The sequence below is a fragment of the Dipteris shenzhenensis genome, chromosome 5 (genome assembly GCF_047967505.1).
Source record: "Dipteris shenzhenensis isolate YYH24624 ecotype China chromosome 5, Dip_SZ_1.0, whole genome shotgun sequence".
NCBI classification, from domain to species: Eukaryota; Viridiplantae; Streptophyta; class Polypodiopsida; order Gleicheniales; family Dipteridaceae; genus Dipteris; species Dipteris shenzhenensis.
The window spans coordinates 1,559,814-1,703,992 of NC_141600.1; the positions used below are offsets into that span (position 1 = coordinate 1,559,814).

A 144,179-nucleotide genomic window follows, 5' to 3' on the forward strand; every position below is an offset into this window, starting at 1 on the left:
TTAACATCGTGAGTTGGTTGCCTTGAGCTGCTTCCTATAGCTAAAGTCACATTTGATCATTGATGCAGCCGCTTGGTGGCCTTGGAGCTTAGCTATTGGCTAAAGCCATTGTTTGATCATTGTTGTTCATAGTTGAAGGAGGAGTGTGCACTGTGCAAGTTACATTGCCTCTCAGTCTGTGTGTGTAACTATGTTGTCTGCATGGTGGTTATTGGTTTGTAGCTGAAGGAGACCACTATTGTTCATTACTCATTGGAGAGCCATCCACTATTGTTTTGCCATTGATGGAGCTCTTGAAGCTCTTACGCACGAGCACTATTTGGAGCTATTTAGTTGTGCTAGACTGAGTCGATGCTTGTAATAGTGGGTAGTTGATATGGTATGGCTAGGGTAGCTTGAGCAAGGAGGAGATTGAGGATGAAGCCTAGCAAGACAACCTTTGCAGCGTTCTTCAACAGGGCTTATAAGCAAGCAATGGACTAAGAGTGAGAGAGCGGACTAGAAACGAAGCCAGGAATACATTGGGAGCTTTGTTTGAAGCTGTAGTAGTCGCTATAGAAGCCTAGAGTGTTGCGTTGTAGAGCTCATCTTTGCTTATTGAGTAAGTTCTTCTAAAGCCCAAAATTCATAACTGTCGAGTCGCCTTGCAGTGAAGGTCATAAGCTTGCAAATCAGAGGTGCTTGGAGGACAAGAAAACCAATGGAGAGACTCGAGCTCTCACATGAAAATGGACTTTGGAAACAAACATTTGGGAAGAGAGCCGATAACTTTCTCTCTCTAATATGAAACCTGACAACTCAAACACTTAGAAATCACTCTAAGAAATCTCTCTCTCCCTAAGAATAGAATAATGAACACTCAAGAATCCACCATGAATTGAAACTATCTCATGGACTTATATCTCACAAACTCTCCCTAACATCAAGATATGAGTGTGCCACTCACTCTAAACTACCTAGGCTTGTGGGCAGCCTATGCTCTGATACCATGTTAAAGAGACAACATGTGATCACCACTAAGCCTAGTGTGACTAGTGAGCATAAGAACTATGGAGGTTCAAAGCACACTGAATAAGACATGAGAGGGAGATGGCAAATCTATTCTGATCCACATCTCTCCTTGTGGATATCCTTGATCCACATCTGCACATCATGTAGTCCACATCCTAGGGTGGCTACTTTAATTCTCAAGAAACTAAACTAACGTCTAGCACCCTTTTTATTAAATCAATCTTTATTCACAAAAATTATTTATTAATTACAAGTGTAGGGAGTACTATGATAGTAAAACTTGATCAGCCATGGAATCTAAAAATACTACAAGATATATTGAACTCTACAAGACTTAGGGAATATCATCCAAAGTATCCTCTCCTTGGGCACAAAATCTCATACAAAAAGCTTTGACAAAAAAAGAATCTCATTTTGAGCAAGCACACTAGAGAAAAGCTGTATGTGATATAATTTTACAACTAGCTCTTGCTCCAAGACAATGCAACTAGAAGGTAAGGGAACCTTCTAGGAAAGAGGACATTTATAATCTTTGTCCTTAAAACTTCAAGTCCAAATCATAACTGACAACTTCAATTAAATTAATATTGCAAAAATCAAAAATATAAGAACTATCCTTGTACTATGATGAACTTGTATATTGAAACATAACAAAAATCATAAAAATCAAGCATCACAAGGCTGCTATGTATGTATGTATGTATGTATGTATGTATGTATGTATGTATGTATGCATGCATGTATGCATGCATATGTATGTATCTATCTATCTCTCTCTCTCTCTCTCTCTCTCTCTCTCTCTCTCTCTCTCTCTCTCTATATATATATATATATATATATATGTATATATATATATATACAATATATATATATATATGTATATATATATATATACATATATATATATATATATATATATATATATATAGAGAGAGAGAGAGAGAGAGAGAGAGATGTATTAATGTCTGTAGGAGGCCTCGCGGGCCTAAGAGACAATGTACAAAACCAAAAGTGACTCATACAAGCCGCTATGGGTTGAAACAAAGGGCTCACTAAGGCCCTTGCTAAAGGTAAAATGCTGAATCAGTGAGCAAAATAGAAAAATAGTATCAGGTGCTCAGAGCTAACGCTCCTAGTACACGCACAAGCTCCATATATCTAGGTACCCTCGTGGCTCTCTGATGGGATTTGAGAATCTCTTGTATCTGTGTCTATTGAGCGGTCTCTTGAGGCAACAGAGGGTGTGGTCTCCTCGATCTTTGTATCCATTAGGCTACGTCATGGGTGACGCCTTGTGTCTTTGGCAGTCTCCTTTAAGAGGGTTGAAATAGATCAGACCTCGATCATGTGTGCTCTGGTCACTCTCCATGCCGCATGTGGAGTGTGTACCTCTTGTCTAGCAATATTGTGGTAGTGACTCTCACTACCAATCCATGATTCTCTCATCTCATCAAGCTCCTCTCCCTCAGCCTCCCCAGCAGTAGCTGACCCAGATGTATAGCATCTGTCTGTGCTTGGTCGATCTCGGTGACCTATCGCATCACCACTTGTTGCTCTTTAGTCTATCGCATCAATATATCTTTGTGTCATTGCATCTCAATCAGATAGAGCCCAATAATATATGTGTGTGTGTGTGTGTGTGTGTGTGTGTGTGTGTATGTACGTACGTATATATATATATATATATATATATAGATAGAGAGAGAGAGAGAGAGAGAGAGAGGGTATATGCTCTATTTTCTTATCCCGAGATAGATATCTCAACCATGGCTTTTATAGATCATAACATAAAGATTCCAAACATGCCATTGAGGTAGCACTCAACCCAAGTATTTGTGATGATAGGTAATAGGAATTCACCTACCTCCTCTATGTGGAGAGTGATTGTCCACATTCAAGCTATGCTGCTAAAGCAAGAAAACGAAATAAAAAATATGAAACAAAAAACTAGTACTTTAGAAGAGATGATTAAAGAATGAAAGGAACATGCCATGCAAGCATGCATTGAGATTAAGAAACAAAAAGACCTCGTAAAAAGCCTGCAACTTAGTGTGTAGCAAAAGGATAGAGAATATGCTTAACAATTAACTATATTAGACACTTAGCTAGCCCTCAAGAGCAAGTTTATGAGACATAAAATTCTTTAATGCCAGAAGGATTGAAAGAAAAGGTTGCCCAAGCATCATCCTAGGTAGAAGTTCTGAAAAGCAATAATATGGAAAACAAAGTGTATAGATCTTTTTAACAATCTTTTGCCCTTGAGTCATAAAGTGAACCTTGTAGTCCCTCTTGATGCAAGGCCGACAATTTTCTTTGTCATGAAGCTGCCTTTTCTACAACCACAAATGTTCAAAAGTGATTTGAAAAACTAAAAATTTTACAATGCCATCTAAGAATTGTTTAATTCAAGTTTGATGAGCGAAGTCAATTTTGATAAATGAAATTTACATGCTTTACTTAAGAAAGCAGAATTTGCATACTTTCTCTAGCAATTATGTATTTCTTCTCCTCAAGCAAGAGAATCATACACATCACTCCTTGGAAACCAAAAAAAAAACTTAAACTATATTTCTAACATCCAAGCACAAGAATGCAACTCTAAAGTACTATAGTGAAAAGACACTACAAATGTTAATATCTTCCACATGCACATTACTTGAAAAAATAACATATCCCCCCCCCCAAAAAAAAAACAAATCAAAACTAGCCATGTTTGTTTACAAAAAATGTGAGCAACCACATTTAATGTTTCAAGCTCTTGACATGAATCAAGATTTAAAAATGCCATGGTTTACAAGCCACAATCCAATCTAATGCCTTGGCTGTTCACACACTTCAATTTGATGACTTTCTAGAAACATGCACATTAGTATAAAAAGGCCTCATCTTTAGCAAACAAAGTAGCCACATTTCAAAGTACTTTGTAGTCATTTCCATATAATATAAATAATCACATAACTTGTCGTATGACTTGTTTCTCCCAAAAAAAAGCTAAGTGATGTTTGAAGTTAATGTAATGGGACTTTATGCTTTTTTAAGTACACTAATAAACATAACATGTTATTCTCAAAGTGAAAAAGCTAGCCGATTTCGAGGATATCAAACATGAAATCAATTGCCATCAAATTCTTAGAAACTTCCATAGTCAAAGGAATGTCACATGCATCGAATTTTAATAATCACAACATGGAAAATGCCTTGCTTTTTTCTCAAGTGAAAAAAGTAGACACATTTCAAGTTAATAGACATACATCTAGAAAATGTTACTTTTATGGGTAAAAATTTTATCAAATCATATTTTCAAATGGAATTTTAACTCTTTATATGGCTGTTCAAACATGAAAATCTATGTCAATAAAATACAGCCAAGGGAGTGAAGAATATAAATGTAGCATTTGCAGGCAGAGATGAGTAGTCAAAGTCAAGTTTTGGAATTTTGGAATTTAATGGTAGTTTCACAAATACAAAATTATCAAGGCAAAGATGCTTTAGTAGTGAAAGTGAGCATTAAAAGAGAAGAGACATAGCTGTTAAACATCGTTGTACTTATTCTTTGAAAGATATAATCTAGATGAGCTTGTTTTGAAAGCAAGCATTCATTATATGGCAACCCATTTAGCATAATTATTTTTGCCTCCCTTTAGCGTAATCCTCAGACTAAAAATGTGCAAGGCAAAGAATCCTAAGTGGGTGTCTTGAGCTTGGTTCATGTGAAACATGCACTTGGAACTTCCTATTCGAGGCACATTGGCTGAACACACTCTTATATTTACCCCTATTAGAACTTGTAATTTTATTAGGGAACATTGATGCATGATTATGCTACATATGTTTCTGTCAAACAAGATTTGCGACACAATATGTTACATTGGGAAACATAAATTTTTTGCACATTAAAGAAACATTGATAGATATTATTGTACGCAAGAGCTAAGATCTTTGGCCATATTAGAAAGTATGCCAATCTATAACATTTTGCAAAATGTTTAAAGATTGAAGTATGCCAATCTATAACATTTTGCAAAATGCTTAAAGATTGGAGTATTAGTGCCATATTTTATGTCTATGAAGTGACTAAAGGTTCCAAAATTCATTGTAAACAATTTTAATAGTAAATAAAATAAGCAATACAATTTGTGAAAGGAATAACAATTCATTGCTAGGGACAACTTGGCGTATAATCACTACATATTTTTGTGCTTTCACTTATTGATAAAGTCTTCTTTTCCTTTGCTAACCACTCCTTTAATTGTGCTTTAGAATTTTGATATTTTTGACTTGCGAATGAAATAGATAGAGTGTGCAATTGACACATTGCAGGTTTATGGTTATGCTTAGCATATTTGAAAGATGCATGACAAGGATAGAGAAAAATTACTTCCCCACTTGTCTTGTGATTTTCGTATTAAAATCCAACCTCGATTCAATCTTCCTTGAGCAAATATATATCCTTGCGAGCTCTTTAAATTTTTTACCAAGCCATTTAGCTATCCACACCTACATGTTTACAAAGTGAATCTCATAGCAAGTAGAACAAGTCATGCCCCAAAACACATGCACGAGAGGGGAAATGCAATTCAGCGAGAGTAAATTTCTTCTAACCTTTAAATAAATAGGAAATTCCAAATAAGAAACCACACAAGCTAAAAATATTTCTAGAAGAACAGAAAGACTACAAAATTAATGGAGTTTCAAGCAAAGGGGGGCCTTGAAACACAAGGTAACTTAGGTACCCTCAGAACCAGATCTAAGCTCATCAATACTTTAATACAAACTGATCATCAGGTCAATCCCAAATCTCTCTGTCAATCCCAAATCCATAGAGTGCCACACACAAACACACACTCAAACAGAGACAGAGAGAGAGAGAGCAACAATGATATATGAGACTGGTAAATTCTTATTATGTACTTTGAGCAAACCCTCCACTCTCTTTATTTAAGACAGAAATCGATTATTGGATGACTTAACTATTGCTCATACGCTATCAAAGAATAGATTGAATTTCCTTACCTGATATTAAAAATATAGAAATTTTGATTTCTATCTTGAAAGAGTAAAGCCTCACAATCATTGCAAAAATTTCTCTTGACAAGGTGTAATTAGTCATATCAACTCTGGACAAGCCTTTCGAGTGATTACTGTGCTGCAAGTTATTGACACGGGAAATCTGAAATTGCACCAAAAACAAAGATAGGAATGTGCACCCGTAGTATTCTTTCTGAGCAAGAAATTCACTATGTCATTCTTGCAGTTATGGATGAATGTTAGAAATGAGATCAAATCCTCGTGTTGCCTGTCACATGAATTTTGTGATGCATTTTATGACAGATTTAAAGATCACTGTGGTGCCTCTCCTGCAGGACACCCCATACAAACCGGATCAGATTCCTAGTTCAGTTTTGAACAGACCATATCTGCAAGCAGGTCACCTGTTGTGCAACATCAGTACACGCTACATTGTGGTAGACCCTTTCAATCCATGCTACAGTGTTATGCCCACCAGTTTGGTGGTCTCGTATACAGAGAGCCTTTGAGCATATTGCCCCACAATGTCAAGCCAGGCTCAATGACAGCCCTACTACTACTACTACTTACATAATACGGCCATGAGCATGAGATTTTAAGGATAGCTTCAGAATACGGCCATGAGCATGAGATTTTAAGGATAGCCTGAAGCAACACTTGTGTGGTGCACAACAAGGTCTGCCAAAAAATTCAGGTGTACACTGCCAGGCCACAGCTTCAGCATTCTCTGAAATTTCGTAGTCAAATATGCGGCATGACATTTATATCACAAAAAAGTGTGGGTTGTCTTTTCAATGTCAAAGAATGGCTAAATAAAGCCATAAGATTCAACTGAGTAACAATAACCTTGTAATTTTGCCTCCCCAATTTTCTGTACTCCCCTAAGAAGGGCATGCTGAACCATATTATGTAGAGAGGACCCTACAAGACAGAATCATGACGGCATCCTCACGTGATACTTTACAAAGCCGGATTGTTCATGTGCCTATTGATCCTTTATAAAGCTAACATGCTAATGTTGCATACGATAGGCAGAGCTGTGGATGTTTGGCTAACATGATGGATGTTTCACATCAGGAGGTATCAGGAAGTAGATGGTAAAGGAAAGGGTTCTTTCTCAGGAGGTGATGATGTTTGCAAGTGAGCCAAAGGTTCACAGTACATGCTAAATGGATGAGAAGTACCAGAAATGGGGGCTGCAGGGTTGCAGGATTCTGAGGGTGTATGATGAACATCCAATGCGCTTTCAGATCCTGCAACATTACCATTTTTCCTGAGCTCAAAACTGTCCTTGTATCTATGGATCTGTGCCAGAGCCTCTGCCTTCATTTTGTTGGATTTAGCAGCATCTAGAAGAGGATCAGAATGTAAAGCCCGATCAAAAACCTTTATGGCCTCATCCAACTTGCCTTCAGCGATCAGCAAGAGGCCAAGGTTGTTACAGGCAGGGGCATAATTAGGACAAAGTTCCAGAGCCTTCTTGAATGCCTCATGAGCATCTGTGAACCTCCTCTGTTGTCTGTAAAGATTGCCAAGATTTGAGAGAATACTGTGCGCTTGTTCACGTGCCACTAGGGAAAGAGCCTTCTGATACACACCTTCAGCTAGCGAGGGGTCCTCTGATAGTTGAAGAGCTATTCCTGCAGAATGTTCAAGTGAGGCAAAGAGTTATTCACATTTTCCAAGGGCAAGAAACATGCATTTACACCAACGAGCCAATGTAAATCATAAATTCTCACATGTATTGCACCATTAGACTTATGATTCTTGGAGCTGGAAAGGCTAGAGACAAAAAGAACACATCAGTCAAGCTAATGATTAACGGTTTAAAAAGACCCGCATACCTAAATTTGACCATGCTGTGGCACATGTTTGTCGATGGGAAATAGCAGTCTTCAAATAGCTCTGTGCTGATTTGAACTGTAACGTGCATAAGGTATGTAAACCCAATTGATGCCATTGCACAGCATCACTTGGATTTTCTTCTATAGCCTGTAAACTAGCAAACGTCAAAATCAACTCTACGCACAGAATACATTAAAAAATCATTTCAATAGACCACATCCAAAAAAAAACACAAATGAAGACCAACAACCAACTACACATTAGATCTTCACCTTGCAATTACATGCTCAGTTTCCGAAACTCTCATTCAGGAAAGTTAGCACAACATCTATCACTAGAAGGCTCAGCCAGCTGCATTAGAAGCCATCAGATGTATACTTTCAAAAAAGTTGTCCAGATCTTAAAATTGAAAAATTCATTCACATGCCAACATTACTGAATTGAGAATCAAATCCACGAGTTAATACAACTGCTTCAGCAAAAGTGTCTTCCAAACCTGTTCTCCCTAAGACAATTTTCCGATTGGTTTAATACTCTACCATTCCCTTGACCCTTTCTCATGCCTTCATCCATGAATAGAGGAAATATCTTCCTACAGCACAGATTAGATCAAGTCCTTTCACTCTAGGATGAGGTAATGCAACCACTCTTTCCCTTTTCAAAGACTGGTCACCATCGTAACCCTATATAGTAGACACCCTTCCCATCCTTAGGCAAAGCTGCTTCCATGTCCTTCAGCAACGCAGAGAGTATAAGAAGGAACAGTACACTCTTCGTATCAGTCAAGTCATAAGTTAGTACTTTCTTCGGATACAACCTTCTCAGTGGGTCAGACAGGCTCTGCAAGAACACACTGTGGGACAACCCACCTATTGAGGCTTGTTCCCCAAGAACCTTTAGTGTTTCGTAAATACTCATGAAAGGCACCGATGAGATAGGCAGACGATCACTCCTAGGCTCTACTGACATCTTATATTCCACTTGCTGATGTATTGGATTACTGGCTGAGAAGGTTCACTGTAAATCCAGATAAGAGAGGATCCAGGTCACCCAATTAGATTTTCTGCAGCTCTGTACCTCCTGTTCATGAGTTGATCCTCCTACGCTTCATACAAAGTGTAAGTTCTACAAGGACCGTTATCTTTAAATTACAGAGGACGGCTTCATTGAGAGACCTTATGTTTTCAGATGCACTTGTCGCATGCTTTGATGTGCAAGCTCAGAGTTTCATTGCATGGATTGCGTATCGCGGGGGCGGGGGGGGGGGGGGGGGGGGTCATCTCTGGAGGATCATGAGATCTTCAGGACATCACAGGGGGTGTCACCATGATCATCATGTGGTAATCCATAAGGACCTATCTAGAAGGTCCAGTCCTGTGATGGGGTGTTTTGAGGATGATGGAGATCACAGGACTGGACCTTCTAGATAGGTCTTTATGGATTACCACAAAAGTGGGGAGTATACATAGGGAAGGAGCCCAGTCCATTCAATGCAGTTTCTAGACCTGGTCATGCATTGCACCTTTCACTTTTTTTGGTATCATCTGGCAGTTTGGGAGAGCTGAATGTGCCATTCCATTCTGCTTCTGTTTTCTTAAATTTCTTTGCGTCCCTAGGATTTTGACAGAAAAAGAGGGAGGAAAGAATCCATTAGGGAATTTTCAAATTCGATCTCTACTATATCTATATTATACTCAGTTTGGTCCCACATCCCATTTAGGTTTTAACATCCTACTGAAATCAAAGATAAGTACTTCTTGTGAGAAACTTATCACAAAGACACCTTCCAAAGAGGGTCGATGGCCACAAAAACAACTCGCATGGATAAAGTAAACATGATTAAGGGGCCAAGACTCCTACCTCGCTCCATTACAGGATTGAATAGATTTCCTGCATGTTTCTATAATAGGCTCTACCGAGAATATGCGGCATAATCACAAACCTTTCAGATGCAACAATATTTGCCATCGGATGATGGTATTCACCCCCTCTTTGAATATTAACAGTCCCAGTCCTCAGATACACAAAGCAAACCTAATTTAGAGGAAGAAGACCTTGCACACTTTTGTCAGAATATTATACTTCCTTGAACTTTCAAGTATACACATCTAGTGGTTTCTCACAGATTGAATGTAAGAATGAACTTGTTTCTTTCCCAAACCAAATGCGTTGGATTGATATCCATAGACTCAATCAATTGTATGCCGTTTCCTGCTTGTTTGGTGAGATGTACAAAGTCAAAACTGTAAACTTATATCCATCAGAAAACTATCATTGACGATGCGAATAGTACTGGAATGCAATGCTGCTTCCAGTACACTATAAAACTAATCATCCGTCTATGTAATTGGGTGATGTGAATTATACCACCTTAAACAAGTAATAGAAATCTCAGATACTGTTCAATTCCAGTCAAAATCACAATAACAAGGACTGACGCTATTAAAGTCTCATGTATCCTGTTGGACATTCTGTTACAAGTTCCACCAACCTTCGTGGTAGACTACAAAAACAAAAGAGGGCATGGTATGTGAAGAAGGCATGTACACGTTCAGGAACATTGGAGACGACTAGACCAAAGCACCACATTTCAAGATTCAGACTCCAAAAGCAAAGAATGATTATTTCAAGATTAACTCAATCACATGCCTAATAAATGATTTGTGCAGTATCCATATAATTTATTCTGAAATTTTCAGAAAATATGGGTCATACCCTTGCAGAGTTTGGATTAACCTGATCTACCGATCACAAAAAACTAATAAAATCCCCTCCAAATGCATAATACATTCCCTGTAAAAATGACTAGCTAATTCAAACCAGATGTGTCAAAGGCTGACATTATCACCTGCTGCAGGGTATAAAGTGCCCTCTCTTTCACTTCTCTCAAGTCAACTTCATCTCCTTCAAAAGCAGCTGCTGTTTCATGTTGAGCCCTGTTTACCATGGCCAGACCTGCCCAGGCGATGTGTGGCTGAATAGTTGCTGAATCCCCTTCTCTCAAAATTGATGCCATTTCATTGGCAGCCCAGGAAAGTTGTTCTGAAGCATCGTGAGAACGCTGTGAATCACGCACTCTATGCATTGCAACAGCGTACCTCGTTGACATTCTATTCGGTTCAAGTCTGGACGCCTGTCATGTAACATTAGACATCAATCACCAAACCCTTCTCCTGCTAAGCAAAACAATTTCAAGAAATAAATGCTAAGATTGGTTGGACATGACAGAGGTAAACTTCCAGTCTTGAGAATAAACATGGGTGAGGAAGATAAAATGTGTAAAACTTAGATGCCAACACACATTATCCACTCAAGAATTAAGTAGAACATCAGTTCTATTGTTTCCGACATTTTCTATGACAGATGATCCCAATCCATAGCATATAGAAATCAAAGCCTCAATAGTGTCGTCCTTCCTCTACACAACAGGAAAATGCCTTTACAGCTGAGTAGCTCACTTTGCAGCTACTTTTTATTTTCTTCAAACCCTCCTTCCCTGACTACTTGAATGCATGAAAGGCTATCTCGTTCATTCCAAGTCATTTTGGCAATATTCCTGCCCCTGGTCTTCTCACCATGTAAATGAATCAGTATCTCGTATCTTTTGGCATTGTCCCGAGACACAAAGCTTCTTGGGCATCCTCCGGCACAGATTGAGAATGCGATTTTCTCAGGCTTCTTTTGGCAAGCTTTTCTGGTTGTTTGAGATCTATCCTAGACGGCCGGCTTTTGAGTTGTTCTTTACCTAGGTTCGCTACTCGGCACTCTGGACTCTATGGAAAGCTAGAAATCACAGAGTCTTTGGAGATCCAGTTTTTTCTCCTTTTGTTTTCTTTTGTCGTTCTTTGCAGCAATTGCTTTTCGATTGTCTGCAAACTCACTGCATAGATCAAGATGTATATTTGTCCTACATGGACATTTTCACTTGATGTAATCTTTCAGCTTACCAGTTTTTTTCTGGATAGCTATCTTGTCATATAAAGCACTCAAAGTTTTCACTTATTTTTTAAAAAAAGTGTGTTATTCAAAAAAAGTGTGTATGTAAATGTATATGCATATGCATATGCGTATGTTCCTATGTATGTACTTATATATATACACACACATATGTTTATATACACACACGTGTGCATGTATACATGAATGCGTGCATATGTGCACATGTGTGTGTGTCTTACTCTCTCTCTCTCTCTCTCTCTCACACACACACACACACACACTATCTTAACCAAGTCTTTGACTCACATTTTGTTTGACGAACTATGTATCATGTACTCTTCCCTCTCCATGAACTTATTTTTGACTAAATATTTTTCCTTTTTATTTTATCTCATCTTTAATATTACACCCCCCCTTGGCAATGGACTCCTTGTGGGTACTAACACATGGATAGTAATGTGTGCCAGTCCTAACCCTCTAAGGACGTCACCTTACCATCTACCATAATGAGGGACTCAAAATAAGATAACTTGTGCTAAGGAAATTGCAAGCCATGTGCTCTAGGTATTACATCAAGGAGATGTGGCCCTTTCTAATTATACCAACGAGCAAATAATGAAATGCCAAAATCCCATTAATATTTGGTAAGTAGGGTATGGCACTAATCCCCTACCCTATTATATACCCCTAGCTTTGACACACCCCACCACGTCTTGCCCTCACCTGACAACCTAGTTAGCAACTCTTCTTATTCAGACGAGCGCAGCTCCTCTCAAATCCTCTCACAAAGTATTTGTCCCCTTCCTCCTTCCTTCCTTTTCTCCGCTTCCTCCCCTCCCTCTCCTACTTTCCCTCCTTCCTTCCTTTGGTCCCCTCTCTCTCCTACTTTTACTCGTCATTCGATCCTGTTGCTGCTGCGTAGGGTTTTGGCTCCACTCATGGGATAACCTGCCTTCCACACATCACTGATCCAACCCACCACCCGCAGTAGCTGACCACACTTATTTCTTCTTTAGTATATCCATCCCCCAGACCATAGATCCCCTAGGCAGTGAGCTGGGCTTCTCTAGAACAAGCCGGTTTTTCTTTCATCCTTTTTCGGTTTTCTTTTTCATACTTAGAACCTTCAGGACTGTTGTCTTGTATGAAATCTTTCAAGCATTAATTTAAGGTTCCTTTCTTTGAAAAAAAAACGAATATCCATCCCCCAGAGACACCATGATGCCGTCTAGACACACCACATTGACAAAATATGAAGAGGGGAGAGGAGAAGAGTGGAGATGAGGAGAGAGGGCACAGCTAGAGAGCACACCACAAATGACTAATTGTACACTAGATTTAGTTGAAAATGTAAAATATATACAAACCCATTTAGGATTAGGGTTAGGGTTAAGGTTAGGGATTTAACCATTTCCTTCATAGCATTCTATTGGGTTAGTGCTATGCACATATCATCACATGATGGTGCTATACACATACGATCACATGATGGTGCTATGCACACGTGATCACATGATGTTGAGCGTGAACTCTCTGTTGGAATACTGAAAGGAGAGAGTAGGGTTGACACAAAATCAGAATACTTGCATATAGAATGAAGAAGAAAGAGGTCCTTAAGTAGGCACCTCATACAAGGTCACTGACATCACTGATGACCTCAAAGCTCCACAATCATCTCCTCAATCTGCTCCTAGATTCACTCAATCATCCTATGTGGCTTTTCCACCACCTAACTGTGCTTGTGGGCACCTAACTGTGCCTCTAGCACTCACACATAGAAACATAAGGTGTGCCTGAGGCATACACCTTGAGATATCCCAACAAACCCCCCCTCAAGGAAATGCCTCAGGCTAAGTCAAGGATACATCTAGTCTCATAGTTTCTCATGCCATCTCATGGTGGTCAAGGATTAATCTATGGCTAGGTTCTCATGCTAGCAAGGGTTTCCTTGGGTGTAAGGTAAACAGAAAGGGATACAAACAGACCTTCCAATGGTTATCTCTCCTACATATACATGCACACAATGTCTGTAGGAGGTACCATGGAACAAACATACACATGGCCTACATCATAAGGTGACCAGAGGTGTTCACAAAACACAACACACAATAATTTATTTTCATTCATTTTGGAGGACTATCCAGGCTGAGTACCGTGACATAAAAAGAGTGATCTGGAGCATACATAGAGATGAGTTTAAAATGCATAATCTTCATGGGATGCCTCATCTTGTGGAGGCAAAATATCCATGTCAAGGCAAGGTCTTACCACATGGGCAGTGTCTAGTGCCTTATAAGATGGTACTATGATAGAACAAGTGGATCTGAAAGTCATATCCTTCAAGAGAACAATTATCTTGTTTTTTTTTTCGAAAAAACAGTTCTAATTATATTACTTCGAGAACAAGATACAAGAGGTCAGCTTATAGCTGACGGGCTGCGTACACAAACCGGACGCAGCCCAAAAGGTAGCATAATAAATCATACTCTCACGGAGGAATATGCTGAGTGTGAATGAACAGCCATCGGGGTGGTGAGTAGTGCCACCGAAGGCCCTGCGTAGTCTGCTCGAAGAAGAGGCTCTGTGAATCCCAAGCCTGGAGGAAGCGTCTCCGCTTCTCCTGACCAGCCCGGGAGTCTCCCTGAATCTGGTCCCACTGGCCTCTGAGGGTATGAATAATCTCACTCCAAATCTCCGCCATGATCTGGGCAGTCGATAAGGAGGTGCCACCGAGGATCTGCGCGCAGCGCGAGGTCCAGATGTGCCATCCTGTAATGCTGCTGATAATCTCCCAGACTGGCTGCCTCTCCCGAACTCCTGTATCAGCCTCTGCTAGGTGCTGTGGGATACCCTCGAGCGGCCCCCACGTCCCCTGTGTGATAAGGAAAGTGGGGTCCTGCTGGCATGCCTCGAACAAGTGATGAAGACCAGGTGCGGTGCTGCACCAACAGAACGCGCCCCAAGTGATCACTCCTAGCTCTGGTGCTGCACGAGTAAGAAGCCCGAAAGTCCACCTCCACACTTCCTGGGCGCGCATGCAGCTCCACAGGCAGTGTTTTGGTGACTCCTCATCCGCATGGCAAATCTGACAGCAACCGTCCTGGCCTATCTGCCTCAACCAGCTCCCCACTGGAAGACCTTTGTGGGTAAGAAGCCACAGGAAGTACGAGATCTTCCGCGGCCGCCAGCTCTCCCACAAGGCCTTCCAGAAAGCCTGCAAAAAGAACCTGGAGATACCCTGTGCGTACCAGCTAGGACGCTGGGTGGGGGGGCGGCTCTGCATCCTCCCGAGAATTCGCCTGCCCAGAGTCATGCTGTAAGCGAAGAAGGAAGTCTGCCCCTGTCCTGTCACAATCTCTGGCCACCACCACTCTCCTGGGTCCCACTCAAGCTCTGACAAGGCCCGCCCCTCCCAGAGCCAAAGACGCCAAAGCTGCAACTGGTCCTGCTCGATACTAGGGTCGGTATGCCAGACCTTCCCCAGAAGGCCTACGACCCTAACCCTCTGCCACGGTAGTAGGGGGTCAATGAGCGCATCCTCTCTCCTGAGTCGTCCGTCCCCTGAAACCGCGAAGAAGGCGATAGAGGAGTCATCCAAACGTCCTGCGACCACCAGTGGGATGCCACGGGGGGTGAACTGTCCCAGCCAGTGGGTGTCTCCAGGCATGAGGACCTGAGGCTCAGGTGGAGCCAACCAAGCGGCTGGGATCGCTCCGTCGATCTCCGTGCGTCTCGCCTGGACTCCGCGTGCACCTCCCGCTGCGTCTGCCAGATCGGCCATCTCCAGATGTCTGTACGTATCCCTCCAAACTCGAAGGGACCGGGCTGGCCCCCTCATCCAGCCGTCCCACCTGATATGTGATCTCTCCCCCAACTGAAGGCCCTCGGCGTCTCTGACCTGCCCATTCCAGACGAGCGGCTGGCGATCGATCTCCTCCTGACAGCTGGGCTGGGACTGAATGAGACTGAGACGGAGCCGCCTCCAAACCATGAGGAGGCTACGAACGAGTGGGGAGCGGGGCTGAGTGAGCGGGGCGGAAGTGAAGATCCACCTGAAGGACGGTAGCCACTCTCCACCTCGGCGCGGGACACAAGAGCCGACTCCCTGCTGGAGTAACATCTTCCACGTCTGCCCCCCTGGGGTCAAACCGCGGATGATAAGCTTGCCTAACAAGGCCTGACTCTGAAGCTCTGGATCAATGACCCCCAGACCCCCCTCCGCCTGCGGAAGAATGACTGTCTGCCAAGCAACCCTGGCTCTGGTATCTCTCTGCCCATCCTCCCCAGACCAAAGAAAGTTCCGAACCAACCTCCTGAGCTGTGCCACGCTGGATCTCGAGAAGCACCAACAGGAAGCCACATACCAAGCCGTGGCTAGAAGGACCTGGTTAACTACTAAAGCACGACCTGCAAGGGACAGCTTAGCAGTGCTCCAGAAAGCCAGCTTCCGTCGGATGGAATCTAGCACCGGGAGAAACTGCTGAGCTGGCGTAATGTCTAGGCCAACCTGGAAGCCAAGGTATCTAGCTGTCTGACCACGTGGAATCCACCTGAAGCCCAGGAATCGCCCCCACTGAGAACACGCCCCCGGGTCTGTGAGAAAACCAACTGATTTGTTCCAGTTGATTTTCGCACCAGCGGCCGAGCAGAAAACCTCCAGGGCCATCCGCACCCTCTCTAGCATCCTCTCATCGTCCTGGACATAAAGGGCTGTATCATCTGCGTACTCTGAGTCCAGAAGCTCCGTGTCCTCCCGGAGTGGAAGGCGAACACCCCTGAGCCCTGTGGACCTCGCCCGAAGGTAGTAAGTCATGGCCTCGGCGAAGAAGAGAAACAGATAAGGAGCCAGGGGACAACCCTGACGAACTGATCTCTCCAAGCTGAAACGCTCACCCATCCTGCCTCCAATGATGACTCTGCTAGACGCTGTCCTGTACAAAGCTGAGATACCCTGAATCCAGCCTGCCGGGAAACCTAGCCGCTCCAGAGTCCCCTCCAAAAAGGACCAATCCACGCGATCGTAGGCCTTCTCGAAGTCGAGAAGTAAAATGGCAAGGTGTGAACCGCTGTACTGAGCCCACTCCGCCGCCTCTGAAAAGGTGAAGACATTATCCAGGATACTGCGGTCCTGGACAAAGCCTGTCTGAGTGTCATGGACGAGGTCTGGGAGTAGAGGTCGAACTCTGGCACTGATCATCTTGGCGAGGATTTTGTAGGCAGTGGTAAGGAGAGTGATCGGACGCCACTGGCGGATCTCCTGTCTATCTCCTCCCTTCGGGATGAGGCAAATCAGTCCCGAGGAGAGGCTCTCTGGCATCTGACCGCTGCTGAAAATCCCCTGCAGAGCTGCAAGGAGGGGCTGATGGATCTGGTCCCAGAAGGAGGTGAAGAAAGCTCGGGATAGCCCATCCTCACCTGGGCATTTCTGCCCATCAATAGCCATCAAGGCCTCCAACATCTCATCCGCGGTGAACGGCGCCAACAAAGACGCCTGCATGCTGGGCTGGACCAGGGATGGAATGTGCCTCCACACCTCCTCACGGTCACGACTAGCACGAGGGGCAAGTGGCTCCTGCTGGAAGAGGGTCCTGTAGAAGTCAGTGGCCAACCCCATGACCTCCCCCGGGTCCGTAACAATGTGACCATCCGCTGTCCTGAGACTCCGTAGCTGATCACCTGCAGCTCTCTGGCCGTGTGTCCTGAAGAACTCCCTGCACATCCGGTCACCCTTCCGGGCCCAGAAGGAGAGAGAGGCGTGATAGGAGAACTCGGAGCGACGCTGGAGGGTCTCCTCCAAGAGGGCTCTGGCTCGAAGGGCCTGGATCCGAAGCTCCTCCGAGCCCGGGGAAGACTGCTGAAGTCGCTGAATGGAGGCGAGGTCCCTCCGAAGAGCTCTCTCTCTGCCCCACCAATCCTGTCGAACCTGTAGGGCTGCGAGCTGGCAGATCTGGCTGGACTCCTGCAGAGCCTGCGCGACCGAGTCTACCAGATCCATGCCCTCCCCCCAGTCTCTGTCCCAAAGACTGCAAATGCTGCTACGGACGTCCACCCTCGAGAAGATGGAATCGGGAATCCTGCATGATCGGGGGGGGAGAGTCTGGGCTGCCGAATCTAATGAGAGGAGCACAGGCGCATGGTCGGATAGTGTCGTCCCTGGAACAATGCCCGCCTGGCCACCTCTGCTGATGGCCCAATCACTGACATAAAACCTATCAAGCCGCTCCAGGAGTCTGCCTCCTTCCCTGCGGAAGCCCCAAGAGAAGTCCAGGCTCCCGTGCCAACGCCGGAAGGACGGGTCTCTCCAACTGTCCCTCCCTCCTGTCGCGAAGATGAAAGAGTCCCAAGCTGACTGCTCTGCCTGAGCCATACCTGTGAACTCCGGATCTCTACCCTGCTGGTCCTCCAAGGTCTCCAGGTTGTTGAAGTCTCCTCCAACAATCCAGGAATCCATGTCTGGAAGAATCCCTGTAAGTGTCCTCCAAAAGGTGGCTCTGCATCTGAGGTCTGTGGGAGCATAAATGTTGAGGATTCCTATCTTGGATCCCTCCAAATTCAGGCCTACCCAAAGGGCTCGGCCTGGGATCAACGTGCCGTGACCGAAAACTGACTGAGCTAACTGCTCGCACACGGAGGTACAGACCCCCCCGCTCCTCCCCTGTGCGCCGATCGAAGGCTCCCAATAAGTGTAGGAGCGTCCAGGGAGAACCTTCCCGCAGCTACGGGCATGAGCCGCAGGAAGCTTGTGCTCCTGGAGCAGCAGTACATCCAATCGACCAATCACTGCAGGCTGAAGTTCCTGACGCAAAATGAGCTTCCTGGGACCACGGGTACTCGAAGAGTGAAACCCGTTCACATTCCAGGAAACGAGGTGTAGGCTCATGGAGAGGGATGGGGGGCTGCGAACAGCTGTCTGCTCGCAGAAGAAGTCGAAGAAGAATCAGACAGATCGGAGTGGAGGCGCTGCCGCTTGTGAGAAGGTTTGGAGGGGGAGACGGGGTCGTCCTGCCCGTTCTTCAAAACCTTCAGCAAAGGCGAGAGGCCCCTAGTGCCATGAACAAATGCTTTCTCGAGCCAGCTCGAGATCTCTGAAGCAGTCATCCCGTAGAAGGTTCGGAGTTTCTGTTGGGACCAAGCTCTGACATCCTGGGGAAGAGGCCATTCCAGGGGGGGTCTGAGGATCACGATCAATCGGAAACGTTTGGCAGCGCAACGCCACCGCAAGCGCACATCGCCCTCGGACCACTGAGTCTCGAGGAGCTGCCCACCGGACGGGCCTATCCAGGAGCAAATCTGGGCGTGTGTCTGCTCTCTGAGAGCCTCCCACACCGAGTCGTCTGTCCAGGTCTCGGTGCCATCGCTGAGGAACGTGAAGGCGAAGCTAGGGCCATCCCTGGGAGCCAAGGCACCAATCCTCCCATCCGCCCCTTTGCGGAGCATGAAGATACTAATGTCGAGACAAGCCGGGAAGGTCCCAAGGTCGGCCACATCCAGGTAGTCCCAGGGGCCAGATCTGTAAAAGTCTCGAGGGAGCTCTCTCTCCTGGAGCTGAGACCCAGCTGAGTCTGCCACTGAGGGGCTAGCGGGAAGGGAAACCTGCTCCACTGGTGGTACAGACACCAGGTGTCCTGCAAGCGGGGGAGGAAGGGGAGGAGGCTGCGGGATAGGCGACTCGGGCTCCACGGAGGCGACTGGCGGAGAAGGTGGAGGAGGTGGAGCGGAGGCTGCACTCGGCTGGGAAGGCGACGGTGCAGCTAACTCTGTAGGAGGGGCGAGGGGAGCAGGGGGGGGAGGGGGATGGGGATGCATCTGGAACTGGGGCTGAGAGGGAGGGGGAGGGGGAGGGGACTGAGGAAAAGGAGGCGGGGGCTGAAACTGCGGGGCGGGCGAAGGGGGGGGAAACTGGGGAAACCGGGGAGAAGGCGGGGGGGTGGGGGAGAGGAGGATCTGAGGCTGTGGAGGGCGGGCTGCCGTCGAAGAAGAGGCTCTCCCAGGTCCCTGGGGCATCTGCCTGTCAGGCCTGTGGAGTGCTGCTGCAGGAATGGTGACCTCTGCCTCCTTGCCTTTATCCGAAATCTTCTTATTCTTTCCTCTTTTCCTTCGAACCTCGGTCCAACCGCCCACTACCTCTGGCCCAGGCTCCGACTGCCTCGGCTCCTCCTGACGTGGCTGTCCGGGGGGGGGAGGTGGGGGCGGAGGGGGCGGGGGCGGGGAGGGTCGAGACGAGCTGGCAAAGCGTGGACAAGCAGCCGCCAAGTGCCCAAAGCCATGGCACCGCAGGCACTGACCTGGCTGTCCGGTGACTATCATGCTCTGGGTGATACTGTCGGCACCTGTAACGATCTCGATCACTGCAGGGAGAGTCGCAGGATCCGCCACAGCTACACGGACTCGGGGAGCTCCTGCCGTGGTCACCGCATCGGCAAAGGTGTCGTGCATAACCCAGCCAAAATGGGAGCCCAAGTCCCTGACAATCGGCCGCAGCTCAGTAGCAAGCCCTGGAAAAACGAGTGTCACTGGGTGGCGAGGTATACGGAACCGAGTATCGAAATCCGCTGCGCTGAAACCACGGTACCACGGGACTATCATGATGATCTTCCCATCCACCGATGTGGGGGAGCCGGCAACCAAATTGCTCGCAGCTTTCTCACTGGAGAGTTTGAGCCAGAAGATGCCCCTTCCCATAAGGGCCACCTCCTCAATGTGGCCATCCTCTAGCAAGAGAGTGGACTGGAGCCAGTCCCTGATGGTAGACCTGGAGGGGGAGTGTCCAATGACTCTACCGTAAACAGAGGTACGAGCAAAGTCACTGGCTACCGCCTGAACACGGGATGATTGTTGCTCTGTCAGGATAACGCGGTAGGCATCTGGAGAGGGAGGGTCCGACTGGGCCTCCGGATCCGGGCTGGGGGCCGCCATACCGCCAAGACTAACTGCAAGCTTCCGATGAAGAAAAACAGGCTGCCACCCAAGAAGGGGATGAAGCGGCGGTGGAGCCTGGGGGTGAGGCGGGCGAGGCGAAATGAAGGGTCGGAGGGGTCGAAGCTGAGGGCGGGGCGAAGGCTGCGGGGTGCGGGGAGTACGGAAGGGGCGAGAGGGCGGGGGGGGGGGTGAAGTTGGAATGGCGAGGGTGGAGAGGTGAAGCGGGGGGGCGAGGGGAGCGGAATGAGGCGGAGGCGGGTGAAGCGAGGGGTGAAGGAGCAGCGAGGGGGCGGGTTGGAGCGGGGTGGATGGCGAGGGAGCAGCGAGGGGCGGAATGGCGGAGGCGGGGCGAGGGCGAGGCGGGCTGGGGAGAGAGAGAGAGAGAGAGAGAGAGAGAGAGAGAGAGAGAGAGAAAAAAAAAAAAAAAAAAAAGGCGACGCGGGATGGAGCGCGCGGTTAGAGCGGCGGCGAGGGGGGGTTAGAGCGGAGGCGGTTATAGCGGCAGCGAGGGGGGGGGTTAGAGCGGGGGCGAGGGGCGGGGTGGAGCGAGGGGGCGGGATGGAGCGGAGGTAAGGGGGCGGGATGGAGCGAGGGGGCGGGTTGGAGCGAGGGGGGGAGGGGCGAGGGGCGGGTTGGAGCGAGGGGGCGGATTGGAGCGAGGGGGCGAGGGGCGGGTTGGAGCGAGGGGGCGGGAAGGAGCGGAGGCAAGGGGGCGGGATGGAGCGAGGGGGCAGGATGGAGCGAGGGGGCGGCTGGAGCGGAGGTGAGGCGAGGGGTAGCGGGAGGGGTGGAGGTGGTCGCAGCGAGGGGGGGGGGGGAGCGAGGGGGGAGGTAGGGGCTAACGGCGAGGGGGGGAGGGGAAGCTCGCAGGAGCACGACAAGATTGGTTATAGCGAATACATTTGGTTCCTTTGCACTAACAATTATCTTGTCATCTCCATAGTTGTGTAGAGAAGCATATCTTAGGTATCTGAGCTTCATCTTTTTCTTGTACTTGGAGTCAAATAAAAGTGCCATGAGAGGGTAGATCTCTGTAGTTGCTTCCTTTTTGGCAACCATTGTTTTGGCAATCTTCAACAAGGAAGTCAGGTTGGCATTTTCATCCTTTGTAGCATAACAAGACATTGCTTTATGTTTTGGCTTTTCACATATTTTGCATAAGCAAGCCATGAGAGGCTCTAACCCAAGTATTGGGTAGTGTCTTCTCTCTTACAGGGCTTAGAATAACAACTGAAATGCTTCAAAATATAAGCATTTAATGTAGCAAATAGTAGTGACTAGATTTCAAACAATGATGCTTCCTTTTACATGCTTCATAGAAGTGGATGAAATAAACACTTTCCAATCACAACCAGGTCTAGCAAATCAAAACAAAACTGAAGCAACACTTGTAATGAAGTTATTGAAAACTTCAAAAGACCAGAAATGCTAGAGTAGCATTTTATGTAGCATCATCTTCAAAACTTGTCCAAAACTGTCAAAAATGAAAAGCTGAACTTGGAGGGCTTGTAGCTCACTCTTCAAAGCAAGGAAAAGAGGGCTTTTTGAAGCAAAAGAAAGCTCATATACTAGAGAAGGTCCAGCACAGAGGTTGGACGAAATGGTGCGCACTTTTGCCCGGGAGAGTTGCTACAGGCTGAAACTGAGTTTTGACGATTTCTCCCTCGTTACTGAACCAAATGACTTGAAAAATGGCTCAAAATCTTCGTCTTGAGGTCGCCCATCTACTCCTAAGAGGGCTCAGGCAATGGTGGAGCAGGCAGGGAGTATTGAGCAACAGAAGAAATTCGCTGTTTGGAGAATGGCAGCCACCACAGACGTTTTTTCTTCAATTGCTTGCAGGTGGAAGTTCGCCCATACTAGAGGAGTTTCCAGCTCAGAGGGTTTGGGCAATGGCTGTCTGTAGATGGAGAACCAAGCTCTCAAAGATTTTGGGAAGAAAGAGGAAAATGGAGAAGAAGAAGATGAAGAAGAAGATGATGATGTGGCAGAAATGGGCTCAAGGGGGATCAAAGGGCTCTGATACCATGTTGGAATACTGAAAGGAGAGAGTAGAGTTGACACAAAATCAGAATACTTGCATATAGAATGAAGAAGAAAGAGGTTCTTAAGTAGGCACCTCATACAAGGTCACTGACATCACTGATGACCTCAAAGCTCCACAATCATCTCCTCAATCTGCTCCTAGATTCACTCAATCATCCTATGTGGCTTTTCCACCACCTAACTGTGCTTGTGGGCACCTAACTGTGCCTCTAGCACTCACACATAGAAACATAAGGTGTGCCTGAGGCATACACCTTGAGATATCCCAACACTCTCGACACCTTCCCTCAAGATCAACATCATGAAGTAGGCCTTCCCTCAAGATAATGATTCTAGGGAATCAAAGAAGGAATGAGCATTACATTCCATCACACCTGTATTCTATCCCAAACTGTCTTATATCTCTGGTGTATCTCAAGACTCTTTTGGCTGCATTCCAGTGAGACTGTTTTGGATTTGCCATAAACTGTGCTAGTAAACTTACTACATAACAAATATCTGGCCGAGTGATAGTCAGATATATAAGAGATCCAATGAGCTACCTGTAGTACTTGTCATTGACTGTAGGCTTTTTTGAATCTTTAGTAAGTTTCAAACTCTATTCAATGGAAGTGGCTGCAATCTTGCAATCTGCCATATGAAACTTCTTCAGGAGACTGTCAACATACTTGAGCTGACTCATGAATATGCTATCTGAATCTTTCCGGAGCTCAATTCCAAGACAATAGTGCATAAGTCCAAGATCTTTCATGTCGAACTCTGCAAATTTAGTTTTCTGATAAAGCTATCCTTGCTTCCGGTCACAATCAAATCATCTAAGTATAAAGTGCAATAGTAATGTCTTTCCCTTGAACTTCGTAGTAGAGAGTATGATTTGTATCCCAAATCAGCAAAATACTTGTCGATTCTACTGTACCAACTTCTGGGTGCTTGCTTTAAGCCCTAGAGACTTTTCTTGAGATGACAAACCTTATTCTCCTTTCCTAGTTTAACATACCTTGCTGGTTGTTGCATGTAGACTTTCTCGTCTAGATAACAATTGAGAAATGCATTCTTGACATCGAGCTGATACACATTCCATATGCTCAGTGTCGCTAGTGATATCAAGAACCGTATGGAATCCATCTTTGCTACTGGAGCATAAGTCTCATCATAATCCTGACCATATTGCTGTGCAAATCCTTTTGCAACTAGTCTGACTTTGTATCTTTGAATACTTCCATCTGGATTGTACTTCACTTTGTATATCCATTTGTTTGCTATGGCCTTCTTTCCTGGTGAAAGGTTGCATAATTCCCAGGTATTATTCTTATACAAAGCATCCATTTCTTCATTCATAGCAGTTTGCCATTTTGGCTTGTCTACTGTATCTTCGAAGTACACTGGCTCTTATGTAGCCATGATGCTAGTCATAAGAGCATAGTTGATCGTTTCAACTTGAATTGCTTTGCCTTTCTAAGCATATGTCAATCTGGCTGGTAGTCTGCTTTCCCTAGTAGACCGTCTAAGCTACTGTGGCTCAGCCTGGGGTATTGTTGGCAATTCTTGCTTTTCTTCATCAACCTGTTCTGTAGATGACTGTAAAGTCGATGCTTCCATCTCCTGTGTATTTGAGGTTTTCCATTCTAATTCCTCATCAAAGATTATATCTCTGGAGATAATGAGCTTGCGGTTAATGGGATCATACAACTTGTATGCTTTGCTTTCTTCACTGTAGCCAACCATGATGCATTTGCGTGACTTCGCATCCAAATTTCTACAATGATCATCATGTATGTGGACATATGCGATGCAACCAAATATGCAGAGATGCCCAATGTGTGGCTTATGTCCAATGAATGCTTCATAAGGAGTCATACCTTGTATCGATTCGGTAGGAAGCCGATTAAGCAAATAGTTTGCAGTGGCTATTGCTTCTACTCAATATTGATTCGAAAGATGCTTCTCATTGAACATTGCTCTAGCATTATCTGCTAAAGTCCCATTCTTCCTTTCAGCTCTTGCATTCTGCGAAGAAGTATCTGCACATGTGAATTATCTTCGAATGCCGTGACTTCTGCAAAAGTTAATGAATACTGAAGACATGTATTCACCTCCTCTATTTGATCTCATGACTTTGATCTTTTTGCCTGTCTGGTTTTCTACCATGGCTTTGGATTCTTGAAATCTCAAACACTTCAGAGTTCTCTTTCAGAAAGTAGACCCAACAATATCTGCTATAGTTGTCGATGAAAGTCAAGTAGTAAAGTGAACCATTGATGCTGCGGATCTAAGCATAATCCCATACATCTGTATGAATCAAATCAAGAATACCTCCTGCACGAAAGGTACTTCTGCTAAAATTGATTCGCTTTTGTTTGCCGAAGTAGCATGCTTCGCAAACTTTTCCAAGAAACTGTAGCTTCGGAATCCCAATTGCCATATTCTGATTTCTGAGATCTAACAAGTACTTAAAGTTAACATGACCATATCTCTTGTGCCACTTTGCAAATAGTGACATCTGTTGCGGTTGAGCTGACATGGCATGCGTCTCTGGTACTGTAGCTAGCATTCTGTATAAGCGCCTTTCCTTGACACCTTTTGCTACTAGCTAACATCTTCTGGATTTGTCTCTAATAGTACATTCATCTCCGTCGAAGATGACTCGATAGTTGTGTTCCGTCATTTGACCTACTGACAAGAGGTTCTTGCTGAGCTTCGGAACATAGAGCACATCTTTCACCAATCCTTTCGTACCAGTGAAATTGTTCATAGAGATAATACATGTCCCTTGTGTATTATCTGCTGTGTAGATGACATTTTTCTAACCTCTAATGGTTTCATCTCTGTGAACTATTCTCGATGATTTGTCATGTGAGATGATGCACCGCTGCCAATATACCAAGGATCCTGTTCCGCTTGGTCGACTTGATAGCTGAAACCCTCTTTTGGATTGAAATCAGTGTCTAAGTACACTGTATCAGTCTGCCTGCTGCATTTCCTCATTTGCAAGAAACATATTCCCATGTTCATTTGCAAAATGACTGTGACTAGAATGTCCACCACGATGATTTCCTCTGTCGCGAAAATTTCCTCGATTGTTGCCGGATTGACCACCTTGGTCGTACTGCTTCTTGCAACAATCTCTTTCATAGTGTCTAAACTTGTGACAGTAGTTGCACTGAATGTTTGACACGTTGGTGGATGCATTTCCTCGTCCTTGGAATCTTGATTTCCTCTTTGTTGATTCTGATGCTGTTGAGGCTGAGGATGAGGATGATGCTAATGCTGACTTTGCTGACTTTGCTGTTAATAATGACCACTTCTCCGGAATGATCTACCTATGTCTCTGCCTCTGTCTCTACCTCTACTTCTGTCTGAAGCTGTGAATGCCTAATCATTAGAATGACCTTTGAGTGCTTGGATGGCCTACGTCCTGAGTTCTTCACCAAGTAGGACTGACTAGAGCTTTTCCAATATCAGAATTTTCCGTTGAATGGCAATACTCTAGACTAGATTCTCGTATCTCTCTTCTAGTCCATTCAAGATGACTTGAACCATTTCTATGGGGTTCATGGTCTCTGCTGCTGCAAGTTGATTATTGTAGTCTTTTATCCGAAGTACATAAGCATGACCGGTTTCGCTCCTATTGCGAAAACTCAGGTTGATTTGGTTTCTTAGTGTGACAATCCTGGATGTGTTCTTGGACTCGTAGAGAGCTGCAAATATATCCCATGCTTCTTTCGATGTCTTAACTGTGTTGAGCTGTCCTAGCATGACATCTTGTACATTCTGCTTGATCAGATGATAGGTGTACTTATCTTTCTTATCCCATTCTGCTTGAGCTCGAACAATGGTAAGATCCGCTACAAGTGCGAAAACTGTTTGTATAGCTGTAGATCTCGCTGCTCGTGCTGTGACAACAGGTGGAGTAGAGCTGGTTGGATCATCCAATGGTCTAGGTGTAGATCCATCGACATACTCCCATTTGTCCTGAAGTACTAAAATGGTCTCCATTCGGTATTTCCATGTGCCGTAATTGGAGTTGTCTAGCTTAGCAAATGCCTCCAGATTGAGGTTGCTAGTCGTAGACATGGTGCAAGAAATGTACTCAAAGTGTCGTGAAAATCTCTGTATGAATCAACTGCAAAATACTGACTGTGACAAGTAAAATCTGAACTGTAAGTGAAGATAGAACTGCAATATATAAAATCCGATCAGTTTACAAGACTTGTTGCAAATGATGCCGAGAATAGCCAAGAGGCTTTACAAGGCTGAAATGATGTGCACAATGCCGTAAAATAGCCGAATAGGCTTTACAATGGTGACATGTGTGTGAAATCAAATCATATGCTATCTGCCCACTGAATGATCGGCAATGCCTCTGAACACTCTGAAGTGTGCTCACTGAACTGATGAACGTCAGGTTTCAGGTAATGTGATGAGGTGAAACCATATGTGAGCATATGGACTGACTCCGAGTAGGTACTAGTCGGGAATTTTGGGCATGGCTTAGATTGACAACTTGGGGAGATCCAAAGCGTCCCCTCTATGGCGATCTAGTCTACTCTGATCTGGATCTATACCAACCATCGAGCGATAAAAGAATAGCAAATTCTTTTTAAGTGCTGGGTCGGATGCGTCAATGTAGAGGCTGATGTGCGTGTAGGAAGTGAATTTGTCGGCGAGACTCAAATGTGAGTGATACTTGCGCCGAAATATGCACGTGATGTGACGAGCGCGCAGAGCACGAAAAATCGAGCAGCTTTCCTTTTTGGAGCGCCCTCAAATTCTTCTTGGATCAAGAGATACGACTTGATCTAGGTGGAGGGACAAAAGGAGTGCAAATGGTAGCTCGATGATGATGAGTCATTGTGGGTCACATGCAGTGATGATGTGGCACTGTACCTAGCAAGAGGTGTGCCTATGGAGCCTTGTGCTGAGGTGGTAGGAGTGTTCACATGAAGTGCCTGTGGAGCATTGTGTGTGCCTGGCAGGGATCAATGCTGACTGGACTGCTGACGTGGCAGTAATGACTCAGCTTTGACTAGTCAATTGTTGACTGATGAGGTGTCACAAGTGCCACGTGCCAAAATGTTGTGGTGACCCAACCAAGGGTTAACCTGACCCGAGGTTAAGTTGATCAACCTTATCCCTTGGTTGACTCTAGGTCAAATACACCTAACCATGGTCAATTATTGCTGACATGGTAGGATAAGATGACATGGCATGTACACGTGTTAGGATAAGGTGGTGTTGATGTAGCATGTGCCACGTGTCCCTGTTGCTGACATGGCCTATGGGATAAGGCTGCCACATGGCAATCTCTTGACCATAGCTCAGATTGTGGTGACCCTAGTAGATAGGGTGATGGCCACGTGTCATTGTAGGGACAGCTGGAATCTTTGGATTTCGACAAAATCTATGGAGATTCTGTCCGCTTGGGATTTCCGTCGGAGTCGCCCATGCAGAAGGAGGTCGTCGACGGGAAGCTTGCTCTGGAGCGTTTGGAGGTGTTGTCCAGTTGGTCGCTTTGTCATAGGAGCCGCTGACGGAGCTTGTAAGTAGCCTGTCGTTTCTGTTTGTTGAAGGCTTCTATGGAGTGGCGCAGCTGGAGCTGAAGTACTACGTGTTGGAGTTGGCCCGTTGGCCCTCTGAATAGGGAGTCTTGGACAGAGCGGCTCGAGCTTTGGGCTTGTGGAAGGAGGCCCGTGCGTTACTATACAGAGCATGGGAGTTTGAAGCTGGCTGACGATGGCAAAAGGCCTTGGTACAAGGGCACTGCTGAAGCTTGGAGAGCCTTAGAGGTAGTTGTTAGAGTCATGATGGAAGGAGCCTATCGTTCGAGGCTTCTTGCAAAGTAGGAGTTGCCTTTGCTGGTTGTTGAAGATGCTAATCCCGCTTGTAGATGTCACTGCTGCAGTCCATCGACGGCAAGGCTCCCCCTAAAGCAATTCGCCACCAATAGAGTTCAAGTGAAGGGTGTGGTCGAAGTGCAGGATAGGACCTGCAAAGAGACTCTATCTCGCTCTCACAGACTCTCTCAAAGTAAAGTCTCTCTCGCAGCAAAAATCTCTCAGCATAGATCTCTCATGAAACTCTTCAAGAGCTCTCTCAATGAATCCTCTCACAAACTACATCTCTCTCTCTCAAAGAAGGAAACCTTTCAACCTCACATGGACGGAAATATCTCTCAAATGAACGGAATTTTCTCTATCACTCAACGGAAGTGAAAGAGCTCAATCTCTCTCGATCTCTCAATCTCTCTCACAAGAATGGCGCCTCAACGGAAGACGAAACCATGCTCTGATACCATGACAAAATATGAAGAGGGGAGAGGGGAGATGAGGAGAGAGGGCACAGCTAAAGAGCACACCACAAATCACTAACTATACACTAGATTTAGTTGAAAATGTAGAATATATACAAACCCATTTAGGGTTAGGGTTAGTTTATAGCACTCTATTGGGTTAGTGCTATGCACATATGATCACATGACGGTGCTATGCACACGTGATCACATGATGTTGAGCGTGAACTCTCAACCCACATATCATGACATCCACGTTGATCATAGCCTATCCCTAAAGTGCCAAGCATGTCTTTCTACCCTTCTCATAGATCCCGAGAACATTCCACTCTTGGAAGATCAAGCCACCCTGATTACCCGTTCCCTCCATGAGGCCACCTTTCACACTTTCACACACACCCCCTGCTCATGTGCTTGCCGGCAAGCCTCTCAGTCCCCTGCAATAGCTAGTATGATGATTAGTGCGAGGCATTACGCCATCAACTCATATTCTAATCGCAATCTTCGAACAAGATGGAGTATCATCGTCTAGTCCGTCGGGAAGAAGTAGCTATTCGTTCGTCAAACAAGGAGTTACTAAATCTCCTATTTAGTAATAATGCCAAGGACTTCTAGCAAAAGTTCCTTGAGCAATGAGCCCCCTCTCCTCTCACTGACACCAAAGTTATGCACGCACACGTTACAACATTCCCCACCAGCGACCACCTAACGTCTCACAACTACCCCGCTCTACCTCATGTGCATTGTTTCACCACCGGTGATGTCAAATATGCAGCTCTAAGCTACGTAATGGCCGAGCCAAAGACCATGAGAGATTTTGTATTGAATAAATTGTATATGGACTCTTGGCAAAGCTTTTTGCAGTCGCTCAAACCATCTCTCTGTACGTGCATACCAGCACCTCTGATCTCCTCCTACTGCAAGTGCCATAGAAGAGGATAGAGCTATCCATGGTAGCCTGCTACGCCTTGAGGTATAATCCCCATATTCCCTAACTTGGTACAGATATGTGATGACCTGAAATGCACCATCTAGCTGTAAAGGGGGTGACCCAAACTCAGCCTGAATGATCTGGTGAGGAACGGATGACTTACCACGAATCATCCGTGATAGCATGAGAACCTGTAGCCGCTCCACACGGACCCACTCTGTATCCGACAAGTCTCGCCCCCAACAAGGACTGCCGTACATCCCCGCTGGGCGAGCCAAGGAGTCGAAAAGCCAAGGAGAGCAACTTTGGGTGCACAGACACTAAGCATATTGTGCAATAAGAGCTCATCCTTGAGGTGATACTGAAGCCTACAAAGAGGCACGTGGCAGATAGGAGTCCACAGCAGTTGGTGTACTATACACAACCAATATAGGTGCCTTTCTCAACAGATGCATGCTGCAGATGTTTGTACTTACTTGGGCAGGTTTTGTACTTGGATTAGCATTTATGTATGTGGCTGTACATTGGAGTGTATCATATCCAGATCTGAAGTGCCTTTTTATCTACTTGTGTACGTGTGTTGAAGTGAGATTGTGGGTGCGGTATCCTGGCAGAGCTTCTGCATTAGATGACTTGTGGTCAAGGTTCTCGGCATAGACACAAGGTCATTGTTGTTCTAGCATGGTGTCTAGCTTGAGTGTTGAGCTAGAGAATCAGAGATATATGCATAGATTCCTCATGTGGCATCAAGACCAGTGGGAAAGTGTTATTGTGTTTCCAATATGGTATTAGACACAAGGAGGTGTTGTCCTTACTAAAGCCTGGGTAGTCCACTCCAGATATATACTTCTTACAGCCACCCGCACTTGAAGAGAGGAGAGTGACTCCAATTCAGTGAGGCGTGCTTGGAATCAAATGAAGGCTTGCAGTGAGTGCAAAGGTATTTAGTTTATGGAAATTTCAGGAAATCTACATAGGCACCCATGGTGTCTTGTATGCCTATCCTAACTTTCATGAGAAGTGGATGCTGGATGGGAGTGACTATCCGATCTGGAAGATAAAGATGCGAAGCCACAAGGTGGTGCTGGTGCCAGGAGATGACTGAAGGTGTCCCCCAAGACAACTGGAAGAGTTGGGCAAGGTCATGAGAGTTGCAGATCTAGCATAGGTTAAAGATTGGGTGCTCAGGAATGCTTAGGCACTATTGATACAAATCGGGACAACTGCAGATTTGGTGCTTCCGCACATTCGTGGCAGAGACCACTAGAAGACCCAGAAGATACATAAAGGTCTGTATGAGACCAACAATGCCGCATGAACGCTTGGTCATTTACCGAGATCAATCCAGGAACATTCCCAAACTCATCCTCTAAAAACACAACATAGAGCAGTGTCAATCTCACGATAGTCACTCATAAGATTGAAAACCATAAACTCCATCACGCATAGCAGGGACTAGCTACTATGACATCTCCACTGACATCATCAGCGCCCAACAGTGGGTTTAGTTCAACCACTGGTCATTGATGATCTCCTGCTACGCCTGGCTATGGTGCTGCCCACAGTCAAGGACATTTTGTGACTTTGACGCACAGGTCCAGTGTTCACCTGCAGGATTATAGCCTAGCTCACAAAGGGAGGCAATTTTTTCAGTTTAAAGCAGAGGCAGGATCCCCAGCTTCTTTGGTAAGGAGGGACCTAAATGCACCAACAGATCACAAAAGTCACCCTCAGCCAGTTCTTTGGAATGATGTGATCCCCAGAATCATGTGCCATAAAATTCACCAGGTAGCTTTCTCACCTGTTCTAGACATTTGCTTGCACTGCTGAAGTCACCTGCTACTGCATATGCTGCAGCCAGGTTTACCCATATATGACCAGCCTTTGGATCTTCCTTCAGTGCAGACACCAGACACTGTTGAGCAGCAATGGCTGATTCAAATTGTGAAGCATAAGATCCCTCGCCAGCTCCAGCTCCGGCACCTGTGGATTGTCAGAAGAAAAGTACACAACTTGCATCAATTCCACGAATGAAAAACCTTCCAGGCTGGTGACTGATGGAGCAAACCATGCAGAACCTATTCACCATCACGAGTTCATTAAGAGTCCACAAAATAGGTTTAGCAAGCTGTCGGGGCAAAAGCATGGAGAGCATTCTGAATGTCTTAAAAGTACAGCACAGGAACAGAAGAAACAATATTTGTCATCATGGACTCAAACTTATTTAACTAGCATCTAGGACTGTTACAACAAACTTCTATGGAGGACCTGAACCTCCCAAACAAATCAAGCACAAACACATACATCAATAAAGCCCTCATAACTAATTACATGGACTAATTTTGATGAAAGTGCATGGTTATTCCCAAGCTTTGCAAAAGCAGAATGATAAATGGACTAATTTTGATGAAAGTGCATGGTTATTCCCAAGCTTTGCATTCATAAAACATCAAACCTAAATTGCAAATTTTACGTAGGATTGGGAGTTGAACATATTGGACTAGACAACGAAAGAAAACAGGCCCTAGACGACGGAGTTCTGGCAAAAAGCAAAATCAACCTGCAAATTGGCACTAAAACAGAAAAACATTTCTCAGACTAATTTAAACCCTCATGTAAGCTACAACATTAACTAGGGTTAAGTGACTGAAAAAGATAATTCTAACCTTGAGCGCTTATAACTGACTAGGTTAGTCCCACGACTAATCTCGCTAGGTGGATCAATTTTAAGCTAATTCTCAACTCGTGATTAGAGGTTGAGTCAGGTTTAATTAAATTTTTAACTTAACCCCATGACGCATCTACCCTTACACTTCCATTAATTACTAAGGGTAAGTCCAACGTAGGGTTGACCAAGCAACTAGGGCTTAAAGTTTCCTAGGGTTGACTAGGCAACTAGAGGTTTGAGATTTTACCCAAAGCATGGGTCTTACAAAAATGTATGAAGGTTTGACCAAGGCATAATACCTGAGCTTAACCTAGATTTGATGATAATACTTCGCTTCTTTGGTTCTAGAGGCTATATCCACTACACGCACCAAGGTATATAAATGTCTCAAGTCATACCCATTATATCTCATATCTCCCCCAACAAACCAAGGCTGACCCACACAATGCACTCAACGTATTGGCTAAGAAATTTGGGAATTTGGGACACTGAGATTTTCAAGGACATGAAATGCCTAGACATAGGTGGGCCATCGATTTGCATGCTAGGTTATGTGATTAGACAATGGTGGTGATCGGGCATGTCCCAATAATAGGTTTTGCCCATGCAACAGCTTGAACTATCTAATATTGCCAGATGATGAATTACTAACATTGTCACAACAAAAAAGGTGATATCACCATAAAAAGGCGAAATCTTTTACCCTTGAAGTAACTTATCTTCCTGTCGGGTGATATATGTATGCATAAATTGTTTTGTGTCCTCATGTCGAGGCTGATGATCGCCACATGCAAGTCTTGTCCCACATGAGTGCTCAAACACATGAATTTAGCACATATGTCAACAAAATAAATAATATTACCCAAGAGATCCTAGAGTCTTTCGAAACCCAGATGAGAGCTTATGCTTGGGTACTGATGAGAGCATAAGCATAAAATGAGATTTTCCTACAGAACAAACAAAATGGCAATGGACTTATAGTCTAGTTTCCTTCTCTTCCCTTCTAGCACATGGTCATGTCCCTGAAAACCCTAGGAGCAAAGAGATAACTGTATTTTACAGCAGCCCAAGACATTTGTGGCATATTTTTGTCACTCTGTGCACCCTTGTATAGTCGTGTTTTTTCTTTCAACCAAGCGATCCCAGCTGGTCTGTCTTCCACACTTTCGGCTAGTCACGTTTCGTTCGGTACGTAACATTATTCTACTCTTAATAAAGATTTATGCCCTCGTAAGTTGAGATAGGAATCTTTTAGACAGAGGTAGCAAGATTGTTGTAGCTCTCAGGCAAATCCAACTTTACCCCCTATAGAAGGTCCAATAGGCTGCACATATGCTGGTAAAGCTGCTAAGATGGGCATCCCTTGTGTTCAATTTGGCTCCAAGTTCTGAGTCATTTGTTCCAATTAGAAGATTTCCTTCAAGATGGGGAATTGTTGGAGGAGGGCTACATGATCAAGCTCAATTCCATTCATTTCTATCCTGCTTTGAGCTCATTATCTCAAGCAACTAAAAGTTTTTTAGCGTCATTGGATCTAATTTCAAGTCAATTGTCATTAGATTCCGGGTACACCTAGGACACTTCAGCTGAAACCCGCCTCTAGGCCAACAAAAGGGCGGTAATAGACAACTAACCAGCATCTACTCTCACATTAAAATATTCAGCAAATATCCCAAACACAAATTGGGAGCTAGAGTGCTCCTGCTCAAGAACAAGGACACGGACTAGCCCCAAACCTCAGTGCCCCTTTCAATATTTCTTTATTAATTGGAGAGACCAGCAAATAAGATGCACAGTGAATTCAATCTCACTTGCCATCTCTGTTTCAAATACCTGCATAAAGCTTGAATTTGTTGCTAGCAGCCCATACGTGGTCACACAACTCTCCTCACTGCCTCACGTGTCCACTAATTCACTGAAATACTCAATCAATGGGTAAAAGCATAAAAATAGTCTGCCCAGGAACAAGAATCTGAACTGCAAGCATCCACTGTGAACCACCCTGCCAACTAAGTCTCTCCAAAACGGCCCACAAAATGCCTTCTGAGATGCAAGTTGAGGAGCTGGATGAGATCCTAGTTCCAGAGTAGATTTTGGTACATAAGGAAAGGAACCTCAGAGGTAGAGTTTCCTGTCTACTTGTTTACTAGTTATTTACCATAGAACTACCATCTATTTGGGTCTACTAATTCAAAAAATTGGATAACTTTGCGCTCGAGCATTGGATTTGCATCAAGTTTTTTACATCACGTGTGTAATTTTGGGTTTCAAATGTCTTGGTATTTGGAAATTGCATTGGATTAACAAACCTTAAAAAAATTGCATGATTCATAAGAAAAACGAATTGGTGATCTAATTAAGTCATTAGCCTAAGCCAAACTCTAAATTAACCCTCTTGCAAACTTTTTTATAGCGTCAATATTCGGTGGAAAATTGATGCAACGAGGAGTTCTGGATTGCCATCTTGCCCTCTCTAACTCCCCTCCGCCTCACTGTGCCTCCCGCCCCCCTCCTCTCTCACTCCCTCCGCTCAGCCCCACTCCCCTGTGCATCTCTCCCCTCTTCCCTCTGCTCATCCCCCTTCCCTCTCCCTTGTAGTTTTCAGCCCCTAAAGCACTTCTATTTGTGGTTTTTTGTTCGTGGTATCTCCACAAGCTCAAGCTTCCTTGTAAGCTTCCATGCTCGCCTCAATGTTCACTTGTAGCAATTGAACAAAGGAGCAGTCGGCTGCTCGGGCCGCTTCAAGTCTTTCTTGAGCCTTTTATTCAAGCTTTTGCTGTCAGAGCCGTTCACGAGCTCTGCCATTGCAGTCACAATTTGAGGCTGCTTGAGCTATTCCTCACCTTCTTGAAGCTTTCACCATTGCTCTACTAGGTTCGTTGTTGTGCTCCTTCAGCCTCTCAATCAATTGCCACCCAAGCTCTTCTTCAGCCTCGTCTGGAGTTGTTCAATCTTCTTCTCTAGCTGCTGTTCACCCAATTGCAATTTCCCTTGGCGTAAAAAACTCCTGGCACATGTAGAAAAATGTGTTTGTCCCCAGTCGCAGTCCAAGCGGATTCTTGCTGTTCTCACAAGGCAAATCAGGAAAATATTGGAACATTTGCAATGCTTTACTGGCTGAGGCCTGCGAGACATTCTAGATGGTGGTGCCCTTTCCACCTCGAATGGAGTTGTCATAGGAGGCCTGAGTGAAATTGAGAGCACAGGGCATGGTAGAACTGGCAATGGCAAGCAAGGACTGCAAGAGGCAGACGGAGGGAAGCAGCTTGCAGAAGGGGAGATGAGATTTTTAAAGGAGCTCTAGACCTCCATCTAGAAACATCTTTAATTTTTTGGTTGTACCTTAGGCTATGATCCCTTCCTTTTCACCCCTCTTACTTCTCCTAGATAAATTAATGGTTATTTTCATCAAGTGGGGGGCCCTATTTGGTAAAATCTCAAAACAATTCACCATTGCATGCAAAGTTCAGGCTCAGCAGAGCACAGGTCTAGAGCATTTAGTACATCTGTTTCTTTGATACAAACAGGCTCAAATATCTAGAGGTCACTTGGTGACATTGTATACTCACCCGAGGTACTACTTGGTGACAGTATACTTGCCTTGGGACTTCTACGATCGGTGTACTAGTCATATGAGATAGTTTCTACAGTGTATATGGATTGCTATCCTAGGCTCTAAACATCCCCCTAAAAAGGCTTAGGGAGACTCACATGGAAAGCGTTGTGAATCCTCCAATGATCTGGTAGCTTCAACCTCTAAGCTACATCGCTCATCTTTTCTGAAAATTGAACAGGCCCATAGTATCTCATACTCAGCGTGGGGAAGAACCAGTCTTTGCCCCATCAATTGCCTTCTTTTGCATTGCCTAAGTCTTTTGGAGAGCTTGCTTCACCTTCTCATACGCCACATCCATGCTCTCAGCATACTTATCAGCCTCAAAAATCTCATCTTTAAAATGCAAGATAGGCGGGACTTTCCTCCCTCCTTCCACTATTTCAAATAGAGCTTTTCCGGTGAAAGTATTGTAAGCAAACTCCACTAAGGGCAAATACTACTCCAATTGTGTCTTATGCTCACACACATAACATTTCAGCAAATCAAGTACAAGGGAATCAGCCTCTTCGGACTGCCCATCCGTCTAAGGCTGAACAAAAGATGAAAACTTCAATATAGTGCCCATATTCTCAAAGAGCCCTCTCCAAAATAGATTCTTCATGCGTGGATCTCTATCACTCATGACAAACTGAGGCATCCCATGATATTTACAAATGTTCTGATGAACAATCTAATCCACTGTAACTTTCTTCCTCACCGGAATGAAATGTGCATGCTTGCTAGACTGGCATATAGTAGTCCAAAGGCCATCATCCTAGGAAGATCAAAAATAACATCCATGGCAATGCTCTCCCACGGTCTATTTGAGATTGGAAATGGCTGCAACAATCTAGGTGTCTTCTGTCAGTCAAACTTGACCTTCTGACAAAGGCATCCACATCTGATCTCAAAGCTGGCCAATAGAGAAAGTGCTCCATTGCCTTCATCGTGGGATCGATGCCTCTATGCCCTGCATACAAAGGAGCATGACTTTCTATCATTAACATTTGACCTCAACTGCCATGTGACACAAAGGCGACCATGCATCATAAGAAAGCCATCTCTGAGAGTATAATGCTCATGACGTTGATTATTAGACGGCGAGTCAACAATCGTTGAGAAATCCTCATCCTGAGCATATTCGTCCTTCATTGCATCCAACTCACTGTGGTAAGCAATGGTTACTACTGAAACCTGAGGTTTCCTTAATAATGCATCAGCCACTACATTCTTTTTACCGTCCACATGCACTATCTGAAAGTGAAATACGGATAAGAAATTGGCCCAACGCATATGCTTCTCAGATAACTTTGTCTGAGTCAGGAAATATCTCAAAGATTGATGATACGTCTGCACTCTACAATCAGCCCCAAGTAAATAGTGCTTCCATGTAGCAAGGGCATGAATTACAGCTAGAAATTCCTTCTCATAAATCTTTCATCACCCTGCAAAATCCTACTCTGATAGGCCACGACTCGTCCATCTTGCATAGTGACCGCTCCAAGGCCATTCTTTCCTATCTGCTTGGACAGCAAAATCTTTTCAAAGATCTGGTAGGATCAATACTGGATCCGAAGTAAGCTTTTCCTTTAGCATCTCAAATGCTGCAATTTGATTTTCAGTCCATATAAGAGATGCTCCCTTCTTCTACAATGCATAGAGGGATGAAGAAATTTCAGCAAAGTGATGTATGAAAAGCCTGTAGTAAAGCATAAGCCCAAAAAGCTTCATCCTTCATGCAAAATTTTCAACTATGGCCAATTGCGGATTGCTTCAATCTTTGCAAGGTCAATGCGCACTCCATCCTTGGAGACAATGTGTCCCAGAAAGTGCATCTCAGGCATTCTTTGCATTCAGCACTCATAGGCCCCATCTTCTTTGCATGGATTCCAAGTTTGCCTACCAACTCATCTACTGCTGGGCACTCATCTAATTCTGCCCCGTCTAATGCAAACAAGAAAAACAGCAAACACTGTAATTATTGAAGAAAGCCAGGACATTACATTTTTTTAAGTCGCAAGCGCATCGCTTCTAAAAAGAAAAAGCAGCAAAAGGGACTTGCTGTCACTACTACTGCTGCTGCCCTAGATCATGGTCATGAGGCAGCAAACATCGCTCACCATGAGTGGACTTTCACGGTGACATGCCAGTACCATCCACAGAAGCATGCTACAGCCTCGTTTGTCTTAGATTCTAAGTCAGATTGGTGCTTCGACGGTGGTGCTTCCAAGCACATCACTTCTTGCAAATCACTCTTTCAGACATTGTTGGCTGCTCCACATGGTGGCACAGTGACATGTGCCAACAATGCATCATATCCCATGAAAGGGATTGGCCAGGTCCAAGTCACTTCACTTTAAGGTGATATGATCACACTCATGAACATTTTGTTTGTCCCAGGTATCAAGAAGAACCTCATCTCCATTGCAGCCATATCCTTGAATGGCTTTCGGGTTCTCTTTGATTGTTATCGATGTGCCGTGTATGACAACCGGTATGATGACAGCATTGTACTTACTTGATCACTTTCCTCTGGGCTATATCATCTTGATGTTTATGACAAAAAGCTATAGCTATAGAGGTAAATTTAGTGGCTGAACCTGTAATTTCAGATTCCTACTTATGGCATGCGAGGTTGGGTCACCTCAACTACAAAAGCTTGGTTAAAATGCATTCACAAAACATGGTGATTGCTCTCCCACCCACGCATGCACCGGTTAAACATGTTTGTGAGGGATGCTTGTCGGGCAAAATGCACCATTTCTCATTTCCAAAGGATGGGACAGTTGGTGCATCCAAGAAGCTTCACCTTGTGCATAGTGGTGTGTGGGCCGATGCAGACGACATCTCTTGGGGGCTACCTTTACTTTTCTACCTTTGTGGATGACTACACCAGATTTGCTTGGATATATGGCACGAAGGCCAAATCTGATGTGTTCCCATGCTTCAAATATTGGCTTGCCATAGCTGAAAATGAATCGGGGCAAAAGCTCCTTACTCTACGCACTAACAGGGGGGGGAGAGTACATGTCCCATGAATTCTCTGAATTTTTGGCAGCTCGGGGTATTATTCATCAATGTACAGTGCCTTATACTCCACAGCAAAATGGGCTGGCAGAGAGGAAAATTGTTCAGAGATGGAAATGGGCAGGTGCATGTTGTCTTTGCCAAATAAGTTTTAGTTGGATGCTGTCATGTGCTCCAACTATGTGCTCAATCGGGCACCCACAAAGGCATTGAAGACTCTCACACCTTATGAGGCATGGCACGGTTGCAAACCTGAAATTTCTCATATGCGAGTGTTCGGGTCATTGGCTTATGCTCATGTGCCATCTCAGCCAAGGCACAAGCTTGAAGACAAAGCTGTAAAATGCATGTTCATTGGTCATAGCGCAGAGAGCAAGGGATACAGGTTGTATCAGCCCAGCATGGTAAGTAGGGATTTTGCATTCGCTGAAAATGTGCCTTTACCTTGGCTGGAATGCAAAAAACAGCCTACTGTTGATTCCTTAGATGTCTTTGATACATTGTTGCCTCTCTTTCACTCGCCCACAGATTCAAAGCAGCCAATGCAAAGTGTTGTGACATACACTTCTACCAGTGCACATCCTCCACCAATAGCTCTTGCTCAGCCTGATATGCCTTTAGTTGACGATCAAGCTATTGAGCAGGCAGTTGCACAGGAGAGTGCTGTCATTAAACAACAAAAATCAGTCCCAAGATGGCTTTTGGACACACTCAAGGACAGCAAACAAGCTGAGCCTTTGCCAGCCCGCACTAGAGGTGCGCATAAACAGATGCATGGCAACTATTTGGCTGTAGCTTTGGTTGCTACTGCTTGCAATGAGGAACCTTTATGTCACAAGGATGCCTTTGACAGCAAGGAATGGATGGATGCCATGAAGGCTAAGCTTGAATCCATTCATGCAAATACCACTCGGGAGTTGTGTGACTTGCCAGCAGGCAAGCGTGCCATAGGCACAAAGTGCGTCTACAAGGTGAAAAGGAAAGCTGATGGCAGTGTTGACCGCCTCAAAGTCCGCTTGGTTGCAAAGGGATATGCAGAGCAGCACGGCATTGACTTTGAGAGGACCTTTGCTCCCACCTCACAAATTACTACTATCACGTGTGTTATTGCTATGGCATCTCATCGGCATTGGGAGGTTCATCAGCTGGACATCAAGACTGCCTTCCTTCATGGTTATCTTCAGGAAGAGGCCTATGTCGCTCAGCCACCTGGTTTTGAACAATTAGGTTCTGAAAATATGGCTTGCCATCTCAGAAAAGCCTGAAGCAGGCACCCCGGGCATGGTATGCGAAGATACATGCATTTTTGACAGCCCATGGCTTTCAGAACAGCCCAACTGAGGCCACTCTTTATGTCCGAAAGAGTGCATCAGAATTTTTAATTCTGATTTTATATGTGGATGACATGCTTATCACTGCCCCAGATATGCATACAATTGCAGATTTCAAGGCTGATTTACAGCAGTCTTTTGCCATGACATATATGGGCCCGGTTACACTATTATTTGGGCATACAGTTTGCATATGTTGAGGGGGGTATAATGATGAGTCAGTCCAAGTATATTGGACAGCTCCTTGATCGCTTCCAGTTCAAGGATTGCAAGCCAGTTTCTACTCCATTGGAACCTGGCTTTTGTTTCTCCTGCGAAGATGGAAGTCCGCCATTTGATGCATCCCTTTATCAGCAGGCTGTTGGTTGCCTTATATACCTTTGTCATACCCGGCCTGATCTTCAATATGCCAGTTCCCAAGTCAGCAGGTACATACACAAGCCTAGTACGCAGCATTGGCCAGCACTGAAGCCGGTCTTTCGATACTTAAAGGCCACGCAACATTTGGGTTTACTCTATGGTTCAAAGGCCCTACTTGTTTTGCATGCATTCACTGATAGTGACACAGCAGGATGTTACGACACTTGGGTGTCACACAGCAGCAATTGTTTTATGCTTGGAGCTTCATGCATCTCTTGGTTCAGCGAGAAGCAACCTACAGTTGCCACATCTAGTTGTGATACTGAGTACAGAGCAGCTTTCACAGCTACAATAGAGTGTGTTTGGCTTCGCAAGTTACTTGCACATCTTGATATCATTCAGCCCGACTCTACTACAATCTACACCGATAGCCAGAGTGCTTTAGCAGTTGCTAGAAGCCTAGTGTTTCATACACGCACAAAGAGTATTGAGGTCCACTATCACTATGTTTCAACATGCTTTACACTTGGCTACGTTTTTTTTTTCCAGAGAAGGCTCCTTTTGTTACATGAGGGATCACTCTGTACATATCATAGGTTGCTATATCCCTCTGGGACGAATATGTGCAACCATGAGGTAGTTTCCAAGTATTCCTGAGATATTTCCAGGATACTTCAGCCATACACCATGGAGGGGGGTTTGTTAGCACTTAGCCCTGATATGAGCCTTGTAGGTCAGGTCAACTTGATGAGTTGACTTCTTTGGTCAACCACATGGTTGACTTGGGGGCCATATAGGCCACCCTTTCTATTTTCCTCTTATCCATTTGAGCAGTACTACGTTTTGCTCCAACTTGTTGTTTGCTTCCCACACTCCACTCCTATTCCATTGCTTCCTGCACCCAACATTCAGCTCCATACGTCTCGAACTTGGGGGAGGGATAAGGAGCTCCCCACCAAGTCCCCTCTAGGCTGCTTTGTTATTTGGAGGATGGTTCTTCCTTGCAAGTTTTGTTGGTTTTTGTATCAGTCAGAAGATGGAGAGTCTCCTCTTTCTAGGCTATATGGTAAAATGCAAAATAAGTATTCCTTGCTATTGTTGGATTGCTCTTGTTGCCCGGCATGGCTAGAGCGGCACAGTTGGTTTTTAATTTGAACCATGAGGCACGGATCCAAGTCTAGCATAGATTGGCTGAACCGATTCAACTTGCAGTGATGCAAGTCTGAAAGGACATCGAGTACCGGGATCTATGTTCCTAGGATCCATTATTGCCATGTGTGTGTGGTTCAAGTTATTGGAGGCGAGTGAACTAGCAAATTTCACTCAGAGTGGTGTAGTCCACTCAATTGTTGTGCTTTGAGCTGACTTCGGGTGTAGCTCCTTTAGGCTCAGCAGAGCGTAGGTCTGGAGCATTGCCCGATGCTCAAGAGGGGGTTAGTTCCTCCACCCCCTTGTCAACAAACAAGCTCACGATATCTAGAAGTCACTTGGTGACACTGTATGTGTATTGTTTGTTGACAATACATCTGCTATGGGACCTCTAAGATGAGTGTACTAGTCACTCCACACGAATGATGCATTGATATATGGATGGACTCGCGCGCTCTCCTAGACCATATCATCATTGCTAGTCCTTTATGTTTATAGCAGCAAACTTGATAGTTTGTTGTTTCAAGAGGAGGGTATGTCACGGGGACGTGAAGTTATGAACCGTGACTAACTTTGGCTTAGGGGGCTAGCCCAAGGGAAGCGACACTTCCAAGAAGTCCCTAGGTGCACACCTACCCTCTTCCTCTCCTTCCAAGGCAAAAGGTACGTGATATTTGGGACGTTGGATTTCTCTCTCACTTTTTCTATTTTTTTCACGCATCCCGATGTCTTCTATCCTTACCCTTCCCTCTAAGGTTCGCTTCCCTAGGCTTCCGTACCGCTGTACAGAAGCTTTAATCGCTCTTGTACGGAATGGGCCTGCTGCACGGGCTGTTTCACGACTCCCAAGGCACGTAGTACAAGCTGTGCGGAATGCTAGCCTGCTGTACAGATTGATTTTCTGCTGGTACGGGTGGTCTTGCTGGCTGAGAGGTTGTTCTATGTTGCTGGCACATTTTCCAAGGCTGGCTGTACGGATGTCATTAATGCTGCTGGCTGTACGGACAGTAAAGGCTGCTGTACAGACAGCTTAGGCACTCTCTTCAAAGACTTGTTCACGCATTTCAGGGATAGGCTGCCTGTTGCGAGTGGACCTTGCCATGGCAGACTAGCTCTTTCTCTCTTGCCCTGGCCTCTTCACCAGTGAGCCTTGCTCTTCTCACATTTGTCAGCTCCCAGTTTTCCTTTCTCTCTTCCTTCCCCTCTCCTAATTATCCAAGAGCCACAAGTGCTAGACACGATTCAAAGATCAAAAGTGATAGCAAGTATATCATACTTTTTACACATCCACACCTAAAGATGAAAAAGTTAGCAGCAAAGAAGGTCACTATGTCTACTTCATGTTGTACTTCTATGCAAAATCACTTTGTCTCCATATGTCTTCATGTTGTACTTTCTACGCAAAATCACTTATGTCTCCATATGCCAACTTATCGGAATGCTTATGTACCGTAGTGTCACAATATCCCTGTGTTTTTTCCTTGAATTCTTTATCTGCAATCTTCTTTATGAAGAATCATATTGTATATACCTAGATGAATCCATGAACATTCCCAAACTCATCCTCTAAAAACACAACATAGTGCAGTTTCAATCTCACAATAGTCACTCAAAACCATAAACTCCATCACGCATAGCAGAGACTAGCTACTATGACATCCCCACTGACGTCATCAGCGCCTAACGGTGGGTGTAGACCATAGTATAAATATATGCTCTCACACATACAAATCCACACATACTTGAGGATCCATTTATACAAAATCTTCGTACTGAGTTTCTATCGGCACTCCGGAGGTGAAGGGCGGCAGACTCAGCCATGACAAAGGCTAGTACTAAAGGAGAGTCATATTGTACGTTACAATATTCATATGCAAACAACAATATACATGCCATTACCACATGAATACACATAAACGCAAGTGTGTGCACACATCTATCTATACATGTATACATATATGATACACATGCATATGCATGCACACATACAAACGTGTATAACTGCATACATATGCATATACATGTATAAATGCATGCATGCATTCACGTATGTATGAACACACATACACGTGTGTGCGCGCATGCATGCAGGCACACAGCACATGGTGTTTGCATGTGTGCATGCATGTGCGTCACCTGCATGCATGCTTGTAAGTATCCATTCATCTAAGCATGTCTCTTTGTTTGTTAATATCTATTCCTATATGCATCCCTTTGTATGTTAATACTGATATAAATGAATCTAGGAAAAAAACCCACACTATCTCACAGCAAAATGCTATTGTTAACCTCACAAGAGCACATGGATGCTGAATTATGCCATTTGTTTGACAAACAACCCGTACATATAGGTGAGAAACCAAGCAATGGTGAGTAAAACATAAGAGTCGCACATACTTTGGATATAAAGATATTGGGAGGGATAAAATGCATGCCATAAAAAATTGCATATAAAGATATGGAGAAGGATAGAATGCATGCCATAAAGCATTTCATTTAAAGAAAGAAAACGAAAATAAAGGTAAAATGCAAGCCATAAAGCATTTCATTAAAAACAATAATAAAAAGCACAAATTCGCACCTCTAGTCAATGAGGAAAAGTATAGAGATCATCTTGGACATGTCACAAAAATGCATAATGAGGAAGGAAGCACTACCTGCAAATATAGAGCCATATTGACGTATAAGAAGAGCGCCATAGTTCACAAGAGCCCCAGGATGAGAGCTGTCCTTTTCCAACAATGTCTGGAAACACCGAGTAGCATGTGCCAAATGACCACTGCAATAAGCAACAAAAGCGTAACTTAAAAACTTGACATGAAAGTTTTAAAAGCATGGCACGGCAATGAAAACACACAGCGATAGAAAGCCCCACGAGATCCAAATTTTTTATAGTTCCAAAAAATATAAAATGCCTCTACTCCAAATTGCATGAGCAAGGAGAGTCAATAAGATGTTGGGCATGACCCACAAGGCAATCTCCAAAAAGAGACACAACATTTTAGTGGGAGAGTCGTGTTTCACACCATTGGGTTAGGATTAGAGTTTGTTCACTTATGATCTGTATTGTACTCACATTTTAGGGTTGTCATGTCATTTTGCACATTTATCAACAACAACGTAGATGTGTGTGTGTTGCAATTCTATGGAAAACTATCAACTTCTTTGTCTCAGTATTCTCTTTTCTTCCACTGGATCAGATACTGGGCCTTATGGACCCTCTGGCTGCAGCGCAATCAAGCATATCTGAATTCTCCCTTTCAGCATCCATATGAGTTCTTCCGAGCCTCATTGCGGGAGTCTTTATATGATGCCTTACATGAGGAAGATTTGGATGTTTCTTGTATTCAACTTTTCTTTTACTGCTTCTGATGCATAGGGCTTTGGCTCTCTTTTGAGCACTGCCCAGATGTAAATGAATGTTTCATAATATAAGTATATTGGTTTCACAAAAAAAAAAAGTGTGTTGCAATTCACTTTCAGCTTTGTGCATCATTTCTCCTCTCACAGAATAGACCCAACATTTGATATCAGGATTGAAAGTAAGGTGCTTGCAAGAAGAATCCCCCAACCTACGTGTCAAATACCAAGAAAGAGGAGCACACCGTTGCTATGTGCACCATTCAAGTGTGGAAAAATCAATATTTAGAGCAATTCAATTAGATGAATCTTGGATTGGTGGAAAGAAGCCTAAGTCAAAAAACTTGCCTACGTGGTACTATGAAACTATTAAGAAGGTCAAGTAATCAATGAGCCCTCAAGAAATTAAAAATAGCTTAGGAAAGCCTTGTTGGAAGGATTGAAGTAAGCTATGCTCTGATGTCATATGTTAGACATGTGTCTATGCTTAAGAAATCAAGAGGTCAAAGACAATCCTAAGCGGCAAGAATCCATGAAAGATGAATAAGATAGACTAAAAGCTAATAGCAATGGGAGTATCATAAAATATATAGTCACCTTAAATGCAATGGGTTAAGCTGCATATATTACAAAGAGACCTTTGCACCTCTAGCCAATAGTACATTAGATTCATTGTAGCTCTTGCCACAAATTACAAATCGCTTCTTTTCCAAATGGATGTTAAACTCCTTTTGTGGACGGTTCTCCAAAAGAGGAATCAGTTTGAGGCTAAAGGCAAGGCTTGTTGTAGCCTGAAAAATGTTTTGCATGGACTAAAGCAACTACCACGTGCTAATCGAGGATAGATGAACACTTCCAAATGAAAACAAAGCGTTTGACATGAAAGACAACATTTCTAAACCAAACAATGTCTGCAAAAGAAATCCGCACAACATAAAACCATGAATACACCAATAAATTCAAATGAAAATTAATATGACTAAGGAAAGTCCTACATTAGATGAGTTCTATATAATCAACTTGTGGGAAGCCTAATACAATCTACCACTGCAAATAGCTTTCATGTGTGTGGCAAACTCTAAAGTATGTTATTAAAAGCAACTAAGAGGATCCTCACATATGTAAAGAGTATGCTAACTCGTCTAATTAAGTATAACAGAAGCAAAAACTTCAACATGCCAAGGTGCACTGATAATGATATTGGGCTAGATGCAAAGTTTAAAAAAGATCTACCTCTCAAAATTTACTTCTAGATATTTCTTTGGATCTAGCTGACATCATGGAGCCGCAAGAAGCAATCCATATTGCTCCGTCATCCACGTAAACATAATATAGAGCAGCCGCAAATGCAGCTTGTGAGATTCTCTCGTAAAAAAGAATTTTAAATGACATCATGTATCTCATTCTCATACTAAAGACACAGAAGTACAAAATCAATTCCTACATGAGAAACTCCAAAACTATGAAATAGACCTAACACAGGGTTAAATGGCAACCTAACCAAATGTTTTATGTTTTCCAACATTGGTGGATGTCAAACCAAATCCATTATCCATTGATGGAGGATGTGAGTTGTGGATTTGTTGGATTAGCCTTGGTATAATTAGGCAACTAGGATTACTAGAAACTTCCAAGAATGATAGGTAGACCTTACGATTTAGTAAACACATACAATGACTTGATGTCATAACCATGGTTAGCTATTTTTTAGGTGCCACATGGTATGGCATGTCTCCTCATACATCCCTCATAAATGGAAGGACAACTGCCAAATCGCAAATCACTGACACTTCATCAAGTGGGGCTTCACTACAAGTCCCATGGACACACTCTTACCACATCACTCACGCAGGAGTAGTCATTCACGTGAGACTTCACATATGCACATGAACGAATGCACTCTCATTGGGCACACTGTTGTTATGTCCTAAGCTAACCCTAGTTGGTTTGTACCTAATCTAGGGGGCGTATATCATGTAGATGTGGTAGGTATTAGCACGGGTTGATAAACCTCATAGCTAGGACATCCACAATAGTATGGATGTCATGGTTTTCTATTGCTAGCCAAGGCTAGAGAGTGAATATCCTAGACTTCAGCTTGGGTGATCCAACGTATTTTTGCATCTATGGCTTGTGAGAACAAAGAGAGCAAGAGTGAGCAAGAGTGAGAGCTGAACGTAGGTCTACTGAATAATGAACTGAAAAAAAGTGAGTACAAAAGAGAAGTGAGGGTTTAGTCTAAGTGACAAAACCCTATCTTATCCACTAACCGTAGTTAGGGATTAGACTGTGGTCCGGAGGGAAAACCTCTAAAAGGGAAAAGTGCCCCTAACCCACTTATTACATTACATTGGCCACTACCTAGAATATGATAATAATTCTAACACCCCCCTGCAGTGCCAATGTGGTGTACAAGGTAGTGATCAATCACCAAAAGGAGATAAGTTTAGGGCACTGCGAAATGCCTCAAACTTCTCACGTGGAAGTGCTTTGGTGAAGATGTCTGCAACATTGTCATGTGTTGACACATAGATCATACTGATCTCCCTTGCATGCAACTTCTCTCTCACATAATGATAATGGACCTCAATGTGCTTCATGCAAGCATGAAACACAGGATTCTTTGCCACTGCTATAGCACTCTGACTATCAGTGAGAATTGGAGAAGGACCCTCTAATAAGAGACGAAGATCAGCAAACAAACGTCGCAGCCAAACACATTCAACTGTCGCTGTGAAAGCTGCCCTATACTTAGCTTCACATGAGGAAGTAGCCACTGTAGATTGCTTCTTGCTCAGCCAAGAAATGCAAGCTTTGCCTTTAAAAAAACAATTACTACTAGAGGACTCCCTAGTATCATAGTCTCCAGCCCAATCTGAGTCACTGTAAGCATGCATCTGAAAGTCACTCCCCCTGGGAAACATCAAGCCATAAGACTTTGTGCCTTGCAAATAACGGAAGATGCATTTTACAGCCTACCAATGTGTTGTCTTTGGGCTGTGCCTATATCTGCTCACCTGAGATACTGCATACTGAATATCGGGCCTAGTATTTGCACAAATCAATGAGGCATCCAACAGCCTAGCTGTAAAGTGTGACATCCACTAATTCACCTGCATCATATGTCACCACAATGTAAATATCCTAAGTCAAAGTACAGTTGACCATTTATTTGATCATAATTAAAGAGTTTTATATGTGTTAATTATGGTCAAAGAGTTCTTTTAATGGTCAAAGGATTGACTACGGTCAAAGATACTTGACTCTAGTCAAGTAAACCTGACTTCGGTCAGGGAGACTCGGTTTATTACCAAGAGGGTTAACTGCGGTTAACCAGAGAACCACAGAGCTGACTACGGTCAAAGAGTGTTGACTTCAGTCAACAAGACTTGGCATGCGCCAAGAGGGTTAACACCGGTTAACCAAGATGTGCCAACTTCGGTTGGAGAGACTTGGCTATAATTAAGGCGCCTCGACCCTTGGTCAAAGCTCCTTAATTATAATCAAGAGTGTTGACTCTAGTCAACCAGAGAATAAATATATATTTTTATATTTGTTTAGGTGTGCACATGTATTCAGTGGGGACGCCCACCGTGACTAAAATTAGCCCACAGTATGTTATTTGCATGCAAAGCGCTAACAATTAATGGGTGCCATGGTGGTGCGCTTTAATTAATTGTTGCAGGTACTAGGAAGAGTTATTTTTCCTAAGCGCTACGGGAGCCTAACAAGCATCTAGGAGGCGGTTCGTGTGACCAAGTGTTTTGAAGACTCCAGAGTGGCCCTTAGTGGCATGTAATAGGACTTAGTCTAGATTTTAGACGAGTGGCATGTTGCCAATTTGAAATGAGCTTGAAGCTCTTGTAATGAATGATTCACATTTTGGATTTAGGGGATGTATCAGACAGCTCTACGCTGAACTCTTGTAACAGATTCTCTTCAAGAAATAAAATACCTTCGGGGGGGTCCAGCCCGACATGTTGTCCTGGGCCCTAGCAGTGTACAGAGAGAGAGAGAGAGAGAGAGAGAGAGAGAGAGAGAGAGCTTTACTAAGTATTTCTGCAGTAAATTGGAAAGCGTGAGGATCTGTAGAGAAAGAGAGAGCCTTTCGATTGCATTGGTATCAGAGCCATAGGCTCACCCTCTTCCTTAAGAAGGTGACGATTCAAGGGAAGAAGTATGTTGGCCGGTGTAGAGCAGTGGGCTTACTTGGCGCTTCGAGTGTTGGCAGCTATCAGTCATAGCATTTTTAAAGAAGAAGACAGAGGCACCTAGGCAGGTGAGCGACACTGTGGGCAGCGGAGAGTCCTGACGAGGACTTTGAATGACTGCCATTCAATTCTGCGTGCGTAGCCTGCATGGCGTAGCATCAAGGTGTCGAGTGAACACACGCCTTGCGGGACGTGAACGGAGAATACCAGTGTGAGAATTAAGGCCGGTGCTAGGGATGACCAACACTGACGAAGAGATGCATTCATGGGGATACATGGCGCAGGCCCATGTGTTTTGACAGAGATGCAGACGCCGACGGACGAATTGAAGCGATCAAAAGACGAACGCTAATCCGGAAGGCGTGAGCTTCACGTGATCTACGAAAGGCGATTTTAGAGACTTTCTGACGGAATTTCTAGGTTCCATCACCGACTCTGAGAGCAGTGCGACGCGCGACGCACATCAGTCAGCCAAGGTTTGGAACCTTAGGCTGACGTGGCGCAAGAGGACACGTGGCGATAGGCAGCTGCTGACGTGGCAGCCAACAGGTCGAGACGTGCGACGATGATGTGGCACTGACGTGGCAGCCAGCAGCTCCACACGTGCGATGATGACGTGGCAGCGCATGCAACTGACGTGGCCTTGACACGTGGTAGGTGCTGATGTGGCAGGGCTGACAGGAAGCTGATGTGGCAGACAGCTCAGATGCTGACATGGTACTGACATGTGGCAGACAAGTGCCTAACCTGTGGTTAGTGAAACCCTGGTTAAGTTAACCACATCTAGTTAACTCTGGTTAGTTGAACCAGTACCCAGTTAGTTCAACATTGGTCCAGTTAATTTGGCCTAACCAGACCAGTTTGGTTGGTGTGACCAGTCCAGTTAGTCTAGTTGCAGACGTTCTGGTCTGGTTAGAGTAACTAGCCAGTTACTCCATCTGGTTACTGTTCTTTCCCAAAAAAAAAAAAGGGGACAGTTGCAGAGCCTGTTTCTGCTAGCAGATTTCACCTGCCTGTCAGACTTTTACTGTCAGAAAAGCAACAGAAAAGCAGAGAAAACAGAGATTTGCAGAAAAAGAGTATGCATGCCTTTGAGCAGTGAAAAGAGGGAAAAACAGATGCCTTTTGAAGCCATCTGCAGCAGCCAGAAAAAGGGCAATATAGTTGTTGATGCTTTGGCAACTGTGTGGGTATATGCCTTGAATTGACAGCCAATACTGGCATAGATTGTGAATGCAAGACACCTCTTCTTGAGGTAAATTTTCTCTTTGAAAAGCGAAGGCAGCGTGCATCAGTTGCATACACAGTGTGTGCGCGAGAAATTTTGCAGATCTCAGACGAGTTGCAAGAAGATGGCTCAATCACCTATCCAGTGGGATTCACAAGATAGGGATGCGCATCCGAATCAGAGAAGTGTGCAACAAACTCAGCAAGAATTTGAGCAGATGGTACGCACTCGTATACAAGAGATGGAAAATCTCAAAAAGGATCCAAGGGCTCAGCATTTGTTTCAAGCTGAAGCTATGCCTAATGCAGTATATGACGTGCCAATGCCAGAGGCACACTCTCGTTGTACAGCCAGAGTGTACAGCCAGAGAAAGAGAGATCTCATAGGGGACGGTCTCATAGCAGGAAGAGATCGAGGCATCATCACCGATCTCCTAGTCCATCACCGTCTACCCCAACTTCGACTTCTGTATCTTCTTCTTCTTTATCAGATAAACCATCCAGGAAAAGAAGGAAACACAAGAAGTCTAGGAAGAGAAAGTCTTCCAGAGAGACCAAGGAATTCAAAGAGGGAGGTAAATCTGTCAAGTTTATGACCTACAATGGATAGTATGGTCATACAGACAAAGCATTGCAGTTCATCAGGCAGTTTGATGTTGCATTCGGCACAGAAAAGTTTTCAGAATCCTCCAAGTTAAGAATGGTCAGTTTGCACTTGACAGCAACAGCTAGTGCATGGTGGAGTGCACAGACCACAGATGGGTCAGCCCCAAGGAAGTGGAAGGACTTCAAGAAAGCCTTCTACCAGCAGTTTATGCCTAAACAATTTAGAGACCATGTTCTTCAAGATTGGGACAGTTTGCATATGGATGCAGGAGATACAGTGGATGTGTACAACCAAAAGTTTTGGGATGCTTATTTGCAGGTTGCACCTTTCAAAAAGATCTCCAAAGGAACCCAAATGAGAAAATATAGAGCAGGTCTCACTCCAAGAACCTAGGCAGTAGTGAATGCTTTGGGGGCAAAAAACATTCAAGACCTTATGCATTCAGCTTCAATAGCTAGTCTTGTGCCGTTACAAGATCCATCTACAGTACTATCCTTGCATGCAGGACGTTCTGAAAGAAAGAAAACTGATTTTTCAAAATCAGAAAAGAAAGAGTACCCCAAGGTTGAAAAGAAAGGGTTTTAGCCTCAGAAGCCGAGGGGTACTCAGTTTTCAAAGGCTTATAAAGGCAAATCTCCATTCACCCATGAACAGATAGCTGAATTACGTAGAGATGGGAAATGCTTCAAGTGCGGCAAAGAGGGGCATGTGGCTGCCCAGTGCCCAGAAAAGCCTTCAACTTCGAAGGGAAAAGAGGCAGAGAAGCCACGGGGACCGCAAAAGCCAATGGCAGGAGGAATTCCTGACATACTGGGTCATGTTTCAAACCCAGAGGAACGAGAATTGTTGCTATCTTGGGGAAAAGTCAGAGACCAGCAAGCGCTAATTCTATTTGATCCAGGGGCTACTGATAATTTCATATCAGAGGACCTAGCCCTGAGGCTGGGAATAAAGACGGAGGAGTTGGGCAGGGCTTTGGATGCCGATCCGATGTTCTGTGGAAATCCTGTGCCAGTCACTCCCTTGATAGGGAAGCTCCGTCTTCATGTTCAAAGTTATGTGGATCAAGAAGACTTCTTCATTTCTCCACTAAAACATCATGATGTAGTCTTGGGAATGCCTTGGTTTCATCGCAAGGCAGTGAAGTTGACTCTTCCTGAAAGAGTGCTGGAGTTTGTGCATAGGGGGAAAAATCAGCGTTTAGTTGCCAGGAATAAAGGGGACACTATCCCCATTGTATCTGATGTTACATGTGGTAAAGCAATAAAGTCTGCAATTTCTGCGTATATGGTTTTTGTAAAAGAAAAAGAGAATGATATGCATGCTGAAATGAATGATGCAGACAAAGATAAGTATCAGTTTCTTGTAAACTTTAAAGATTGCTTTTCCGATGCTTTGCCAGGGGAGTTACCCCTGGAGAGACCAGAAGATCATCAGATAGAGTTAATGCCTCGTAGTGAGCCACCAAACAGACCACCTTATAGAGTCAGTGCGACTCAGAGAGAGGAGATTATGGCTCAGGTACAGGACTTGCTGTCCAAAGGGTTGATTCAGCCCAGCTCATCTCCTTTTTGTTCCCCTGTACTGCTAGTACAGAAGAAAGATGGTTTATTCCGTATGTGCGTCGATTACCGCGCACTGAACAAAATGACCATCAAGAATAGATTCCCTATTCCGCGCATTGATGATGTGCTGGATCAGTTAAATGGAGCTTCAGTTTTCAGCAGGATAGACTTAAAGAGTGGCTATCACCAAGTGAGGATACAGCCTCAGGATGTGCACAAGGCAGCATTATGCACTACATTCGGGTTGTATGAATACTTAGTGATGCCTTTTGGGTTGACTCAATAGAATGATGGATCACATCTTCCAAAAGTACAGGCATTTCACGGATACTTTCTTTGATGATATCCTAGTCTTTTCAAAGACAGAAGAAGAGCACATGGAACATCTTGCTATAGTGTTTCAAGAGCTGAGAAATCATCAGCTCTATGTAAACAACAAGAAAAGTGAATTCTTCTTGGAAGAAATCCATTATCTGGGGCATATAATATCCAAGAATGGGATACAAATGGATCCAGCAAAGATCCGTGCCATTCAGGAATGGCCAGAGCTGAAAACTGTGCATGAAGTTCGAAGTTTCCTAGGCCTGTGTTCTTACTACAGAAGGTTTATCAGACATTTTGCTGATATCGCAGCTCCATTACATGACCTTACTAAGAAAAATGCAGCCTTCACATGGGGAATATCACAGAAGAAAGCATTCAATACACTCAAGGAGAAGTTGACTACAGAGCCTATTCTTGTAGTCCCGGATCTTTATCAATCTTTTGATGTTGATTGCGATGCTTGTGGAGAATGTGTTGGGGCTGCATTGCATCAGAATGGTCATGTAGTGGCCTATGAAAGCAGGAGACTACGGGATGCAGAGAGATATCTAGGAATCTATGAGAAAGAGTTATTGGCTGTAATTCATGCCATCCATACATGGAAGCACTATCTTTTGGGTGCAGATTTTACTGTTAAGACAGATCACCAAAGTCTGAGATACTTTTTGACTCAGACCAAGCTTTCCGAGAAGCATATGAAATGGGCAAACATGCTGTCAATGTATCATTTTCAGATTGTCCATACCCCAGGAATTCGGAACAGAGTGACAGATGCCTTGTCCCAAAGACCCCAGGTCAATAATGTGACTATTGCTTATCATCAGGACCTCGAAGGCATGAGGGAGCAATATGCTCGTGATGCAGATTTTGGTGAAATTTTACAGGAAATGCAAGAGGGGCAATCCACCAGTCACTATTCCCTGAAAGATGGGTATCTAATGAAAGATGATTGCCTATGCATCACCCAGGAGATAAGAAAAAAGATTTTGGAGGAATCCATGCACGTCCCTATGCTGGACATAGAGGAATTACAGCAACAACTCTAGCACTAGAGAGGTATTTCTTTTGGCCAGGGATGCGGAAAGATATACATCAGTTTGTTACTGAATGCCTTACGTGTCAGAAAGTGAAGTATGATAGACGGAAGGCACTTAGCCTACTTATGCCTCTTCCCGTGCCTCAGGCACCATGGGAAAGTATTACAATGGACTTTATTTTTGATTTGCCAAGATCAAAGTCAGGGAATGATGGGATTTGGACTATCATTGATAGATTCAGCAAGCAAGCTCATTTCATTCCGGTTCACAAAACCATAAAGGCAGATCATAGGGCTAAGCTTTTCATGGCACAGATCTTTAAGCATCATGGTATGCCTAAGTCCATTGTTAGTGATCGAGATCCCAAAATGACCAGTCTATTCTAGAGAGCTTTATTTGATAACATGGGGACGAATCTGAATTTTTCTTCTTCTTTCCATCCCCAGACAGATGGTCAAAGTGAAGTAGCAAATTCTACAGCATTAGATATGCTGAAATGCTACATGGGTGACCAAGGTTCACACTGGAAAAAGTAACTACCATTGGTAGAGTTTGCTTACAATAATACAGTACATAGCTCTACAGGGAAAGCCCCTTTTGAGGTCATTTATGGGAAGGTGATTTTGCCACCTATATTGAGGACCAAAGATGAAATATTTGCAGCTGATCAGTTTGTGAGAGACCTCCAGACAGCTTACAGCCAAGTCCGGACAGCAATTGAAAGGTCTCAAGAGAAACATAAAAGAGCTGCAGATAAGCATAGGAGACAGTTAGATCTCAAGGAAGGGGATTGGCTACTTTTGAAGTTTGAAAAAGCTAAGCTCCGCAAGTTTAAAGGCAAACAGAAAGTGTATGCAAAGTTATCTCCCAGATACTATGGCCCTTTCAGGGTTACAAAAAGAATAAATGAGGTTGCATACAGGTTAGCATTGCCAGAGCATTGAAGGATTCACAATGCATTCCATGTGAGTCTTCTAAAGAAATTCTAGGGACCAAAGCCTACAGAACCAATATCAGAGGATCCACCAGAAGTGGATGAGCTGGAGGAGGTCCTTCAGCCAGAGCAAATTGTGTACCATATTGTACGCAAAGGCTTTCAGGGTAAGGAGTTTTACAGGTATCTTGTAAAATTCAAGAATTATACGGCATTAGATGCCAAGTGGATGGACGAAGCCATGTTATCCGATCATCCACATCTTTTGGATGTTTACAAGGAAGCTTTTCAATTGAGGTCAACTGAATAGAAGCCGAGGGGATGTCACCACAATGTAAATATCCTAAGTCAAAGTACAGTTGACCATTTATTTGATCATAATTAAAGAGTTTTATATGTGTTAATTATGGTCAAAGAGTTCTTTTAATGGTCAAAGGATTGACTACGGTCAAAGATACTTGACTCTAGTCAAGTAAACTTGACTTCAGTCAGGGAGACTTGACTTCAGTCAGGGAGACTTGGTTTATTACCAAGAGGGTTAACTGCAGTTAACCAGAGAACCACAGAGCTGACTACGGCCAGAGAGTGTTGACTTCGGTCAACAAGACTTGGCATGTGCCAAGAGGGTTAACACCGGTTAACCAAGATGTGCCAACTTCGGAGAGACTTGGCTATAATTAAGGCGCCTCAACCCTTGGTCAAAGCTCCTTAATTATAATCAAGAGTGTTGACTCTGGTCAACCAGAGAATAAATATATATTTTTATATTTGTTTAGGTGTGCACATGTATTCAGTGGGGACGCCCACCGTGACTAGAATTAGTCCATAGTATGTTATTTGCATGCAAAGCGGTAACCTTCAATCTAGATATCATTAGGTTAGAATAAAACCTACCCATATATATATATATATATATATATATATATATATATATAGAGAGAGAGAGAGAGAGAGAGATACATATATATGAATATATATCTATATATATGAATATATAGATATAGATATAGATATGTATGTATGTATGTATAGTGCAGTTTCAACACATGATATATATATCCTCTAAAAACACAACATGGTGTAGTTTCAATCTCATGATAGTCACTCAGAAGGTTAAAAACCATAAACTCCATCACGCATAGCAGTGACTAGCTACTATGACATCCCCACTGACATCATCAGCGCCCAACAGTGGGTGTAGACCATACTATAAACATATGCTCTCACACATACAAATCCACACACCGACACATACTTGAGCATCCATTTATACAAAGTCTTCGTACTAAGTTTCTATCGCACTCTAGAGGTGAAGGGCAGACTCAGCCATGACGAAGGCTAGCACTAAAGGAGAAGGCTAATCAAAAAGTGGTCCAAAATCTCTTCATTCAAGCTACAACTGCTTGTGAAGACTAAACGAATTCATTTTAGTCTCTCCCAGACAAGCATCTAAATCTAGTTGATATGGCAACGCACCACTTTTACACACAACATATGCATGTATGTATGTATGTATGTATGTACATACAAACAGTGTGTACATGTATACATATACATATACATACACACACACACACACATATATATGTGTGTATATACATATATATATATATATATGTGTGTGTGTGTGCGTGTGTGTGTGTGGACATATATATATATATACACTATTTACATGTATATATACATTTATATATGTATATGTACACACACACACACACACATATATATATATGTACATATACATACATATGTACATATATATAGAGGGGGGAGTGTGACACACACACACACACACACACGTAAAATCCTTCATTGGAAGAATACGAACAAACATCTCCAAATTGTCTTAGAAATTCTGAGTATGCTAAGGAATTGAAAAGTGAATTCCTTATGTGAAAAGTGCTTTACCTTGGGCACATCATATCTGTTGATGATGGCATATTCAAGGGGGTTCGAGATTGGTTAATACCTAGAACAATCTGCCAGGTTAAGCCGTCTCTAGAATGTACTGTTTTTCCCAAAATTCATCAGAGATTCTGCGAAAATTGCTACCCCTTTGATGAATTTTCAAAAGGGTTTAAACAGCAAGGAAGGCAAGCCAAGTCCACATATCCAGTGAAATGAGGAGCTAAATACAATGTTTTGAAACACTATAGTATTTAGTTATTTATGCACCCATGCTAGTGGTGGTGGATCCAGAGAGTGGTGGAAGCAGATACGAATGACTTTGGTATTGGGGCCATGTTGTTCAAAGATTGTTGGACAGCGGTATTTGAAAACAAGAAGCTTTCAGACACCCACGCTAGATATATACGCAGGAAAAAAGCCTCTTGGCTGTGGTTCATGCAATGAAATTTTGGAGAAGTTACCCACATGGAGCCCAATTCATTGTATGGATGGATCATCATTCACTGAAATATTTAGTAACCAGCCTAATCTTCATGATCAGAAGTTTGGTGGGTTGAACTCATGCAAGAGTTTGATTGTTCGATACAAAAATGGACTTTGAACAAGGTTGCTATATGCCCTGAGCAAAATTCTAGAGGTGAATGCTATTTCCTTTATGGAAATATCATCCAATTTCTATCTCTCTCTCAAGTGGCTTTGCTAAACCAATGCATATTTTGAAAATCGAAAAACAACTCGAGATTTTGAAACAGCCGGAGACACAAATAAGGGGAGGGGGGGGGGGGTACACACACACACACATGTATATATATGTACACACACACTTTTTTTTTTTTTTTTGGTAAATCCATGAGAGGTATATTATCAGCAAGATTTACATGAGGGTCTCAAAAAACAGAGAGCCTCAACAGGAAATCAAAAGCAATCTTATGAATATTTCTTCCTCAGTTGTACACACACACACACATATGTATATATATGTGTACATACACACACACACACACACACACACATATATATGTACATGCTTGAAAGTAAGATACTGAAACAATATTCCACTCGAAATTGGTTGTTGTTTAAAATTGGCAAGGTATGTGTGCCCAATAGGACATTCGACGCGTATATATAAATGAATATCATGATGTTCCAAGTGTCCAACATCACAACCATAAATCGTACCTTGAATTTGGTCAAAAGGCACTTTACTAGTCAAAGATGAATGGTTAAGTACAAGAAATGCTAGTTCATAAGACTGATCGCCTAAAAACCCGCTTCCGCTTGAGATTCCTCATGGGAAATGGGCAAGTATTTTCATGGATTTTGTTACGGGATTAGCACAAACTGGGAAAATTGGGGAGTCATGGATCAGATTACCATAGTGGATCAGTGTATTCCAACATGATCCATGATAAAAAGTTAGGAGCTTGGAGATATTTTCATCATGATTCTAAATCCACTACACAATTCTGGCAATTGGTATTCAAAAGCTCATAAATACCTCAGTATAATCATCCCTAATCAGATAGTCTAACACAGCGGACCAATCAAACTATGGAAGATATGCTTTATGCATATGTTTCCAACAGACAATCTAAGTGCCAGTTCCCACTGATTGAGTTTGCATATAGCTTATTATAGCAGTAATAAGCATTCGACCACTCAGCCTTTTATGCTTATGTATGGGTATCAGCCGAGATCACTCATAGTGGTCAACCTTAAGAAGGTAGCAGTTAGGGTGGCTAATAATTTCTTGCAAGATATTCAAGAGATTCTGCAGCTAGCTAACCATAGTATCTGGAGAGCTCAGTATAGAGCACAATACTATGCCAATCATGGTAGAAATTAGAATACCAGGGGTTCTTCAGGAAGGCATGCGATGTATTTGCAAATTCTAAAGGATCCTAAGACTATGTGTACAGAAAAATATTACAAGACACCCTCTCGTTTTTGCTGTCTATATTTGATCCTAAAGAAGACAAATGATTATGCGTACAAGTTACACCTCGCTGAAAGAATCAAAGTCCATCCAATGTTTCACATAAGCAATTTAAAGAGATGCTTGGTGTGGAAGGTAGCTTGGTCTCTAAGGAGGAGTGATCGGACTACAGGATTTGACTACCTATGATACATTAAAATCCGAATTGATATGGATCTATCACTCAAAGCAAATGTCCTTGGGAGCGTTCTGATTAAGTAGTTGGACCTAGCTTTTTCCCTCAGATGGCCTGACTATTGGAGAGACTCTAGGTCTTTGGACTTTCTAGTCCCAAGAGTAAAATTGTAGGCCTTCGTGAAACTAATGGAGTCAGAAAATTGAATGGCTCTAAGGCCAATAAAACCTAGCTCAAGGGATTTGTCTCTAATTTAGTCTTAATTTCGATAGACACTATTTGTTTCTTCCATCCAACTAGAGATGAGAAAACCGATGGTAAATTGTAGCCAAGCGTCAGGCTCACCTCTCAGCCATAGATCTAGAAATATGACGGATCACCCCCGAGCTGAAGGTCTGGGGTATCACTCTCCAACTCTGGCTAGCAACAAGAAACCACAACATCCCATACCATTGTGATCCGTCACATAAGCCGTTGGTTCTATGCGCAAGATAGCTTGTTCTCTGAGGAGGAGTTGATCTGACTAGAGAATTTGACTACCTATGATACATTAGAACCCGAATTTTGATATGGATCCCGTTTTTCAACCTTTCTATCACTCAAAAGCAAATGTCTTTGGGAGTGTTCAGTAACTTGGACATGGCTTTTTCCCTTACATGGCTCTAACTATCCCGTTAAGTAGACTTTAGGTCTTTGGACTTTCTGGTCCAAACTAAAGTTAGAGGCCTTTATATACTAGATGAATCCACGAACATGCCCAAACTCATCCTCTAAACACAACATAGTGCAGTTTCAATCTCATGATAGTCACTTACAAATGTTGAAACCATGAACTCCATCACGCATAGCAGGGACTACCTACTATGACATCCCCACTGACATCATCAGTGCCCAACGGTGGGTGTAGATACTTATACCTAGATGAGTCGAGGAACATGCCCAAACTCATCCTCTAAAAACACAATATAGTGCAGTTTCAATCTCATGATAGTCACTCATAAGGTTGAAAACCATAAACTCCATCACGCATAGCAGGGACTAGCTACTATGGCAGCCCCACTGACGTCATCAGCGCCCGACAATGGGTGTAGACCATAGTATAAACATATGCTCTCACACATACAAATCCACACATCTACACATACTTGAGCATCCATTGTCTCTCCCAGACGAGCATCTAAATCTAACTGATAGGGCAACACACCACTTAAGATAGACAAAATTAGCGCAAAACCAGCAGGCCGCAACATGGACAAAAACTTCACAAGCGAAGTTGCACGTGCGCTAATATGGTAGAAGCATATAGCTAGATGAGTCCAGGAACATGCCCAAACTCATCCTCTAAAAACACAACATAGTGCAGTTCAATCTCATGATAGTCACTCATAACGTTGAAAACCATAAACTCCATCACGCATAGCAGGGACTAGCTACTATGACATCCCCACTGACGTCATCAGCGCCCAACAGTGGGTGTAGACCATAGTATAAACATATGCTCTCACACATACAAATCCACACACCCACACATACTTGAGCATCCATTTATACAAAGTCTTCGTACTCTGTCGGCACTCCGGAGGTGAAGGGCAGACTCAGCCATGACGAAGGCTAGCACTAAAGGAGAAGGCTAATCAGAAGGTAGTCCAAAATCACTTCATTCAAGCTACAACTACTTGCAAAGACTAATTGATTTCATTTTAGTCTCTCCTAGACGAGCATCTAAATCTAGCTGATAGGGCAACGCACCACTTAAGATAGAAAGAATTATCGCAAAACCAGCAGGCTCCAACATGGACGAAAACATCACAAGGTGAAGTTTGCATGTCCGCTAATACAGTAGAAGCATATCCCTAGATGAGTCTAGGAACATGCCCAAACTCATCCTCTAAAAACACAATATAGTGCAGTTATAATCTCATGATAGTCACTCATAAGAATGAAAACCATAAACTCCATCACACATAGCAAGGACTAGCTACTATGACATCCCCACTAACGTCATCAACGCCCAACAAAGGGTGTATACCATAGTATAAACGTATGCTCTCTCACACATACAAATCCACACACCCACACTTACTTGAGCATCCATTTATACCAATGTCTACATATTGAGTTTCTGTTGGCACTTTGGAGGTGAAAACTAAAGGAGTCTTGAAATTGAATGGCTATTAGGCTTGTAAAACCTAGTTCAAGGGATCTTTCTCAAATTTAGCCTTAATATCGAATAGACACATTGTTTCTTGCATTCAACTAGATGACATAGGGTTAGAACTTAGAAACCCCAGATCGTAGCCAAGCATCAGGCTCACCTCTCAACCACAGATCTATAAATATGACGGATCTCCCCCAAGCGGAAGGTCTAGGGTATAACTCTCCAACTCTGGCTAGCAATAAGAAACCACAGCATCGCATACCATTGCAATCCACCACGATAGTGTCGTGCCGCAACCAAAACCTATGGCCATCACTGACGAGAGCTAAGCCACTTATATAGCCATAGCCCCTACAGATATATTTAGTGGGGCTTTAATTGTTTACCCTAGACCTCGCCTTAGACAATTGCATCCACATCCCTAACTGTGAGGGTTATCAACCCTTGCTAATACGTATTGCACCGAGGTGAGACACGCCACCCAAGCTAGGTACGAAGCAACTAGGGTTGTTCAAGACCTAAAATTATTCCCTTCTTAAATTAGGATGTCTTCATAAATCGAAGTTCGGGAACAACCTTCTAAGACTATCAATGCTCTCCAAGAATCATCATCCTCAAACCTACCTTTCCATCGGATCAAGTATTCGTAACGAATACAGCTATGAAGACGTTTTTCCCTTTGATCTAGACAAGAAACATCCTACTTCTCCGAGCACACATCAAATGCATTCGAGAGGAAAATCAACCATATGATCGACTTAGGAAAAGAGCAATACCCACCTTGCAAGAGGGGTGACCAATTCTCGAGAAGGTGAAAAGAAAGCGGGCTCAAGGGACGAGTTCTAATCACACCTCCACATATTACGGTTTTAGTACATCAATTGCATTCTATATGTTATGCATTTCAGTTGTTGTAAGCATCTCAATCACATAGCTCCAATAAGAGCTTGTAGCCAATGATTGTATTTGTGCATTTCGTGTAGTCTACTCTACCTAAAAGGCAGTTTAGGAGAGACTAAAACAAGGCAAAAGGAAATAAATGAAGAAAACTACAGCAAAAAAACTAGATTCTTTAATTCATCAATTTCATTATAAAAGAATTGATACAAAAACTCAAAAGGAAACAAAAACAAGGCAATCATTTAAACAATCAACATCATTACAACATTTCGTTACATCAACATAATACATTTTTGACATTTAATATGCCTTTGTTCAAATGCTCCATATTTCGTGCACATTTACTATGGAGGTTTCTTTTGCTTAGGACTCTAAATGACCATGGTCAACAGTTCAATTTAAAGAGCTCTAAATATTCAATAGTCGGCACCAAATGCTGTTCGATGTGTGTTCGTGAGTTAGGCTAGTGTTGTCACGGATCTTCAGACAAGGGAACACAGCCATACACAGGCTCAAGAGTCATCTAGAGATTTGCTGGTCATATGAAGACCACAATCAGATCATTGTCCAAATTATTATAGGACAATACAATGTAGGGCCTACTCACTAGTTTTAGCCATCATTCTTAGTGGCTTTGGGGACTGAGCCTTGGTGATGGTGACAAAGTCTATCATGCAGGTTGAGACCATAAATATACTCATGAGTCTAAATTGAGATAGTCTCAAAGACATATTTTACATATAGAAACCATAGCATGAGTATGTGATGAAAATTGCTCGAGCAAAGTTTGGCTTCATTCCAAGATCTAGTCAGCTTCAGTCCAAGATCTTGTCAATTTTGAGATTCAACCCTTGGAACCAAGTAGAAGCAAACTTTTAAAGGTACTATTAAATTTAACGCAAACCTAACCACAAGTTTAAGTTTTATTCATCCTTTGATCTCACCATTGTCAATCTAGATGACACATGTCAACATGTGGATAGTTTTGATCAGATTAGCTAGCTTTTCTGCATTTTACTTTTTTATTCTGTTTTTTGCCAATCACCAAAGGTTAAATGCCAATTCATCCCTTTTCTTTCTCTTGTTCATTCATGCATCACCTTTCTTGAATGCTCTCTCCCTCTTCGGGTGCGCATGCTGTTCAATCTACCTCCTTCATTTGAATTTCGTTTTGTTTAGAGTTCCTCTCAGGACCCTCCAATTTCCAAGACAGCAGTGCCCTGCAACCTCCTCAACGCTCCCATCATGGAATCGCAGCCATATTCCTTCCTCCATCCTGCACCTTCGAAAGTTCACTTTCTAAAGTTCCAGATGGCTCTCACTCTGGCCTCTGTTTTTCTAGCTGTCAGCTCTTGTACACACTCAAGGAGTTACACTATCAACCTACAAATAAAAACGCACCTATGAAATTCTCAACTTCTCCTTCCTTCCGTACCTGCCAAAAATTGCAATTTTCTGCCATGCTGTCTTATCTGTTTCCTTCATCGCAGCATCCCTATATCCTCCCAGATTGCCACTTTCTGAAATTGTCTCTCCTCGTACCATTCCTTGATGTCCCATGCCGCTTTTTCTGAAATCACAGCCTATTCTAACCTGGTTGTTCACACATGGTTGAGTTTGATCCAAGATAAGAAGAAGACCTTAAAAAGCTCATGGATACTGAAAAATGCCTGTTCTTCTAATTAAATCCTCAGGTTTACAATATTGTGTTGAGTTTCTTCCATATGTTTTTGGCTGTCTTCTTTTGAATATAAAGATTGATACACATCTATTGGATTTTTTAGACCTTGTTGTAAGTCTGAAATTGCCACTTTGTATCTCATTTATCATGGAATAAAGGTCGAAACACATCAGGCAACAAACCCTGGTGAGAGATGTGGGCCTCCTTCACACCACGTCTGGTGTTCTATCATTGCCCACACCCTACAACCCTGGGAATGCTGTGTTTGTAGTGTTGTGTGTTGATTCGCTTCCAAAGTATGGATGCGAAAATTATCAAATTTTTGTTTTGAAATCCAAATTCATTGTGATAACAAGGGACCTTACATGCTACACAGCTCACCATCCCCTGTTATTGTGCATTTTTTGTATTGTTGGATGCATTCAGATTAGCACTCGTATACAAATCCAATCCAAGCAGCCTGTGCTAAAGTAAGGCATTGGAGGGCACATGATACTGTTTAGGGTTCAATTTAATGAGTGGAGTCATCTGCCAAGGTCTGAAAGCTCAGAGATGAACCCTATCTGATGTGGTAGCACAAAACTTGCATTATTGCCACAACAGAAGATACCACTGCTCCTTCCATATGCATTTCATTGTTGAAACAACGACACACTCCATCAGAGCATCAGGGTTGCAGCTTCCCCTCACAACACTGCTTCCTTACAAATTTGGCAGGTGAAATAGTTACAACACAAGTGCTGACAGCTCAGTCCCTGAATTTATTTCAAGGGGGGGAAGAATCTGCATCAACACAACACTTTTTAAGACATTTTTAACTGCATTGAAGTCCAGTAAAGAACATCAGCTGGAGGTGGAAATTCATGGTTTAAATGGACGCCTGGATGAGGAAATTTGGCCTGAAGGACATGTAATCCAAGGGAAGAACAAACAGCTTGCAAAAATCACTATGAAATGAAACAAATGATATTCAGGATAGACTACCAACCTATGCAAATATGCAACACCAAGGTTGGCAAGAGCATCGAGACAATCAGGTGTCACAGAGAGAAGTGACAGCAAGACTGAGATTGCACTCTGCATGCACAGTACAACGAATTTACAAAAAACTAAATGAAGAGCTTCACAAGATTAGCACAAATCTTTAAAATATTACACCTGAATTCGACCACTCTGAAGTAGGAGCAATCCTAGGGTATTCCATATAAGCACATGACCAGGATCTGTTTGAACAGCTTCCTTCAGGTTCTTCACTAGGCTATCTATCTCGCTTGGCTGTAATTCCTTGCCAAAATCAGCTTGCCCAACAACACTGCCCTGCAGCAAACTCTGAATAGACCAGAACACGGAAAATCAAAAACCAGCTCAGAACAATGCCAGGTTACATACCCGTGGACTCGTGGAGTACCTGAGCATAGTGACATTGCACAATAGCCAAAAATTGAGCTCGATTCTGCCCGGACTCCTCCTCTGCCTGTTTTAAAATCTCACCAGCTTTTTGGAACGCTGATGCTGCCTGTAGAGCATACATTGGAAGGAGACTCACACCCACACGTTCTAGGGTTGCATGTGCATCAAGATGAGTAAACACATTGCATTAAATACTCAAAGTAATAACCATACATTAGAAAAAAAATAAGGGTACATTAATTCCCACTGATATCAACCCCACCCCCCCACCCGCGATATGCATGAACCCTTTCCAAGGATAGTACCACCTTTTCAGCCTGAAAAAAATACGTGGCTTTGATGCTATGCATGTGTGTGCCACCCACAATATCCAACAAACAGAATTCCAAACCAAATCAACCCTTATAAAATTGCATAAGCGCTTTCAAGCATTGAAAAGGGAGCTTTGCAGTGCAGCTAATAAACTAAAAGCCTCCCACTGTAAAGTAGCCAGTCTACATACTTACTCAGCTCTGGTGTGGAATTTACCTTGGTAGGTTGCCCTAGTCGCTGATACATAAGCCCTAAAGCAAAATGAGCATGTGCATTTCTTGGCATCTTGCGAGCTACATGTATCAAACCCTGATAAGATACAACAGCAATCCATATATGTTTAGTCTCAGTGAAAACAACGCATACATACTCTACGCCTACCAAACTAGTTTGATGTGCTCATCTACCGCTTGTCACATATGAGAATTAGGCAACTCTTACATGCAAAACAACCCACCATAAAAAACCTACATTGAAGCCCTGTAAGCATGTTTTATTTCATTACAGAAGACCAGCATATATGAGAATTTGCAATGCTAGACGCCACAGAAGTACACATCTGGCTTGCCCAAATTAACAAGGAAACGCAAGTACAAAATTTCTGACAATAATACACTAGGATAGAAGCCATGAGGAGAAGTCTACTATTTCCATGTCCATAGCTTTGATATGCACTAAATGCAGTATGGGGGCATAAAGCAATAAGAGTCAAGGCACCTATATTGCTTTCTCTACGTATGCCTTACATTCTTGAGTTGAAGGACCAAAGGTACCAGGCCCCCTTGCATACATTAGGCCTTTATCCAACGAAAACTTCTGGTGTGAATATCAAGGAGCCTCTCAACCTCCTCACTGTTTGAAATAAATTCAGCTAGGCCACTACAAACTCTAGTACCAAGAAATTATCCTAGACCTCCTTGTGCTTAGAAACACCATTTGCACACCACCCTTGCTCTCGTATCGCCTCCCTCTTTCTCTCCATCCCCGATTCTTCAATGTTGTGGCCCTATAGGCCCTATGTGCTTCTTCGAGAACATCTGAGAATACATCATCCTATGCATAAGCAGTCTTGATATGTGTGATTCTGTTGAGTAACAGTTTTAGTTTTGTCTCATCCAAATAGAAGGTTCTAACTCTGGGTGGGCAGATACCTGAAAATGAGACCAAAGCTAGCATGCCTGGGGTTCAGGCAGCTAGCTTCATCTTACTTTGACCACCTTTGTTGTCACACACAAGAGAGGGTCGCAGGGTTAGGAGACACAGACAGGCTAAACCTCCTAACTCGATCTGAAGACTGTCTTATGATTCTGGAATATTGTACACACAGAGAGATGCATCCAATGGTAGATGGGTTGGAAATAACTCTCCATTGTGTCAGCTAATGATGCACACCTTAGCCAGCCTGATTTGCAGTAACCCGCACTTCAGCAGAGTTGTACCTGTGGTACTTTTTTGGTAAACAGGAGAAGCATATAGGCTCTCCTACTTACCATTTCATGCATGTTACCGTATTTTTCATCATAAACCACTTTGGGCTTGTGAAGACGTTAATAAACGTCTCTCTTTCACACACACACATGCGTGTGCATGCACTCACACACAAAAGGGTCCTCCCTTCATGGAATGCACGTCTTCATGGATAAGGACCTAATGAAGCTTCAATTGCACCATCAGAAGCATAGCATGCAGAAGGTCTATGAAGCCTGGGAAAGAGGAAAGTGGGAGATGTTCAGACACGGAGGGCAGAGACCCATGAAACATACAGCCAAGGGTCCCCAGGACCAGGGAGACCCAAATCCATATAAATGGCATCATAAAACAGGAATGGTAGGATGTGGTTGGTAGGGACAATATTTTCAGCAAAGATTCATGAGGGCAAAGAGCATGCTCACTTGAAAATTTGAAATCATGGATATGTGTAGGTATAAATATACATTTATGGGAATCCTTCAAGGCCCCGAGGTCCTAAGGGAGGACCGAGCAAGTTTGGGAAAAAATCCAAGGGAGTACCATGTCTTTTCAAAAGCAACTACAAGGAAGTGACATCCATTGCAAAGTGCCAATTGAAGTTGGATAAGACATCATAGGGCGGACCCCAGTTTACTACAGCTTTGTATAAGCGTTTGATAGTGGTTCAACAAATTGCTGCAGTTTTGGGTAGTGTTTGGTACTGATTCATATCAACATCCGCAAGCATTTGCTTACTGTTCCTTCCTTACAACACCTTTTTTGGTACCATTTGATACAACTCATCCAATAGCATGGCTTTTAAAGGACTATTTTGGGGCGCCCTCAGTTGCAAAGATGCCAATTACATGAGGATAAGGCTGGATAAAGATGCCTTCTCATATCATGGGAATACAGAATGGTATGCTCTTTCCCCTGACTGAATCAGAGTATGCCATGGCATCACCTTAGACTTCTCTATTGAGTGACACATTGATGTTTGAACACTCTACCTAGATATTTTCAATGTCGGAAGATATGAAACTGTCCCATGCTTTCACAGACGCGTGACATCATTGAGGACCTAAGACATCACTGAGGACCAAGACATGCATGCGACTCCCCAGACAGTATTTCGATCCAGACCCCTCGAAAAAGGGAAAACTGCTTGATTTGGGGAGTGGTGGAGTGGTTCCAATGGTGGAATAATGATCTCTAAAAGCAAAAGTTGGTTGTTCGAATCTCTTTTCCTCTGATTACCCAGCTCGGTACAAAAGGCCAATATAGTTGTGCTCTGCAAGAAATAAGTACCATACCAGATATGGTTCACATGGTACCCTCTAGCTTGGCATCTGAATCAGAATTTAGCAGCGAGTCTACTCATATATAGTGGTGTGCACTCTTGGCAACTAGTGTGCATACACATGTTTCATCAGTGGGTGAAGGCAGAAGCATCATAGGCTGATCTCCATCCAGAAACTCTTACTAACCCGGTTTCTACTTGCAGAGCACGAGATCTTATCCCTTCCTCTGTGTACCTCTTGGCCCCCCGCCTTCATTTGCCTATCGTTGCATTTACTGGGACCACAAATTTGACAAGCCCTATCTCTCACATTTGGCCTCTAACCAGACCCAATATGCACTTGTTTGACTCCCTCAACGCAGATGCCTCTTATCTCAAAGGAAGTCTCTACACAAGTCAGTGTTTCTATCCCTCCCTGAATCAGGGCACAATTCACACTGGATTGGTTCTACCGAACAGCTCGTATGACAAGCGGTGTAAATCTAGCTAGTAGGCATTGGATGATACAAGCTCAGTCAATTGACCACACTGGGGCACTGGACCCCAAAGGGTTCTTGTGTGTATTTGGAAGACACGTTAATTAGTAAACTGAGGATGAAAAGTAGTTTGAATCCATCCATAAATTTCTCAACATACCTATTTTGCACATGATCGCTTTATGAACGAGAGTGGGGCCTCAAGTGCATTCTTGGTAAGCATTCATTTAAAGCAGACAACATAACTTAGAGAAAAAAGGTTCGTACAGAGGGGCTTGATTTGATGAAAACAACTTGCCAAAAATAAAATACAAAGGGGGCTAGTGGAAGAGGTTTAACCACACTAGTGTACACCAAACCAGAGTCATCTAACTGAATAATGTGACCTTGGGGAAAAAGCAAACTAATGCAAAAGAATGGACAAAATGTGTGAAATAATTTGAAGCCAACCATCTTCACAATCATGATCACCTGACATTCCACGAGAATGCAAAGTGTGGTTTGATAGTTTGATCAAACCCATCTTCACAACCTCTTCCCAAACATATTGGAAGTACCACCTCTAAATTCCTTACTGCAGGAAAAATTTGTAAGAAATAAAAAAGAGTGACTATAGGTCATTATACTTCTGAATTGATCCTAGTGGGTCTCTTTCGCAAGACACACACACACAACACAAAGCTTGCAAATAAGTACACCTTGTAACTGAGATAAGTTCAACATCTCCTGAAATACAAGCTGGCAAGTGATCCTTAAAAAGGTATGAAGAGACGAAATACTTGTCAATAGCAGTTAATGATCTTGCCCCTACCAAATACTTGACAGTAGCAGTTAGTAATCTTGCTCTATCAAATACTTCTGGTATTTTCTAATCCTGTAATTCCTCCTAAAAACCTTCACCCCAAGTTTAAAAGTAGCTATCGCAAGCTAGCTTTTACATCATTGTATCTCCCTCCCCAAAAAAACAAACAAGCAAACAAAAACATAAAGCAAAGTCAAGTTGAGTGCTCATAACCCACCAAGACTTGAAAATCAAAAAACAATCTGTGAATGAGATCTTACAGCTTTTAAACTCTTTATATTCTCTTCTCTACTTGCAGGAACTCCAGCCAGTTGCGAGTCCGTCTCACCATCCACCCCTGATTCGGATATCATCTCTCCCTTTACTTTTGACCTCGATTTTCCAGGCTTGACTGTCTTTTTACAGTCATCCTCTGTATCTTTGGAAATCTTAGCGTCTTTTGTCTGCTTCTTCCGTTGCCTCTTCTCATCAGTCGTTGTTCTGATCATGAAGGCATAATAAAATATTAGAACATACTGTTGAATAAACATACTCATAAGGGACACGACCATTTTGTAGACTACGCGTTAGATTTCAAAAAGGCCAGCACAACATAGCAAAAACAGAGGATTCAAAGCACTAAGCCATGCCTCTTCCCCGGTGTTTTTTTTCTTTTTTCCTTTTTTTTTTGGGGGGGGGGGGGGGGGGGGGTTGCATCGTAGACTTACAATAGATGCCACATAGAGAGAGCAAGAGAGACACAGAGAGAGAGAGAGAGAGAGAGACCTGCTGCACTCAGGCTGCACAGTTTGAGGCAAACTGTCACTTGGAATGGCATCTTCACCCTCACTCACAGGAGGCTCAGCATTCAAATCAGCAAAGACCCCATCTCGAGTCATGAGAGATCCCGAATGAGGGTGCGAATTGTGGCTATCACCACCTGCATCTTGCAGCCTACCAACAAAATCAGACTCCTTTGGCTCCCCAACCGAACCTAAAGACACAGACGCTTTGCTTTCTACTTCAATGCCCTTCCTAGGACTAGCATCCACTGGCTCACGATGTCCGGAGTAAGATGCCCTGTCTAAAGCAGACATCCTGTCAACATCCATAGGTTCCGATTTTGCTGCTTGGCAGCTCATTGCAGAAACCTGTTGCGTTAGGCTTGACTGTGGCGAACCAGCACGTTGTGGATTCTTGACATGACCTGTTTGATGAGAAGCCAACTGTTGATGCTGCTGGGGTTGGTTGAATGTTGAATGGTAAGCTGCTGACTGGATACTGTGATGTTTAAGAGCCTGTTGATGGAGTGCTGCTTGATGGAGTGCCTGCTGCTGGAGGGCTTGCTGTTGGGCACTTCCAGCAGGCACTAGACATTTATACTCGTTCAACAGAGGCGCTGTACGGTTAGATATTGCCTTCAAATTCTGCTGGGCAAAGTTGGACAACGACTTCTTAGTAGGTGGGCTGGATATTTGCCTGCCAGTAGAACTAAGGTCCTTTGCAAAACTTTGAGGAGAACCGTCCCTCAAAGAATTGGTAGATAAAGAAGCAGACACTGCGGAACTTGCTGGCTGCTGCTGGACTGTCGAAGAACCTTGTGCCACCAATTGCTGCTGCTGTAGACAAGAATTCACACCCACTACAGGCAAGCTAACCCCAGTAGTGGATTTCACTTCGTTCATTTTGCTGCATAGATAACGATAGTTAATCAGCTCGAATGGTGGGGATTATGGGTCTACCTATTTTAAACCATATTTGCATCGTCTTTAAGAGAGGTTATGTTATTAACTCCACAAATTAGCGGCCTAACTACGATATCTCCTGTCTCTTTTTGCTTTCATCGGGGCAAAAAGGACGCTACTCGTCAAAAATCGACAGAACTTAAGGTCGGACCTTGTCCTTCCACGCACAAAGGTTGCGTCCACCTATAAAGGATGAGGTATATGCCTGAGAACACGAAATTTGATACCTTGACTCCGTGTGCTGTGCAGAGCCTGTTCGACCAGGCAGCTCAGCCGAATGAGAAGCGTCATCCATCTCACGTCTCTTTCTATGACAAGAAACGGCCGCCTATCGGCATGGTCTCCACCCAAGCTCTATTCTCTCGTGCCAAGCGCTTCTCATTTGGAGCACAACAGACTCTCAACCCGAATTTCAAAGGGGAACAAAGCGGATTAGGTGGTGGGCGAGACGACCCAAATCCCCAAAGCAGGCATGTGAGGTGACGTTTGAAGCAACTAGCAGGGGAAAGGAAGGAGAGGCGAGTACGAGGAGAGGGTAGCAAAGATCTCGTGCGAAAGGTTAAAGCGATGGAAGGGCGAGGTCGGAAATGAAGAGGAAAGCAAAGAGACAGAGACAGAAGCAGAGACAGATAGAGACAGAGAGAGAGAGAGAGAGAGAGATGAAGGATCGGCTTGTTGTTGTGGTGGGCTTTTATTGTTTGGCATTGGATGAGTAAGTGGCGTCACGTGGCCTCCCCCTCAACAACGAACCTTCAACAAAGAGAAGAAATGAATGGCCACGTGTATGCCCTTTCATCTCTTGGAATTCACTACATTTTCCCCAAGCCTTCTTCCTCTCCACTTTTTCATGACATGTAGAGCGTTCACGACGAAGACATCCCCTTGCTCTTCCCGCAACTGAAGCTCCCCGCTAACCTCCTATGTTTTCATGATGTTCAGCAAGAAAAAATAATGATTGCGAAAGTTTAGGAGCTTTTGAGCAAATGGTATGATGTGCAGCGTTTGATGTGATCAGCTATAGAGTCGCTACGAGTCTTCGTTATAATGTTCCCCCACTACCTCAACTTTTCACGCCGTAAAAGCTCGCTATTCTCTACTTTGAAACATGAAAACTACACAGTTGAGGGTCTTAAGTGGCTCCCCTGGTAAAAATTTGAGACTTGTCCAAGAGCCACTTCTTTGATGTATACTAATGAGCAATTTGTGGAAATGAATGAGCAATGCTGGCAAGTATGAAAGAGCACGGCATTGAAAGACACCTTGTGGTTGTACCCCACCTTAGTCTTCTTTTGTATCTACCCCCCCTTAGCCTTCTTTTGTATCTACCCCACCTTAGTCATCTTTTATATCTTTGAAACATCGTCTCTCTTGGCCCCAAGATCTCCAAATAGTGGCTCTTTCGATTTAACAATTAGAGATGGGACTAAGAGCAAGAGCTCCAATGCTCCCTAAATTGAAACCAAATAATCAATCAATGGATGTTAGAGGCTAAGAGTGTTGTTGCTTTTTTTATAAATTTTTCCTTCCTTTCAATGAGGACTAGTTTAGTAGATACATACATCTCGCCAAAATAAAATCCCCATACATAAACATCCTATTAAAATCTTAAGGAATGTATCTAAAAACGATACTTGTAGAAGAAGATGCTTTTTTGTTTAGGGCTAACTAAAGTCATTCACGAATGTAGGCTCGAAAGGCTGTCAACTTATATCATATTGCACAAATGTCAACTAAGATGAGAATTTAGTTGAGCTTTAAATAGGAAGCTATTAATTAAGGACTTCATATGCGCTTTAGGAGTGGGTAGACCTCACTTTTTCTTAGACACGTTTTATGATCACTTTCATTAGAAATCATTGCATTAGGTTTCCCATGCAAAGCACATTTCCAAATACTTATTTGCAACTGCTGGCTCTCTCTCATAATTCCAAGGTACTTGCATGCTCTGCCATCTGAGAATAATATACTTTGCAAGAATCAATAGTTATGACTATTTATTTGTTCGAATCTGTATTCCATGTGAAAGAGTCCTTTGAGATTTTATGAAAGTTGTTGTTGTTCTTATACTTCACTTTTTGAATATTTGAATTCTAAGTGTCAGTTAACACGAAATAGACTTCTGCTATAGCACTATTCTAAAAGGCGTCAAATCTTGCTTCCTTTCTAGTGATTTATTTGCCTTAGCCACGCCTTAGCATGAGATGCACCAAAACAGAATGACTATTGTTAAAATACTAACATGAATAACACATGAGATTTAAAATATCATGATTACAAGGAAAGGGGAATCGTATTACACTTAGGAATTTTTAGAAGGTGAGTGATGAAGACATGAGGAAGAGGATAAAAAATATAAGGTCCCGCCTATTTAGGAAGAGCTTAAAGAGGAGTGATGTTATACACCTCAATAAGGGGGCAATGGCATGAAAATGTGCAACTCAGGAAGCCAGTTCGTATTCAAGAGGCCCCTCCATATTGCTCAAGTCGCACTTCCAAGGTACAAGATGAATTTATTTAGTGCCATATATTTTCCCCGAACTCTCTCAAAAGAGAAGCAACTATTGAGTACAGGTTACAAAGTAAAGAGTTTCTAAAGTGATATAAGGTCCTATTGCATTTTTACAATGAATAAGAGGTTACCAAGTGAAGAGTTTCTACAAGGTATCAGGTCATGTTGCATTTTATAATTGTGTCCTTGCTTTTTATAGATGAACCTACTTCAACATAAATATTTTACTAAGCAAAAGGAAAGTCTTTTACAAACACGATATGAATATATCTTTATGATAAGGAGACTCAAGTTCAATTGACTCTTGCTAAAAGAAGGCTGCATTTGATAATTGTGTCCTTGCTTTTTATAGATGAACCTACTTCAATATAAATAGTCCACTGAGCAAAAGAAAAGTCCTATACTAACAAGATATGAAATATGAACATATATTTATGATTGATTCTTGCTAAAAGGAGTAGATATTTCTTCTTTATGTGGTGGATTGCTTTAGTCAAATCATTGGCAATTCTTTTGAAGCTATATGCAAAAGAACAATCTAAATCAAGAGGATAAGTAAACACAAACTATTGAATTACCACTTGAAACAATGAGGGCAACATCATCTACAATAAGGATTACTTGATTTTTGTCAATAATTACCACTAAATGATTACTCGAGGATCTTCAATCAAATCCTAAATATGGCTCTCTCTCTCTCTCTCTCTCTCTCTCTCTCTCTCTCTCTCTCACACACACACACTTACTATTCTCCTTTTTCTTTTGCATCCATTTAATTTCTTACTTTTTCCCTTTTCCTATTTTTTCTAATTCCTTTTCCTTCTATCTCACAAACACTCCCTAATTTTTCCTAATTCCTCCTAATTTTTTTCCAATTTCTTTCTTAAAGCTCTAAATTTCTCTCTCTCTCTCTCCCCCCTGCATCTTTAACCAATTTTCTCCAATTTTCTTCCCTATTTTTTCCTCTTCCTTCCCCATGATATTCCCTAATTTCACTTGATTTCCCCCCAATTATTTTTATTAATTTTTTAAAACTAACTTTTTAAATCCTTTGTCCTTTTTTTCAAATTCTCTCTAGGCCCTTTTTTTACACCTTTAAAGTCCACATTGAGCTGTCTAAGTCTGTGTTTAAGCTACTTTTTTATTGTGACCCTTGTAACAAGGGAGGGGTGTTTATGACACCTGTCTTCCCAATTAAAGTTAAGCTAGTTCTTACCATGTTTTCTTATTGGATGGTGGCAGGTATGCATACTCTCCTCTTCAATAAAAGAGATGCTTATCAGGACTTCACCAAGCTCCTTTTTTTTTTTTGCAAAAACATTATTGTCATTTCTTATCAAAGCTCTTATATACTTTTTATGCAATTTTGTAGGTGCTTTACCTACATACTCAAACTCTTTCATATTTCTATAATGTTCTCTTTCTATCCTTTACCCTGACTCTTTTGTCTTTTCACTATGCAAAAGGGGTTGTTGTCTTGTCTTCCACACACACACACACTCCTCATACACACACAACTCCTCAATGCAATAAACCAAATTATGATCCCACCATAATCTAGCATATGTATCGATAGCTTATACTCTGGCGTATATTTTTGTAATAAAGGTTGATTGCTCTCTTGAGCTCTCTTGTGTATGCTTGGAGAAAATAGATCATATTATGATCCCACCATGATCTAGCATATGCATTGATAGCTTATATTATGATCCATGGAGGCTTTTTGTGATGAACATTCCATAATATGGATTGACCCTCTCTTTCATGAAGCTCGTCTAGTAGTTTACATGTACCATCACTCCAAGGCCTAATATTTAGGGGAGTTTCCTAATGGTTGTAGGAAAGTAAAGAGTTATCACACCCAAGGCATTGGCCAGTAGAATTGTGTTTACTTGTGATAAATCAGGCTTAGGGGATCAGTGGGGCTCACATTTCTTTTCATGCTGGTTATTATGTATGATGGCCTGCCTCAATCCAAATCGCTTGCAATTATGCCTTTTAGGTTTGTGGCTCATTCCTATTTTGATTGCTCTTTGTGATCTTGGCTTGATTGTGTTGCAAGTTCTCATGTTGGTGATGTCTTCGAGCTCGTTACCTAACATCACCCACTAAATATATATCTTTCTCACCCTAATTAGAGCTTAATTGAGTGTCATCTATCAAATATTTTTATCTCAACCAAATTGGGTGGTGCCCACACATTTCAACAAAATTGTAGAAATGGATTGACTTTTAGAGGGTAAAAAACATCAAATTGTGAGGTTATTTGGTTCTTTATTCCTCTAATTCCATTAAAAACCATGCCTAGATTTGGGGCTTTAAAAAGAGTGTTTATAGCAAACAAATACTATTATGAGTATGATTTTGCATTATAAATTATCTTATGGTTGAAATATAATGTTAACATGCCATTCAATTCAAAGCATTGTATTGGGCTTGACTTTGGGTGATTCATTTGGGATATATCATATGCAAGCAATTTTGAGACAAATAACTTTTTTTTGTCCATTATTTCAGTATCTAATTCACCCATAAAAACTTTTATCCAACATTAAAAATATAGCTTTTATGCCTTTAAAAGTTGACAATTAGATGAGCCATCACCCTAGCAACATAAACTAGATCAATGTTTGACATCAACATTTATGAAAATATGGTAACAAAATATTTATTTGTGTAGACATAATGATGTAATCCTTTAGATCTCGTACTTCTTTGCTTATAATTAAAAGATAAATCCTCAATGATGGTAGAATGTTAATTGATAATACACAATAACTAAAAAAGCATACGTTCTAACCATTAAGTGCAATAGTTGACAAGTAATAGTAGAAGTAGCAACTATAGTACTAAAGGCAACACCTATAATCAGTTGTAAATCAAAGAGGAGAAAGAATTCATCAAAAGGCTTATAATAAAAATAGTATATGTACAAATAAATCTTCTAGATTTTGGGTTTATAATATGTAGAATTCCATAAAGTTATCAAGCTTACTCATAATGATAATGGTTCTACATGAACGAAAGGAAATGGAAACACCTTGCAGATTTTGTGTCGGTGGTTTAGTAAATATCACATTACTTATTGTGTCATTTGAATTATATCTTACCAATTATTTTTACTTGTAACACACAATATTGATTCTGTATGTTACATTTGCGTGTATAGCATTTGCAATAGCAAATAAATCCATCCAGATATATGTACTGATTCATTGTACATAAAATTAGTTCTCCTAGTATTTGTTTCATTCTCAACATCTATAAAAGAACCATTGAATAATAACAATATATTCTATAAGAATGAAGAACTCTTTAACGTGAAAACTAACTATAAATCAATGAGGATATAAATATATATTATGTAATCAATGCATGCATGTTATGATATTACACATAGATTACATGCATGATGTGATGATCACACATTCAAAATAGGTGTTTTTCTCCAATAACCTAGAGTATATAATAATCTCCTCTATTCAATATCAATTGTACTATACTAATGGAGTCAAATCAACCACATAAGCATGCTAATTGATCCTTTATGGAGATGAGGCTGAATATGCTCATAAATGGAGATGAGGTTGAATATGCTCATCAATGGAAAAAATGTTCCATGTATTTTTTGTTACATGTCTTAATAAGGCTATACACATATTCAACCTTGAAAAAACCTTATTTATTATTTATGCATTTTTATCTGAATGCCTTTGTTAGTGTGAATACAAAGGACAAGATAATGCTCAACCCCATGAATAAGGAGTTAATCTTCATGAAGAATAAGGAGTCAAAGGAATGATGATTGGACAATCCAATTCTAGTCTTTCAATGGACGCAATCTCAACAAAACATGACTATTTCAAATGCACTACCAAAGGCACCTAGGTTGATAGGCCAATTTGAATGAAGAGGTGGATCCAACTCCAGAAAATTAGCATGCTAAAGAGATAGAGGCACTAAAGAAACCAAGATGGAACATGAAGAGTCTAGAAAACTATGATGTTCTTTCATGTACTTGAAGAAATGCTAAAATATACCTTTTTACCATTAGAGGATAGAAGAATGTACATCATTCTGTATTGGATGAATCTATTATTTTTAGAGTTCACAATGGAGAAGATCTAAGAGATTGAGGGTCTACTTCAAAAGGAGCTCAAGGTGATATATTTGCAATTTCTTTGTTACTTCCTTAGCATGAAGCTCTAGTAAGAAGAACCTAGTAGGCTCTTTATTTTTTTGCAAAAGTACCTTAGAAGATTTAGCAAAAGTGTTCCATGGAGCATTGCAAGGTTGCAATTACTCTCATAGCGATGGGAGTCAAGCTTCATAAGGAGTACCATTGCCAAGTGTTCTTATTCTATCTCTATCTCTATTTGAACTTATATAGTCTTGTTCATTATAATGCCTTTCATGGATTATTTCCAATACCTTCCCTTTTTTATGATAGGAAAAATAATTTTCCATTAATGCTTGAAAGAATAATCATACTAATTAGCAATCCTTGAAACATTGATTATGGAGGACATAAAGAAAAGGATCCAAATTGTTTCCAAAAAACCTAGCTCACTACCTAGGGAATCTATGAAACAAGTGCTAACAACCAGGGAGGAGGACTATAAAACCAGCGAATACCTCATAGCATGAAAATATAGAATATACTTGCATGCCAAGCCTTGCAAAAATGCTCTCACCTTTTGATGATCAATCTAGATCCCAATGGCTTACACTCCCAATGTGGTGCATAGGGTGTAAATGATATCTTGCCAAATGGCAACAAGAGTGGTTGTCGGTGGAACAAAGTGCTCCCCCATCACTAGGCTTCATCATGCAACCCATGTGTTCCATGCTATAATGTTGGCCACTATCTCTCATAGGTTGTCATTTGGAGAGGGAGGGGACAATGCCCAGTAGATGGGGTCACATTGTGTAGCTCAATCCTAAGGATGCTCTATCCATGTATCTTGTAAGCTGGGGAGACCTTGTTCATTGGGAAGGCATGACCTCCCTCTGTCAACTAGCCATCATGCCCCATGTGAAATCCCTTTGAATCCTCTATACCAAACCATTCCAGGGAGATCATCCAGCCACAACCTCTATGCTCTAGGGACAACTTCATAAGCAATGAGGGGTCTACTCAAGAACTCTCATGGTGTAGTGGTGACACCATCCATGCACGTGCCTACCCTAGCCATAATTTGATGGGTAGACCCCTATCGTGGGCAACCATCCGAAAGGAATTAGAGATCTTTGTGGCCATGTCCATGCAATTGCCTCCAGTTGAAGACACCATCCTATACATGTCCTACAAGAGAAAAAGGCCACCTCTTCTATGCGCTTGAGAGGCATACTCTAGCCAGCCAAAGCCACTAAGCTCTCAAATCTCACTAGACCACACAAAGAGGACAACCCTCTTAAAGCCAAAGGCACAATGTGTGCACATTGGTCTGAAATGAACCATGGGTCTCTCGACCACTCCTTGCCTAACTGGCCCCACTACTATGATCCTTTGCCATTGAATCATATTTAGGCTCCCATCTATCTCTGGGTCTCCCTCGAGCATTGGCTAGAGGAGCCCAATCTAAAGGAAGGGGCTATGTCGCTATGCCTAAACATAATCGTCAAACTACCCTTGTCCTGGATAACTAACCCACCCACCAACTAACTACCAATATATGGGATCTTGCCCTCCATGACTCACAAATGGCTTTGTCAGTCCCCCTCATCCATGTGCTTGTGCCTTAGGGATGTGACATAGCACCGAGGTGCACCTCTGCCTCTACAAGAGCCTCATCTAAGTTTCAAAAGAGATGGTTAGGCCACTGTCCCACTGCACACAGCATATGTGAGTCTGCTCTCCAAGCAATAGACCCTCTTGATCCTAAACCATCCAAGGATCAAATATTAGGCTAATGCTCAAATTCCTCCTTGTAGTAGCAAGGGAAAGCCTAAATGACTCTTCCTATCAATGACTTCTAGACCCTTTAAAGACTCCTCATCAATTGGGAGCCCTTTCTCATAAGGGGGCCTCAGAGAAAATCCATCGATGAGACTACTATCACTAGCCCCTATGCATGGGGTGTTCCTGAGAAGTCCAAGTAGGAGCTTCCTGAGGCTAGGATAAGACCTCACACAACTAGCTTTCCTAGAAGGGCTCTACTTTGCATCTCTGAGTCAATGATGCCCTAGTATCCCACCAGTGCATGGGGCATGATCATTGTCTACTATGCAAATCTAGCTCTAGTGTTCTTCATGCGATCTAATCTTGCACACAAGAAGTTGTGCACCAAGCTTCTGACCTGCCCCATGCATCCCCTGTGAAAACACTAGCGTGATTGGCCAATGCCAAGACCTTGCATGAGGAGGACTAATTGGAGAAGCTTGTGCCGCACATTGTCTAGGGAAATCTGCTACTCTATTGATATGTCCATGCCCACCTAGCAACCAAGGTACCTTATTGAATGCATAAAGTTACAAGATATTCCCCTTGGGATAGAACAAAACCAAGATCTTGAGTAGCCTAAAGATAACACCAGATGCAACTCCACTACATTCCTACAAATCCTCTCAGGTCCCAATAGTCTAAAAATCCACACCCTTTATCTGTTATGTGAGACTACAATCCCTCCCTCTCATGTCTCAATGGCTCCTCAATGCTCAGCTTTACCAAACTATCAACCAATCAACTTCCTTTACTACTTTTGTAAATTGCACCATCTTTGACAATTATGTCAGCTATCTCACATGTGCAAACCTTCATAGTATTCCACCGTCTTGTACACTACATGTAGAACGTGATAATCATAGTTCTAGTAATCATAGGTATTGACACAATCTCCTTTGGTCCTTTACTCTTGAACGTGGGAAACCAACTCATCTCTACATTATCACATCAAATCTCAAATCATGCTCTCATGTGATGCATCACAATTTCAATAGGCTTGCATGGAGAAGTATAAATGTCACATCTCTAAGAGTCACTTAAGTGATTGCCAATGCTTTGTACCTCTAGATTGTAAATAGCCTTTCTATCCTCAAAAAATATTTGTATACAGGAGCTTTTGTATACTGGCACTAAAGATATATTGGCTTTATCTATCTATACAAACTATATGCCCAAATAATAGTGCAAGAGTCCCAAATATGACATCCCCAACACTATCCTTTATTCAATCCTTAAATCTAAAAATGGCATCTTCACTGCTCCTATTCAACAACATATCATCCACATAAAGTATGACCAAGATCTCTTTAACATAGAGGGTGCTTGCAATTGACTATTTTTAAAACCCCTGTTGGCCAAATTAGAGTGTATCTTCTCATATTCAAGCTCTAAAAGCTTATTTGAGACCATAAAGAGATGTTTGTATTGGCTAAGAACTAGAAAACCAATGGGTTGATACATATAAACTTGTCCTTATAAATCCCCATCGAGAAAGGCTATCTTCATTTTAATCAATGCATCTTCTATTCATGATGGCAAAGCAACAACACATCTAATAGTGGACAATTATGAAGTATACACAAAAGTTTCATCATAATCAATGCCTTTCTGCTAGGAAAAGCAACAACACATTTGGTAATGGACAACTATGAAGTACATAAAAAAGTTTCATCACATAATCTACGCCTTTCTACTGGGCAAACCTTTGGCCACAAATTTGATCTTGTACCTATCAATGGTACCATCAAAAATTATTACAATCTTATAAATTGTCTTTGTACCTATCGGCTTCTTGCCATGATTTAAGTTTACAACAAGATTTCATGTGTGTTCTTTTCAAATAACATTGATTTCATATTGCATGGCTTCTTCTTAATGCTCACCCTCTTGAACCTCCTCATAAGATTTTGGCTTATTGATGTCATAACAAATGCTTATGCAAGCCACAATAGCATGCTCTCTACCATTTTTATAGCCACCAATGTCTAGCTAGAAGCAATCTAATATTTTACTATCCTTTGCAAAGTATGAACCACCCAATGAGGCATCGATCATCTCTTCCAATGTTGCATGCTCTTCTTGAACTGTTTCCTCCACATCACATGGTGTAGGTGTGGTGTAAAGTAATAATTTTATGCTATTGATAAAGCACCATGGTGGTGGATTTGTTTTTGCATCCAAACCCATTAGTAGTAAGCCCGCAAACATATCTTGTGAGCCATTATGTAAATTACCATATTCAGCTAGTGGTTGGATAGAATTTTAAGTAAGTAAGATATATCTACTCTCAAAAATCCATTAATTGCATGGATTGTAGAGACAGCATCCCTTGCTGCCACTGTTGTAGCCCACAAACATGCATTGGATGTTCACTACCTATTAACCCCATGGAACATATGAGTTCAAGGGATGTTTAAGAAGCCCCATACCTATAGATCTCAATAAACTATATACAATTCTGTTGAGAACTAGATGAGTGCTCAAGTGGAAAAGAAGCTCACAAATAATAGAGGGAGAGATGGAGCATGGAGGACCACAAGAATGGTGTCAACATATCAAGATCATGTTAACTATCACCTTGAAAAATGGAAGGCTAGAGTGACACACACCATACAAGGGGGATGACCACCCACTAAATATGAACCACGTCTCCATCATCCAAATCCAAACCGTATCTAATATCTACATCCTCCAATCATATGGAAGTAGATTTAGCCACTCCTATCATCCTAATGTAAAAATCTCAACACCCCCCTCAATATTAAATGGGTGAAGTATTGCACTAACATCAAGTGACATAAACTAAGGGAGAAGCGAAGAGTCTTGTATTGATTAATGTGACGTAAAATTTATTAACCTCCTTAAAACTTCATATGCCTTATACCTTAGTCATCTTCACATGACTACGTAATGTGCACATGAATATGAACAGGATTGGATGAATATGCATGGGTTTTCTCTAGATTCCAATCAAAAGGAGGGTCTTACCACTTGCCTTTCACGAAGTGTCTACTCTTTTTAGAAAAAATATAGAGAAATCATATGCATGTAGCATAAAAATGCCATAAAAATTGAGAGTACAGAGGTCTATTATCAAGATGTAGCAAAATGTGAGCGTGAGTATGCTCATCCTCCTCCAAAATAAAATGCACTTATATGATAAACGGTTCTTCCAAATAATTATGGTGAGCAGTAAGGAAAAGAGGGTAGGAAGAGAGAGAGAGAGAGAGAGAGAGAGAGAGAGAGAGGCTTGTCATTGAAATAGAAAGAGAGAAGAGGGAGGAATAGGTGGCATTCACATGCCCTCAATCAATCATTAAAAACAAAAACTAGGCACGTGGACCAATAAACTATTCATGAATAAAAACAAAAACAAATTCCGAATTTCACCCATCTCCTAGACGAAGCCTTCGCTAAGGCCTACACAAGGGCAGGCCAAAAAAACAAAAAACAAACTTGCATGTATGAAATTATTTTTGTTTTAGGGAACAATAAAATAAAATTAAATTAGCATCTATGTAATGAATGAACCTCCTAAGTCCTTACCCTCAAAACAAAAGGGCATTGCCTTTGAGCTAGAGCACCTCATGAGATATTGAACACTCATGTAAACAAACACCCTTGCCTTTTGAGCTACCACTACAAGGTTGATCAAAGGGCACTTGTGGCTTTAATCACCCGATGAGTCATTTTCTAGCCGATCGATGTTATACCGTATCCCTACGCCCGTGGGGATAGTTCGGCCTTCGGATCGCACTGACCATGTGGCAACTATTTCTCCACCAATTGTTGCCATACATCCATCGCACCGCCCAGTGTCATTTCCATATTCCATCGATCGTTGCGAAAAGGTTACGCCACCGCCCACCACCAAGACCATTTTACACTGCCATTGCTATACCCATAGCCCGTCGCCCGGTGCTGTAGTTCTATCCCGTCGTCTAGTGCTGTAGTGCTACCCCACCAACCGGTGCTGTACCTCTAGGGTAGCTAGGGAATTAATAGAAAATTCCAGAACCTTAGTTCAGCTTAAGTGTCCCCAGCCAGAGGCACCCCACATGCACCTGGTGAATTACATTCTTGACGCCTGCCAATAAGCTTAAGAATGAACTTTGGGAAAAGAAGTGTATGTCATCGAATGGTCAAACCGGTAAGCGTACAATGTTCGCGCTAGTTGGCTTTCATTTTCCTTGTGTGTGTTTGTCCAAATTTGGTCCAATGTAGAGCCATGTATTATGGTTGGGTAATTTATTAGTTGTTACATATTTTGATGTTTCATGTGCATGAATAGTTTTTGCACGTTTGTTGCTTTTACTCTCTATAGTGTATGCTGAAGTTGCCGACTATGTATGTTGGAATGTTGGAGCTCAAATAATTGGCAATTTGGTTTAGTAGTTGTATTAATGCATTTATATGTTCTTTTGGGGACTTGTAAATGTTTACGATAGCCGTTGCTTGGAATTGCAGAGATTTGAAAATTGTTAAGAGGCATTCGGCACCTTTTTTGTAGAATTATTGCTTGTCTAATAGTTCTACTTTGTCTTTGTAATAAGTTGACATGCCAAGACCTTGTGTTCCATTTATTTATTGATAGTTCATGAATTTTGTATCATGGTATTGTTGACGATGTGTTGCAAAGAATGTGTGCAGCTAGTATGTTATTATTGAAGAGGATATTTTATTTGTTTGTGTGGAACCCTCTTCTATTCAAGGATAGCAAAATTGTGTGATTTGCATTGTGCTCTTGAAGGTTTCTTAAGTCGAAGGTCCACGCACAATTTGATTGGAGCCTATTGATTTCTTGAAGAATTGATGTGTCTACTTTGATGTGCTTCATTTCCAATGGTTCTATGATGTACAAATTCGTAGGATCACACACGTGCGATAGTGCTGTGTAAGCCAACCCATGTGACTTAATGCCTGTGGGGTCGAAACCAAGGTAGTCCATTGAAAGGCCTTGCGAGCGACGAATTGTTCTGGCAGCAATAGGCCGAAGGGGAAATTGATGTCTACAAACTATCTTTAGTTGATTCTTCCCTATTTGGAATTCACATGTGACTTGAAATATTGGTGCCCAAGATGGGCATGTTGTACTTGTGTAGAATATAGAGTTTTCTGCTCTAGTTTTGGCACCAATTTTGGCTATTGTGAATTGTACCCATGCAATGAACGGTTTTTTATTTGTGGAGTCCATGATTATTGCATCTGCACCATTAACCAAACCATCTGCAATGTTCAAGTTGTGTGAACAAAGTTCCATCCAGTGTTCTTAGGGTTACTTGGAAGTTGGATTGTCTTGTTGCATTTTTTATGCTTTATGTCTATGGCTTTAAGGAAGTGAGATTCTGTAGTTAGGATGGAGAAGATTTCCTCATTGTGCTTGTCCTTTGCTACGTTTATGTAGAATAGGTGTGGAATTTCATGCTTGTTTATGGGCACACGATGGTAAAGCCCATTTAAAAACATCAAATCTCATTATGTTTGACTCCTAATTCTTATGTTATTTAGAGCTTCTAAGAATTTGATGTTGTTTTCACGCATAGGCTTTTTTAGTTCATAGTGTTTTTTGTAGTCTTTCCAAATGCAAGGTAGCATGGACAAGATTTTAGGCTTTTTTGAAAAGATCTGTGCATCCTTCATTGGGCTTGCTTGGCATAAATCTCCACAAAGTATTACATCTAATCCTCTGAAGGGTTCTAAGTGATTGTGTTTTATTTTGCGCAAATGCATGTCTGCTGTTGCAATGAAAGTGTTTTGGCCTATGAGGGAAACTTCATAAAAAACTACTAAGTCTAGGGTCTTGTATAGTGATGATGAGAGTATTTGTAGTGTTTCTACAGAAAGGATTTTGTACGTGCATGTTATGAGGGGTAAGTGAAGAGCAGAGTGTATAGTTGTGCCGCCAATATTAAATGCTACCTTTCCTATGTATGCTAGCACTAGAATTCTTGGGAGACTATAGTCAAATGTGTCATTGTGGTAATAGTGTCTAAGCAAAACTTGGACTGTCACAAGCAATGTGGATGTTTTTCCTATCCCAGCGTTGCCAAAACATGTGGATTGGTGTTGTAGGACGTAGCCATTTTTTGAGCAAGATGTCTTCGACTATGCCGTCTTGCTCAGAATTCATCATACAAATTGACTCATGGTATTTTTCTTTTGTTTGTGCCTTGTAAGGTGAGCATGTTGAATGAATTGATTCTGCTTGGGAGTTTTAGATAATTCTACTTGCAAGTCAAATTCATCTCTTTTGCGAACATTGTTGCAAGAGGAGGTTGTTCATAAGTCAGATACTTGCAAAATAGAGGTTGTTGCCTTGAATAACAATAGTTGATTGAAGCGTGCTTTGTTTGTTTCTATTAAGTCCTTATTCATTTTGTAGAGTTCATGCCATGTTGGGATGTCAAAGCCTAGTGAGTGTTCGTGCCTAGAGAAAGGCAAATAAAGCAAGTAGAGTTCTCTGAAATGGTTTTCTATATCTTTCGATGAGCTATAGTTATTAAAGCAAATAATTCTTGGACGTTTGTATCTTTTAATGGCGTTTTTGTTGACTCCGTAGTCGCTCACAAAAGAAGCTATGCAAACTTTACAAAGTGAGGATTTGCACTGTGTATATTTTGTGACAACATCAGTGAAGAAGATGTCATTGCTATCAGGGTCTAGCTTTTCTAATTGGCCATGGCATTTTAGTAAGAGAGTTCGTTTGTCTATTGGACTAGTGTTGATGTAGGAGAAGTCTCTAGTGCTTGTTCTCAAGGGTAGAGAGAGGCATAAATAAGCTGCTTGTTGTGCACTTATGTGTTGTGTGTTTAACATTGCATTTCCAATTTTGTGTATGTGTTCATTAGCAAGTGCTTTTGTCTCAATGCATTCTTCAAAATATTTTTTAATGGCAGTTGAAGTTTCTTTGTCTATTTTAGTCATATAAGATGTGCAATATGATGCAGCTCCATGGAGATTCAAAATGAATTGCAAGTCTGTATTTGCTTCTCACATTTTCGACAAGGTTGGGTTGAAGTTGTTTTGAATATATCCTTAGGTTGACGTTGTAAGAACATTGTGGCTTGACTAATGCTTGAATGCAATGTTGATATGTATTCTTCTTCATTAAGGCCAAGTTTGTTAATGTACTCTTTGTAAGTTAGTTGCAAGGTAGAAGGGTCAGCTAGGATGTTGAAGACATTTTTCATTTGCACTTTATATTTTATGTTTGTTTTAGTGTGACTTAGAGGAGTTAGAAGCTTAGTTATTCGGATAAGGGGTCTTGGGAAACTGAAACAGCATGCTTTTCATCTTTTTTTGCAAGTTTTTTAATGCTTATGGCACTGGATGTCTAGTTTTGGGAGATCAAGCTTTGAAATGTCACAAGTGATGTATTTGTCAACAAAGTTCTCTATTTCAATGTTTGTGAAGACTCCGTGTATGGGTGATTTTTCAACCCAAAGCAAACCATGATCATGTTGGCTACCACTATTTTGAAATTCAGTGACAAAATAGAAGTCTTGTACTTTGCCTACAATTGAAGGGTCTTGCTTCAAGAGACGCTTGAGTGCTTGGAATCTATGCACATAGTGTTGAGATATGATGCAATGTGCACATGAAATAGAGGCTAAGGTATGCTAGTTTCACCTTTGTATATTTATTGGTAATAGCATGTGTCGTATAGTGAGTAGGAATGGAATTGCCTTGTATAACCTTCCCATATGTTGTGAGTAGGATTGTATCTATAGGAAACACACACACACACACACACACACATTATGCATGCATGCACACACGATGCATACATGCCTATATTGTTCCCTCCTAGATTCTACCTATGTAGAAGGATGAAAGAGAGAGGACTACTCAAACATATGGCTGCCCATAGCCAAGGTATATAAGCATTTGTGATGCGTAGTTGAGATGAAGTATTGTAACACTTCATCCATGGAGCGGTCCCATAGTAGAGCAAAGGAAACCACTTCAAGAATTCAAGGCATGATTTTATGGATGTTTGTAAAGCAATATTGAGTGAGAATGCATACATATTATAAATTGCAACATTAGTTTAGCTTTTGGAAAATACCTAAGAGGCATGCTACTTGGAAGTTGCCTGTAGACCCCCTTTCCATGGTCTCTTAGGGCATGAGCAAATACCTTGATGCCCCATTCACAAATCACCAACCTGAAGAAGGATAGGATCCAAGATCACCAACCTAGAGGTTAACATCACTACTGGTGGAGAAGAGGGATCATCGTATCCTTCACATTGAAGTTAATGATATTCAAGGCAAGACAAGCCTTGGTATCCCACTCTTTTTGGGAAGAAAGAAGGAGAAAAGAGAAGAGGGAAAGAGGAGAGTTGACTGGTTTATATAGATTCTATGACAAATAAAGTAAAGATTATTGTGATCCAATGGATTCATAAATTTTGTGATGTGTGTGTGTGTGTGTGTGTAATATAAATAAATGGATTCATAAATTTTGTGATGTGTGTGTGTGTGTGTGTGTAATATAAATAAATAAATAACTACACATACATACATAAATAAATATATATATATAATGACAAGTAGAATGCTTTAGGAGTATATTAGAAGCAATGGCAAAATGAAACTCTTTTGTAAAATGTTTGTTAGAAATGTTCAGAAATGAGGAAAGAGTTTGTAGGGCTTCATATAAGCAGCATCATGAATGGCTTTTTATTGAAAAGGGATATCCGTATACCTACCACTATTCAATAAGAAAGATGGGTGAGAACCAGCATTGACTTAGTTTGGAAGACTGGTGCCATAAACAACCCTCTCTTGTTATCGGAATCACAGTAAAACAATTGCTCAAAATCGTAAGCTTATGAACATTTTAGGACATCTACCAGTTTTGTTTGGACTGGCAGTAGTCAGGTCATGTGTCTTTGGGTTCTTTGTATTTGGCAACAAGCATGGCTGGTCTCTATTTCTTAGCTTAATTGACAGAGGCTTTAATTTGTGCCAATTTGTGTCACGAACATAGTTTGTTGTTATATCATCTTTATTGTGAAATGAGAGAGGGATAGAATACACTTAGAATCTTGAATTGCTTCACCAATTATAATATCATTTTCCTTGATCTCGTCCGTGTTTCAAACCACACAAATAATCAAACTGGTGATAGATGTGTAGGTTTGAGCAAGTTTGGCACAAAGATGCTTGCCACTTTAAGCTAGCTTTCCATATTATCTTAGCCAATTTTTACTTGTATTATGATGCACATCCACCTTCCCGATGTACTATTGGACTATTCCCATGGATGGGTCTGCACAAAGTGTTGGGATTCTAATCCTCGGAGGTGACTTCTGCTACAATATTTTTATATGACATTTATGTGGTCTTCAGCTTATGCTTTTGAGGGGTGGAAAAGCCCGTTGATATTCTAGATGGCTCTTGGAGTCTCGATGAAAATGCTCAACTTGCATGGATTGGCTTTGCATATGTGGTGCATGGTGCCAACTATAATCCTCCAATCTCCTTGAAGTGGTTTCAATATTTGAGGAGCTCAGGTGAAGACTTTTTATATGTAGCATCTTGATGATGTGTTTACTAGGCTTTGTCCTTCCTCTCACATGAGAGTCATCTACTATAGGAAAAGCTTAGCCTGCATGTCTTTAGGGTCCATAGATTGAGTCATTTGTGTCTTGTATGCCAACAACAAACCTAGTAGTGGTGCGGCAAGTCTATCAAAGTGTCCCATGGATTCACAATATTTCTTTGTAGTTGAGAGTTGCATAACTATGAGATTTTGGTCGTTGCTCCAATCTATATTGCTAGTTAAGAATGTATATGTGATTTGAGAGTGAGAGAGAGATTATGTATATGGATTGCTGCCTTGAGTTCTAACACAAAGGAGAGTTGACACCTTCAATCTAGTTATTTTTATTCCTCTCATAGCTTTCACCCCCCTACATATGATAATGGACCCACTTTTAATGGTGTTGGATTTTTTCTTAAAGATGGGGATTCCCTATGTAAAGAGGCTTAAGAAAATGCAACATAGGCAAGAAAGACATCAAGAGATAGTAGAAGGAAGTTATTAATTTACCAACATTAGCACCTAAAAGAGGAGATAGTCTCTTGTTAGACTTAGCATTTCTTGATTTCCTACTGGAGGAGATGAGACACAAAATTTCTTGATTTACCTAGGTTTTTATGCTCTTGCTTTGGTTGTCTTGTATTATCTATGCCTATTGCTTACATTTTCTTGCTAGTGGTCACTAGTTGCCTACATCTCTGGCTTCCTTATGGTTATAGGCCACGTCTTGCCTGAGGCATGTGTGGTTGTTGTGGTTTGAATTTAGAGTTTCCTTTAGGCACATGATATGATAGACAACATATTGACGAAAGTAGCTATGTTTTTGTAAGTTCCTTAGAGCTTGCAAGCAGTGAGAATGTAAAAGGTTGCCTCAAAGCTTGCAAGCATTGAGAATGTAAGTAGTAGGTAGAGATCCACAAGTGGGTGGGTGCCTTAGAGCTTGCAAGGAGTGAGAATGTAAGTGGTAGGTAGAGAGCTACTAGTGGGTGCTATTAGGGGCTTATCATAGAGAGTCACTAGTGGGTGGGTGCTATTAGGGGCTTATCATAGAGAGTCACTAGTGGGTGGGTGCTATTAGGGGCTTATCATAGAGCTTGCATAGGTCCACTAGAGGCATTTCTTGGATTTGAAGAGGGGTTTAGGCATGGAGGTGGTTTGGAGGAGGCGGATGTGTCATTGAGGTTTTTCAAGAGGTGTATAGATAAGGTTCTGCTTATTTATTTACAATTTTTTTAACAGTGCTAAATCATGGCTATTTCTAAGCCAAGGAGAAAATGAATACTAACTTTAAGGACAAAGACCATGTAATCTACTAAGGGATTAGCATTAATTGTCATTTCAACCTTGCAACAATGGCCATGCTCAAACTTGAGATTAATCATGGCCATTTCAAAGACAATAAAATAAGTAATGTTAATAGTGTTACTATGTGCTCTATGTCCTCATACTAAAGATCATACATTATTTGAAGTTTTCAAAATGTATTTGATCACCTCTTTATTAATCTTGTTGAAAGATTATTGCATTGTGAATCCACAAGTAAAATGGTACTCATAGTGGTATCCTCATGTCCCTTGAGTTAGAAGATTAGGATAGAAGGGTTGTGAAAGCAACCTCTTGTTGATGAAATCATATCCTAAGGAAACATTTAAAATGTAGTGCATGCCAAGATAAAAACCGAAGGAACTTTATAAAGTCATAACCTTGAAATATAGAATATCTAATCTATAAATGGAGTGCTAGTTGACCTTCAATGTGATCATGCCATGAGGATGCCATAAAGCAATTAAATAATGCAACTAACTCTATTTGTACATTTGGAGGTCTATGTTTATAGTGTTGAATTTTCTATATGATTAAAATGGTTTAAATTATGCTAGATTTTACTTCGACTATGCATTCATGAGGAAAATGCTCACATAGTTGCCCCATTTCATTAACCTTGAAATGCATAGTGAGAACAAAAGTTTGAGGCAAGGCATTTGGAAAACCATACGATAAGGAATTTAACCTCTATTAGCGTATATGTGCATAGGTTCTCTATGTCTTTAGACTCGTATGTAGAAACAAACTTATATAGTACTCTTCTTGTCCTAATCCTCTTGCTCATAGGTATAGTCTCCTTAGTTAGAGACTCCCATGCTCAAAGCAAGCTCAAAACTTCCAAGCATGGGAGGACAAGCATATCATGTACCTTCTATAATTCAAGGCTAAGATTTTGAGGATGCTAGGATCTTTAGAATCAAGGCTAGGATCTTGAGGATGCTAGGATTTTCCTATGTGGATGTTCAAAGTCTTTATGCATGGCTAACACACGGCATGTACATAATATGACATACAATTATCTCTATGTGATATCATGAAATTCATATGATTAGATCATGGTATGCTTTCACATGATGCAAATATGTTTTTAAATTACTAGAAATTTACAAGGAGTAAATGCAACTCTCATGGTCTATCCCCTTGCTTCCAGAGTATTAGTAGATCATTAAATTTGTATGTATTTGAATTTCATGGTTTATGATTGCAACTTTGTGTGAGCAAACAATTGATACAAAAAGTGGTGATGAGCTTTGCTTATCATAGTGGAATGACTATGGTCAAGGATTATCTTCTCAATCAGCTCTACATCACTTTGTAATAAAATTTCAAGTACCTATATATTGCTTAATGGTGGAAAAGACCTTTAGAAACAATGTAGACCTTCCTTTTCCTTCTATGTGGATGTATGAACAATGCAAGAGGCCATAGGTAATATGATCAATGAACAATTTGCCAAACAACATTTAAAAACTATGAGTGTATAAAAAAGAATGTTGTACTTGCACATCCATAAATTCAAAGTCGGAATACACCAAGGTTCAAGAGGAGCATGCAAAATACATGATAAAAAGGAGATTGTACATGCTTAAAGAAATGCACTACATATATATCTATTATTGTTGGATACCTTACTCAACGCTACACCTAAAGTAGTACTTTATGTCATTCATTATAAGATGAAATTTGAATTGATTACATGTAGTGGATAATAACATTTAGTCATGTGTAAATGCATAAGGTTATTTCTCAATGGGTCTTTGTGGCAATATGCTTATAAAACTAACATGATTTTAATAACTTGCTATGTTGGGAGGAAGACATATGCCAAACCCAAATCTCCAAGGGTGGCATTGAACGACATCATAAAACCAAGAATCAATCACACACAGTCAATTATATCTTAAGGTTTTTGATAGGGATAATTATATGTAGCCAACTATGTGCAAAACACATACTTGGTCTTTGTGGCATTATGTTTAAAAAATTAGCATGATTTTGAAGGCTTGCTATGTTGGGAGGAAGACTTATCCCCAACCAAAAACTTCAAGGGCTACATTAGACATCATGAAAATCGAAGATGAAGAAAACATTTACGCACATATATTAACATGTGAACATCAAGGGTAGTGAGCATGGCACTATAATAAAGCATGTTGAAATGAGAATGCAAGATGTAGTCAAGAGGTGGGTTGAACTACATGTATACATATATATTATCATGTGACCACCAAGAGTAGTAAGCATGACACTACAATAAAGCATGTTGAACTGAGAATGCACCTTGTAGCCAAGATGTGGGTTCAATTGCACATGTTATGTTGTGATATAATGAAGTTCAATGCATAAGGAGTGCATATGAGATGTGGGTTCAACAATGGCAAGATTCAATGGCTTGCCAATTTCCAATTGTGTTGATACTTGGATTAAACATGAGATTAAGAACATATATGTTTGCATTTCTTTCATTGGTTGTTAAATTAAGGGCATTTGATATGATTCAAATACGATTCATCAAGTTGGGCACACACACGAGGGTATTGATGCAATGTCTAGTTGTGTTTCTACCCATTTACATTCACTCATCTAGTGTGAAGCTTCAATGAGTGTACTATTGCAAATCCTATCTCATTCCAAATTGAAGAAATTTTCAAATTTGGTTAAACATGGTTGAATGTCTTGTTTGTTTGATATAGAAGGTAAACATAGCTAAATGGCTTCCATGAGGTGAAACAATACTTCCCCAAGAGGTAGCCAAATTGTTCCATGTTCGAATACATCAAGGATACTCTTTAGCATTATGTGGACTTTTGGAAAGAAAGTAGATTTGGACTTAGCTTATACTAAATGGATTCAACTGATCATTGAATATTGGCAGAATGTTATTGTTTTTATCAAAACCCCCATGTATAAGACACTAATCTTTGCAAGGAATTTTGGAGGTAATTATTAGTATTTAAAGAAAGTAGTTTAATGGGCCAACATGCAACAAGCCATGGGAGGCTTTCAATTAAGATTGCTTTGAAAAAAGATGACTCTATTCTATTTATGAGTATGGTTGAGAGTGGCAATGTCTACCATTGATCAAGATAAAATATTCACATGGAAGTAAAGGTACAAGTTTGGACTCCAATCTCACAAGAAATTGATGAAATGATTGATCATGATATAAGGACAATCTAAAAATGGATACTCAACAATGAGATCACATTAGTGTAAATGCTTGGATTTGGAAGTCCAAGAAAGGACATATGGATGCGTTTATTAAGCACACACAATGTGTACCTTGCAAGAGAATATTGATAGTGGTATTATAATGTAAGCTTATTTTTTAGCATGCCTCCAAATGGGTAGGGCTTAGTAATCGTTTTGGCTTGAAAGAGAAAAATCATTTTTTCATGGTATCCACCTTCGAAAACTATCATTGGGGCATCAATAAATGGGGCAACAACCTATTTGGTGCACCTTCTCTCTCTCTTCTCCTCCTCCTTCTTTCCTCATGTCTTTCTGCCCTACCTTTGAAAGTGAAATTCGATGTATCATGGGGCCTTTCCAAGGTTTTCTGCAAGGCTTTCCGCTGTTTTCATGCGCTGTTCAAATCATGTTTCTTGTTTCCACGGCTAGACCTTTTGACTTTATTCACCTCCTCTATTTGCCTCCTCTTTAAATTCAATTAATTAGTTCTATCGCAGCCATTAATTCATGTCAATTAAGCTAGCCTATCACCTCCATTTCTCTATGTCCATGCACCCCCCTCCCCGCGGAACCTTTTGCCTCACAAACAAGGGGGCACACTTTGTGTGTCTGATAGCACTGCCCCCTTTTCTATTATCTCAAATAGAAGTGTGAGGCCCGATAATTATTTTAGAAGTTAATTAAGGTTGGATAACCTTTTAAATGAAACATTGATGCAAACTTTACAAGGCTCGTTATTAGTACAAAATTTGATTCCAAGAACGTAGTGTAGCCATATCGGGAACCCTTTACATTGCATTCACATTATAATATAGCAAGCATGGCATTAAATAGTAGATACAAAACTGCAGTTAAACAAACTCACAGCCATGTTGCCAGATGTACAAAACATAGAATAGAAAGAAAACAATCTGGCACAAATATGACTTCCACCGAGAAGCACAAATCAAATAGTAGAAACATAGATGCATGCTTCTCTTGCAATTCATCTAGCATCTGGACAGCTAGGAGAGAAAGAGACCTAGATTGCTCGCTATATTTTCTCTCGCACTTTAGCATACAAATTGCATCTTACAAACGACAATTGTTCTGTAAGATATGCCCATTGTACGTATCATAATAAAAGCGCTCGTTCTCTGTCAGCTCAAACTTTAGGAAATGCGTGGGAATGATATACGAGGGTAGTGAATTGATCCCGAGATGACAATTCTAGGAAAGCAAACTGTATTTGTCAAATGGCTTTGCTTTATTTGAACCTCGAATATTGAGGAGTCTGATGAACCTGCCTTGCTCACCACAACAATTCCAATTTGGGAAACCCTTGGGCCTCCATCTTTTACAAATAATAAGTTGTGCTTGAAATCTAACTCGTATTATGTAAATGGTCTTCTGTAAGACTGAGCTGTAGGAGCAATAGATATGTGGTGATGAGAAATGCACCAGCTTTGATAGATACGATGGTGTGGCGAGTTACGGAACCAAGGGACTTAGCATACGTCCTGGTGTAAAAGTTGACCCACTTCAGAAACTTGCAAACCTCATGCTCTTTGTTGGCTGCAGAGATGTTCTGAATAGTCAGCTTAGATAGTAGATGATCTTAAGCATCAACATGTTCTTGAAGGCATTCTTGGAAAAAGAAATACTGCACATTAAGTTTCGTCTAGAAAAGGAGTTCTCATAGACTCACACTGATGTTGTATGGAAGAAGCTCCAATTTAAGACCCTCTATTAATTGCTTTTATCTATAAGATTTGAGTTTACTTTTGGTGATTATTGGTGCGGTAGTTTGTGTCCTACCTGTTGGCTTCAAAAGTTATCTTCAGTATCATCTAGCAAGAAGCTGCATGGAAATTGGTTAGTTGAATCGGCAAGCTTGGGATCATGATTCATGAATCTCTTTTGTGAAAGAAATAACTTTGTGTGTAATTTACTTTTAGAAACCGAAGTATTGATGTTCAGTTTCATATCCCCAGTGCAAGCAAGATACGAAATAGATGGTCTGGAGATATTATAATCTAGGAATCTAGTCATGTCACCTTCAAGCCTCTAGCTTTTAAGTGCAAAGACTCTTGGCTACAAGTGTTTTTGTATCTTTTTTCAAAGCATGTGTGATGGCATTTTGTAACATAGTATAACTACATCATGATCTGACCAATAGATTGGTATATTGTTGATAATTGATTCTGATAGTGGTGCATTTGTCCATATGTGATCTAAAAGTGATTTGTGAGGTGTTGTTTGTAAGTTGTTTGCTAGCACTAGGTTATTTGAAGACATTAATGAGTGTAACATCCTTCGCTCTTTATTTCTTGAAAACATATTAATATTGAAGTCACCAAGGATAAATATTGAGAAAGCACTGGGAATTGTTTTTATTTTGTTGCTGAGTGTTGTTAAGAAAGAATTTGTATTACTAGATGGCGAATGATAAATTGCTATGATATAAAGGGACGTGCCTCTATCGGCATCTAATTTCTCTTTTATTATGTCATAATCAGTTGTTGTTTGTGTGTTTACTTGTGAGAGATTGTATTTTTTGTCGTACAAAAGTGTTGTAGCATATCTACTAGGAGCTATGATTGATTTATATTTCTCGCTTGGAAGATACGTGGTCAGTTGCTGTGTGTTAACCTCTGTCAAACAAATAACATGGCTACATTCTATTAAGTAGTGTACTTTTAGGCCATCTACATGTGTTGGTAAGGAACGAGTGTTTAATCTCACTATAGTATGGTGGGTTACATGAAATTCTTGTATCGTAAGATCGAAAATTATCATGGGGATTCTTTTAATAGACATGCAAATTCTTGTTCAATGATGCTATCTATGTGGAAGTTTGAAGTTATTAGTGGTGAGAGAAGATATAAGTTTTCTTTTAAATGTATACCTGAGAGTGCAGCATATGTTAGGCCATGTCTATGAACATTTTGGGACATAAAACTACCTGTTCTAGAGTTAATCCCTGTGAATGATGTATTGTTCGAGCTACACCACGTTGTATTGGGAATTGTTTTCATGTTACTTTATTTTGCAATGTTGTGTTGCATTTTTATTTCTTTTGAGATAGGAAACATGCATGTCCAACTGTGTTGTATTCCTTTTTTGTATAAGCTTGCATTTGGAGCTCGTGTTTCTTCTCCTACATCAGGTTGGAGAAATTGTATCCAAATTATTGGATTATCAATGTCTATTGTTGTTGCTATGCAAAAGTAGCCATCCGCTCCATTTACCAATCCATCTGATGTGTCATAATTTCCTGCACAAAGTTTTACTAGCATTGATGGCTTCACAGCTCGAGCATTGTATGCAAGCTAGCTAACGAGGGTTGTGAAAGCATTTTGCTTTAAAAATGTAGACTTGCCCGGGTGTTTTTTGGAAAACGATGTTGTTGTGTTGATTTGTAGCTTTTTGGGTATAGAATAAGTGTGGTATTGTCAAGTCTTCTGAAAAACATGCTCAGTTTATGGCACCAATCTCTTACTATGTTTGCTTGTTTTTCTAAACATTTTTTAGAATGTTTACAAACTCAATATCAATTTGGCGCATAACTTGTAAGAGTTCATAGTATTTAAAATTTTTTGTCCAGATGTTTACAGCAGGTAGTATACCTTGCTATGCGAATAACCACTTGTCACGCATAGGGGATGCTTGATATAAGTTGCCAGAGAATAAAACATGCAATCCTCCAAATGGTAGATGTCGTACATGTTTGATTGTGCGTAAATGTTTATCTAGTATATTAAGCATTCGTGCTCCTATTAAGGATATCTCATCTACAACTATTGCCTATACTTTGGAGTATGCTTTTGTGAGTGTGTCCAGTCATTCATCTAGTATTTGTGTCTTTTCTTTTTGGTTTACAGGGACAGATAGAGCAGAGTGTATTGTCATCCCCCCTATATGAAATGCAGCTCTACTAGTGTATGCTAGTTTCATGACTTTTAGTTTTAATGGATCGGCATGTTTAATAGAATTAAATTTTCTTGTTAAGAACTCAGTGAGCACCCTCAGGATAGTTGTTTTGCCAATACCAACTCCCCCTATAATGAATGCACATATTTGTTGTTCTTCTTGGTATGTTAACTTGAATGCGATGTCATAAAAAATTTGACGTTGTTCTAGATTTAGTTGCCATATTTGTCTATGGTATTCATCAGTGGATAAGGTGACTCCTTTTGGTGTTTGTAAGTGGTATGATTGAGTGTTTTATTTACAATTGTTGCTATTTTCTTCATAAGTCAAGTTGTATAGTTCAACATTTGCGATGTTGGTTATCTAGATGCTATCTTCAAAAAGTCTCCTCGTTGTTGCTATGTTTGTAAATTCATTATTGTCTTTTGATAATTGCTTAGCAGTCTCTTTAAAGTTAGCCCAGTTAGTTTCGTCGTTGTTGCAATTAGCGTATTTGTATTTTTTTGCTATCTTAATTATATCATCAATGTGGAGATTATATGACTCTTCCCATGTTTCGCATGAAGTTTTTAAGGTTTCATCTTCGCGAAAAGGTATGTGCAATGAGCATCTCTCTGTAATAGTTTTTAGGGTCATGATGTTTATTGTATTTTATTGATCTTATGATTCTATCTTTCTTTCTTTTTTGAAATCTTTCACTATAGTTGTAAGATGCTGCAATCTCGAATAGGCTGAAATCTTCGAGTCTAGAAGGACGCATTTTGTATTTTTCTATGATGGATGTGCACATTATATCTATGGATTCGTCATTCAAAGCTTGAAGCTAGTAATTGCATTTTAGTATGAAAGCTCCATCTTGTGGAGGCACTGTGTTGATAAACTGGAATGTGCTAGAAGCATGGTGCAATCGTAATGACAATATTAAGAAAACTACTTGCTGCACAAACATTTGTTGCATGTTTAGCAATGCTGACCCAAGTTGTTTGACATGTGTGCTAGCATCGCTATGCTCACGCTTACATTTTTCTATAATATTTTTGAATGTTTTTGTTATTGTATTATCACATTTTGTGAGGTATGATGTACAATACAATGTAGCTGCATACGGCTCTAAAATATATTAAGTGTCCATGTTTGATTTCCATAGGTTTATAAGTTGTTTACAAAAAAGGTAGGCAACGAACAAATTTTTTTGCAGTTGTTCAAGGTAATCTAGTGATGAGGTCATGGTAACCTATGTCTAAACATAATATTTGATTGAGGTTTGCTTTAGTTTTGACATCACATGCACAGAGGGTCCTATTCTCGAGTTTTCCTTTTCAAAGCCGTACCCAAGATGATGATGCAATTTGCTGGATCATGACCTTGACTGCTTTGAAAAATATGTTGGTAATGTGTGTAGCGAATTGTCGGTCTTGGTAATTTTTGGGTAGCTAATTTATCTTTTAATTCAATTGCTCTTTCATTGCCAAAGAATAGTTTAGGAAAGTTTAATTCTTCGAAATCTTTATCTTCAAAAAAACCCAAGTGGGTAGCGTCCTTGTGAAGGTGCTATTGTTAAAGCATTGGTTACAGCGTAAAAAATTTCACTAGAGCCTGTGAAATTATGTACGAGTGTATCTGTATAAGTATCGATAGCTTCATCACAGCAGAGCTTTCAATAGTATCGTTGTCTTGTTGGGGGTTACATTCTTGAGTTGTTTGGTCCATCTCATTGTGTAGATAAAATTGTGACATCCATATACTGGAAACTTTGACTTTGTACTTTTTATATAGTGGTGTCTGTGCAAATATATATAAAGGTTTTATTACATTATATGGTTGAATATATCCACTCGTATAAATTGATTTGTATTCTAGTTTACACTTTATTGCTATACCTATTGTCATCTTATCATCTAGTGTCCGTGGAAGTACGGTTTGTATGGCATTGGTATTTGCAGGTACATTGATAATACTTCCTCTTAATAAGTATTGTCCATAGTTTAAAATTTGATGTATTTGAATAAATGTATTATGAGGCGCAATTAGTTGTTCTTCTAACTCACTTAACATTGAAATTTTTGGCACTTTTGTTTGCATTTGAATAAAGTGTGGTGATGTGAATTTTGATATATTTTAATTTTTTATTTGCTTGTAGCATTCATTCCATACTCTTGCATTTTGTTTTTTGTTACATAATAATTCCATTTCTAATTCTTGCTCAAGGAAGCTTAATTCTTTCAAACAACGCACTTTTAATTGGAAAGAGAAGAACAATCGTTTACAACAAAAGCAAGTGTGTATAGGAGTATCTGTAATTTTCTTTAGATAGATTGTAACAACATGTTCATCAACATCACAACAAGCATCAAGAGAAGGCTCAATTTGCTCGGGAGACTATTGGGACATGCTGTTTTGTTCCATAATTTGGGTTTTTGCTTTTCTAAGTATGTAGTGTAAGTGTTGAATTGTAGCACATGGTGATGTATTTAAGTGTGGGTGTTTATTTAAAAACAATGAGCATACTTGCAACTTAGATAATTGTTGATTTTGTTGCATTGAAGAGATTAGTTTATTGTCAAGGTCATTAGTCCATAGTACATGTATTTGTTTATGCTATGTTTTTTTTCCACTATACTTGGAAGCAGTAGGTAGCTTGCTTTTTTCTTCTAGAATTGCAAGATGATGGTATTCTTGTATGTTGTCTAGTTGGATGATAGGTTCATAATGGCCGTTATTTTAGATGTCGTCGTAATATGTAAGATTGCATTTGTAGCTGTTTTTAGAGGATTTGTACTCCAAAAATGACCGAGCTATTGAGTTTGATCAAACAACAATATTTATATCAAGTGCTTGTGCAATCCAACATAATAATATAGAGTCACCCCATAGTCCTCCTTCGGTAGCATTTGTAGCCATGCCGGACAAATATTGGTCAATAGTATCAATGTTGTGTATTGTTCTCAAGTAATCATGTGTCAAGTGTACTTGCACAGTTTGTAATGCAAGGGGTGTTTTTTAAATGAGCTCTTTCTTTAATCTTAAAATAGCTCTATTTTGTATTTCTAGGCTTGTGTACTGGAATTTAAACATGTAAGAGATGCTATCAAAAAGACAATCTCCTATGTTATACTTGTAATTTGGTACTCTAATTAATTTTCTTTCATATAATATGCTATCTAATTTTGTAATATTTGCATCTGTATTCTATTATATCGTCATAGTCTTGTGGAGCTTGGTTTTCATATTGTGTTTTTTTTTTCTCTTTCTAGGGTCTAAATTATCTATTACTCTCCTTCTTTTTTTCTCGATTATTGGTTCATAGTATTCGTTGTTTATTGTATGTCATAGTAAACTAAATGCATTTTCTCCAAGTCATTTTCTATATTGGTTTCAAAAAATGGTTGCCTGTTTTATGTGACCAAAGTATTATGTTTTTTTAAATCGACAACTATCCAATGTAATATAAGAAAATCACCTTTCAAACCACTGTCTACATATCAATACAGTATTCTTCTATGGTATTGATGTTATGTAGCTTAAAGATAAGTCCTTGTTCAAAACAAGATTGTGTGATTTGTAATGTGGCTGCATGCAAAAATTGGTTCGCATGTCGTAGATTTTCAACGGCTTTGAGATATATTTCTTGAGAGGTAATGTGTCCTCCTAGCAAATAAGAAATACTATTAAAAAGAGAATCCCCATGTGTGTAATCACAGCCTTACATTCTTTATAGATTGTGTTTGGTTAATTCTATGTCTAGTTGTGTTGTGCCTTGATGTCCAATTGTTGTTTGTGTAGGATGTCGGAGGCTTGTTACTAATGGTTCAAAATGCCCTACATGTCCTGGTTGGTCATCATATAAAATATGGAAAGAAGGTATATGGGATTTGTCAACATATGTGATGTATGGTTTTATGTGAGTTGAAGACCAGAGTGTAATTGAACAATTAAAGCATCTTGTTGACCAATAAATGCAAAAATGGTTACCCCATAGCTCATTCACTGAAGCTAGTAATCTGATACGATGGAAGTATTATTGTCTTGTATTTATTCTATGTAAAGTTGGGAGTATCTCTAGTACCAAAAAACTGTGGTTGTAATTTTTTGCATCATGGTTTTTGTTTTTAACAGCACTCAAAAAACTATCATTATGATCTCGCGTATATTTCTCGCAGAGTACTTAAACTCCATGAGGAAGCTTAAACTGTTAAACAAACAATCACTAGGAACATATTTGAAGTGGGAACGTCGTTGGAAACCATGCACGTTTAAGGTTTTGTCTATTATATCCATGGCTTATATGTGTACCTTCACTTAGTACCTGTAAACAATGGAAAAAGAACGAAAAGTACAAAGCCATTAAAATCCCTTACATGCATGTTTTTCTTCTAAATATAAAATAACAAGTGAATGGCATGGATGATGAGCAAAGGGTACTTTAAACCAATTCACCATCATCTTAAACGTAAGATGTTACATTAAGTGTAATTAAGCAATGTGTTCAAATAAGAAAAAAACACTTGATGCTAATTTAATTAAAGGCAACAAATATTGGATGCTCTTACAAGCTCAGTTCTAGCTAAATTTGTAGGGCACTAGGTGCCTTAAAAGAATAAAAGTTTCTTATATATAGTTTTTTTGGAAAAGTTACTCGATATTTCCAAACTGATTGCTCTTCACAAAGTTGGCTTTAATCATTCTTTGCTTTTAATTCTTTGCCTTCCATGTCATCTCCAGTATCTATCTTATGTTTTTTACTTTGCATGCTATTGTAGCCAACAACTAAGCTTGAGCTAGTCAACTTGAATTGTCCACATATTCTTTTTGTGTTAACTTGCTTGTGAAACCTCGCTTGGTTCTCATTGTAGTAGGATTCAATTTCCTATTCTATCCCTAAAAAGGATGGGAGCCATTCTTTTCCAATTGCAACATTGATTTTGTTTGCACTTGTCGTGATGGTGCCTATCATCAATGGTACTACTTTTGCTTCGACATCCTTTTGGCATTTTGAGTAATATAAAGCATCATTCTCCAAGTTCTAGCTCATTTGTACTTTTGTGCCACATTCTGAACAAACATGGTAGAAAGGCTTGCTCGTAGGGTTAAACTTAAATTCTCCTTCAACCTACATAAAAACAAAAAGTATTTTAATACAATTTGTCTTTTATATTTACATATAACTATGTGTGTAACATGGAGAAAAACATACTTTGTTATAGGAAGACTTTTGTTTTTTCCAGTATTTTGCTACCTCCATCAATTCTTCTCGCAATGTAGCATCACTTACTGGAATGAGAATAATGGATATTCGAAATTGGATGGTCCTTTTTGTACTATATGTACTTACATATACATTTTTAAGAATGCACATAGGAAACTCCTTTGATTGCAACTCACCGACCATCCAATTTTTCTCAGATTCTGTCTCGAAGAAAAAGGTAATCTTGAATTTAAATGAATAAAATAAAATAAAAAAAGAGTTAGTATAGTGTTGATACTAGGTATAGAGCTAATTTATGTATATTTAAAATAAGCAAGTTTAGTTACCAATTCATTATTTGCATTATCCTTACCATCTGCAACTTGCAAATAGTACATGGTGGTTTCTTCAGTATCAATCCTACCACCATCTTCCAATATCACCACAGCAATGGTGCCTTCAGTTTCTTTGTTAAAGACTCTTCTTAATTCTTTTATAGTACTATTTGGAAAGAAGTTGATCTCAAATTCTTTAGGCTGTATGTTGTATATTTTTGAATGGTATGTAATTCGGAGGGTTACCTCCATATCCCGTTTGTCATATGTTGTTTTCTTATTCGAGATAATAAAAATTTCGATCCTTATATAATGGTTCTTTTGTATATGTTGTTCAAAATTTTTAATCAACTCTTTATTGAGTTGCAAGGTAATTGTTACGAGTCCCTCTTCATCTACTAAATCCGCGCGTACATTTAAGTACGAACTATTCTTATTGAAGTCAAATGTGCCATAGCGATTCAGCACTAATCCTTCAAAAGCAACTCCTTGCATTTGTTCTACAAGGTCTGTAACTTTCACCACTTTGAGCGCAATATTATAAAGTTGATCAGTTACCATCCTACAGAAATAATTAGATGTAAATTAATATAAACTAATACTACATTGTTATGGATAACTTATTTAAATGAAATAGTCTTACAAAAAGTAGGTAGCATAGGTATTAGTTAAATGTATACTACGTGATAATATACTTTGCAATTTGATTTCCTTGTGCTAGGAAAATTCTAATAACCTTAGAAACGATATCTTAAAGCTTTGTTCTACTCCATTATCTTTGGGAAGGATAACACTGAGCATATACTTAGCATAAGTGAGATAATAAAGATTAATATTCAAGTATGCAAAACATGTTAGGAATAGTATGAATATTCTATCACTTTGATTAGTATGTACTTTTTACTAGTTCTCAAACCACAATTATGAGGGGCTAATAATGAGATCATTACTATTTGAGACTATTATAAATATTCACTTCATGTATTATATAAGCTTCTTTATGGGTGTGAGTTTATGTTATTATCTCAATTTCAAGCCTTGTATACGAATATTGCAACTACAAATTACAATTTGCATAAGACAAATCAATGGCTCTCAAATTTTGTCTATTTACTATTACATCAAAGTCCTGAGTTTGTAGAAGTCACTACCCCAAGATGACAAGCACTGATCATTATTTCAGACAGGGCATCAATAGTAGGACGATGGAGAATGCTCTTGTACATATGTCATGAAGCTTGTTTAGTATATATCTTTCCTTGGGTGTAGCAGTACATTCTAACCCTTTTGCTAATTTGCTTATGTTAAAGCAAATGGAGTAGACATCCTGCGCTTTGCAATATTGGGGAGGATTGATACTGAGACATTCAGGTGCAACATATCGAAACCTCTGTTTATGTTGCTAGAATGTTTCTACAGTATCATCGGGAAGTGCTGGAAATGTTTTCAATGTATCAGCTTTAGTGCTCAAACTCCATCCAACTAAGCCAACAAAAACATCATCTATTTCTTGCGAAAAATGAACCACTATATTTTTTGAGTGCAAGTTGTTATGTAGAATGCATTTCCTGTGTATGTATTTGACAATTTCAATCAACCCATTGACAATGTCAAATATATGGCATTTAAAACATTCCAAAGTACCCACTCCTTCAGGTATATCTAAAAAATCTTTGGGAACAAATCTATAAGTGTTCGCACTAATCAAGTATAACCCCCTTTCCAAGTGGCTATCGTTCTAGTACTTGTATATGACCATTGGCTCACTGTCATCTCTGACTAATCCTACTGCACTGACAATACCTGGATGCATAACATGGACACACATAGCCTCCAATAGTGTAAGCAATTCTTTGCTATTTTGACAACTACTTCTTATAAAACACTTTGCAGCAAACACACCATCCCTGAAAGTCTCCTCAGAAATCCTGACCTTGATAACTTGTGTAAATGTGCCTATTCCTATATGCACTTTCGGTAAAAAAAATAACTTGCCTGCAGTGTAATAGCTTAATAAAGTAACTAATGTTGATTCATGTACAATGTTGCAAACCTACTGTACATTTACTTTTTCTTTTTAGCAACTACCCTTCCTTTATAAGATTTCCTTATATAATTGCTCAATCAAAGTAACCTTATTCTAGCAATGAGGATCACTAGAGAATTGATGGTCTAGTGATTATGCAGATCTGCCAATTTGTCCGACAATTCTGAGACATTCTCCTCATAGGCATCCTTCACTCAACAACCAAGTCTGAGTCTCAAACTTTGGCCATCTGATACATAGCTCTCTAAATGCAGTGTTTGCTAGGTGTTCTACCAAAGCAGGTACAGCCTTACTATTTGCACTGAAGACATGTATGAGCTCCTCTTCTTGCATATTAGCCAGTGTTATAACCACGCACTGGGAATAGTGTCAGCGTTCCATTTTTGACAAGTCTATTCTTTTTCTTTTTTCTCCAACATATGCCATGAGTTGCAATACTTTACATAGTAAGTACCTATAGGAGAGTGGTAAAGCAAATACGGGAGAGTGGTAAGTACCTATAGTAAGCACCTATAAGAGAGTAGTAAAGCAAATACACAGTAAGTACCTATAGGAGAGTGGTAAAGCAAATACAAGAGAAAATGTAAATACTATTTAAACCCAAAAAGATAATTTTATTGTTAAACAAATTTAAAGTACTTACAATGTTATAATGCATAATAAAAATTCTTAAGATTATTTATACTATTCTATTATGAAATAAAATTTGTAGACTATGTACATTGTAATATATTAATATACATAATAAAGGCATAATGTAGTTGAGAATGTATATCGTATTTGCTAAAACCAAGACATGATATATACATCAATTCATAAGAACATATACGTATGTATAAATAGAACCAGTTTCAAAATATCCATATTACTTTATTATGAAATAGTATGTATTTCATAATGAAATAGAATATAGTCATCAAGCTTTATGATCAATGTCAAATAGAACTACAGTAAAGATTGAGATGTTCATATCGTGTTTAGGAAAGATACATTATATATGTAGTAGTTATACAGATGAAATAAGCCTTTGAATGTTCACATTGTTCTAGTACAGAATAAAAAAGTATATACTAAGTACAATAACATATATATGCTAAGTAGAATTACAATAGAGGTTAAAGTATATATGTCATGTTCAGAAAATAGATATTACATATGTAGTATTTATACAAATGGAACAAGTCTTAGAATGTTCACATTGTTCTAGTCTAGAACAAAATGTACACACTAAGCACAACAACCCTTAGAATGTTCACAGTATCCCATTGTAGGATAGAATGTACACACTAGGTCCCCACATAAAACTAAGATATATTTATATGTTAACTAGAATTACAATAAAGGTTAAAGCATATAAGTCATGTTCTAAAAAAAGATATTATGTATATAGTATTTATGCAAATGAAATAAGTCTTAGAATGTTCACATAAGTTCAGTACAGAACAAAATGTACACATTAAGTACATCAACTCTTAGAATGTTCACACTATCCTATTATAGGATAGAATGTACACACTAAGTTTCAACATAAATAAGATAAGTGTTACAATATTCAATGATTTAGTATAAAATAAAAAATGAGACAAAATGCACGTGCTAAGTTTCTACATAAATGAAATGAGTCTTACAATGCTCACACTATTACATTATGGAGCAAAATGTGCACACTAAGTGTAGTAACTCTTAGAATGTTCATACTATTCCATGAAGGGATAGAATGTACACACTAAGTTATGTCAACATGTTAATTGGACTCAAAATAAAACTTAAAGTATATACATTTGCTTTAAAAGATATGAAACATGCATAATACCTCCGTAAATGAAATAATATTAGAATACTCACACCATTTCAACACACTAAGTTTACAAAAAAATGAAACAAGCCTTAAATATCTAAGCTTTAGAATGTACACACCATTCCATTGTGGAATAGGATGCACACAATAAGGTATCTTAATATCGCATTCTATTCTAGAAAATCAACTCTTGTCATGCACATGCAGAACGAAACATAATTCTCTCCCTCCCTACTCTCCCCTCTTCTTTTTCTCTTTCTCTTCCTTCGGGCATGCATTAGGAACCATTAGAATGTTCACACTACCCCATTGTGGAATAGAATGTACACACTAAGGTATATCTAAGCCTTAGAATGTATACACCATTCCATTGCAGAATAGAATGTACACACTAAGGTATCTTAATATCGCATAACGGAACATGCATACTATTCCATTCTAGAAGATCAACTCTTGTCATGCACATGTATGATATAAAGTTTTCACATTATGCATCATATTGATAAAATATGTAGTTCAAAGATCATGTCATGCATGCTAGTTTAGACACTTTATATACGAAATGTTAAAATGGACACATTATTTTATTAGGACCCCTTAGAATGTCACACTACCTCATTGTGGATTAGAATGTACACACTAAGGTATATCTAAGCCTTAGAATGTAGACACCATTCCATTGCGGAATAAGATGTACACACTAAGGTATCTTAATGTCGCATAACAAAACGTGCATAAAAGTGAGGTGGCTAGTTCAAAGCGATAAAGAAAGTTAAATGCGTTCTAAATGTCAAGCAAAAAGTTTAATAATGGAGTCCTTTCTTCTTTTCAAAGAAATAGAAATATATGCCATTTAGAATCAAACTCAACGTAATAACATATACACATCTTTCTTTAAGAAGAAGTAGTACATGCAAAATAAATGGAGTAGAAGAAATGTTCACAAACTTGGTAAAAGAAGTAAGCTTAAAGGGAAGATACACTCTCGAAGCAAATATTGGTGGAGCTCAGACCCACCTAGGTGCACAAACATGTCCATGTAATTGGACCATTAGAATATCCATTGCATAACAAAGAGTGAATTTAGACTCTCTCTCTCTCTCTCTCTCTCTCTCTCTCTCTCTCTCTCTCTTAGACCAAAGTTCATGCATACCACTTAAAACAAAATAATAATGATGATACTAGAATAGTATGATATTAAATTCCACATTATATCTCGTATCGGGAAAAAATTTAAATTTAGTAGAAAGATCATGTCATGCAAAATAAATCAATAATAAAATACAAATTTCATATAAAATATTTTAAAAAGACGTACTTTGAACATAGAGGTAATTTTCCCCCTCCCTCCCTCTTTCTCTTTCTCTCAGACTTTTTTTCGAGTACAACAGATCATCCTCATCACGGAGATCTGTTGACCTTCAAATTGGTGACCAAAGGACGCTTCCAGGTGCAATTCTACGATGGGAAGAATGAATGCGAGAAAGAAGAGGCTCACAAACTCACGCTATCCAGCAAGAAGCGCAAGCAATTTATCCCGAGCTATAGCTCGAAGATAAAGCAAGAGAAGAAAGAAAAGCAATGAGCTTACAAGCACTTATTCTCTTACATATTTAGGGGGGGAAAAGACTGAATCCACTAGGATGCCCATGAACAAATAGAGAAAATTTTGATTTCCCACTTTGCAACTGTAAGCATTCCGCTAATCAGAATTACGCCTCCCTATCCATACCTAGCTAGTGGGGCAAGTTCGTCTATCCTAATCCATGGCTTCTCTTTATTATTATTTAGTCAGACGGATGAGACTGGCTAAGAATTTCCTTGGAACAAGCATAAGAACAGAATGGATGGTTCTAGACAAAAAAACCGAAACGGCCTTGGATCTGGAAAAAAAAGACTGTACATACGTAGCATCTGTGATCCGTTGCCACTAATGTCGCTTGTTATAAGAGCGCTAAATACGTACAAAGAAGCTCTTCATGACCGATTGGAGTCCATACCTGATCTGTCGACAGTTTAGAGAGAACCTAAGAGTGAAATGAAGTTAGGATGGTAGTACAAGAGCTGTAGAGTTGAGGTTTCTATATCAACACAAGACCATTAGCGAGCTTTCTTCTGCTTTGAGCTCTCTGGCTATGGCGTGAAAGCTCATCTCATCTTGTTCTTGCTTTGCTTTGTTCAGTCTCTGCAGTTCTCCTTCTAGTTTGTTGAGACAGTTCCCTTTCGAACGATCACTGCTTTCACGATATTTCAGTTCGTATTCTTGCTTATTTGTTTTGGCATCACTCGGATACTTGTAGCTGGCGTGCTTTTCCCCATGATGATCCTCCTGCTGGTCCTCATCCGCCAATACATCCTGCCGAGATTCTTTGAGACACATCATCTTTGGGAGCTTGATGCGGCCAAATATAAGGAGACCCCTGCAATCCGTCATGAAAGAGCTGTAACGGTGAGCTCTTCTGTCCTTCTATACGACAAAGCTTTACTATAAAACCATGCAGAAGCCCTCTATCGATGATTCCACAAACAAATATCAACAGTGCACAAACATAAACTGGCGTACATATAGTTTTACAATCAACTCCTACGTAGATTTCGAGTTAACTTGCTTGATATTCGTAATGCTGCTGCAGGAAGCTGAGGTACATGGACTTGGAAGAGCTGAGAGCATACGGATTTCTATAAGTGATACAGAAATACTGGATGAGGCTACAATGAGAGGCCGAGGAGAACTAAAAGTTTGCCCGGTAAGAGCACTCCGTGAAAAGCAACAATTAGAATTCGCATACAAATCCAGCTCAATTCATCTATAAAGTAATGTTTCATCAAATGATTATGCTAACACAGTGTTGTATTTGAGCAGGCTCGGATGGAACATTGGGCAGGAGCAGCAGTAGGTAATCTTACATCTGGGAGTCAGAGAAGCAAGAAGGGAAATGGGGTAGAATGAAAACTCACAGGCCAAAGCCCCGAAGAACATGCAAATACTCTTTTGCGTGAATCGATCTAAGACAAAACCAACAAGACACTGGGACAATAGGTAGCGACTAGAGTTGGCAGAGCATGCTTTTTCTAGCTCCCTCGATCACTCTTTGAGATCATGTCTCTCTAGCTATGGAGTAACCCAAACTTATCCTTCCCTTGCTCGCCTGTCTACCCTCCCTTTCATCCACTCTATACCCTCCTCCTCTCTTAGATCTCTAGCCCTTTGGTTTCCCTCTGCATTGAGCTCCCTCCCTCCGCTTCTCACGGATATGATGCCTTGCCATAGAGGTAAGAGTACGCGGGCGTGAGGATCGGTTGGTTTCCTGTGGCCATCGGGTGGATCACCCAACCGAACTGCTTGAAGCTGTCACTTGTGCTTATACATTTGTAATCGATGAGGTCCCTAATCAGGCGTATTCTCGAAGTATGATGACAAAGCTAGCCTCTGTGCACTTCGAAGGTATAGAAAGGCTCTCAAATAGTCTAGGTAATATGGCAAGAGATTATTGGCTACCTGCAGGATCCGTAAAGATGGATGCATTCTTTGCATCGGATCCCCCTCTGAAGACTGACTGGGATGATTTGAATGAGTTGATGGAGGAAGATATATGGGGGTAGGATTTGAGATCAGGAGAGGCAAAGGAGGTCCCGGTGCACCAATCGTTTAAGGAGAACATGGACCCCTACGACCCTAGAAGGTCGCTACTACGTTGCACCACAGGTGACGAAGATGGCGCCTTCAAAAGGCACCTCTACTGAGCCACAAGGATAAGTCCAGGAGAACATGTCCAAGCTAACTGAGCGCCATGCACACGATTAAGAAGATGCACCAGGTAAACCAATCGTGAAAACAAGGAGAGAGCGAGATACAGTCATACGACTCGGTTGCTATTCAGATTGTTGGAGAGCTGCTTGCTTTTGGGCATCGATCAGAAGAACCACCACACAGAAATGCAGCCAGGAATCAGTCCGTGCTCCTGCAGGAAATGCCAAGGTGTTTCAAAGGATCGATTCATCACCCACACAAACGAACAAACAAAGAGGATGCCCCGGCTGCCACGTGGCGTGTTGGCAACCATGCAAAGCTGTTGCCTGGATGCCACGTGGCTGCTGATGCGAAGTCACCCTTTTAGGGGCAGTGCTAATAATAACAAATTAATTGGATTTCGATTTTTTTCACGCTGGTATTATTTGGACTTATAGGATTCTCCTTATTACTTGGCCAGCACTAGGACGTTTTTTCAAATTCTGAGATCCTGTGCTTCCACATGGCACAATATACACCCTTAGATTTTTTAAATTCTGAAAGCCCAAAAGCTTTGAAAGCTTTTGAAAAGCTGCGTAAAAAGCCAACTCCATAAAAAGCCAAGGCAAAACCTTTAAATATAGGCGAAACATAAAAAAACATTGTAATTTCAAGTGTGTTGCTGTTTGTTCATCATCACCATCAGGTTTGCTTCTACTTCCTTACTTGCCTTCAACTCATTTATTAGATCATCAATCGTTGTTTGTGCTTGGATTCAAAGTAGCCAATCGTAAACAGATTTTTAGTACTTCACTGTTGCAACTTCCCTGATCTCCCACTATTTCTTTAACTCTTTGTGAACGATTCTTCTCTGAGTGCACAACCAATAGACTTCAGCTAACAATTTTTGCTGCCTCTAGCCCAAACTTGAAGCCCTTCCATCTCATTCGCAGTGCCCTTTTTGAACTCCTCAAGCTTCAATGCGAATCCACTTGTTTTCTGGGTTTCATGTCCAGAATTCGTTGCATGTGTGTTCTCGTTGTAGGATGCATGATAACATAGATAACTTCGTCAGGATTTGCACCTTCCCAGCTACTTGAAGATAATAATTTTGCAGCCTTCCGTGAAGAGAATCCACTTGTATTCTGGGTTTCATGTCCAGAATTCGTTGCATGTGTGTTCTCATTGTAGGATGCATGATGACATAGATAACTTCGTCAAGATCTGCACCTTCCCAGCTACTTGAAGATAATAATTTTGCAGCCTTTCGTGAAGAGACTTGCGATCCCCCATTGCCGCATTCAAAACACAGATAATTTCCTATGTTAGATAATTTGCTCCTCCAAAACGCTTATCATAAACTTGACATTCGTTATCTACGTAAATCCTTGCACGCCTCAATTACGATCGAATAGCTCTTGAAACTTCGATCTAGCTAGAAAATTACAATCATGGTCTAGCTGACGATTGCAAATCAAGCATCACCTTCTACATCGGCGAAGGAAGTGCCAGGAGGTAGGACGAGAAGCTAGCAGAGTCTTCAGCACCTTCCCTTCATGATTGATCAGCTACGGTGGTAGAGAAGAAGGCCTTCTGCAAAGGCAAGGCAAAGTGGCTAGATTGTGAATTAGGCTGGCCATTCGAAGAGTAGACTGGAGTGGAAATCGACCCGGATGCGAGAGGATGAGTTTGCATTGCACAAGAGACCGAAGATATTATCTATGTCAATCTTGACCATATTAGCATCCGCTTGCTTGACTGCTTTGTTACAGCTTGCGTTAGATTTGATGAGGGGCCAGTCAGGATCAAAGTCATAACTTCTGAATACGTTTGATCAGAGATGGGGAAGGTGAGCCATCCCTCGGAAACGCAGAGAAGAGAAAGCATGTGAGGCAAGCAAGTTCTTTGGAGGGGACGATGACAAAAAGTAGCCGTTATATGAGAGCGAGCTCAGGAAAAGCTCACCCACACCAATGTGCATGAAAAGTGCGTGGAAATAAATGCATGCAGCAAAGGGAGGAAGATATCGAATGAAAGGGTGAAGAGGAAGACGAGCATGAGTAGAATGCGGATAGGTTTATGGAGGTGGTCCGCCATAGCCACCATGGTGGAGAAGTGTACTTAGTGAAGGAAGTTCTCCCTTACCTTCTAGTTTGGAAAGAGTGAGGATCGTCTTCAGAAACTCTCCCTAGCTAACATCTTTTACTCAAGATTTTGAACACTTGCATTTTCTTGGTTCCCACATTGAAAAGTTTGCCTTTGTCTTGGTCCTCTTTCTTCACCTCTTCTCTAAGCCTTGGCTTTATGTCTTTTGTGCCTCCCTTGTTTAGGTTGAGTTGTGGCGGCATGGGAATGGTCTAGCTTTATAATGTCATCAATGCCTTTATGTAAACCTGGGCATGCTAAGTGACCTCACCATCATTAAATGATTGTAATCTTGCAAAGGCAAAAATTGTAACTACAACTGCTCGAAGATGTGTGAAGATGATTACCTTGATGGTTTGAACATCTTTGATCGTTGGATTGTGTATAGCATTTCTGCTTGAATTTTTCATCTTTAGGAAATTGCACATATGCTAACCAACATATCCAAACATGCAGAACATGAGGAATGCATATTGACTAATCATGATTGTTTTTCAGATTCCAACATTCCAGCAAAGAAATAGGCGACTTCTCGTCGAGCTGTGGACGTCACAAAGGATACTCCACGTAAGTAGAATGTACGGTCATTTCAATTCTGAAATGTTTCTGCACCGTCTGTTGCTCTAGTCTGCATTAATGTGCTACACCTCCAACACTGGAGGTGACTATTTGAAACGGGGGGATGGCACGTTCCCCTATGATATATAATTTTTGGAGAGACATGTGCCAGCTCTCCACCATATGTTACGTATGGTTTTTTTTTTTTTACACCTCATCTTGAGCATGCACACTTCTTCGCACATTCTGTTTTCGCAAGGAAACATTACATTTGCTTGGTTCGACCAACATACTAATCATGTCTGCAACACTTCTATTTTCGAGATGTTTGCAGCCTCCAAACGAGTGTCTTCTCCTAAAGGTATGCACAACAAAATGTATTTGCTTGATTCAAGTTATTTTATCAATTCTTTCACCTTCTAAAGATAGAGGTTCAGTCCATTTTGTTTTTCCTGTTGCGTTTAGACAAAACCACGTGAGTGAAATTGTAGCAAATTTTCGGATGGTTTTTATTATTAATCCCTGTAGGTGTTTAAACCCGAACATAAGACATCGATTCATGTCACGATGTAGAAATGACCACCGGAAACTCCTTTGAACATGACCATTCGTCAACACTCAGAGCAGCCAGAGGTCGAGCTATTCAACTTGATATAACATCAAGAAAGATGTCCTTGAGGCCAGCTACGTCATCGTGGTTGACCATCGCAGATAGATACAAGCAATGGGTTAGTAATTGCGCGGCTATTTTCTCTAGCCTTCAAATCTGCCTTCAAATCTGCGGTGTCTGTGGCATAACCACGCTACTGTCTGCAAACCAAAGGATCGTTTCTTCGCAAGGCATAGGCATCTCGAGCCATAGCGCCGCACTTGGAAACATGATACTTTTGGATGCCTGCGAGAATATGGGCATGCAAGTGACTGGAAATGCCAAAGCTGCACACGAGATGCCCAGCGGAGCAGATACATTGTGCAGTTGATGCCACAGTACTCTCGGCAGTTGCTTAAAACAAACCACCTCCACACGCAACTGCTAAGCATCATAGATGTATCCATTTTAGTTACCACGACTGCAAATGCGATTGCTCGTGGCACACTCGATCGAAGGTCACTTCTAGACAATCCTCTGATATCTTGGCGAAACGTCCCACTAAGCTCGGCTCAAGAAATCGTGACGAACGAGCTGTCAGCTATGCTTGCATACAACATCGAGAACAATCCAATATTGCACAAGTACAATTCTTTAGCAGAGCGTGCGGACATCAAGATGGGTATGTGCATCTTGAGTCCTCAAACCATTGCAGGTATCTTGGAACTACACGATGAGATAGCTCCCTTCGAGTTAATGTCAATAGCGGAATCTCAGCTTGAGCTCCTGCTTTTGCAAAACATGGTGGACCCCGCGAACCGTCGCGCCTTTGATGCAAGGGACAAGCATGAGTTTGCCTCCATATAGCTACGGGGTACAGAAATGCTTTCAGAGAGGGTCGCTTCATTCCACGTCGATGGAGTAGCAGTAGCTGGCAGTGCGTGCGTTGACATAACCATGGAGTCAGCAGTGTTCCCCTTCCTGTTCCCTTTCGGACGGGGCTACTATGATGGCTGCATACAGTTCAGCAACTATGTGAAAATGAGAATATGCACCTTATTCTCTATCTACACGCTCCACAAGCCGTACTTGTTGATCATGTTCCAATTAAAACAGGTAGTGATGATTGCCAATTCAAGCAACTCTACATGCTTGCAACGAGACATCGACCAATATAGGAAAGCCAACCCTGCCACGACCGATGAAGACGCAATGAGACACGTGCTTCGCTATAGCATGCCATCAACAATGCCGGGGTCCCCATCATGGCATCGACGGCAACTGAAGGACCTCATAACGATGGTCGATGCTTGGGGCCTCCCAGATTTCTTTTTGACATTCACTGCAGACGAGGTCACCGATACACGGTGGCAAGAAATTAATGTGATCGAGAGCATCGCAACACATTATAATGCGCAATTCACTTGGAAGGACTGTCCTGTTGAATGCGTGGCACTTTTCCACGCATGCTTCCACATGTTCATGCGCAAGCATTTGCTTTCACCCGACGGTCTGCTTGGCCGAATACAACACCATGTCGTTCGTTATGAGATACAAAACAAGGGCTCCTTACACGCCCATGTCATATTGTGGGTCCACCATGATGACCGTCAGCGAATTGCAAATGAGATTGCGGCTTACGTCCCCAGGGACGAGGCCCTAGATCCTCGAAACACAAGGCTGCGAGAACTAGTTCTCAGGAAGCAGTTGCACGTATGCAGGAAAGCGTGCTACGTCGGACCATCACACCACAATTGCAAGCACGGCTTCCCTTTCGCAACACAGCCAGAATATGAACCCATCCTCGACCCTCTGATGCAACATTGGTTGTATTACCGACTGGGACATGAGCACCGAGACGTCGTCCCTTACCACCCTTCCGTGTTACTGTTGTGGGGTGCGCACATGAACATACAGCGGGTGACAAACTCTTCAATCTCTCACTACCTCCTCAAGTACGCGATGAAATCTGAACCAATGGGCAAACTGAACATCCATTCAGAAGACGCCTCACGTTTGGGGTTGCAACATCTCGACGAAGTAAAGCTGAAACTCATCGCCGTGAGCCTCCTATCAAAACCAACCTCTCCAACAGAGGCTGCGCTAAACTGCATGCAGATACCAACAATCATAAGGAGCGAGACCGTTCACTATGTCGACTCCTCCCCACCATCTCTAAGACAACGCATCATCTCGCGAAACAACAACGTCACCTTGCACCCGGTCGACATATACTGCTGGAGACCGAGCGTCATCGAGGATAGCACGTTCTACGATTACCATAGGCAATATGTGATCCGAAAGCCCAAGGAAACGCAACGTGGAACGGTCGGTCTTGACCTCTTCGGCAACAGGATCGCAAAATGTGAGCGAGTAGTCAGATTCACTAACTACCACCCTGGACATCAACCAGAGGGGTACTTCTACAATGTGCTCTTGCAAAAACTCAGCTTCAGGAATGAAATGGAGCTCATATCACCTGCCAACAGAGCTGGATCCTACTTTGTCGAATGCCAAATGCACGGCCTCATATTGAGCAACGCGGACCTCGAGATGTATGTGACCGAATACACACAAAGGAACTTGCTAGCGACTGACCACACGGACCAGTTGATCAATATGATATTGCAAAAGGTTGCGATCATCCGAGACTGCCTGATGGAAGCGCCTAACATCGACCAGCAAACCGTCGAAGGGCCAACACGTGCGAGGATCTTGGAAAAAATGGCTGAGTTTCGCACCGTCGCCAATGCCGCATTGACAATAGAACAACAAAGAGTCTTCGAAAGCCTAGCTTCAACAAGCTCGGGGCTGCACGTTGTCTGTGGAACACTAGGTAGTGGCAAAAGCTTCTTGATACGGTACTATGTTTTGCATCGGGTAGGGCCAAACAAAACGGCAATACTCTGTGCATCAACAGGGGCGGTTGCGACCCGGTTGCGACGCGGCTGAGCGGGATTGCAACCACTGTACACTACCAATTCAAGATCCCTGTGCGCAGCAGTCAGTACCCACTGAACATCCATGAGATGGATGAGCGACACCTCGCAATCAAGGAAGCCAATGCGATCATCATTGACGAGATGTCCATGCTAACAAGGATGACTTTCGATCTCGTGGTAAGACAAATCATCAATGTGACTAATGGCACATTGCATGAGCCATTCAGACACAAAATGCTCATAATTTTTGGTGACCTGGCGCAATTACCGCCAGTCTGCAAACACCGCGAGGATCTCTATGCCCCGTGCCACATCACATCCTCCGTGCACTGTGGGCTCAAGCGAAAATGTACCACATGCAATTCTCGGTGCGACATGCACGAGACATGCCGTTCCTGGCATTCTTGCATACCATAAGACTCAGGACGCCCACAACTGACGAGATTTCCAACTGTTTGGGGCAGTGCATTGTCAACAAGGAAGGTGCATGCCACTTCATCGATGCCGAAACAACCATCATTTGCATGCACAGAGTCGATGTCGCTACCTTCAACGATGAGCTTGTGGAGAAATTCAACACTCCCGAGATGATTGTGCATGTTCAAATACACAATAACGCTGTGAGCGAATCAGCTCTCAAAGAATGGTTGGAGGACAAAAGCTTCAACGAGATAGGAAAAATTTACGTGGGGGCGAAGGCAATGATAACGGAAAACATCGACCTCGCAATAGGTGCCGCAAATGGAGCAATGTGCAAAATCAAGAGCATCAATGCAACTAGCAGGGGAGAAATCAACGGTATCACTGTCGTCGTGGACACAACAGCGGTCGTGCTCACATTACGATGCTCGAAGCATCAGCGAAAGGCAATAAATGGAAAATGGTTCCACAAGTCCACATTTCCACTAACCCTAGCATACGCTATCACGGGACACAAATCCCAAGGCGCAACCATATCCAACAAAGCGCTGCTCATATTCCGAGGAGTGTTTACCCCTGGCCTAGCATACGTGATGTTGTCCAAAGTGACTGAGAGAATGAGGCTGCGCATACTACATTGCCCACATCCAGACATATTCAGACCAATTCCACGAGAGTTCTCACAACCGACAACACAACCACGCGCATAAAGGCATTCACTACCAGAGATTGAACAAGGCAGAGACAAGTCATGAATATGTTACGTCAAACATGCGTGCAAGGAAAATGGTTTTAATATCTTGTCTGTTGTCGAGAACAGGTGCTAAGAATCAGAAAGCTCGGGACATTGTAGCATAAGACATGGACGCAGACAAGGTAAATTCCACCAGCATGAAAGAATCTTTTTTTCTTGAAGATTTAAAAAGACGGCTCATTTGAAAAGACAGTGTAATAAGTCGTGCCTGCAAGTAGCTATTTGAGCTATACAAAAGCAACGCGAAGGCAACAAAACCTCCACCAGCAAAGAGGAGGTTCTTCCTAACCACAAAGCAATTCCGGCTAGCAAACAATGCAGGAGAACGTCCGGGAGCTTACATCAACAGCTTCAACACGTATGCGGAACTACGCAACTTCATTGACAACTGCAATAGGCATTTGCCAGCTAAAAGAGAGCCTGGAGGCTTGAGATTTGCAAATGGTGCATAATGCTTCTGAAAATTAAAAAAAACTGCAACAATTGAGAAAAAGAATTAACGCATTGCAAGAACAACAAACTCATCATGGATTGCACTTCTCCTGCAGGACTCCTCAAAGAGATCCTTGTCGAGCTTGACATTGAGTTCGATGAGACCGATAGGATGATGGAAAGTTTGGAGGGGCAGAAGCTACTAGACACAAAGACAAAAGGGATCACAGCGTATGCGTGCGAGTTGCTGCATTACGGGTACAACGTATCCTTGGAGTTGCTGAGGGACACGACGCGCGATCAAGGAACGGCTATACTCGAACAATTCATGGAACAATTTGGAGGGACGCACGATGCGACGCACCCGGTGACGATAATGGAGAAGCTTACGTATATTTCCGATAGGGACTTATACGAGGAGCGCTTCGGTATTGGAAATGATCCTTTCACGCCAACAGAGAAAAACCAGGGCAAGTAAATAAATGCATTCTATTATGGACCTCAAACGGAAAAAAAAAGACCGAAAACCTCGATGACTAACGTAATTGTCAATGTTTACGCAGGTACGACATTGAAAGACGCGAGCCTCGAGATGAAGGAGGAGCCTCCACTGAAGCGCCCGTGCAAGGGAATCGCGCGAGCCTCGTCGTCTACTGCATCACGTGCAAGCCCAACAACAGAAAATACATAGGGAGCACAACGGACCTGCCGCGAAGGATCAAACAGCACAATAAAAAACCACCGACGAAAATGAAAGAGGACTTGCAGCGTTACAAGCCCTTCAAAGAAAATTTCGAAATCAAAGTTTTGGAAACAACAGACACTGTAGACAAAGCACGAACTTTAGAGCAGTACTACATAAGGAGCCACAACACAGTAGGTCCATTAGGTGACAACACGCTCGAGGGCCATCCGGCTAGAGCGCGGAAGTACTATTTCCTAAAGCGTAGGAACATAATTTGACCCAAAAAATAAACATTTGTGCCTTCGAAAAAAGGGATCCAATGAAGTTGCAAATGGTGCTGGAACTTTTGTTGTACATGCAATGCAGCTTTGGGTTTGGATTTTTCCTGTCATAGTTGCATGCTTCTGGCTCAATTTGGTTTTGATTTATTATTTATACATTTCTGAAATACATCTCCCTGTCGTTCGCTCGAAGTGGAATGACAATAGATTTGCTTACAGTGCAAAGAATAGGAATTAGTCTTCCTCCGAAAAAAAGAAAAACTACGTTTTACTGTCGACATGAACAACATCAAGTGCAAGCAGGACTGGATGATAACGAAATCCCTAGAAAAGGTTGCATGCAATTGAACATCAATCTTCTGCATCATTTCTGACAACGTGACTCATGTGAACCTCAACAAGATAGCAAAAGAGAGAAGTATTCATCAAGAGCCCAACTGACCAAGCACTCTAGTTATTACCGTAGGCAGCCTAAAGGGATGTTTGGCTTTCAAAGCTCTCATGAAGCCACTTGTCTCAATTTCATACATTGATTTTCTCGAGATCTAATGGTGTGGATTGGAAAAGCTTTACGTTGATTTTCTCAAGATCTAGTGGTGTGGATTGGGAAAGCTTTGCTTTTTGATTGAGTGTATGAGGAGCCCTTTGCTTTCTTCGTAAAATCTCTTGGGTAGAATCATATGAAAAACAAAAAACATACACATGCTTTTGATGAAAAATCTATATAACCGTCCCAACTTTGAAGCTAGAGCACAAATCTTTGTGATTAATGTATTGTGAAGAATAGCGTAAGAAGAATTTGTGGGAGAAAGTGCAGCGACAAGAAAGTGTCGCTCCAAACTCCAGTTGCTTAGAAATTCCAAGACCAAAGGCTCTGTCGTAGAAATTCCAAGACCAAAGGCTTAGGTACATCTCTTTTTTGTCCTTTCCATTGCTATTTCTATTGTTTCTCGAATCTTCCTTTATGACCTTCTCTTAGGTTTCCTTTCATCTTTGTTCTTTCTTTCGAATTCATCTCTGTTTTTGATTTTGTCTTCCTTCGCGGAGGAACAACTCATAATTCCTCTTGATTTGTCGGATGCTAGGAGCCCGTACCTCTTGCTCTTTCTCTTTAAGCATTTTGGAATCGTGATTTCCACTGCCCACGTTGGTGCATGGCCGCCCGCGCTTACGATAATGCTTTTGACTCTCTCCTTGATTGCCTTACTTTCGCACACCTAGATCTCCAGCCCAGGGCAGAACAGTAGGTGCTTGCCTCACACACGTAGAGTCCATGGTTTTGCCTAAGAGGCTTGGCGCTGTTTTTCTTTCTTGGGTAGTGATGAGGAGGGCCGACGATAAAAGAATGCTTCATCCTGTGAGTGGATCCCCAAAGTGATCAAATTTCTACTTGATAGCTATGCATCAACAATGTGAATACTAGCAGTCGTTAGAGAATTGATCGCGCAGGAGATTGGTATGCCAGGAGTGTAGATCTGAATTCAAGATTGAATGAGGATCAGGCTGCTTGTAGGCAATCATAGATCCTGAGCAAACGCCACAGCATTTAATCGGGCCTTCTTGTAGATGTGCTATCAAGTAGCTTGCTCCTGTTCTCATGATCAAGAATTCCATTGAGGAAAGGAAGGAAGCAAGCTTTGGGCTAAGGAAGCTAGAGGCGGATCAACGGGCAAGAATATCAACAAAGACTACACAGGCATGAATCAAGGCAGATGTAGGGAGAAGGAAGGCGGAGGACTGACATTGTTGCTAGATTTCTAGGTAAAGCAAGCCAGAGGGAGAGTAGGAGGAGAAGAGCTTGGAGAGGTGCTCACACCCTTGTATCACACCCTTCGTCACACAATGTGCTTTCCTCCCTTGAAGCCAGCCATATTCTCGTGCAAAAGTGCATTTCGCAATGCTCTTGTCCTCTTGCTAGGGACCTTGCAGCCCTGATCTTCAAGCTCTAGCCACTGCATGTCTTCTCCTAGGAGCTGAACCGAAGATCTAGGCCCAAACTCTATGAGAAGCTTGCCTTCATTGGCATATACGAATCGATTTGCCTCTTGTCCACTGAGCACTACAACAGGGCTGAAGAGGAGTGAAGTCCTGAAGACTTATCCATATTTGGTGATGCGAGAGTCAAAAAAATCTCTTGCTGTGTTAGTCTATGCGCTACAAGTAGTACACAGGTTATCATGAAAATTGACAGGTAAAGAGATTCTTGTGCTTTGAAGGGCATTTGTAAATGGGTTGGTGGGCTCATGTTGCCCTCCCCATCCTCCTCCTTCACCATTAGCCTGCATGAGATGAATGACATAGTGTACAGCTTAAACCTCGGAGTGAAAGAATTTGGGGTTTAGTTCTTGTCTATATAGGTGTCCATAGAACTAAAACTCTTTTATTACGCGTATGTCCTAGGCTCCAAAAAGTCGGTAAGGCTTCTTCGTATAACGTAACATGGATTGTGTTTGTAAAATTTTCATACACATTGTCAACTTTGTACCTTGGAGTATTTCCGCAAGGATCTGCTCATATGGTATATTGATTGACCATGTTGTCAACATGATTAAATTTTTGTTTTTGTTATATTTACTATACAATATCAACTTTGTACCTTGGGGTATTTCCGCAAGGATCTGCTCATATGGTATATCGATTGATGTTGTGTTAATTACCTTGAAACCTCAGAAACAAAAAGATTATAGATGCATGATCTAAAAGCTAATGTTTTTATACATGCTGTCAACTTAGATGCATGATCTAAAAGCTAATGTTTTTATACATGTTGTCAACTTTGTACCTTGGAGTATTTCCGTAAGGTTTTGCTCATATGGTATATTGATAAAAGCGCATGCCATGTAGGAAAAGGATAAACTTTGCAACCTTCACGTTAATCCACCTGAATGCTTAACTCAAAAATTGAGCTTTATTAGGAGATATCATCTTTCAATCATACCTTCGTTCTTCTTTATACTTGTTGCCATAAGGAGCATAAGAAGGGAGACCCTTAAAATAGATATGCTAGCTCAAAAATTTCAGGTTGGGGTGCCTGTTGAAGAGGATGAAAAAGATTACAGATGCATGATAATATTTTTACACATGTTGTCAACTTTGTACCTTTGAGTATTTCCGTAAGGTTTTGGTTGACCATGTTTCCAACGTTAATTTTTTTAAATATTTGTTGAGTTCACTATACAATATCAACTTTGTACCTTGGGGTATTTCTGCAAGGATCTGCTCATATGGTACATTGGCATGATCTTGTCTTTGCAATTATAATATTGTCACATAATTTTAAATTTTCTATCTCTTAACTTTGTATTTTGCTTTTGTTTAGGGCATGCTAAACATATTGACATGGCAATCAAGGAACATTCCAAAGAATTAAAGAGGTTTTTTGCCTATATTCAAAGAGTACTCTTACTCATCGCACACATGGACAAGGCAATGATCGAAAAAATCGGGGACAATGACACTCTGTTAGATGTATTCAAACATGTGATGCAAAGGCTAAATAAAATCAAAGAGGTGTCAAAGATACGATATCAAATAAAAGACATATTAAAAGATGTAACCTGGTCAGAAGAATTGGAAAAGCATGTGACGACCATCATAGGAAACATCACATATCATGCAAAATATCTAGATGAATCGCTATCTTCAAATGAGAAGTGTTTGGCTTGGCATAGTATGTGGAAACAAAGGAAAGCCCATGGTATACGAGCAAATTTGTATGCGCTAGCTAAGAAGAAGATTGGTCCAAATCTAATCGAGGAAAATGCACATGCCAAAATGAATACATCAGACAATGCTTCTACGCAAGAAGTGGACAGTACTACTATGGCTTTTCCTACCGCAACCTATACTACCTGGCTACAAGATCATGCATATGAAATATATAAGGATAAAAATCGATGTTGGGTTTGAAGGGCAACTTTTCCTAGCAAGAATCAAAGGAGTATCAAGCATCAGTCCGATTGCTTATTATGTAGCAAAGAGTTTTAAAGGCAATGCAAAGAAAAGGGAGTCTACTTTTATGAAGGAATCAACAATGCAAGTTAAACATAGCGTCCTAGTTTGGCCAATTGCTATGTCAATAAGGGCACCACATTGGATTTTCACACCATATTTTAATGAAGGAACACTGTACACATTTTTCAAAGAAACTAAAAAAAGGTTCATGCATTCCAAGCTTGAGTTAGATACAAAGAAAATCCCTCCAAATAACATAGAACAGGTTGTGACTTTGGTACCAGAACTTTGTTTTGCTCTTTGCCTTGGACTTCAGAAGTTGCATGAACAAGGTTGGATCCACAATGATTTGCACAGTGGAAATGTCCTTCTAGACTATGCAGCTACTATGTGAGTGCGGATTGGTATTTGTGACTGGGGACGCACTACATATATAATAAATTCAAAGGAGAACTTATTAGCCAAACATTCTAGTGAGGAAGATACTAAGTACAAGAATAGAATTGAGCCCAAAAGAGAGAGACTTAGCAAGATGGGTTGGCTAGCTCCTGAGCTATATGATGGTACTACCAAAAGACCTTGGACATCTGCATCAAACATTTTCTCTCTAGGTTGGATATTCTCGGAGCTTTGTAAAATCAGCCTTTACATAGCGAAATATGTACCTAGTTTATAGATTCTCACAGACCAAGCACAATAGTCAAGAGATGTTAAAGTAGTCCAATACATTTCCAAAAGGATGCTTAAATAACATCCAAAAGACCGCATATCATTAGAGAGTTCATGCAAACTATTTTCATCAAGGAGAATCAAGCCTGATATATGTATGCGACCATTACAAGACCTGGATACGATATGATCCCAAATTAATTTTTTGATGTAATAAAGGCAAATCAAATATACAGTCATTCCATGCTAGATGATTCTATGTTCACATTGAATTCATAACTATTTAAAAAGCACAAAAAGTTATGATCTGAATTTCTGAATTCCCTAGTTTTCAATAAATAAGTTCTAATACACTAAAGATACTGTATCATCAACTTGTGAGTAATTTAAGTCAAGATACTGTGGCTGATCCTATATTCTATGTTTACAATGAATTCATAACTATTTAAAAAGCAAAAAAAGTTATGATCTGAAGTTTTGAATTCTCGAGTTTTCAATAAATAAGTTCTAATACACAAAAGATAATGTATCATCAACTTTGTGAGTTATTTAAGTCAAGATAGTGGATTGACTAATTTCAAGTGTGCGATTGGTCCGTGCAAACTAATTTTTTTCAAAGATCCAAGAAATCCCGTTACAAGCTAGATTAATAATTTATTATTCAATGATACCGTATTTTGACATTGTTTGTATTTCGAATGTATTGCAGATGCATATGCTTGGCCTATACAAGAACTTGGATGATGCTCGACTTACAATACAGATACGCTCATTGAGATCTAGTAGGTAATATATTAGTCTCCTACATAAGTCGCGATACTCAATCTTGGCACTAATATTCTTGGTGATTTTAACTTCAGCACACAGGGAAGGGCCAGTTCCCTCGGATTATAACTCTTTGGGGAAGGAAGCATGCCACCTTCTCGCCCACACTATGTGTGATTATATAAATTATATATACATACATATATATATACACACATATATATATATATATATATATATATATGTTTTCCATTTGATGTTTTTTTTAATAAATCACTTTTGCATATTCTAAATTCTTCTTTTTCTGTTTCTGTGTCGAGGTGTTCGCAAGAAGGGAACGCTCAACCACACACATCGATTCGATGGACCTACTATTCTCAGCATAATTTATAATCAAGTATTTCTCTTTTTTTAATTTTTGAGAAAAAAAGAATGAAACTTTACAACAAAGGAAATCCTTCATAGTTCAGCAAAGTTCATAAAGAAGAAACTCGCTACTTCAAGTTTATTCTTTGTTAATGTTGGATTATTTGTAGAACACATAAACTAATTTTGTACTCGCTTGCTTACAATAGATGCACGACACCTACATTTAGAATAATGGCAACAGATAGGATAATCAAGAAACGATGCCTAGCTTTAACTAGGATGTTAGACAAAAAGAAAAGGAAATTACAGCCCTCAACAATATCCTGGATGTTTCTAGATAGATTGCTAAGTGAATGGAATAGTGATTGCTCGCAATGCATTAAGAAGCTACAATTCTGTGCATCATGTAGAAAATGCGAGCTTTGAACTGGGAAAAGCAAGAAACTTACACAATCTAATAGTCTACGATAATCCAACATAGTACCTCCTCATTGCTTCTCCAATGTCTTGCTACACATACATGCTGAGAAGTCTCACGGAGAACTAGCAACATGCATGACTTGCAAGGCATGTGTATCACATCCTTTAGCTCTACTCTGTTCCTTACGAAGCCGAGTACATGCAATCGATCCTTCAAGCAAATGTCTTCCATGTGCAAATGTTGTCACTATTAGATGTCAACCTAAATATAACAAGAGTCATGTGGTCTTTGGCAGCGGGACAATTGACATCAAGGTCATTATTGGATAATCCTTTAATATGTTGGAATCCTGAAGGGCAATTTTGCCAAAGCACTGAAGATTTTTTATCAGATACTAAAGACATCCTATCTCTAAATCTTGTCTCAAACCCATTGTTACCACAATACAAGACGATGCTTGAGAGGCCTCATCCGAGGCTAGGAATCAGTGTTGTCACAACAGATGTTATCGCATGAATAATAGAAAAAACTTCGATTGATTCTCCATTTGAGGCAATGGGTAGCGCTCATGACAGGAACTATTTGTCAGTCTTAGAGCGAATTCACCACGTTCCAAATAAGTCACAATTTTCTAGGCCAGCAAGGAGAGAAGTCGGAACTATCATGATATGTACAGAGGGAAATTTGATTGAACGAGAAGTGATTGCAACACAAAATGCCATAATACAAGGTGAGGAGCTGACACTTGAGAACACACTTTTTCCATTCGTATTCCCTTTTGGTCATGGTACACACGATGGCCGACTCTTCTTTCATGAGTACTTAAAAATGAGAATTTCAACATTCTTCTCGCTATTCACACTATACAAACCATATTTGTTGTTCGTGTACCAAGTCTGCCAAGCTTTCGCGATAGTGCATGAGACACAGACTATTATTTTACAAAGAGATATCGATCGGAAGCGCCGCGAAAGGCCAAACATGACAAACAATGAGTTAATGAGAGACGTTTTAAAATCCCGACGATAATCCTAGGCTCGCCCTCTTGGCATCGCAAGAACTTGAAGGATCTAATGACAATGGTTGATGAGTGGGTCCTACCTATTCTTAACATTGATAGTTGATGAGGTTACGAGCACACGATGGTTAGAGTTTGATGACCTTGAAGAACTCGTCAAGCAATAAAATCCACAATTCACCTGGCAAGACTATCTCGTCGAGTGTGCAATGATTTTCGACCTGAGACTCTAAAAGTTTTACAGCAATACATCTTAAGTGACAACGGCTTATTGGGAAGGGTAAAGCATTACTTAGTTAGATACAAAGTGCAGAGTCGCGGATCACTCCATGCGCACATTATGCTATGGTTACATGACGATGACGTTGAGCGAGTAATGAATGAAATAGATGGTCATGTCCCATTCGAAGAAGACAAGGCTTCACACCTTCCACACCATTCATTAGAAATGAAGTTACGCACGCTTGTCCAAAGAAAGCAGATGCATAGATGCAACAGTGCTTGTAAGACCGATCCGTCTGCCAAGTACAAGTATGGTTTTCCTTTCGACAACCATCCAGAGACAAAGGCATCTGTAGATCCATAGACACTTCGATGGATGTACTACTGACCCAACCAACAACACCAAAATGTGGTCCCATATCATGCTGCAATATTGCTATTATGGCAAGGGCACATGAACATTCAGAGAATCACAAACATCGGTCTCTCATACTACTTGCTAAAGTACACCATGAAGACGAAGCCTGTAGGAAATCTAAACTTGAATATTGAAGATGCAAAACGATTGGGACTGTGGGGGTTAAAGGTCACTGTGCCTTTACCCCGGTTATATACAATACTTAAACACATATATAAATGAATGAAAAAGAAGATTAGGGTGGTTCTGCACCCACCAAAACTTATGTGGCTCTCTGTTTCTCTCTCTTCCTCTTCCGTTCTTGCTTCCGTTGAGAGCACTCTCAATTGGTATCAGAGCCCGAGTGATCTAGCTGAGCGTGCGTGAATGCTTGAAGCTCAGCAGCTCTGTGGGAGAAAGGAGAAGCCCTGTGGGAAGCTTTGTGGGTGACTTTACTTGCATCCGAGTGTGCAGAGACCTTGGAGGAACCTTTGGAAAAGTCACTTTGGTTTTGCGAAGTGGTTTTGAGAGCCTGTTAAGTGTTTTCAAAGAAAAAGTCATTTTTTGAGCTTTTTCCTGTTCTGTTCGATGACAGAGACTCCGTATTGACTTGTAGAGGCAACTATTGCTTGCTTTTGGTGTCCACAACACTTTAGGAGCTTGGAAACACCTTCATTCTTGAATCTGAGATCATTCCATTGGATTTCTGACTCACTGTGTCAGTTTCTGTGTTTTTCTGCCCGGGTATTGGAACTCAAGTTTGGAGCAACCATTTGTAGATTTGTCAGTTCTGGTGGACTCAGGAGGTCCTAAAACTTCTATGTTGCTCGTCATTCGCACTCCAGTGGAGTTTACAAACAGCTCTGTTTCCAAAAACGTTTTTCAGTCCGTGTGTTGGACCTAGTGATTGAGACCACGGTTTCCAAAACCGTCTGTCCCATTGCGTTTCGGATGCCTAAAAACCCCTACTTGTCAGTTCTTACGTGATTTGGTGGAGGATTTTCAAAGTTATAGATCTTTGTGTATTCGATTTTGTCTCTCTGTTATGCATTTTTCATTCTAAGGTTTTGAAACCTTAGATTTATGCCACATGGCAGTGGATAAGTGTTTACTCCCATTTCTCACTCATCGGCGGTTGGGATTTTGGAGTTCCGGTAGAAGAGAGATATTTGAAGATTTTCTTGCTGAGTCCGATTATGCAATGGCGCCCATGTTTTGAGGCATCTCAGGTTCTATTTTCAGTAGCGGTCATTATCATGGGACTATGATTTCTTGAGCATACCTTATGCAGATCACTCTGGTTGTGGTTTGAGCAGTGTGCGCTCATTCGTGGTGTGCATTGGATTAAAGTGGATGATTTATAGGCCATTTGGATGCATTGCGATCCTTATTGGATGCGTTGATAGGCCCATATTGCCTTGTGGGATGCTATTTTTATGGACACTTTGCACATGGATGCTATTTTATCCTGAGGGATAGCTTTGACACATTGCAGGTAATACACTGATAGCACTATGCTCTCTTGGATGAGATATTATTAATGCATATGCCAGTGGACGGTGTTTATGCTTGAGTCATTTGGCACTTATTGGCATTTTGGATTGCCATTGTAGTTGGCATTTTCTTTTGGGCCAGATTTGCTCATATGGATGCATAGTATATAGACATGAGTCAGATGCTTTGAGACATGAGTTTTGGTGATATTTCATTCTATTGTGGCATACATATTTGGGTGCACCTGGTATTTGGTATGATTCTCTCTTGTAGGCACTAGCATTTGGGATTTTTGCTTCATTTGCATCATGGCATCCTCTTCCATGTCTGAAAAGGAGTTTTTTAGCATTAAAAAGTTTGATGGGACAAACTTTTCTTTGTGGAAAGAACAAATAAGGGATGTGCTTATTCAAAAGAAGTAGATTAAACCCTTGGCAAGGATTGAAGCTAAGCCTACAAATATGTCTCAGGATGATTGGAATGAGTTGGATGCATTAGCAAAATCTACTATTAGACTTCATCTTGCAGAGTCAGTTTATTTCACAGTAGTAAATGAGCAGACTATGGAAGATTTGTGGAAGAAACTGTGTGTCACTTATGAAAAGGAAACTGCCTCTAATAAAGTTTACCTCATGAAGAGGTTGTTTGAGCTGCAGATGAAGGAAGGGGTCTCCATTGCTTCTCACTTGAATGAATTCAATATTATTTTCAGCCAGCTTTAGGCTCAAAAGATGAATTTTGATGCGGAGACTAAGGCAATATTTCTCTAATGTTCATTGCCATCCTCATGGGATACCTTCCGTACAGTTGTCAGTAACTCTGCACCTGGTGGAGTACTGAAATTTGATGATGTTATGGGTAGCTTGTTGGCCAAGGAGATTAGACGGAAGTTTATGGTCAGCAACAAGCAGGTTGCAGCCTTAAATGTGCAAAGGGGCAGATCAGAGTTCAGGGGGAAGTCCCAAGAAAGAGGGAAGTCTCGTAGCAAATCCAGGGCATAGAACATTGAGTGTTACCACTGTGGCAGGAAGGGCCATATGAAAAAGGATTGCTACAAGCTGAAAAGAGAGGAAAAGGATAAGAAAAAGAATGCAAATTGGGGTGCAAATAAAAAAGAAGGGAGTCCAAGGGAGGACAAAGGAAAAGTGAAGATCGAGGAGATCAATGCAGTCACACATTCATGATAGTGACAATGACGTTCTCTTCATGTCTAGTTTATCTGCAGAGTTGTTTACCACTTCAGATGATGCATATTCCAAGGATTGGATTTTGGATTCTGGTTCTTCATTCCATGTTACTCCCCATAGGGAATGGTTCTCCACTTATGACAGTGGAAAGGCAGGTTGTGTGCATCTTGGAAATGACTATACATGTGACATAGTGGGAGTAGGTGACAAAGTTTTCTTTTGCAAATGGGTCTGCATTTATTTTGAAACATGTGAGACATGTGCCTAAGTTGACCAAGAGTCTTATTTCAGTGGGTCAACTAGATGATGCTGGTTTTCACACCACTTTTGGCTTTCAGAGTTGGAAAATTCAGAAAGGCTCTATGCTTTTAGCCAGGGGTGCCAAGTGTGGGACTTTGTATCCCTTACATGTATCCGAGGTATTTGATCATGTTGTTGCCATAACCGAGCAGCCAAGCACTTCTTTGTGGCATTGCAGGTTGGGGCACATGAGCCAGAATGGAATGAAACTCTTATGCTGTTTGGGTTATCTACCGCATTTGAGTTTCTCTGATTTTGAATTTTGTGAGCACTGTCTCTATGGGAAGCAAACTAAATCAGCCCATAAAAGAAGGGGAAAGAAAGAGTTTGAAAAGCTTGATTTGGTGCATTCAGACGTATGTGGTCCCATGATGAACATGAACTGCTCTCTCCATCCAATCAAACAGGATCGTACTTTCTCGAATGTCACATTCGTGGAATCGTCCAAATGAAGCAGGACATCGAGACGCTCGTCTCAGCTTACTATAAGATTCATATGCTAGTTGATGAAAAACGACAACAATTGACCAACATGATATTGCAAAAGAGTCCTTTATGAGCGCTCGATGATACTTCCCTCACCATTTGCGAAGATGCATGCGACAGCACATTAGAAATCAGCCGCATAAGAATCCTGCAACTACTAGATGAGTTCAAGGAGATGCAGACGTCGAGCTTCACTGAAGATCAAAGAGCTATTTACAATAACATTGTTGAGACACCAACAGGGTTGCATATTGTTTACGGCACACCTGGGTCAAGAAAGACGTTCATGATCAAGTACATAACTTATCATGATGTCCTACATGAGAAGCCCATAGTCTTGTCACATCGACGACTGATGTTGCAGCACTATGCTTGAGTCGCCTTTGCGACAACAATCCATCATCAATTCGCACTTCCTAAGAAGAATGAGATGTTTCGTAGCACACTTTCCAAATTAGATGATCGCTATTCTACGTTGCTCGCTGCTGCAGACACCATCATCATCGATGAGATATCCATGATGACATGTCAAATGATGAACATGTTAGTCCAACAGTTTTGTGAGATTTGCAACAGCAATACTCTAGATCCATTCCACTCCAAAAAGCTAATTCTTTTTTGTGACATGCAGCAGCTCCTGCCAGTATATGCAAATGCAAAGTTGCTCCCAAGGAATATTGTCATAAGTGTCACTTCAGCAACTCACCTTTCTGGAGAATCGCTACATTTCACCATATGCATGCCTCAATCTGGCACTTAGAAGATCCAGATTTCAACAGCTTCTTAAACATCATTCGCACTGCAACACCAACATAAGATCAGATCGAACAATATCTCGCTAGGACAATCATCATAAACGAGGAGGCACAAAGCTTCATTGACACAGAGACCACTGTTTTGTGCACGCATAGAGAGGATGCATAATGGTATAATGACAATATCCTGACATCGTAATATCTAATAATTGACATCATGCGAGTACATGTCGTATCGAATGCAGATAACATTCCAGAATTACAAGATTGGATAATCGATCCGGATTTCCATGAGCTTTACCACATAGCGATTGGTGCTAGGATCATGCTAACATAAAATATTAATTTGACAATAGGAGCTGCCAATGGGGCAATAACAACTATTTGCAACCTAGAGTGGCATGAAACAATAGGCATGTTGATAAAGATTCATGCCATCATCTCTTCCACATGCGAGCCTATTACACTCAGATGCTCGAAGCACACACGAAAGGTCCTGAATGGGACTTGGTACCACAAGACAACATTTCCAATCACGCTCGCATCTGCGATAACTGGACACAAGTCACAAGGCTTGACACTACATGGAAAGACATTTATCATCATATGTGAATCGTTTGCTCTAGGATTGACGTATGTCATGCTGTCTCGAGTCACGAGCCAACGATATCTTCATATCTTGCATAGCATAAAACCTTCCAACTTCGTTTCCATGCCTCATATAGTATACCCACAATCTAATTAAAAAAGGTAATATCCATTCACCATCCATTAATCGATACGACATTTTTATCAATTAAAAACTGAACCACTAAATATACAGTCCAGCATATAATCTCAGACCTATGCTTTGAAGCCAATCAAACATTCTACAGTCCTTCATTGTATAACTCAGTTAATATTTATTTTGGCAGATCATACAAAAGGGACGCCTCTTTTTTACTCAAAAAATGGCTAGTATGAAAGAGGTACGCATGCATTCCTAACTATTTTCTTTGAGAAAACTATTCTATTTAACATCAATCTACATTTTTATTCATACATTTATTCTCATTTTTCAAGTTTTCCAACTGTTCAAACGAAAAGCCATAGAAAAAAAGGAAGAAGAAGAACGCGCCTTAAAAAAACAGAAAAAAGAAAGCAAGATTTTCTTCAACGATAAACAGATGAGAAGAGCAAATGTGGCAGGGATACAACCACAAGAATATATCTTTGGATTTGATTCATACGAGAAATACCATCCCTTGATGGCAAAAGTAAAAGAGATTCTGAAGGATAGACCTAGAGGGAGCAACGAGCTCGCAGATAAATTGATAAAACACATTATACAAAAGCTATCCAATGGCCAAGAGACCATGGATGAGTTGTTGCCGCGCACAAAAGCACAAGTGATTCTTGATAAACAAACCAAGGGAATATCAATCTTTTGCATAACAATTCTACACTTTGCCTTCAACATCGAACTTGAGGAGCTTGCCGATCTTGACAACCAAGCAGCTCTGACATCATATTACAACAATTCAAGGATGCGTACAATCTATAGCAGGGCAAATGGCCAGTAACCATTGATAAGATAGCATACAAAATTGACCCAGAATTTGCAGAAAAAAACTATGGGCCATTAGCAGCAATCTTCCCAGAGCCCAAGAAGCGGCCTAATCAAGGTAAAACCCTACCAACAATATAAAACATCCTTTCGAAGTATGTTTTTTTTCCATATAATAGATTTAACTTTCACTCATACTTTATTCAATTTCACGATCAAGAAACACAAAGAAGGAACTACCATGTCAAACAACAATACCACATCGGTAACAAAATTTATCTATTGCATCACTTGTCTACGGAATGGGAAAAAATATATTGGACAAACTACAAACATTGAAACACGTCTGAAACGACACAAAACTAACCCACCATCTAAAATGATCGATGATGTCCACAGTTACAAACCGTTTGAAAAAAACTTCAACGTGGAGGTCTTGGTATCAACTTTGAATACAGTGGAAGCGAATAACTTAGAACGTCAATACATTGCTCGAATGGACACAACATCGGTCTCAAACGGTTACATTAATATAAAAGGACACCCTACGAGTGCGAAAAAATATTACTACTTAAAGCAAAACAATTTGATTTAAGCAACAATGTCATTTGTTTGACTTCATTTCCAAACATTCACAATACAATTCATATCATTCTTCTTCTTCTTTATTCATTGTTTTAATTTGTCTACTCACTCATATACATGAAATTACATCAAATATTTGTAAATATAGAATTTCAAATTCCACTTTATGATTTCCATTTATTCCACAGCTAACATTAAGATTTATGCATTAACAATTTCTAATTCTAGTTTAATATTTTTTTCCGTTATTTTAAAAAATCCTTTCTACATCGTTAAATCTAGAATCCATATTTTCCATATTGCTCGCTGATGTTTGATGAGGGCGCTGAGTGGATTTTGGAGCTCGCTGCATCGCCATGGAGAATGGGAAACTGCTCGAGCAGATCCATAGCTCCGTTATGCGTCCTTCAGACGATCTCCAAAATCATGCGGAGCGAGTGGTTGGTTATGACTTCAATCAAGGTGTGCATCACTCGCAGCTCGTGGAATCCTTCATCTCTACCGGTTTTCAGGCCACTCATCTCGGCCAGGCAATCGCCCTCGTTAATGACATGGTGAGTTTTGCTCCATCTTGTCTGACTTTGCACCAGATGTCGTTCCCCTTTGCTTTCTGATTCCAAGTATCAGCTTGGTGCCTGTGATACGCTGAACAAGTCCCGCTATTGATACAGCTAGACTGGAGACTTTCTCACGAGCCGATCGATGAAGACTGCTCTGATGAGTACAAAGATCCTGTTTGTAGGGAAGCCGTCAGATGCAAGGTCTTCCTAGGATTTACATCGAACCTCATTTCATCTGGAGTGCGAGATACCATAAGGTTTCTTGTCGAACATAAAATGGTGGGTTGTCGTCGAGACGGTTCAAGCTGTACGTATTTGGGGGGTTTAGGAAGTAAGCGTTTGCAAGTGACAGGTGGGCCTCCTTTGTTGTAGGTTGATGTGATCGTCACTACTGCGGGAGGGATTGAGGAGGACCTGATTAAGTGTCTAGCTCCAACCTTCATTGGGAAATTCAATCTGGCTGGAGCTAATCTACGCTCTAGGGGTTTGAATCGCATTGGGAATTTGCTTGTTCCAAACGAGAACTATTGCAAGTTTGAGGATTGGATTCTTCCCATTCTAGACAAGCTGTTGCTGGAACAAAGGGAGCAGGTACTTGCTTTTCTCCAAGCACAGAATTAGAGGGTTGATTTGGACGTTTAACCGGTACGTGCTTTGTTAACATTTTCGTGATACATTGGCACAACAATGTAGAGTTTAGCGTATGAGCTAGGGAGAAGTAACATGACTCTTATGCTTTCCACCTGCTATGGGGGAAACATTAAAGGAAATACTGCTTTTTTTTGCAGGATTAAGGGTCGTACTATTATTATTTTTCCGCGCATTTGTTAAACTTGCTTTTGTTTTTGTTGTGAAGGGTATCCTGTGGACACCATCCAAAGTAGTTGCACGTCTTGGAAAGGAAATCAATGACCCAAGTTCTTATCTCTTTTGGGCGCAAAAGGTGATGATACTCACTTTATCTCACTTTCTCTTACTATTGTTCTTTCTACATCTCCATTAACGGTCAAGTGCAGAACTCATTGATTTATCTATTAATATATGTCAGCGTGTGTTCACTTGTCCTCCATTCTTAAGGTTTCAAATGGCCACGTTAGAAGTACGATATATAGGTATAAAGCCCTATATGGGCATTGAGGTTCTCGTGTTCTGTGGAGCTGACTTAGCTCAGATGAAAGTTTAGGAAGGGACGAGCCTTCCCTTGAGGTTTGTGTTTTCTGAAATTTGCTTTTATGGCCCGTGTTAGAGACATTTAATAGAAGTAAAACATTGAAATTTCTAATAATATAGTAGTTGATTTTTAGACCTATGCAAATTGCTGCCAAGGACAATGACCAAATTAGCTGATGTAAAGCAACTTCCGAGGACTATTATTTTTTGAAAAAGTTGCAAAATGGGATATTAGGCACGAGGATCTGAAAACATGCATGCAGTCTTGCATGCCTACCTCTGTGTGCCAGGCATACTTATGCTTTTGACACCATTTGAACCTGTCTTTAGATGAGTTCAGGTCCAAAAATTTCTGAATTGCATATTCACTAGTCATTGTTGACACTTAGCCTTGATATGTGGCTTGTAGGCTAGTTAGGACACTTAGTCCTCTTGTGACAGTTAGTATGCGAAGGACATTTGACTTTGGTTGACTTTGTCTTACAGCTTGTTTTCTCCTTCTTACATTCCAGCTTCCTTCCATTGCTCCAACAGTGGTATCAAAGTAGGATCTCTTGCTCCTGTCTATCTCCCCCTTGTGAGAGTGTGAAATGTGTGGAAACATACAGGAGAGAGTGAAACCAAAAAGGTATTTCTTTCACACACAAATTCACCACTTAATCAATTGGAGAAGAAGAGCACAATCACACCACAAAAACGACAGCAGACTGGGTACAATCTCCCGAGTGGCTCATGCTTCCTCATCTAGAGTATTTATGATATTACATAAAAGCACCAAGGAGCCAAAATTATCCCTCTCTTTCAAAAATGAGGGATTTGCTTTACATAGCCATCTTAAGGCCCAAAAATGAATTATGTCCACTACAAAATATATATTGCTCAAACTTGTAATAATAAAGCAAATGCAAAATTGGCCCATGGCCATATATAATGTGCTGTGCGACACCTCGATCGGTACCCTCGCACTAACTCCAATCCTCTGTACTCAAGCTGTCAATTACATTAGTTATTAACAATCGATTGAACGAATCACCGAATCTACCGATCCCAACATAACTGCGCTTAAAGCACAATAATCAAGCACAACACCAGTAGCACTAGCAACATCAGTATTAACATGGAATCACCCACAATATTGACCATCTAGCATGGCAAAAACACAAGCTAGTCAGGCATCCCCAACTAACCACACAAAGTATCCACTAGGACTCCCGCCAGGTCTGGTGCGCTCCTATGGAGTACTTTGCCATAGTGACACTTGACTAAAATAATAATATCCAAAGCGAGATATATCAGAAATATAATTTTCGTAACATCCCTCTTGCGTGGATTGCAATTGACCTCAGTTGCGTGTTTGATTATAGGAACTAATGAGGTTTGAAAAAGTGCAAGTATTTAATATAGACATTTTCTTTTCGGGTCGAGGTCTGTTGATCAATAATGCATTTGGGTTCCAGAATTTATTCTTCATCAATAATCAATGGAGCCTCTTCATAGACAGGATGAATAGGTAAAGGTCCTTTGAAGAGCTTTAAGAGGCTGATATGGAAAGCATTATGTATTTTTCGATTATTAGATAATTCAAGCCTATAAGCTAGATCATTGATTTTTTGAATCACCTTGAATGGTCTATAAAAACGTGGGGACATCTTGATTACTGGCTATTTTTCAAGACTCTTTGATCTTCTTTTCTTAATCCGAAGAAGTACATAATCGCGTTCTTTATAAAGCATGCGTTTTCGTTTCTTATTAGCTTGTTTTGTGTACTTCTCTTGAGCGATTGTAATGGCTTCTCGAACCTCTTTGAGAATATTTTGATAGTCATGGATAAATGCATCTGCTGCCTCTACTCTATGGATGAATCGTGTGATAGGAATAGGTAAAACCTTCCCATAGATAATCTCAAAGGGTGCTCTTTTAGTTGCTGAATGAGGAGTGTTATTATAAGCAAACTGTAAGAGATGAATATATTTGTCCCAAGTCTTTGGTTGACTTCTTGCATAAGCTCTTATCATATCCAAAATAGTACTATTTGTAACCTCAGTTTGTCCATTTGATTTTGGATGAAAAGCTGATGAGAAATCTAACTTAGTGCCTGGATTATGAAATAATGCAAAATTTTGAATCTCGATCAGACACTATAATTTTTGGCAAGCCATGATGAACAAAGATATGCTTAATGAATAAATGTGCAGCTTGCTAAGTTGTTAAAGTCTTCTTGCATGGGATGAAATAAGCTTGCTTACTAAAGCGATCTACTGTCGTCCAAATCATATAATTTTGATTCGCCGTAGTAGGAAAACCTCTTATGAAATCCATGGATATTTATTTCCAAGGTTGCGTAGGGATAGGCAAAGGCATTAGCAATTTTGGGGTCTTTCCTTTGTAACTCTTGATCTTCTGGCAAGTGATGCATTCGGCTACAAACTTAGCCACATCTCTTCTTATAGTAGGCCAATGAAATTCTCTTGCTATCACTTGTAAAGTGGCAGTCACTCCCCTTATGTCCCATATATGGTGGTTGATGCATTTCCTCCATTACAATTTGTCTAAAGGGGCGAGTGATGCATAATTTCTTTTGATAAAAGAGATATCCATCATTGCATGAATAGTCCAACATAGGATTCCAATTATTATCCTCTAATTTGTTTCATATATCGAAAAAGTCTGGATCCCCTTGATAAGAATTCTTCATACCTTTGAAAGGCTGGGTCTCTATAGCAGTGATGTGATTAATACTTGGCTTTCTACTAAGAGCATCAGTAACTACATTCTCTTTTCCAGGTTGATACAGAATCATGGGTTGAAAACTTTGTATAAATGATGCCGACTTGATGTGTCTATTTGATATTAGTGGTTGAGTTAACAAATGCTGATCGGTTTTGATAAGAAACTCAGCTCCCATCAAATAATGTTTCCACATTCATAAGGCATGTACAACAGCGGTTAATTCTTCATCATATGTATTATAATTGCATTCCGCTGGTTTTAATTTTCGGCTCTCATATGCTATTGGATGTCTATCTTGCATAAGCACAGCTCCAATTCCATATCCACTAGCATCGGTTACAACTACAAAGAATGGTCTAGAGAAATCGGGTAGTTCCAACACAGGAGCTTGTGTGAGAGCTTCTTTCAAAGTTGTAAAAGATTTATCTTGATGCTCAGTCCATAAGAAATGCTTAGCTTTTATAAGGTCTATCAATGGGTGTGCAATGTATGCGAAATTCTTGACAAACTTTCTATAAAAGCTACACAATCCCAAGAATGATCTTAATTCATGTATATATCGGGGTTTAGGCCATGTGACTATACACTCAATCTTCTTTCGATCTACTCGAATCCCATCGGCGGATACAATGTGATCCAAATACTCTATCTGATCTTGAAAGAAACTGCTCTTTTTAGGATTTATGTACAATTGATTTTCTTTCAAGAGTGAAAAGACTAGCTTCATATGTTCCTTATGCTCCTCAATGTCTTTGCTAAACACCAGAATATTATCGAAAAATACTACCACACAATCTTGGTGTTTAAGAAAGATTCGGTTCATCATTCTACTAAAAGTAGTGGGAGCATTAGTTAGGCCAAAAGGCATAACTAGGAACTCATAATGTCCCGTTTGAGTTCTAAAGGCAGTCTTGTATATATCCTCTTCTACCATATGAACTTGATGATAGCCGGATTTGAGATCTATCTTACTGAAGACCTTAGCCCCTTTCAATTTGTCCAAAAGATTATCAATGCTAGGGATTTGATATTTGTTCTTCATTGTGATTTTGTTTAGTGCACGATAGTCTATGCACATTCGATAAGTTCCGTTTTTCTTTTTGACTAATAAGACGGGTGCTCCATAAGGAGAACTGCTGGGTCTTATTAATCCTCTATCGGTTCCTCCACTTGCTTTTGAATTTCCTTTTGTTCTAGCTGATTGACTTTGTAAGGAGCTTTGCAAGGTGGAGTATTGCTACATGGTAGTCTAGGTGGTAAATCCTCTAAGAAACAATTAGAAAATTGAGAAAGAAACTTTTGGTGTGTAGGCTTAATGTTTGGTTGAGTAACCGTTTCCGTATTCACCAAAATCAGATATGTCTTCTCACGTTTTCTAATTGCTCTTTTGGCTTGTGTGTGGTTAAGTAAAGGACTGATCTCAGGTTTCATTGAGCTTTTCAGACATATTTCTTGTTCGTCCTTCTTACTCCACATCTGATGTGAATCATAATCTATCTTAGGATTATATTGATGCCTCCATGGCATTCCTAAGATGATGTCCACTCCCTGTAGGGGTGCCACTAGAAAGTCTCGTGTATCCTTGTAGGGTTTGATTGAGATTTCAAGATTCTTGACTACTCTAGTGCAATTGTACTTTGTTTTGGTAAAAGCAGCTTTGACCTTATAGTTAGATGGGAAAGACTCTAGGTTTAGCTTTGCTAAGGTTCTTTCTGAAATGAAATCATGTGTACTACCATCATCATGTAGAATAACAACCGCTTTGCCATTAATGAAACCTTTCATTTTTAGAAGAGGATGGTAATTATACTTACCTCCCTCTTGCTTGGTTGCTTCGTCGTCGATCATGTGCACTTTCGCTGTCGGGGTCTTCTTTCTTTCGGGACACTTAGTGGCTATGTGTCCCACCTTGTTGCACTTGAAACACCTTATTTCTTTCTTTGGAAAATTTCCACCGTTCGGCTTCGAAGAAGGATCTGTCTTCTGTGGAACAAAACCATTTTTAGTTTAAAGAAGGGCTTTTTATCAAATCTCTTTTTCTTATGGAAGGATACATGCCGTTCTGAATCTTTTTCTTCTTTTGGGATCCCATTCTTCCTTTCACAATTCATTGCAAGAGAAATTGCAGAGCTCAGTGAGCGAGGATGAAACATGTTAATCTCGGCTCTCAACTTAGACTTTAGACCTGCCACGTACTTCCTACGTTGATCTCGCTCATTAACTTTCTCTAGGGACTGTAATTGGATCAACGTTTGCCAAAATCTTTCAGTATATGTGGAGATCGTTTCCTTATCAAACTGCCTGAAAGTATCCCACTGTTGTCTAGCTTTTACTTTGAAATGTGAGGGAAGAAAATCTCTCTTGATGAGCTTTTGAAAAGACTTCCAAGATTTTGGTCGCCTTTTACTGTGCTTAGTGACGTTTCACCAAAGTACAACACTCTCTACTAAATGATTTGCAACACATTTAATCTTGTCTTTTTCAGAGAATTTCTCCCCTGAAAAACAATCATCTAGTTGATTGATCCAAGACAAGACAGTGCGTGCCTCTTTCTTTCCATCGAAATTTTGAAATGAGAAAGCTTTTCTACTTATCTTACTCTCCTTTCTCGAATTTTGTGCTCTCAGTGTGGCTTTGACCGTCCTGATAATAGTATCATCGTCGGAATCATCGTCGGATAACTCATCGTCAGATGAATATCTGTTCCTTTTCTTATCATTGATTTTCTTTTTCAATCTCTCCCTATGCTCACGCTCATTGGCCAACTGTGCTTGAAGTGCGTCTAACCGCTCTAAGAGCATGGGTGGTTGTGGGTGATGCACCATGATAATGCGATAAATACAAATAAAGCGAAATGGAGGGAAATAAGGATATTAAGTGTATGAGAATTAAATGGATGAAATAAAAATGTGATTCAAGTGTATGGTAAGACAGCGGATGGCGCGAGATACTAAGTGTATGAAATATAAAGCAAAAGAAATCACTTATCTCGCTCTTTGATCGGAGGTAGAAAGGACTAGAGTGGGAGATATGTGACCGATGTCGCTCGTAGTCGTCTTTGCGCTCAATTGATCTCCAATTATTTGCTCGGTGATTCATGGTTCCAATCGCCTTCTTGATTCGAGCTTCTTCAAATTTTGCCTTGCTCTTTTTTTTTTCCCCCTTTAATGCGCCTTCGTTGGTCGGTGGAGTAGGCTCGCACTTTGTGTTGCAGTATACCAAGAAAAGGAAACTTTAGAACGCTTTCTTCTTTTTTAATAAATAAATCCTTTTAGAAGGTCTTTTGAACCTTAGGGTACCTTTGTTTAAAGTCAAAGGATTTCCTTTGACTTAATGAATAATACTCATGTGGCTCCTTACTGTTTTACAGATTGTCTGCTACAGGACTTTCGAATTAATGGCAGTGGCGTGATGGAGTCTGCAGAGCTGGACCGCGTTAACAGAGGCCCGTGAGCCAAAGGCTGCTGCTGTCGGCGACTGAAGGTAGGCAGATGCAATAGAGGTCGCCTCTATGCAAACGGTTGCACTAGGCGTGAAATCACGGAAGGCCAGAGGCTGGCGCGATTGTTAACTGCACGATCGCTGGCTGGCGCGGGTCACAGAGGGTCGGAGGCGATGGGTAGAGTTAACGGCTCTGCAAAGCCTGTCTCCCCAATGGTGGTTGTTGAAGGCTAGGCTTAGCATGATGGGCGTTTGGTCCTTGCGGAGATGGGCGTGCGGCGCGATGAAGACAAAGAAACTCTAGAGTCTAGAAGCGGCTGCAATTTAATGCAAGGGTAAGTCACGTTTCACAACAGCTGCTCCAAAGCTTGCTCCAAGGTTAGATAGAGAGGAATTAAAGGCACGTCTGACGAGGCTTTGTTGGCCTTTAAAATAAACGCACGGCCAATCTTCCTTTCATATTCTTTTCCCACGATTCACAAGCTCCGATTATGTACACATTCTCTTGAATCTTCCATAGGACTTCTCTTTCCAAGGTGTCTTTTTCTTCTTGGATCCTCACGAGGAAGCTTCAGACTTTTTTTTCTTTCACAAGAGCGTAACCTCGGCTTTGATACCACTGAAACCAAAAATGTATTTCTTTCACACAAAGATTCACCACTTTATCAATTGGAGAAGAAGAGCACAATCACACCACGAAAACGACAGCAGACTGGGTACAATCTCCCCCCCTAGATGAGTGGCTCACGCTTCCTCATCTAGAGTATTTTATGATATTACATAAAAGAACCAAGGAGCCAAAATTATCCCTCTCTTTCAAAAATGAGGGATTTGCTTTACATAGCCATCTTAAGGCCCAAAAATGAATTATGTCCACTACAAAATATATATTGCTCAAACTTGCAATAATAAAGCAAATGCAAAATTGGCCCATGGCCATATATAATGCGCTGTGTGACACCTCGATCGGTAACCCTCGCACTAACTCCAATCCTCGCTATGAGTTCCATCACTTGTACTCAAGCCGCCAATTACATTAGTTATTAACAATCGATTGAACGAATCACCGAATCAACCGATCCCAAGAAAACTGCGCTCAAAGCACAATAATCAAGCACAACACCAATAACACTAGCGACATCAATATTAACATGGAATCATCCACAATACCGACCATCTAGCATGGCAAAAACACAAGCTAGTCAGGCGTCCCCAACTAACCACACAAAGTATCCACTAGGACCCCCGCCAGGTCTGGTGCGCTCCTATGGAGTACTTTGCCATAGTCACACTTGACTAAAATAATAATATCCAAAGCGAGATATATCAGAAAATATAATTTTCGTAAGAGAGAGCAAAGGAAAGTGTGTATATAGCAAGGGGGAACACCCAAAAAATGGAAGGAGAACCACTACAAGTGATAATCTGAAGGGGAGTGGAGGAGCCCGGGCAAAGGGGGAGGCCGGTACAACCGATTGGAGGGATTGGCCAATCAGCTGAGTTGGCTCAGCCCTAGCCCTCTATAAAAGAGCTAGAGGGCACAAGTGGGCAGCCTAATGACTGGCCCACAAGCCTCTCCATCTGGCCTACATGGCCCTGCCTCCAGCCGTATACCCTAGTTCTCTCCTCTCCCTAATCTAGCCTGAAAGGGGGTGGACACACCCACATAGAAGCCCTCTCTCTAATCTAGCCTAAAAGGAAGCTCGGGCTATTACAGAGCACATGGCTCGGGCTATTACAGAGAACATATCCAAAGAAGTTGTGTCAAAAGCAACCCATTCTCCCTCCCACATGACGTCTCTAGCTGTGACCCGTGGGGGGAGACTTCTGACTATCAGAATGCTAGTATTATCTTGCGGTCCTTGACAGTCTTTGCTGCTGCTGTCTTGGAACCTCCTAAGTGGTCAGAGTCTGATGAGGAGTCCTGATCCTGAGACTTACCCTTGGACTTGCAGTCCTTCGCTAAATGGCCTCTTTTGCCACATTTGTAACACCTGCTCCTATACTTCTTGCTCTTCTCTTGAGATGAAAGGGCCCTGTTGCCACCTCTATTGCTGGCAACTTGCCCTGGGACAAGCATACTGACTCCTCTTTGAGCAATAGAGACGACAGATTATCGAAGTCTAACTGACTGGCTAATACC

At 41.1% G+C, this 144,179-nt stretch overlaps 2 protein-coding genes across 3 annotated transcripts in view; one reads left to right on the plus strand and one right to left on the minus strand.

The window, feature by feature from the left end:
* Window positions 1-6,015: 6,015 nt before the first annotated feature.
* On the minus strand, window positions 6,016-72,049 carry LOC147901473 (tetratricopeptide repeat (TPR)-containing protein). Of its 2 annotated transcripts, XM_087374634.1 has the most exons (13): window positions 71,862-72,049; window positions 70,676-71,578; window positions 70,171-70,390; window positions 66,100-66,192; window positions 65,570-65,677; window positions 65,320-65,490; window positions 65,150-65,238; window positions 44,796-44,917; window positions 31,810-31,991; window positions 10,733-11,017; window positions 7,884-8,031; window positions 7,224-7,679; window positions 6,016-6,368 (listed from the first exon to the last, which is right to left on the minus strand). In XM_087374634.1, the coding sequence occupies exons 1-13, from the start codon at window positions 71,927-71,929 to the stop codon at window positions 6,352-6,354; spliced, it is 2,862 nt and encodes a 953-aa protein (XP_087230760.1). In that variant the 5' UTR covers window positions 71,930-72,049; the 3' UTR covers window positions 6,016-6,351. The 2 variants fall into 2 exon arrangements, with proteins under 2 accessions (XP_087230760.1, XP_087230759.1); XM_087374633.1 differs by having other exon boundaries at window positions 6,016-7,679.
* A 62,399-nt stretch (window positions 72,050-134,448) lies between these two features.
* Window positions 134,449-144,179, plus strand: part of DHS (deoxyhypusine synthase) — a 12,371-nt gene continuing 2,640 nt past the window's right edge. Inside the window, exons 1-4 of the mRNA XM_087374513.1 lie at window positions 134,449-134,689; window positions 134,807-134,974; window positions 135,068-135,286; window positions 135,552-135,638. Coding sequence (XP_087230639.1) covers window positions 134,492-134,689; window positions 134,807-134,974; window positions 135,068-135,286; window positions 135,552-135,638 — 672 coding nt within the window. The 5' untranslated portion in view covers window positions 134,449-134,491. The remainder of the gene's footprint in view (window positions 134,690-134,806; window positions 134,975-135,067; window positions 135,287-135,551; window positions 135,639-144,179) is intronic.

Excerpts from the sequence above, each read along its gene's own strand:
- LOC147901473 (XM_087374633.1), bottom strand. The coding sequence starts at position 71,929 with ATGGATGACGCTTCTCATTCGGCTGAGCTGCCTGGTCGAACAGGCTCT. Across the intron at positions 65,678-66,099 it reads GACTAGGGCAACCTACCAAG|GCAGCATCAGCGTTCCAAAA; the intron begins GTAAATTCCACA and ends TATGCTCTACAG. Across the intron at positions 44,918-65,149 it reads GGTGTTGCATATTTGCATAG|TGGTCATTTGGCACATGCTA; the intron begins GTTGGTAGTCTA and ends TGCTTATTGCAG.